This window comes from Aphelocoma coerulescens, chromosome 17, assembly GCF_041296385.1.
Source record: "Aphelocoma coerulescens isolate FSJ_1873_10779 chromosome 17, UR_Acoe_1.0, whole genome shotgun sequence".
NCBI classification, from domain to species: domain Eukaryota; kingdom Metazoa; phylum Chordata; class Aves; order Passeriformes; family Corvidae; genus Aphelocoma; species Aphelocoma coerulescens.
In genome coordinates, this window is record NC_091030.1 from 8192159 (window position 1) to 8313992 (window position 121834).

General features: G+C 54.3%; 6 protein-coding genes, 1 long non-coding RNA gene and 2 other non-coding genes across 15 annotated transcripts; 6 read left to right on the forward strand and 3 right to left on the reverse strand.

Annotated features, from left to right (window-relative positions):
• The first annotated feature begins 38859 nt into the window (after positions 1-38859).
• PPP1R26 (protein phosphatase 1 regulatory subunit 26) lies at positions 38860-48176 on the forward strand. 2 transcript variants are annotated; one of them, XM_069031535.1, is made up of 3 exons: positions 38860-38950; positions 41927-45952; positions 46594-48176. In XM_069031535.1, exons 2-3 carry the CDS (start codon positions 41988-41990, stop codon positions 46652-46654), a joined length of 4026 nt encoding a protein of 1341 aa, XP_068887636.1. In that variant the 5' UTR covers positions 38860-38950; positions 41927-41987; the 3' UTR covers positions 46655-48176. The 2 variants fall into 2 exon arrangements, with proteins under 2 accessions (XP_068887636.1, XP_068887637.1); XM_069031536.1 differs by having other exon boundaries at positions 41927-45207; positions 46594-46610.
• Positions 48177-50483: 2307 nt separating this feature from the next.
• On the reverse strand, positions 50484-51586 carry PIERCE1 (piercer of microtubule wall 1). 2 transcript variants are annotated; one of them, XM_069031539.1, is made up of 3 exons: positions 51363-51586; positions 51174-51252; positions 50484-50990 (listed from the first exon to the last, which is right to left on the reverse strand). In XM_069031539.1, exons 1-3 carry the CDS (start codon positions 51584-51586, stop codon positions 50790-50792), a joined length of 504 nt encoding a protein of 167 aa, XP_068887640.1. In that variant the 3' UTR covers positions 50484-50789. The 2 variants fall into 2 exon arrangements, with proteins under 2 accessions (XP_068887640.1, XP_068887641.1); XM_069031540.1 differs by having other exon boundaries at positions 51319-51477.
• MRPS2 (mitochondrial ribosomal protein S2) lies at positions 51541-53262 on the forward strand. 2 transcript variants are annotated; one of them, XM_069031537.1, is made up of 4 exons: positions 51541-51612; positions 51686-51751; positions 51941-52070; positions 52366-53262. In XM_069031537.1, the coding sequence occupies exons 1-4, from the start codon at positions 51585-51587 to the stop codon at positions 52907-52909; spliced, it is 768 nt and encodes a 255-aa protein (XP_068887638.1). In that variant the 5' UTR covers positions 51541-51584; the 3' UTR covers positions 52910-53262. The 2 variants fall into 2 exon arrangements, with proteins under 2 accessions (XP_068887638.1, XP_068887639.1); XM_069031538.1 differs by having other exon boundaries at positions 51554-51612; positions 51689-51751.
• A 1226-nt stretch (positions 53263-54488) lies between these two features.
• Positions 54489-58901, forward strand: LOC138119706 (uncharacterized). The gene is made up of 5 exons (XR_011155589.1): positions 54489-54734; positions 55194-55302; positions 56087-56131; positions 57201-57246; positions 58716-58901. It is a non-coding gene; the product is annotated as an uncharacterized lncRNA (long non-coding RNA).
• LOC138119907 (small nucleolar RNA SNORA17) lies at positions 55568-55702 on the forward strand. The gene has a single exon (XR_011155660.1). It is a non-coding gene; the product is annotated as a small nucleolar RNA SNORA17 (small nucleolar RNA).
• On the forward strand, positions 56162-56295 carry LOC138119906 (small nucleolar RNA SNORA17). The gene has a single exon (XR_011155659.1). It is a non-coding gene; the product is annotated as a small nucleolar RNA SNORA17 (small nucleolar RNA).
• A 1883-nt stretch (positions 58902-60784) lies between the features above and the next one.
• Positions 60785-66819, reverse strand: DIPK1B (divergent protein kinase domain 1B). Its single transcript, XM_069031812.1, has 5 exons — positions 66697-66819; positions 64212-64346; positions 62836-62943; positions 62533-62709; positions 60785-62013 (listed from the first exon to the last, which is right to left on the reverse strand). The coding sequence occupies exons 1-5, from the start codon at positions 66757-66759 to the stop codon at positions 61201-61203; spliced, it is 1296 nt and encodes a 431-aa protein (XP_068887913.1). The 5' UTR covers positions 66760-66819; the 3' UTR covers positions 60785-61200.
• A 10534-nt stretch (positions 66820-77353) lies between these two features.
• Positions 77354-84502, forward strand: AGPAT2 (1-acylglycerol-3-phosphate O-acyltransferase 2). Its single transcript, XM_069032116.1, has 6 exons — positions 77354-77606; positions 81155-81288; positions 81705-81880; positions 82047-82142; positions 83627-83699; positions 84151-84502. Exons 1-6 carry the CDS (start codon positions 77419-77421, stop codon positions 84300-84302), a joined length of 819 nt encoding a protein of 272 aa, XP_068888217.1. The 5' UTR covers positions 77354-77418; the 3' UTR covers positions 84303-84502.
• Positions 84503-86287: 1785 nt separating this feature from the next.
• On the reverse strand, positions 86288-103488 carry EGFL7 (EGF like domain multiple 7). 4 transcript variants are annotated; one of them, XM_069032114.1, is made up of 11 exons: positions 103334-103488; positions 102052-102350; positions 98843-98911; positions 93624-93792; positions 91955-92077; positions 91689-91801; positions 90980-91075; positions 89546-89710; positions 88652-88716; positions 88211-88367; positions 86288-86569 (listed from the first exon to the last, which is right to left on the reverse strand). In XM_069032114.1, exons 4-11 carry the CDS (start codon positions 93701-93703, stop codon positions 86547-86549), a joined length of 822 nt encoding a protein of 273 aa, XP_068888215.1. In that variant the 5' UTR covers positions 93704-93792; positions 98843-98911; positions 102052-102350; positions 103334-103488; the 3' UTR covers positions 86288-86546. The 4 variants fall into 4 exon arrangements, with proteins under 4 accessions (XP_068888215.1, XP_068888214.1, XP_068888213.1 ...); XM_069032113.1 differs by lacking the exon at positions 102052-102350; XM_069032112.1 differs by lacking the exons at positions 98843-98911; positions 102052-102350; positions 103334-103488 and adding an exon at positions 97005-97094.
• Positions 103489-121834: the final 18346 nt, after the last annotated feature.

Consider the following 121834-nt stretch of genomic DNA (forward strand, 5'->3'; position numbering starts at 1 on the left):
GGAGCAAACCCCGCCGGGCAGCGCAGAGATGAAGGCACAGGAGGAGCAAGGTCACTCCCAAACCTCTTCCAGCCCTGGGATGTGCTTCTGTCCACACACACACACACCCCCAAAACAACAGCCACGACAAAAAACCAGCAAAAACCCCACTGCTTGTTTGTTTTAAAGGAATTTGTTGGGTTTTGTTCCAAGGCCCAGCTGCAAACATCCCGTTTGGCAATTGATTTCCACCGTGGGAAGAGTCAGAACAGCAGCTTCTCCTTGCAGAAAGAGAGAAAAACACTGTTTTAGTTTTCTTTTTAACAGAAACATCTCCCACATTTAAACATCTCCCACAGAAAAACATTTACTGAGAGAAGAGCCATTTATTTTTGTTTCCAGTCCCTGTCCTGCTCCAGCACGTTCCTGCAGACACAGGCACTGCTGGGGTGAGGTAATCAGCTGCACAGCCTGAGGAAAAGGCTGAATGAGGGGAAGATGTGTGAGGAGAGCACAGTTAAAATATTTCTGTGCTCCAAGGTGAGCTCCCAGGGCTCCAGCATCCTGGTGGGATGATGGCTCTGCCCTGGGTGGCTCCCAGTTTTTCCCTGTGCACGTGGAGCAGAGGAACTCTCCTGGGAGTCCCCTCTAAGCCTGGGGTTTTCTGGATTGATGAAGTTTTGCTCTCAGCTTCAAAACCCTCTTTGCTTCTGGGCTTCATCGTGGGAGGATGGAGGAATTCCAGGTTTCATCCCTGTGGGTTTTTGGAGATAGGAGATTGTGGTGCTGGTGGGACCTGAGACCCAGCTCACAGCCTGACAGCGAAGAATCACAGAATCCCTGAATCCCAGCGTGGTTTGGGTGGGAAAGGACCTCACAGACAATTCCAACCCCCTGCCATGGGCAGGGACACCTTCCACTATCCCAGGCTGCTCCAAGCCCCATCCAACCCGGCCTAAGGTGCATGGGAAGAGCATCCTTCCAAGTGTTCCCTGAGCATTCCCAGCTCAGCAGCTCTGCCCTCCCTGCAGCCGCCTCCCAGCCCAGCTCCCCCTCACCCAGAGCTCAGAGAGCTGATGGGAAATTTGCCCTCGGTGGTTGGTCTCATTACAGCCCTCTCCAAGGATCTGCAGTGATCAAAAGAGAGGGGAATTAATCAGAAGAGCATAACAAGGAATAATCAAGGGAGGGAGGATGGGGAGATGGGGAGTGAGAGCAGCAGGAATGATAACGATTATCTGGAGGTGAGGAATTTGCCCAAGGGTTTGGAGATGAATGCTGAGGGAGCCCAGAGGATGGGACGGATTTGGGGTGTCCCACACAGGACAGTGGAGCACAGTCTGGAAGTGTTCTGGGAGCCTCTGCCCGCTCCCACCTTCCCAAGAACCTTCCTGAGAGCACCACGGGGGGGTTTGGGCAGCCTCTGGTTATCCCACACAGGCGTGGACGTGGGATGGAGGCCAGAGCTTGTCCCCAGAGCCTCCCAGGAGGGCTGATCCTGCTCTACTGCGGGGCTGCTCCGGCACTGGGATTCCATCACCACGCGGGCACGAGCGCTAAATTCCATTTAATAAATACCTAATGAGCAGCTGACAGCCACTTCTGGACTCTCAGCAGTGCCTTTGGTTATCCAGCAGCTCCGAAATGAATCCAAAGTTTCAATAATTGATGGCCCACTACCGTGGAGCTCAGGGGGGAGAAGGGGCCCATTAATTACTGCTGGGCAGAGCTTGGCCCTGGCACCAAATGCCACCAGGAGAGAGCTCCTGGAATGATGCTCATCAAACACAGCAGCACAAGGGGATCCTGCCTGCTCCCTCTGGAGCTGGGCTGCTGGTCCAGCACAGACCTACAGCATGAAAATCAAGGTTTTTCAGGAAAACGAACCTGGCTGCTGGCTCTGGGTTCTCGGGATTTCTTGGCATGCTCCCCACAGCCCTGGCCCCACGAAATCAACCCAAAGCTGTTCACTGCCTCACATCCCATTCTCCGGGGTGGGAATGAGTCTGAGAGAGTGCTGTGACATCTTTCTGTCCTAGAGCAGGGCCAGCACCTTTCTGGAGGGCTTTTTGAGTCACCTGAATTATGGCCAGCAGTGGGTTGTTAGCATTGCCCCGAGGCTGGAAGATGGGGTGAGCACGGCTGCCTCCAAGCTGGCTGGCTGCAAGGCGAGGGAAAAAAGGGGAATATTTGTGGAGTGGCTCATCCAGTAAACCTGAAAACAGGCAGCAAGAGGAGAGCTGATTTACAAACAGAGCCCCACATGCATATTCTGCTCTCCTGCCCACTGCCAGTGCAGTAAAACTGGGGAAATTCCCATCTACAGCATGGAGAGATGGCCCCCAAATCCAGCAGGAGTTACTGAGGAAATGATCCAAAAATCCAGCTGTAAATCCAGTCCCATTAAACCCCACACTGCAGAAATGTTCACTGTCCCCCCACAGCTGTCCCTGCTGCAGTGAGGAATCTCAGGGCCATTGTCAATGAGACAATTTTAGCCTTTCACTGAGGTTTTTAGGATGTTTCAGTCTCTGGGATTTCTGAGGGTAAAGGGAGAGGGAAGGGGAGGGGGGCAGGGCTGGGGATGAGCCCAGGAGGAGCCAGCGGTGCCTCAGGTGTGCAGTGGGCTCCTGGAAAAGCCTGCATGTGATGGATGTGTCCTGTCTCCCCCAGAAAAGCCTTCCTCCCTCTGCCACCAAGGGCTGCTCATGTATTTGAGCGAGAAAGAAGCAATTTTTGCAGTTAAAAATGGTGTTCCAGAAAGGAGGAGTCTCACATCGTCCCCTGACCCCCCAGCAATGCTGGCTCAGGGTCTCCCATGTCCCCAACATCCCCCAGCTCTTTGTTTGCTCCCAACCTGCCTCTCCAGAGGGAGGATCTGCCCAAACAACCAGAACAGGCTGTGTTTGAAGAGGGAAAGGCACAGAGGAGCAGAGATTAAAAGAAAGTAAACAGTTCCCTGTGTGTGCCCCGGGCTGGCCCTGCCAAGGCGCTGCCCCTGGTGCCACCGAGCATCCAGCATGGGCTGGGGCCCTGCCAAAATCATCTCCTGCAGGCCTCAGACACTCGGTTCTTCCTTAAAAAGACCCTTTTAGAGCAATTATCTGGCACAAACCTCCCGTTCTTTTGAGGGAGGAGGTTCAATAAGCAATAATCACATGCACACCCACAAGAGGTGCAGCAGTTATTAACTCAGATGCATAAAAATGGCATTTCATTAGGGGCCTGAGAACACCTCGGCCACGTGGTGTCATATTTACCATCCCCACTCCAGGCACAGCCCCTGTCAGCTCCGAGAGCTTCCAGCTCAAAGGAGGCTGGAGGTGATAATGGATTTTCAAAGAGACAATTATTCGCTGGCTCTGTCGCAGCACCGGATCAATGGCAGATGTTTCTGCTGCATCCTGACCCATTTCTGATCCTGAAAACGAGCCTGTGGTGGGCTGGGACAGAGCTGGGAATTGTCCCTACCTGCTCCTGGTAGGATTTTCTGGGCCGCTTTTCCAAGGAGCCCATCCATTTTCCCAAGGGCCACCACAATCCTGCTGTGCCTGAGATGAATAAATGGCTCCTGGCCCTTCCAGGGGGGATTCCCCAACAACAGGGAGATGGATTTGTGGGAAACACCATCCCAGCCCTCCTTCCCAAGGAAACACTCCGAGCTGCTCCGAGCAGTGCTTGACCTGATGTAGAAGGAACACCTTCGCTTTGCTGATTGGAAATAATCCCATCCCATTTCCCACCTGAGAGAGCCTTTTCTGGCTTCACCGTGGATCAGCCTTTCAATGAGGGCTCCTGATAGCTGGAAATCGGTGATTGCAGCCCTCTGCTGCTCCCAGGGTGTGTGACAGACACGGATCCATCCCAGGAGCAGGGAAAGGGTCTGATCCTTCCCATGGGAGCACAGGCAGGGGGATGGAATGGGCTGAAGGAGCAGGTGAGGAGTGAGGAGGAGTGAGCAGAGACCTCCCCATGCTCCAGCCACAGCCCCCAGTGATGGAGCAGCAGCTCCTGGACATCCCCCAGCACATGCAACTCTGTGGGGCCGGGGCTCCCAGCATCACCCCCAACCCCTTAAGAAGTCTGGGTGGATAATCCTGAAGGATGGGGCTGCAGTGCTGGGGAGACTCCGAGAGCTGAGGCCAGCAGATGCCTCCCTGATCACCTTCCTGCTAAATTAGCAGCAGCTTTTCCCAGCACCAGCACCCTGCTGCCTGCTCCAGAGCCCCGTGCCCAGAGCACACCCTTCTGCTGGGCCTTAAAAGTCACTTTGCAGTGCACTAAACACCCTGCACCAGCTGCAGGAACAAATATTTTAGGGTTTTGAGGCCCCAGAGGTGCTGGGCTTTATGCTCTGTGGTGCTGCCAACCTGCCTGGGTGATGCTGGGCATGGGGTGGATTCCAGCATCCCTCCTCCAACAGCAAATCCAGATGTGTGTGTGTCACCCCATTTTTCTGGGAAATATCATGTCCAGGGGGCAATAGATCCCTCTGGCTAAGCTTTAAATCCTTGCTTTTACCAAAAGCTGCTGTAGGATTGGTGTGGGATTGATGCCACCTGTCCCCATACATGTGGCATTTCTGAGCTGACAGCACCTCTGCAGCCTGCCCGTGCTCCCAAAAAGTCCCTCAACACTTATAAAAGGGATTTCTTGGTCCCAGCTCATCCCTGCATCCCACAAACTCCCCAAAAAACATGGGGCTCCCATCCCACATCGCTGCTAGGGCTGATTTGATTTCCAGGCCTGAGGAACACTTGTCTTGTATGGGCTGTTGAATAATTTATAGTTTGCTTATGAGCAAAGGCAACGGGGAGTGTGGGGAACGGGAGGGAGAATAAATATATATTTATAAAATATGGAAAAAGCTAAAAAAAAAAAAAATCATAATAATGCCCAAACCACCCCTGTAAACTGTTCCTTTGATCTAATCCAGAATAAATTATACATAATGGAGCTGGATGGGTTTGCTTGCTGCCAGCATGAATAAAAAACCAGAAAGCAAGAGAGCAAGCCAAATCATCTGAGCTAATAACAATGTGCTCGCTGTAGATGCTTCATCTGGGATTATTTTGCAGCAGCCAGCACAGATTTCCATGGAAAATAAAGTAATTTTTTAACTGGGGGGTGCTGTGCAGGCAATGAGCTGTGGTAATGCTCCAGCATGCCTGGAGCAGCCAAGCAGATTTTTCTTTCTCGTTCCCCAGTTTATTCCACTCAGGGATCTGGAATCACCAGATCTTTCAAACTTTGCTACATAGGGCAGATGCATTTTCCAAACTTCTGGAATTTCAGTGATCCAACAAAAAACCCCCACCTGTTTATTTGCAAAGCAGTTACACGTTTGAGAACTCCAGATGATTTTCCCAATGCCTTCACCCTTCCTCCTCTTCCTCCTCTCTCCTCGCTCCCTCCTCCTTCCCTCTCTCATGGAAGTGAAGTGAGGCAACTTCTCAGGACTGATCTGTCCTGAGGAGCTCAGCTGATGGCTCTGGGATGCAGATCCATGAGGAAACACAGTCCATAAAGGATTCCCACCCAGCCCGGGATGGATTCCCATCCAGAGGCTAATGGAAAATCATTCCCATTCACAAGTCCAGCTGCACGCCTGCACTGACTTCCTCAGGATAAGGAAGGTATTGACCCAACGGCCAATACTCCAAAAATAAAACCATTCCCTCAGGGCTTGGCTTCAGCATCCAATTAAAATTCCTACCAGAACTCCCAGCCCTTTGGAACATTCGATTCCAGAGGCAGGGAATGAGCTGGGTGCTGCTGTGGCACAGCCAGGTCAGCCACTGACCAAAAACATCTCCTCAAATTTCCTGTTTTGTCGTGAAATAAGAGAGACACGGACAGTAGCAAGTGGGAATGAGTTTGGGAAGAATAAAAGGTCTCTGAAGGCATCACTTGGCTTCTGCCTCTCCCAGCAGGGCCAAGACCAAGGCCTTCGAAGCCTAGCAGAGCAAATGCCTTCAGAAAAAATCATCCTGCTCTGTTTTATTTGGAAGAAAAGCCCCGATTTTCCTTTTGGATGGTTATTTTGGGAGCAGGGAGAGTTCCATCGTCACCTGGATGGCCCCACTGGTGTGGGGGACAAGCTCAGGTTCACTCCCTGCACTGGGAGCTCCCCACAAGCTCCGGTGAGCTCCTGTCCTCTGCTCACCTTTCAGAAAATTCACACCCACGCCAAAACCGACAGAACCGGGGGTGATGGGAATGTTTGGCGTGTGAAATGCTGCTGCACATCAACACTCCCGCACATCTGCACAAAGGGAATGTGCTGCTTCACAGCTAGTTTAGCTGTGACCCCCTTTTTCACCGTTCCAAGCAGTCTGTTTGTTTATTTGTTCACAGTTCTTTGTGAAATCCACCTGCGGGGAATTCTCTTCCCTCCTCCCATCCGCGAGGCTGAATGAGACGTGTGAGAGGAGAAATGGAAGAGGCACTGCCTCCATCCCTGACTCCGGAGCATCCCTAAAAGTGCTCAGCTTCTCCCTAAAAGTGCTCCACCGTGCAGGAGGGGGAAGAACATCTGGAATGACGCTTAAATCCTCTCTCTAACATATTCAGAGGTGGAGCTGAAGGGGTCTGAGCTATTCTCATCGTTTTATAGTGGGCAACCAGGGTGTGAGGGGGTTGGGAGCTCATGACTTATGGGAGAGGAGCGATGTAGGAAAAATGAGCAGGAATAATGTAGAGGAAATGGCTTTAAACTGCCAGAGGGCAGGGTCAGGTGGGATATTGGGAAGGAATTCTTCCCTGTGAGGGTGGAGAGGCCCTGGCACAGATTCCCAGAGAAGCTGTGGCTGCCCCAGCCCTGGGAGTGTCCAAGGTTGAAGGAAGCTTGGAGCACTGTGGGATAGTGGAAGGTGACCCTGCCCATGGCAGGGAGTGGCACTGGATGGACTTTGAGTCCCTCCCAACCCAACGCAAACCATGATTGTGTAACAAGCTTTGTCCCATCACCACCAAAGGGCACCCACAGCCTCAGAGCTGTCACCCAGACAGGGCTGGCCGTGCTCCAGGACGATCCAACTGCTTGTTTGCCCAACTAAAGCACCGAGCTGTGCCTTGGACCCACCCGGGGAATTTCCACTCCCTTCAGGCTGAGGGGTCCTGCTCTCCAGCGGGAGATGTGTCACTAATTGGCGCTTGGGAGTGTTCAAAGGAAATCTCAACTCTGAAGTCTGGAGGAAGCGAATTCCCCGAGACTGAGTGGAGCTGTGGAACGAGGCGAGCAAAGCTGCAGCACCTCAGAGATCAATCACAATTATAAAACCAGTTAGAAGGAGAGGGCTGCTCAGCGAGGTCACTTCAGGGCACTCTTATTAGGGAAGTCCATTAGGGAAGAGGCTGATAATGGATGGGAGGCTGCCACACGGGCTAATTATAAACATCCCAGGTGGCTCAGGCTCGGCTGCTCCCTGCTGGGGCCTTGCTTTGCTCCAGACTCCAGCTCCTTGCTGGAGGTGACACATTTCCTTGGAGAAGATGCAAATATTCCTGCAGCATCCATGGGTCCAGTTGTGCCCATCTTTTGTCATGTACGACTTAATCAGCAGGAGATTGGCTTCCAAAATAGTGAGGGGTGAAAGCTTCTCACTGCTTGTGGTGTGGCTTCAGCACAACCAGCCCCTCCTGGGTTCATTTAGCCAGGTTTGGGGGTTTGCTTTCTTTAAAGCTCTGCCTTTGCTTTCTGACTCTGTAACAGCCTTGGCTTGGACGAAATGCAGTTTCCACCAAAATTCCTTGATTTATTGGGGAAATGTGCCCCCAGCACCAGGCTGGCAGCAGCCAGCTCTGCTCTTTTGTGCCCTCGCAGCCCACCATGCCCACGCACCACTGCCAGGCACCGAGATGGCTCCAGCCTGGAAAAGTGGGAGAGATCAAGAGCTTTGGCTGAGTTCTTCGCATGGAGAAGCCCCAGGGTGAAGCTGAGCGGGTGCAGCGATCAGTTTAACTCACACACTGTCCTCAGAGTGGAGAGCAAGGGGCAGAAATGATTTCTAGGCTGAATTTTTGCTTTGTCATGATCTGTACTTGCTCTGTGTGCCTGGCACGGGCTCAGCACAACTGGGAGCCATGGCCCAGGTTCCTGAGGACAAGGAATTGCGTAACACCCACCCCAGCCGCCGCTGGATCAGCTCCCCAGCTGGAATAAATCAAGAGAGATCCATCGAGGTCAATCCTGGCCAATTGTATCCACTTAATCTTCTCTCGGGAAGCAGCACTCAGTCGATGTGCAGAGTTCCTGCCTCCTCCACTGCCCACTCCAAACCTCTTCCCAAAAGCACCAGAATAGAAACCCCTCCAGCAGTGGCTCCTCACTGAGTGCCTGTGCCACAGCCCAGCTGGGGCAGAGCCAAGCTGCCCCAAAAAACCTATCTGGGATAGGGATCCAGTGGGGAACTGAACCAGCTGCCCCAAAAAACACCAGTTTATTCCAGAGGGACCCAGGATTTATTTTCCATTTGATTTGCCTGAAATGGCTGGGGTGGAAAGAATGGACATCTGGGATAAAGGGTTCTTGATAATTCATTTTCCAGGATGGTCCTGCTCCCAGCCCCAGCGGGGTTCTCATGTTTAATTAAAAAATGTAAAATATTTATCTCTGTTAAGTGCACTCCCTCCCCAGCCCTTCTCCCCTTTTCAGGGTGAGGGGGTGGAGCAGGGCAGGAATATTTGTGTGGATCCTTCACAAACAGGGAAATAATCAACAAACTGGAAGTTCATGGCCAGGGTTTTTTTTCTGGTGGATATTTCCATCCCCAGGACTGCTGCAGCAACTCCCAGATTTAAAGCAAAGCACAAAACAAAGCACTGGGGAGTCTTGGGGTGTCCCTGGGGGAGAGGGGTGACCACAGGCACTGCTCCCCATGCCCTCAGCACCCACCTCCCCATCCCTGTTCCCTGCCACCAGCCCCCGGCCCTGCTTCCAATAAATAAGCTGGATTTTCCCAAAGCATCTCCTACAGCCCCTTGGATCCTCCTGCTTCCCTGAGGGCTCACCTCCAGGGACAGCCTGAGTTTGGGGACATGTCCCTCCCAGAGGGCTGCTCCCACTGGGAAAGGAACAGCCCTGTGGGTCCCAGCCTGCACCCTCTCCCTCCTGAGAAGGGAAGTTTGGGACCGTGGATGTCGGAGGAGAGGCAGGGAGAGCGAGGCTGACCCCGCTGCTTTGATGGAGGCGTCTTTCAAAGAATCCTAACCAGCCTTGTTAGATGTTTTATTCGGGTTTTATAAGTGTTCCTTGCTCTAAAGAGTAAATTAGGAGTTTGGGGCAGTGCCAAGGGGTGTCTTTTTTGTTTCTCTTGGCAGTAAATCAGCTTTCAAATGATTATTGACATAAGGAAAAACAATATTCAAATGCAGGCCCCTCTCCCTTTTATCTCCCCCTCCCCTCTCCTCTTCCTTCTGCTGATTCCCCCTCTTTTAAATGGAGATCAGCCCTGGCCCTCCCCATCACTCCCTCCCCGTTTTGGGGAGGTGACAATTGTATTTTCACATGGGAGGGGTTCTTCTTTCTGTCCTTGCTTTTCCCATTTCAGGGCAGGATCTGGTGCAGAGAGAAGGCAGAGAAGGAGCAGAATTAAGGCCCTGGAACATCACCTCATGTGCTTGGCTCCACACACCTGCCTGAGCTTCTGGAGAACACAGCTCCCAGCAACAGGAGAGGAAAAACCAGGAGGCATGGCCGGGAAAGAAGTGTTAAATCCCAGTGGCAGCAATCCTGGGTTAAATCACAGCTAAAAAGAGAAAAAGTTGCTCTGAGGAGCATTTTTAGATGGTTCCAGTCACAAGGGGCTGGCAGGTCACATTCCCAGGGGACATAAATTGACGTGGTGGCATTAAATCCCAGGCAGCTCCTCACGCCCGGAGCGCTGACCTGCTCACCCCTCGCTCCCAGCCTTTATTAAAGCCAGCCTCGGGAGATGTGGCTGGCATGAAAAAGCACCGGAGATTTGCATTTATAAAATTCCCTGAAACAAATGGCTTTGGTGGGACAGAAGTTCACGTCAGAACGGCCCAGGGGGTGCAGGGGGACTCGGGGAAGGTTTCAGCACCGTCAGCACCGCGCTCTGGCGTTCCCAGGGATGAGGCAGGAGCAGAGCTGGGCTGATGGGAATGGGAACAGCCTCTCCTGGGTGCCAGCTGGGCAAGCGGGATTTGCCATGGGGCTCACACCAAAGGCAGCAAATGGGAGACATTTCCACCTGCCTTGGCCCTTTGGGGCTGCAAAAAGCTTTGCTGACCACTCCAAGTGGCCCTTCCTGGCCACAGAACCCCTCCCCAGGCTGATTCCAGCCCAGCTCCCTCTGCAGCTGGTGGGATTTGCAGTTTACCCCGGCAGGATCAGAGCAAGCTCCCAGCTCCTGGAATAACTCCTCCAGCAGCACTCCATCAGTCCCAGCCCCTGAACAGCCAATTGCTCTTTGTGTTTCTTCCCAATGCACTGCAGCACATGTACATACACAGGAAAGCACAAACGGGTATAAATTACCTTCCAGGCAAAGCCTGAGGACTTCGAAATTGCTGAGAAATCAAAGCACATTCCAGGGGGGAAACGTGGTAAATTGGAAGGGGGAAAATGCACAGAGAGGATTTTAATAAAAACAGAGCCAGAGAGGGAGCTCAGAGCCCTTTCAAGGTGTTCATGAAGTGAGTGCCAGCACAGCCTTTGGGGGCACAGAGGAGTTAATGCCCCCAACCATTTTCCAGATGGATGTGGATGTCTAAGCTGACTGAAATCCCCCATCCCATGGAGGGGGAACATTTTGGGTGTCCTCCTGGGGTGTTGGAGAAGCAGAGATTTCCCAGCTCTGCTGTGCTCTGAGCAAGCCAAGGATGGCTCTTCCGGGTGAAGGAAATAGGATCAGAGGGAAAACAGTTTGGAAGAAAAGCAAAAGGAAATCACAAAAAAGGGAGTTTCTAAATGAAAAATATAAATCTAAATTGCAACCTCAACCTTTTTCGCTTCAGAGTGAGAAGGTTTTAATGCTGGAAGCTGGAAGACAACCAGCAAGTGATGGAGAGGAGGAGGCTCAGCCTGAATTCCCTGCTGGGAAAGCGGAGCCCTTCCTGCTGCCCTGACGTCAGGACGCGGAGCTGGGATCAATACACCCAACACTGCAGCCAGGGTGGCTGTAAAACACTTCCTTTAATTACTCACAGCCAGCAGCAGAACAGCAAGCCCAAATTAAAGACCTGCAGCCTGCTGGGGTTGTGGTGGGAGCCTTGGGAAGGGCGCTGGTGGCTTTGTCCCTGCCCACCCTGACAGGGTCACCGTGCACAGGGACCCTCCCGGGGCCACCGCAGCTGTCACAGGAGTGTGGCCGTGTTTCCACTCCAGCCCACTGCTGCTTTCCCAAGCCAGCCATAATATTTTCCTGGCTGATCTTAGCAAAGTTGGAGTTGGAATGGAGATCGATGCGGGGAATGGAATATGCTGAGATACATTCTGAGTGTGTCGCCGGGAGCGTTTCATGACGGGAAGGCAGCAATGACTCCAGCAGTGTTTTTCCCCAGCCTCAGTCTTGGCACACTTTGGCTTTTCCTCCCAAGGACCCATTAGTCACTGCCCTGAATACAAACCAGCCCAAGCAGCCAGATCCTTCAGTCTCGCAAAGATCCCCCACGTTGTAATTCCAAAATAACACCACACTCCTTTAATGATCAATAGCAATTACCAAGTCATTTATATCCAATAAAGGCTCCAGCAGGAGGTCTGGGTGATATATTACTGTATAAATTCACATTATGAAGCAGATTAACAAAGCATTATGAAAAGCAAGCTTATTATTTGCATGAACACGAGGCTCAAGAGGTAATTGAAGCAATCCAGCAAAATGTCAATGACTCCTTTTGTGTATGAAATATTCATTAAAGGCAAGCACTTATTTGTGAGCGATTGTTTATTTATACCTTTTCATTTGCATTCTGCTATAAAACTGGCTGGCTTTCCATTAGGGCACAGCCAGCATCACTTTTCTTGGGAATCGCTGGGACCTGGAAATTGCCTCCTGTCTGCAGAGAGCGGCGGGGGATTTTTCTTAGGCAGTGGATGGATCCGATGGATCAGGGCTGATGGGGAGGGAAAAGGAGCAGTTGCAGGAGTGATGAACATCCTCGTGCTTCCTCATCCTCCCTCTGCCCTCTTCCCTGGTGCTCTGGAATGGAGGTGGCTTTGGGGGAGCCTCATTTGGGCACCCCAATCTCCTACAGCAAGACCTGGGGGAGTTGCCAGCCTTGTGATGCATTTTTCCTGGGCATTAATTAGATCTTTTCATAATTATTTAATTTTATTATACTTTTATTTGTTTATTTTACATTTATTCATGCTAACGAGCAGTGTTTTCCCCGCTGTGGGGCGAGGGACCCATCTGCTCCCTCCAGAGCTTCCTTGGGCTCAGCCCACAGGGACAGATCCACAGGTTTCCCTGGATCTGCGTCCACTGAGGATGCTGTGGGGGTCACCTCCCGGTGTCACCCCACTCTTGGCACCTCCCTGTGGGGTGAGCCTGAGGCTGGCAGGGCACAGCCTTGAAAAGGAGCAGTTCCCCTTCCCTCTCCCCACTGCCACTGGCAATGCCTGGAAATGCCTGGAAATTACTGAAAATGGGGTTGGGCTTTGTTGCTCTTGGTGCCATGTCCAAACACCAGGGCAGCAAGAGCTGATGGGGGTGCAGAGGGACAGCAAAGATCCCACAGATCCCTGGGGGAAAGCATCCCCTAAAAAGCAGAGAGCTCGTGCCCCTTGTGCCCCATGCCCCAGGCAGGAGGTGCAGGGGGATCCCGAGGCTCTGGGCACCCTTTCCCTGCTGCTTTCTCCCACTGAAGCCCCAAATGAAGTTTTTCCCAGCCCATCCATTTGCCAGGACAGCTCCTGGGCTACAAATCAATGCAACACTGCATCTTATTTGCTCTGCAGCCAGCTGAGCAAAACAATGTAGCACCAACAGAGACATGAATCTCCTTCATTTATCTTCGCGCTAGAAAAATTTCAAGGCTGGAGGTTTTTTTCTGGCTCCCTGGCAGCACTGTCAGGAGCGTGATGTGTTAGGAATGGCTGGATGGGGGCTCAGGATCTGTTTTCTCTGTGATTTCCTCGCTCCAAATTGCAGCTTTACTCACACACGTCCCCAGGTGCCACAGACAAATGTTTGACCAACAGCTTAGGGCAGGACGTGAGGATCAGTCTTGGATCCCTGCTCCAAGGGAGGCTGCAGGGGAGATGGAATCATAATTATCCTTAAGGGGAAATGCCTGTGCAAGGCCCCATGGGCGAGGATTGGCTTTTGGGGAGCCGGGATTTGCTCCCCCAAGGCAGGGTGCAGGGTTGAGTTTCCCTGCAGGAATGAGGCCCATTCCCTGCCCCTGAGCCGAGCTGCTCTGGAGCTGCAGTTCTCCCTCTCCCTGCTGTACCTCACCCTGTTGCGGTGAGCCACGGCTCCCGCCACGGTGCCCTGGACCCCGTTGGGCAAAAGGTCCGATGGTTTGATCCCTCAGGGGCCCAGTGACCATAAAATGGCCGCCCGTTCCAACATGGATGCCTTCCCGCAGCCCTCAGGCAGCTTGGCGGGAAAGATCGTTGGCCTTGGCGGGAAAGATGTGACACCCTGCAAGTCCACAATGGCCGCCACACTCTCCTCCCTCAGTTATGTCATTAGTTTTTAATTAGCCCGCGTTTGCCTTCCCCACCTGCCTCCTTTCCCACTGGTTATTATGCATTGTTCCCCGCCTCTGTTGCACCCCTGGTCTGCTGTGTTATTGGATGCCTAATGCATGCTCTGCCCTGACTGCCGGGGTATAAAACTCCCTGTCAGAGGCTTTTCTCTGCTCTTCTTGCCCCTTTCCCTGGTGTCAATAAACTTCCTCCTGCTTCCCCAAGAAGAGTCCCTTGCTTCTTCCTTCTCCCTTCGTGCCTGGTCTGTCGGTGGTCAGGGTGAGCCCTGCCAGAGACCTCGCCCGTCCTCCCACGATCAGTCCGCCTCTGCCCTCCTCCATGGTGGTAGGCGAAGACTGCCCGGTGCTCAAGCCCAGTTGAGCTAGCCCTTGGGTAAGCGCTGCGGCATCACCCCAGAAATCCCACCGGACAACCCCTTCCCGACAGCACCTTTTGGGATTGCAGCCACGGGTATTTCCTGGAGGGTTTTGCTGCTCCCCTGAGCTCCCACCCTCGTGGAGGGGTTGCCCAAACCCCATCCCATCACTCCCTCAGCCACAGGAGCGAGCAGACTCCTGCTGACCGTTCCCAAAGCTCTCAGCACTCAACCAGAGCAGTGAAACCCCAAAGAACCCCATCAGGGACCCCACGGGTGGGAGCAGAGCCTCCAGTTCCCAGGAAACATCAAACACAGGTCCCCACACCTCCGTCCTGCCCCTCACAGCAGCCGCTGGTGCTGCTGCCACTTTCTCAGCAGGGATTTCAAGCAGTGGAGACTTCAGCTCATTGCTGAAAGCGCCCAGCGAGCTCCGTGCTCTCCGCAGAAGTGGAACTCGGCAGGGCAGAGCACGGTGGAAAAATCCCTGTTCCTGTTGTGGGAGCCAAGCCCTGGGTGCTCCAACAGCCAGCACCAGGATGCTCGGGATGAGCCTGAGAGGGAAAACATGGGGTGAACCTGCCCAAAGATGCCCAGGATGCACAAGCCCGAGGATCTGGGGCACCACTCTGTCTCCTGCATCACCAGCTCATCTCACCCCCGAACTCTGGAAGTTCCCGATGCTCTCCGAGGCAGAGCCGTGAGAAGGGAAGGATGTGAGAGCTGCCGGAGCCACAGATCACCGGGAAACTGCTGACAAAGTGCGCTGGCTGCGCCCTTAATGGCTTTTAAATCACGGAGGTTCAACAGGAAAAAAACAACCCCTAATGTTTACTCACACTTGCGCAGCTCCTTATTTGCATATAATTGCTTCCTGTCACAACACTCCATCCAGAGGTTCTTAATCCCGGCGATCAGAGGAGCCCTGTGCAGGAATGCCAGGAATAAATCCTGGGATGCCTCAGGAGTCGTGGCCGTGCCCTGTGGAGGAGCAGGGACAGCGACAGGGACATCCCAGCAAGGGATTCATTACAGAGAGGAGCCCAGGCGAGGCAGGTGGCAACACGGATTTCCCTTTGGATTTGGACTGATATTTATCAATGCTGGGAACGCTGGGGACATTCATGGGCACAGCTCCCTCCTGCAGCCCGTTTTTATCCCTTTTACACTCAAACCCCTCTCACTTAAGATCCCAATTAAAAGACCCCAATAATCCTAGAATGGTTTGGGAGAAGGAATCCCTCCCCAGAGTTGGATTTGAGGCGGGACATGGATGGTGTGGGATGGCTCGGGGGATCCAGGATGTCCCCACAGCCCCAGGTGCCCGGGGACAGCAGGAAGGAAGCGCTGGCACTCCCTGTGCCTGTCCTACTTTCCTGCTCATCCGACGGCGCTGCTGATGCACTCACAATGCATTTTTTAAAAACCTACGTCTGTCTGGAGGATTTAACTCCAGAGACACTTTCTGAGGACGATGCTGGAGATGTTGGAAAACATGATTTCCAGGGAGGCCCGCAAACCAGCTGAAACCAGCCCTCTGTGGATCTCTGAAGCTCTTAATTAGACAAGAATTAACACCCCGGGAAACATTTGATTCCTAACAAGGACACAGCTCCCTTTCACTGGGATTAGCGTCCCCTGGACTCCTCAAGTTTTACATCATCCTCCAGTACACAGATCTGCTTCCCCACTTGTCCTGGTGTCACCTGCCTGTGCCAAAAGTCTCTCTCCATCTTTTTTAATCAGCTTTTTGTAAGTTCTGAAAGGCCCCAATGAGGTTTTTAGAGCATTTCTTGAGTCAAGCGTGGCGTTCTCTGTGTGTCATCTCTTCCAGCATTCCTCCAGTTCAGGGGAGGCACTCCAGCGTTCCCCAGGCTCCAGCACCTCTCCTGACAGGCCACTGGATAAGCAGAGACCATGAAATTTTAACGGGGTTCTGTGTTTTCCAAGGCATGCTCCAGTTCAGCAGAGCAGGAGGAGGGCACAGCGGATGGGCTGACGAGACACAAAGAAGGGAGCAGATTTCAGCTGCCATGCTCAAGGAGGTTGAGACGAGCTAATTAAGCTCTTAGGGGGGGAAAGTGCCCTATATTTTGTTTTATTCCACTTTCTTTTTCCTCTTCCCAAGTCCCACGCTCTCCCCTCGCAGACGTCATTGCAGGCGAGCACATGTGTCGGCTCCGATGATTTATTCAGGAGCCACATCGGCTCTGCCTTCCACTCCAGCGAGCAGAAACTTCAATATTTCATATGGAAATCTCCAGCTCTCTGTCCCTATTTCTGCCTCAAGCTGCTGCTCCTCTCCGGGGTGCAAAGATGGGGTGGGTGCAGCGCTCTGCTGCTGCTCCAAAGTTTTTCCCGAGTTTTCTGGATGCTGTTGAGTCTCTCCCTCCTCCATCCAGCAGTGTGACAAACCCGGGGTGGCACCGTGTCCCCTGCCAGTGCTACCAGCCCTGGCTGTGCCCGGGGTTCATCCATGAGCCTGGAATTCACCAGGATTTACGCATTAATGACCCTTTTGTTCAGTCCTCGGGTAAAGAAATCCCTTCCTGGAGAATGAAGAGTTGCTGCCTGGAATTCACCAGGATTTACCTGTTAATGACCCTTTTGTTCCGCCCCTGGCTAAAGAAATCCCTTCCTGGAGCTGTAAAGGCCCTTTCCAGAGCAGGTGCAAGGAACAAGGTTGTGTCTTTTCCTGCAAGGATTTGCTTTGTGCCTGGAAAACCACACGTGGGATCTGGGGGATGCTGAAAGCTCTGCATTCCCAAAGCTTCCAGGGGCTGGCACCCGGGACACTGAGCTGGGCACTGGTGCCTCCACCAGTGGCACTTCCCTGCCAAAAGATGCAGCAGCTCCCATGGGCTGGTTTTGGGATTGAAAAGTGCTCCGAGGAATGAGGCAGAGCAGCAGTTCCACCCTGATTCCTCCTAGGGAGAGGGTGAAAGTGTTAATTAATATTATTCTCCATTCAATTAATATTATTCTCCATGAATGGTTTTAATCAGCCTTGCAGAAACCTTGGCAGTGGTGCTGCATTTCCAGGGATGAGCTGCCCTAAATCCACCCAAACTTTGGGAGGAGAAGCGAGATGGAGAGGTCAGGGGGTGCTGGGACGAGCTGGTTTCTGTCCCAAAAACCAGCACAGAGCCTGGCCCTGCTGCTGGTGCTGGTCCAGAGGGAGCAGAGGGGCTGAGACATCTCCCTTCTTAGGCTGAAAGTTGGGAACTCTCTAGTTTTGAGAGCTGCAATACTCAGAAAATAAATCTCTTTTCCAAGCTTGCTCCAGCTTTGGAGCTGCTTGGCGATTTTCCACTTTTTGAACCAAATTTGGGGTTCAGTTGGAATGAGGGATGTCAGTCAGCTCAATCAGAGCAGGAGGTTCATCCAGCTGCTGTTATCCCATGGAATATCTCAGGGATAAGAGGGAGCAGCATGTGCAGGGGATGAGGATGCTCTGACATGCAGCTGATTCCTGCTCTGCACTCCCATCCCACTGCATGCCACAGCATCCATATGGAACAGGGCCCCTGGCAAGGGAGATGAGAGCCACCAGAAGCGATGGTTCAATTGGAGAGAATAAAGGAAACAACCGAGATGATAAATTCATTCCAAGAGGGGGAACAATCCATGTCTTTTACTGCTCTCCCAACAAAAACATAAAACACAAACAAATCAAAGGGCTGGAAGTGCTTCCAGACTGCGACATGACCTGACTGAGCAAGAGGCTTTAATGTGGAGGGAGCTCCCGGGAGGATTAAACTGCTGATAATAAATTATTGAGAAATATTAGGTGGCGAATGGGCCCGACGCCGGATTGATTCACAGCGACATCCACGAGGAACAAACGGAAAAATGCAAAAAAAAACCTCAAAGCAAAGCAAAGCTGTGGGTTTGAGCTGAGAAAAATGGAGTGAAAGCAGCCCCCAAAGGCTGTTTTGGGGTGCAAAAGGGATCTGGGAGAGGTTTGTGTTCACATGGAGGGTCTGCAAATCCACCGAGGGCAGCGCCAATTTTCCTTTGGCTGGAAAACTTCTCAGGTGCCCATGGTGCCATGCACATCCTGGAGGCAGGAATATCCTGGGACTGACCCTGCCTGCTGGAATGAAGGGAACAAAGGAGCCAGACACAGCCATTAAAGGCAGCCCAATGGATTTAATTTAATATTTTTTTCTCTTAATGCTATTAATCACCATAGGCACACGTCAGGAGCCTGATGCATATTTAAACCAGGCCAGGAGCCAGTGATTTCTCCTATGCAATTTTCTAATGTTAATAATGTTTCCATTAACCATATTCAGGGAATCTGCCATTTTTTGTCCCCTTCTGGCCCCTACTTTTTACTTTTAATTATGACCCAGTGTCAGCTATTGAATAGGTCGGCGCATTTGAAGCATCTGCAAAGATTTCTTTTTAATAATGCAATTTCTTGGCTGTAATAGCCCTGTAACAGGAGTAATTAATGAGCCACACATCCAGCGTGCTCTCAGAGGCTGCCCATCCATCCACAGCAAAATTTGCTGGTGGAAAAGGTGCTCCAAACCAGGAGAGAGCCAGGAAAAATCCAATAGGGACTGCTGCTACCCCGTTCTTTGGAAGAGCAGAGCTGGGGGCCACTAGAGTTTCCTTGCAGCTGCAAAGGGGGAAGGGGCGGGTCTAAGGCCAAGTACTCCAAAAATTAAGTGTCAAGGCAAAGTGGCAGCAGAAAAAGTTCAGGAGGTGACTCCTCAGGGCAGGATTGATGGTTTATTTCGTAAGGATGTGGCAGCCCAGTGCACTGACGGGATGCAGGAATTCCACCTGCCACTTTGCTACTGAGAAAAATATCCAGGAGAGCAAGAAAGGTGCAAAGGGAAAGGCCTGGGGAGGCGGAGGGTGCAGGGGGATTTGGGAGATGGGAGTTGCCAGCAGCAAATTCCCTGTGGGATCACACCCTCCCTTCCCTGCTTCCCCACTTCCTCTCCTGCTGTGTGAGAGCTCATCAGAGCAGCTGCAGGTCTGAGCAGAGGAGATGCTCAGGTTGTGTGGGAGAGGAAATAAAGCATTTAAAAAGTGGCTGGTTCGGGCTTGCAGCTCTCCGTGGCGTTAATAACCCAATCCCAGCCCTGCTTCCCACTGGAGGAGCTGGCTTTGCCCACTGTGGTGCAGGAGCTGCAGGAGCAGTTTTGGGGGTGATTACCCCTGGGGAATCAGCCAAGGCTGGTGTTGTCATTGTCACCGAAGTCACCAACCAGGGGGACACCAACACAGCAGAGCTGCTGCTTTCCCCAGCACCGAGCCCACAGCGGTGCCTGGAGACGCTGCCATCCCTCCTGCCAGCCCTGATCCCACTGACGGGTGGGAAAACGCTGATAAAACATGGGAGAAAAGCTGGTAAAACACATCAGCTGTGGGGACAGGCCAGGAGAGAGGCAGAGCATCCCACTGGGTGCCACATCCCCCGGCTCCCTGCATCCCACCAGGTGCCTGCATCCCACCATCCCCAGCACCCAGCCCCCTTCCGTGGGGCTGATGGAACACGACAGCGAACATAAAATTAGGCTTTGGGGAGCTAAATGGGGCTTTTGCAGCAGAGAGCCATGAATCAGCCTCCTTGTTGGGAGCTATTAGTGTCTCCCTTGCCCTACTTTCCCGTGCTCTGTGCAGAATTCCATGGCTGGATGTGTGTTACTAAACCAAAAAGGACGTTAATAAATAAAGAACGATGCAGTCCCCCTGCCTGGCTTAAAAAGGAGCTGGGTTTGCAGGGCTGAGGTGTGTCATAAAATCCATCCCCGCCCCCTTGTCCTTCCTTCTCTGTCCCCTGAGCCACAGCCCCGTCCCCAGCAGGGCCAGGGCTCCTCTTGATGAGGAATTGGGATGAATCAGGCAATTAGCCGCAGCAGTGCCTCGCAGATGCCATCGCTCTGCTGCTGCCCCAATGCACTTATCTAATAAATGTTTGCAGGAATTTAAGTGTCACCAGCAGCAGTGACAGCGTGGGGACAGCTGGGGAGGTGCTGCAGGAAGCTGCTGCCTCTCCCAGTGCCACAGTGGGGACAGGGCCAAAGTCTCCTCTGCCAGGGAGGATGGAGAGGCTGATTCTGGGTGGCACATGGGACATCCCGTGGTATCCCGTTTATCTGAAACACAGGAAAAGTGTCGGGCGCTCTCTTCCTTCTAGAAGCCAAAATTCCGAGGACAAATGTTGAGCCATAAGATAAAAAGTCCCCACACTGCACGGTGCCCACGGAGCTGCCCACACCCCCGAGGTCCCTCCTTCACCCTGGAAGCATCCAAAGCACGGGATGAGGAGAGCAGGTGGATAAATCCCACCCTCACCCAGCATCTGGCTCTGCTCGTGGCTGATATTAAAAAAAGAGTGAGAAGGGAAATGAAGAGAGCCCTGAGAAGCTTGAAAGGTAATTAAGGTAAAACTCGTTAATATTTCAAGGCAGTGCTGTGCCTATTACAGCAAAAGGCCTGGCTGGAGCCAGGGAAGTGACGGGAAGAGCTTGTCTCGTTGCATAACAGCACATTATGGGATCAAAGCAATAAAACTTAAGCAACCTGCTGAAAAGCCTTGCAGGGTGAGGGGGGAAAAGCCTCTGGAAAAGCCTGGGAGAGCAGGAAATAAAAAAGCTGCCAGTTCTTGTTAGACATGAATAATCAGGGAGAAAAACTCCCTGCAATCCTCTCAGGACATCGCTAAGTGTCCTCCAGTGTGGGGAAGAAGCTGCTGCTCCTGGGCTGGGATGATTTTGGGGGCCATGGGGAAGGAGCTCAGGCCTGGGGGTGGGCAGAGCCATGGAGACAGGCCAGTGGCTCCTTGGGACCCTCTGCAGCATCCCCCTTGGGTGAGGATGGGGCAGCACAGCCCTGAGCATGGTTCGAGGGGCTGGGCTGATTATTGGGGTTGGAGGAACTTGGTTAATTATCAGGATTGGAGAAGCTCAGCTAATTATCTCTCGCAGTCGTTGTTATTCTGGCGGCGGTGGGGAGGGCAGCTCGGCTCTCCAGAGCGGCTCCATCTCTGGGTTCATCTCCACCAGGAAGGGAGGGAAAATGGGGCTTTTTCCTCTGCTTGGAAATTTTCCAGCAATCCCCAAGGCATGGGCTGATTGCTGCTCCAACACCCTCGGGAGGGGAGGTGGCACCAGGTCCTGGGGGTCCCCAGTCCCTGTCTGAGCCCACCCTGACCCTCCCCAGGGAAAGCCCATCCTTTGAGGGAAGCAGGAAATCCCAGGAAAGCTCAGTGCCTTGGGCTTCCCAAGCTGGACCTGAGGGCAGCAGAAAGTCCCACAGAAGGGCTGGGGCTGGAAACAGAGCCTGGAACCTCCTAGGATGGAGATTCCCAAAGCTCCAGTGGATGTGGGCTGCCCTCCAATATTGGACCAGCAGCTGTGAGAGCAGGGACCTGGCGAGGTGAGGAGTGGATTCCAGCACTCCTGTGCTCTGCTCCCCGGTAATTAACATCCCAGATTTGCCAGGAACACATCAGCAAACGTTTGCCTCTCAAACAAACCAAATAAATACGAATCCCCCAAATTTCACATCTCTGTGCGAGGGCCCTGCTGCAGATGGGCCGGGGCTGAGGGATGCCCACATCCATCCTGCCACAGCCAGGCGATGTGCAGAGCTGTGAATTCCCAACATGCCTTGATTTATTGATACCAGAGATCTCCACTCTCCTCCTCTGTGGTTTCTCCGAGCAGAATGATTCCCAAATTAAATTGCGGCATTTTTCCCGAGCACCCGCTCCCTTGAATGCACAAGGCGAGGAAAAGAACAGAGTTGCAGTGGAGGAATTACAGGATGGGGAGTTTATTTGTGTTTATTTGTGCTTTAAAACAAGGGGCTGGGGCTCTCCCTGCTCAGGAAAGCAGCACAGAGCTCTGAGGAAAAAAATCTGGGAGGAAACCAGGCAGACTTGGAAGGGGCTGTGGACAGGAGAACTCCTCAGGAGAGGAAAGAAATTTAAAATACATTGGAAAGGTACAACACAGCTTTAAGGGCTGGCAAAGGGGAGTGTGAAGGAATTGAGGGATTTTAGGGAGCCAGGAGCAGTCCAGGAGGGGAAGCCCTTTCAGGATCTCTTCCCACAGTTTCTAAGAGGGCGAAGGATCCAACCTCGCTGGCCTTGCTAAAAGCAGGGAGTTCATTTTCCTGCTGTGCTGGAGATGACACCGAGAATATTCTACTTGGATCCCTCCAGCCTCTGCAAAAACCAATTTCCCTTGCGCCAGCAAAACTGTGTTTTATTAACAGCAATTGGAGCTCTCCGATAAATCCCGGCCAGGCATAATTCCTTGGAAAATGGCATGTCTGCATTGTTACTGCCTCCCTGCTCCTTGCTTGGAACCACTTAGGACAATACTGACTTGACGGAGTCCATTAAGCAGGATATTCTGGGATGTGCCACAACTGCTATTGTTAAACCTGCTCATTTCCTGGGCAATGGTCCCGAGCAGCAGGAGCAGCCAAGAGGATTCCCATCCATCCATCCATCCATCCATCCATCCATCCCGCGTGGCACAGCCTTGTTTGTGGGCTGGACACTGCTCCCGCTGTCCCTGAGCGTCCCAGTCTCAGGAAAATGTAGAAAAATCAGAGCTGAGTTTAGCAGTGAGAGGCTGGGGCGGAGGCCAGAGAGATGGGAACTGCATGGAATCATGGAATCATGATTTGGGTTGGAAGGATTCACCCCATTCCACCCCTGCCCTGGGCAGGGACACCTTCCACTATCCCAGGTTGCCCCAAGCCCCGTCCAACCCGGCCTTGGACACTTCCAGGCATCCCAGGGGCAGCCACAGCTTCTCTGGGCACCCTGTGCCAGGGCCTCCCCACCCTCACAGCCAAGAATTCCTTCCTAATCCAAACCCACTCCTTCAGTTTGTAGCATCTCTGGGACCCCGCAGCAGCCCAAGCATTGGGCAGGCAGGGGGATGTGGCAAAAGCTCCTGGGTCACCCCAAGTGTGCTTCAGGTGGAGGAAAACTGCTGCAGAAGTGAAGATTTCCACTTGTCCCTTTGCAAGCTGGAGGTTCAGGGCAGGAGAGTCGCTGCCTTGTGCAAGGGAGAGCACAGCCAGGGCCGGACTCCCACTCCACATCCAGACGGTTCCCCCTTCCCTTCCCGGGATGGGTGCGAGCCCCTGGATGGATCCAGGCTTGTGGGAGGTGCCTGCTGCTGCCCAGCCCGTCCCCAGGCACGGCAGCAGCGCTGCCAGGAGCACACACCAGCAGCGCCCATCGATCTTTTTTTAATTTGAAGAACGAACAGTTTCCAGGAACTGCTCCGAAGTTAGAAACAATATGATGCTGCTGGTGAATAAGTCATGAGGGCTGGAGCCTAAATCTACATATTTATGTACACACTCCCTCATCCAGGGGGATGATTTATATAATTTATACAAGTGAGAACACTCCCATGCCAAAGCGCAGCTCTGCCAACGGTGCCACTCTCCCCAGGCTGGGCTGTGCCCCACAAAAGCCAAGCTGCCACCCCAAATTCCTGCTGCAAATCTGGCACTGACTCCCCCAGCCTCGACCCACTGCTCAGGTGGCTTTTGGGACACACAATCCTGCCCTCAAATCCTTCTTTCCCACCTCCCAGCGCTGCCAAAGCCACCAACCGGAGCTCTCTTATTAGAGAAACTGAAAATATTGCCAGGCAAGGATATCTCAGAGGGGGGAAGTCAGCAGAGATCTATTTTCATACACTTTCCATATCAACACTTTTTCCCCCTCTTTTTTTGCTTTTTTAATTATTGAACATTTCTGCTTCAAGAAGCTCCCCCGTTCTCGGGGGGGGTGGGAAAATTATATTAAAATAGGCCTTTTGCTAATCTCTGCCTTTTAATGTGCGGCAGAGCTGCGCAGTTTTCCTGCTGGATCCCAGAAACATCAGAAAGTCTCGTGTGCCCCCAGGGTCTGCCTGCCAGCTCCCCGTTACGAGAGCAAGCAAACCTGATTAAATTGTAAAATTGCAACCGGCACTTTTCCTTTCTTTTTCCCTTTTCTCACTCAGCGCTCGGCTGTGTCTTTAATTACCGCCTTCAATTATGTGTCACTTCAAGGACCAAGCCCGGCTTTTGAAAACCCTTTTTGCTTCAGTCAAGGGGGGGAAAAAAAACCTGTGGAAAACATCGGAGGATGGTTCAGGTGTGGAACTCCAGGCTTGAGCTTAACTTAAACCCGTGCTTGAGCGCTTAAGTGAAGAGCTTTGCAAGGCTCAGGGTATCTCTGTGTCTCAGGTTCCCCAACCACCCACAGCAGGCTCTGCCCCTGAGGCTGGCTTGGTCCTTTTCTTTAGGATAGGGCCACTGGAATCATCACTGCCCTGCCAGGACACGGCCAAAGCCTCTCAGTGCCCTGCAGGGACCCCGTTTTGGGGCACACAGAGCCCCCAGCCCCTCCTGCTGGGGGAGGAGATCCTCTGTCCTCTCATCCCAGCAGCAGAAATGCCCTCAAAGGCTCTTCCCCCTCCCCAGTGCGAAGGTCAGCCCGCAGGAAGGGAGTTTAAAGCCTTTTCCTGGGGAAAAGCTTCCCGAGAGGCGGCTCCCGGGCAGGAGAGGTCTCACCCCGATCACAGAAACACCGAGGGCTCGGCTGGAGATCAAACGCCTTCGCTGGCCGCGTTCAAAGGCGGCCGGGGCAGCGCTAAGAGCCGGGGCTGCCTCTCGCAGCGTGCAGCCTCCTCCTCTCCTCCTTCTTCTGAATGCCTCCGGGCTTTCATGTCTGCGGCAGTGCCCCCTCCCTGGCCAGGAAAACCCAAAAATGGAATTAAAACCACTCCGAGACGCTTATGCTGGTGAGCCAGTCCTGCTGTCCCTGCACGGAGGAGAGGATGGGGAAAAGGGCGTTTGGGGTAGCTCTCACTGCTTCCCTTCCTGGGGTGCTGAGCAGCGAAGAGTTCAGGGACCATGCGAGGCAATTCCCGCACTGGAGAGGTGCAGGAAGCTCCTGGGTGAGGTGTGACCTTCCAGGATCCTTCCCTGTGCTGGCCATGAGCACAGCCAGTGCCTGCAGGGAATCTGCCCCTGATGCTCCTGAAGTCTCCTTGGCTCCCTGTGGGAGTGGGAGATGGGCTCTCCATCCCAACCACCTTCCCGTGTTTCCTCTGGAAAGCTCAACCCTCCCGACCTAACTCGCTGGTTTGGGGTGCTGCAGGTGGGCAGATTCTACCTGCTCTGTCTCTTTCTTTGAGATCTGGGGGGAAAAAAGAAGGAAAAAACTTGTGCAAGGAGCAGAGAGGAAGTGTTTCCTAGTAAGGAGTCCTTTGCGGCAAGGGAGGAAGGGGAACTACAAGAATCAGCACAGACACAAAAATTAAGAGTCAGGAGTAATGAAAAGAGCCTGGACCGCCTCTTAGCCCCAGAGGAACCCCTGACAATGCTGTGGGTGCTCATTAAAGAGATCTAATTAGGACTCTGAAGCCACTGATGAGCCACTCCACATCCCCAGCATCACAATCTCCACACAGGCAGCTCCTGCTCCCCCTCTCCTCTCGCAGGCTCACGGCAAATCCCTGCACAGCCCAAATCCTGCAAGGGCCTGCCCAGCCACTCAAAAAGAGAGTAGGTTTAGATGGGATACTGGGGAAAAATCCTTCCCTGTGAGGGTGGGGAGGCCCTGGCACAGGGTGCCCAGAGAAGCTGTGCCTGCCCCTGGATCCCTGGCAGTGTCCAAGGCCAGGCTGGATGGGGCTTGGGGCAACCTGGGACAGTGGAAGGTGTCCCTGCCCATGGCAGGGGTGGCACTGGATGCGTTTTAATGTCCCTTCCAACCCAAAGCATTCCATGATTAACTTTGAGGGCAGCCCAGCCCTGCCAGGATTCCCAGAAATAATTGCTCACCCCTCAGCTGGCCATGACCCTTGGGCAGCCAAAAACCAGCGCCACAAAGATAGGATGAATTGTTTGAACACACGATGAAAGCCCTTGGGTGAGCTGGAACCCAACAGGGTGTTGTGAGGCCTAATTAATTTATGTCCAAAAGCACTTGGAGGGTGTCAGATGAAAGAGGTTATCATAGGATTGCACAGAGGTCCTTTATCCCACAAGCTGGAAGCGGGAACAGCCCCAGCCACGCTCCCACTTTAAAGAGCATGGGCTGTTAGCACAAAGCCTGCTGATGAATAGCAGCTATTTTATTTTCTCATGTTATGGAAATGATGCTGCATCTTCTGGTGGTGACACATTGTCCTGTCACGAGAGGACAGGGAGGAGGAGGAGAAGTTCCTGGTGAAAAACAGGGAGCTAATTATTGCTTCCTAAAAGCCTGCAATGAGTTTGGACCCAAATGCCTCTTTCCCTGCCATGCCCCTGGGAGAGTTTGCCTCTGCTCCAGCATGCCCCTGAGGTGATTTAGGGTGTCTGGAGCTCTCCTAACACTGCAGTTGTTTGAGGAGGGAGAAAAGGATCCATCAAAAGACAAGGGGAAGTTTGAGGGGTTCTGCCTTACCAGACTGGGCAGCCCAAGGCAGCCAGGCTCACATCCCACCCCACAGAGTCCCAGGATCCCCTGAGCTTCCCCAGCCCCTCCACTGAGAGCCCCATCCCCATCTCCTCCTTTGGGGTTTTGGTGCAGGGAGCTATTTTGGGTACCCTGGGACAGTGGGTGCCACCACTCAGGAGATCTCAGTGAATGGCCAGAAACTGGGATTTTCCTGCTGGGATAGGAAAATGGGTTAGAAATCAGCCCCAGTTGCAGATGCTGAGTTGTTTCTCCTCTATCTCCTTCCTCAAGCCAGTGAGGGCAGGATCAGGCCCGTTCACATCACACTTTATGGCTGTAGATTTAGGGAATTACAACCTGCAGGATTAATTCCTTCCCAATCCCCCTCAGAAAACCCCCTGGAGAATTAAACACACCCCCAACATCAGCCCAAAACATGTACAGCCGCCCTTGCTGTGCTTGGAGGGGTCAGCCTCCTCATCCTGGAGGGAGAACAAAGAATTTGGGTGCAGAGGAGCTGCTCAGGGACAAGGACAGGAGGCACCCAGGGGTGGGAGCTGCGCAGGTTTCCCTGCTGCTCCTCTGCTGTGGTGGTGGCAGGGTTTGTCTAATCGCAGTTCCACGGCAGAGATAATTTGTAGGTATGAAAGTCATCCTGGTGGGCGTTCGTTTTTGTTGGCTGTTTGTGTGCACAGGCTGAGTTCCTCCTCCCAGGCTGATGTTTCCCAGCTGCCGAGACACCACAGGGAAGGCACCAATCCAGCTGGGAACACCCCTGCCCCACAGAGCCCACAGGCAGCTCGGGGATGGATCCTCCTGCTGCTGCTGTGCCAGTGGGAAAACTTCCCCCGAGGGCACGACTTGCTGGTGCCCACTTTTATTTGTAGGATGGGGAATTTGGCTGCTTGGAGCCCCCTGGCACCCCACAGCGGGGGTTCCTGAGTGGGGAGATCTCATGGATGCAGTTGCCATGGAAAATTAAACCCCCTGTCAAGATGCAGAGGGAGCTAATGACATAATTAACAAGTAGCAAACACAAAAAAGGAGGATTGTTGTGGGGCTTCTGCTCTGTTGTCCGAGCTGTGGAGGGGAACTGACCCTGAAAGCAAAGAGATGGAAAAAGCAGGGAAATAAACCCCACCTAAAGCTGAGCTGGGGCTGGGATTGTCTGAGTTTTGTTTTGCTTTCTGTCCAGAAAGCAGAAATGGTAACTTCAGGACACAGAGAAAGCAAGAGCACAGCTCCCTTCTGACCCAGCTGGCAGGGCAGGTGCTGAGGGACAGGCAGCCCTTGCTCCTCTGGGATGGGCCCACGGGATGGAGGGTCCGTGTGGCTCCACAGGACCTTCAGCCACACCTGGGACAGGGCATCTGCAATGGTCCATGTAGCTGTAAACTGGGGGGGACACTGGGAGGGGACACTGTGTGGGGAGCGCTGCATTGCTCTGAGACGCTGTCACAGAAGGACCAGTTTTAGCAATTACGAACATCCCCATGGCAAAAAGGCACCCACAGGAACATCAAGTGCCTCTGTGGGGTCTCAGTGCCAGCCCTGAGCAGGGCTCTGACTGGGCACCCCATTCCCCTGCCAGCAGAAGGCTCCTTCCCACCCTGCCACGAAGCACAGCACCAGATATATCTCTGCACCAATTTATACAGCACAGCAATGTGCTCCCTCCGTCTCCCCGAGACACCAGTTGGCAGATCTGTGCTGTGAATGTCACAGCAGTCTTTCATAATAACTTCTCCCACCACCCCATCGAGTGCAGGGAGATGGGAGTACCATCTGCTGGGAGCTGAGTGCATCCCGCCCTCGCCAGAGAAACCCTGACACCCTTCGCTGGGCCCACTCAGCCTCTCTCGGGGTGTAACAGCCACTCTTGAGTCTCCCAACTTTCTCCTTGGGAGACAAGCAGGTCCTTTTTGTCCCCCCCTCATGTCTGCAGTGATGGTCCTGGGTGTGAGGGGGTGACCAAGTCTTAAAGCAGCTCCTCATGGATGTTTTTAGCCCTCAGCCCTAAGATCATCTCGCAGGGAAAAGCATCAATAGGATTGGCTCTGTCTACAAGACTCCTTCCCTAAAACAAGGAGCGGTAACACTTGGAGCTGCCAGGGATAAAAGGCAACATAATCTGATTTTCTCAGGCAGGAGAGTGTCACTCCCCAGGGGACAAAGATCTGATCTCTGCCCAGAGCCAGCAGCCTCTGAGACAGGGGAGCCACAACCGGGCAATGCCAGGGAGAGCTGGGTCACCTGGGGAGGATCCCAGCCCCGAGCCCGTTGCCACTTGGGGCTGCACCTCCAGCCCGTGTCACCTCCCAGGCCAATGTCCCCAGGGTCCAGCAGAGAGAAGGGAAGGGTCTGAAGCAGCAGTAGGCAAGGGTTTATCCCAGCTTTGAGAGGCAGACAGGGAGGGAGCAGCGAGAGGAACAGGGTATCTCCATCCACAGCTGTTGATAGAAGGAAAACCAGGTTTCCAAACGCTTTTCAAAGCTCATTCAAAAGTGTTTCTAGAAGAAAACACTTGAGCAGGGATCTTTGCAGGAGCACTGGGCATCACTGGGGTGGCAAAGCAGCAGCAGCAAGGCAGTTTATACCTGTGTGTGCACAGGGGGTGGGAAGAGTCAGGGCTGGAGTGGCAATTAGTGCAGGAGAGAAAAATCTCAGGGCACTCCAACACAATTTTGTTGACACTGTTGTGCTCAGCATGAGCTGGAAAAGGCCAGCATGGTCCTTGCCCCTGAGGAGCGAATGGTTTCAGCTCTTGGATAATGAGAAAAAGTGTTTTCTGAGGGAAAATAAGTGAAATGCTTTTCCTCTCGTGAGGCACTTGCTTTCTTTAAGCTGCTTGCAACACTTTTCATAATTAAAATGCCTCTGTAACGTCACCCGGTGCTTTTTGATGCTTGCTCTTTGATTGGATCAATGAAAATGTCCTGGGAGCTTATGGCAACAGCCTCGCTCAGCATTTTCTTCACTTGAAAGAAACCCAGGAAGAAAAAAACGTTTGTGGCTCTGCAAGAAGAAGGATTTTCCAAAAGGGCTATTCCACACCGCGGAAAAAAAATGAGAGTGATAATAACCTCACTCCTGAGTTTCCATCAAGGCTGATTTGCATAATTAACTCTAAAATTAGTTGTTGTTCTGTCCTTTAGGGAATGCTGCAAAGGAACCTGGTGAGAGCAGACCTTTGCCCAAGGCAAGCTGGGTCTGCCCGGGGATGTCCCCAGGTCCCCAATATGCAGCCACAGGTCCCTGGCAGAACCAGGGACCCCAAGCCCTGGATGCAGCCAAAGCCTGGCATGCCCAGGCACTCCCACAGAGCCCAGAGCAATGATAAGAACCGTTAGATTCGGATTTGCCTTGAAAACGCACTCGAATCAAACCTGATTGGATTAGCACTGAAATCCGAGCGCTGCCGGAACAGGGAGCTGCCACCTCCAAGCCCTCCTGGCTTTTCAGCTGGGTTCTCTTTGGCGTGTGCCTGTCTCCCACCCACAGCAATTGTGCTCAGAAGTGAATAATTATGGAAAGGGACTTTGATGCCAAAGCAAAAAAGAAAATAACTCAACCCCAGCCCCCAAACTGGCGCAGCCTGAGCCGCGCTCACGCTCCGGCACGCTCGGCTACACGAGGAGTTTATTTTTTTTTCCCCCCTCTCAACAAAATGTCAAAAATGTACTTAATGAGAAGTTCTCCTCTTACAAATGAAGCAGTAATCTGTCAGAAGGGAAAATCTGCTGTAAACTTAGAGCTCATCCCCTGACTCCCTGCCAGCACCAGCGCTGGCAGCCGGGAGGGCGGCGGGGCCGGAGTGCCACCTACAGCGGTCGTGGGGAACTGAGCCATCCCAAAGCCTGCTGCCGTCAGCTTTGGGGCTGCTTGGCAAAAAACAGGCTGATGCTGCAGCTGGAAGGGTGGTGGGGATCGTGGCAGGGATGCAGGGCAGGTCATCAGCAAATTAATCAGCTCTCCAACAAAAATAAGAGTTTCTCTTGCAACTCGTGCTCACAGCAGAGACTTCCAGAGATTCGTGCTATGGGGCGTGAGGAGTCCCTCGTGTGGGTTCTTGAGGAGGGCACAGGGCTCTGGTCTTGCTTCCATGGGCAGCACACGGCAAAACCCACCCTGGCACCGGGAGGAGGGGATCCAGTCAGAGCCACACCGCGGCAGCTCCCAGAAAGATCTGCGGGAGAACATATGGTGTGGTTTTAAATGCACCCATAACATTTGTTTAAAATACAGGCTCTAAGGCTTGCCAGCAAAGCTTCATAGGAGGAAAGCTTTCTTTGTGTTGGAATGTCTCCTATTGTTTCACTTAAATCATTAGGCTCGTATTTATTTGGGTTTAGGCTAAACAAGTGGGGAGTATCGCAGGCAGAGCTGCCCAGGATTCCCCTGTCTGCAGGATCCCAAATCCAACCTGCTTGGCTCAGGGGGGCTGCCAAACCCAGCCGAGCTCACTGCCCTGACGCAATCCCTAAGCCATAAATGTCCCTCTGCAGCAGGGAGATGGCTCCTACAGGGAGCAGGTCCTGGAGGAGAAGAGCATCCCAGTGTGTGTCCTCCCGGCTGCCATGGGGTGGGCGGAGAGGCCGAGCTGCAGGTGGGAGCTGAGGTTCTGTGTGTACCCGAGCTGTCCTGCCCAGCCCCGCAGCTTTGGCAGCTGCATCCCTCCCGTCCTGGGGATGAGTCAGGGCATGGCAGGCGGCCGGCAGCTCGAACAGAAGATTACGGTGGCATTTCAGCTCCTCCGGCCGGCCCGGGCTGTGCCCGGCATGAACGGAACCCTCCGGATTGCCGCAAGGCACGGGGTCACCACCGAGATCTGTCCCCTCTCCTCCGCCTTCCGCTGCGCTCTGCCAGCATCTCCCCCGGGCACTGCCAGGACGTGCTCTGCCAAGGACAGAGAGGCCGGGAATAGCAGGAGACGGATTTCTCATCGCCTCAGTGCCACGGTGCCCACGGCTGGCAGAGCGCTGCTGCTCCACAGGCACCTGGCGCAGAGCCTCGGGCAGGTGACAGGTGCCGGGTTGTGTCCCTCGGCTCTGTCCCATCCTGCCAAGACGCTGGGAAGGGCCCACGGGGAGAGCCCAGGGCTGGCTGCACCCCCGTTCTGCCGCAGGGTTGGGGTCTGGCAGTGCCTCGGTGATGCCCAAAGGCAGCTGCACCATCTAGAGGAGAAACGGCCCCCGAGCAGAGCCCACACCCAGCAGGCACAGGGGATACAGCAAAAGGGTGATCAGGGCAGCCTGGTCATAACTGAGCTGCAAATCCTTCATCGAGGCGCTATGTGAGTGATTTCAGGGTCTCATGAATGAGCCCAAATGGCCCATCTATCCCAGAGCATGGCAACAGGGGGGATAGGATTCACAGATCCTGCCTGTGCCTGCTTTACATGTGACTGATCTCTGCTGGCTGCAAGGAACGGGGCAAAGGGGAGGGGAAGAAATAAATTAAAAATCCCCAGTCTGTAGTCAGGCTGACCACACAGCCCCGAGCTGGGAATCAACAGCCCTGAAAGCAATTTCGTCGCTCAGCTGGACCTGTATTACTGCTCTCCCTCTGAACAGATGTGCCAGTGACACTCATGAATTACCGCAGAAGAGATTTGAGTGGGTGAGGGAAAGCCCCCCCTCTTCCCACCCTGTGCTCCCGGCTCCCCCTTTCCCCGGGTGCTGAGGCCGAGTCACTGCCCAGCATCCAAACACGTGGCACATTTCTGATCCCTTGCACTGGGGAGGTCTCCAGACAGAGACTTTGGGGACCAAACCCTTAGGGCCATACCCACAGGTATCCAAAGGAAAAGGAGGCTGCACTCCATGGGTTGGCAGCACCCACCAGCCAAGGATTGCCCAGCTCCCTGGAGCAGGGGCTGCCCTGTGCCACCCACCAGCACACCCCACCTCCTACCCTGTGGCAGCTGGATGAACCCATGCTTGGATTTGCAAGGCCTGTGAGGGCCGCCTCACCCTCCCCTGCAGCCTCACGCAGCACAAGGGGATGGGGGAGCTCCATTCCCACTGATTTCACGTTTTCTATTTGCACCACTCAGGCCCCTGCCGGCTGTGCGAGTCACAAGGGAGCGTTGATCACATCCCAAACACAACCACTAACACGTCTCAGCTCTCAATCTGCCTCGTTTGCTGACACCCAGTTTTCTCCTCCTCCTCCTCCTCCCACCAGCTCCTCGCAGCCGGTTCCTTCCTCCCAGCACGTACGGCTCAAGCTGCTCCGGCTTTCCCGTCCCACGCAGGCACACACAGCCCAAGGTGCTGTCTCCACACCTTCCCTTCCCTGCCCGTGGCTTTCCTGAGCCCCAGCCAAGCTGGGAAGCAGGCAGGGAAGCCTGGCCAAAGGTCAGATCCAGCCCTCACCCTGCACAGTGTGGGATGCAGCGAGGAGAGAGCAAAAAGAAAAGCACCTCAGGTAATGGGAATGGGCTTTTTTTCCCGCTCTGATTCTTCCTGGACAGTTGGGCAGTGCCAGGAATTTGTTGAGCCACATTTTGGGTGAAGGTTCGTAGCCCCACACTGTCTTCTCAGCATCTCAGTGGCCCAAGGGGTGCTGGAAGGATCAGAGGGGGTTTGGGTCATTCTCCAGGGAGCCTAGACCACTGCCAGGGGTTCAAGATCAGGATGAGGAAACACTTTAAAAGGACCATCAATGCCAGCAGCACAAGCCTTATCCAGGAGAAAGCATCCCACATTTTTCTCAATGCTTACTAGGACAGGATTTGATCTCCTGCTCTGTCTCCAAAGCTGTTATGGATCTGCTGTACCGGAGGCATTTGCAGTGCCCAGCCAACATTTCTCCATCACGGACAGCTCTGCAGGATGGGAGGGTGAATCCGACACTGCACTTAGTCCAAAATTCCCATCACTGGCCATATGACACGGCCCTAAAAGACCCATGAAAAGCAGGAGGACACGTGGAGTGTGAGCAGCTGCAGCTTGCACAAAGCAGGAGCGCTCAGGGCACCTGCCCTTCACCTCTCAGGGCTGGGGCACTGAGGGAGCAGAATGAAGACTGGGGGAAAAGAAATACTTCAAGTAACTATCAGCCTGCTTTCCAAGCACTGCTCCAACCAGCCTGGAACTGCTCCCAGGAGGTCTCCTCACCCCGCAGAGCAGCGGGGAGGCTCTGGCTCTGCACGGCTGCTCTGCTGAGGCCGATTAATTTAGTGCTGCTTTGCTGGAGAAGAACCCAAGTCAAAGCATTGCACAAACCCCCAGTTCAGCGTGTTTTTTCAGTCTGATGAAAATTCAAAACAGCGGTGATCTCTGGCTTGATCCAAAACTTATTTAAGGAAGCATTTTAAGCAGTGAACCAAACAGGAGCTGTTTGCAAATCCTTAATCAAAGCCACTTGTGCAAAGAGCACTTGGCAACGGCAAAGGCGTCGCTGGATGAGGCTGTGCACCGTGGCTCTGGTGGGACTGGACAGGCAGCATCCCGTGGTGGCTCCGTGGGCTCAGCCTGCTCCACAGGGACCTCGGGGACAACTCATTTCCATTGTGCTGAGCCTCAGACAGAGACTTTGAACCCCTGCCAGCTGCCCTGTTGTGAATTCACCACACAGAGGTTTCGCTTGTTTGCAGCCAAGAGAGTCCACAGATGCTAAAAATAGAGCACTCCTTGAAGGTGATCTGAAAAGCTGAAGATGCCTCTTAAAAACACCAGTTTAGAGCTAATGGGGGCTGGGACTGTGCTTGGGATGGCTCTGCTGGGAATCAGAAGTTGCTCCACAGAAGGAATCCGGCAGCCTCTGCCTCAGAGGGGGCTGCAGGGATGCTCCTGGGTAAGCAGCAGGTCAGGAAAAGCACTCTATAAATGCAGGATCTGGTAACTGCAGGTGGCCAAGTCCATGGCTGTGCTGGGATTCCTCAGCAGAGTCAGAGGAGCAGTAATGAGGGCAGCTGGAGCATGTTGTGTTTTCTTTCCCTCCCCCTGCCCCATTAAAGCTCTCAGCAACTGCAGCACAAAGTCAAAGCAGTTTCCTTTTGAAATATAAAGTGAGTGCAGCATCTCTGTTTCACTCTGGCTTTTCTTCATGTAGCAGGGCAGGTATCTATCCCAAGGTACATCTTTGATCCTGCCCTTTAAATAGGCCATTTTAAAGCTCACAGACCCCTTTTCATCACCAGCCACCTTGGCCCATGGCACCAAATGCCCGTGTTTATATCCTGGCTCGTGGCTGGAATCAAAGTGCTGCTCTGGGAAATTCTGCACATGGTTCATTAAAAAGTAAAAAACGAAGCCTGGCTTTTCTGTGTCTGGATGAATCCCCATGTGTTCAGCCGTGCTCCCAAGCCCCGAGGTGCAGGAAATATCCGAGCTGCCCCCGCACCTTGCACTCGTGGCGCTGGCAGGGCTTGGCACAGAGCATCAACACCCTGTTCCTACTGCTCATCCCAAAAGGATGATGGACAAGGTGGGAAGAGGTTGGTCACTGCTCTGACAACACCTCAGTGACCCTGCAGAGCCAAGAGCAGTGTGAGGAGCTGCTGCAAGAGGAAGAGCTGACCTCAGGAATGCAGTGAGAGGTGACCTGAAACACAAATGTGCTGCAAAACCCGGCAGGTCTGGGGCAGGAGCTGCTGCCTGTGGATGCTCATTCTGCAGCCCTGGGATGAGCAGTGAGTCTGGAGGAATCCCAGCTGGTAAAAACCTGGGACAAAGCCAGTACAGAGTCCCCGTTTGGTGGCCCAGTGAACACCACAGCAACCTGTTTGCCCATTCTGGGTAGGATCCGGAGGTGAGAGAGCATCCCAGAAAAGCCACACCAGCTCTGGCTTCTCATAATCTCCTCGAAATTCCAGGAACTGGAGACTGAGCCGATAAGAGTCTGACACCTAATGGGCACAAGCAGAATTGTGACAAGCACAGGAGCCAGCTGGAAGTGTCCTTGTGGGAATACTGACAGCATTGCCTCCGAGCAAAGCCCGCGGAGATGGCCAGAAAGGAGGGATTTGTGTAAAGAAAACTCTTAAAAGCCTACACGGCCCATGTCCAGGATTGTAAACATGAAATATTTATCATTTAACCTAGATAGGAATGAGTCATACAAAAACCATGAAAAGGTTCCAGGTACAGAACATGAGAGGGGGGCCATCATTTGCTTTGACATTTTAGAGGTCTCTGCCACGTGGTAGCAAGGAAAGGTCAGGGTTACAGTTAAAACTCCTGGCACTAAATTGTGTTTTTCACGTTGTTCTTATGCCAGATACACCTGGAATGAACAAGGAAAAGGGATATCTTCCAAAGCAATGAGCTGTGCCCCACAGAGACCTTCAGCTGCACTTTGTATAATGCTTAGTGATGAATGGGAAGCCCACCAGGTTTGACTCAAAAATGTTAAATGCAGTCTGTAACCTGTCTCTGTGCTATAATTACAGTTTAATTTGCTTCATGGATCTGGTTGGTTTCTTTCCTTAAAAAAATCTGTCAACCAAAGGTGATTTACAGCAACGATGTCTTCCAAGGCAAGACACAGCACAGCTTCCAGGACTGAGCTCCACCAAAAACTGCCCTTGAACCTCCTCCTGCCTCAGGTGCTGCTTCCCTGGGCAGCATCCAGCCCTGCTAAAAGGAAGCTCAGACCATCTCTGTTCCATTCAGAGGGTAAATAGAAATGTTCAGTACCCAGCGCTGCTTCCTGGCAGCTTTCACAGGCATCTCTCTTCCTTTTTTTTTCCTAAATTAGATCTTTCTATTATAACTTCAAGGCCTCATGAGTCTCCTTGGCATTTATTAAATAACAACTAAACTCTTCAATTTGCCATGTTACTACATGATCCAGTTGTTCTCCATCTAATAAATCATCTGAGATCAGACTGAAGGAGCTGAACAGGGCAGGGAGATGTTGGAGCAGGGCCAGCACTGAGCCTCCTGAAGCTCAGTGGAGCCATGTGAAAAATGGACCCCAAATACTGAGGGTCAGGGAAAATCAGATTTGGCTCCATCCACCTCCTTTCTCCACTGCTTTTTCTCCCAAAACCTCCATGGGCACAGCAGGATTGTGTTGTTGTGAATCATTTTCGCCCCAAAACCCAAAGAGGTGCTTGGGGAATGCCGCCAGCAAAGGGTTTGAAGAATCCGAGGTTATCAGCTTCCCTCGTGCCCTAGACATGCCTGTGTCCTCAGCCAGCATCAGCTGTGACCCATATTCCCGAAAAACAGCAGCACAGCAGACATGGGCAGTGTTTTAACATAGCTCCATGTAGGAATATTAATTGGCCACGAAGCCACAGGTTACCGGACAACAAAATCTGCCTGGTGAGTCATTTTATTCCTGCTAATTTGGTTTTAATCTTGTCCTTTCTCTTGCTAAAAAAAAATAAAATAAAGGCCATCACCTGAGCTGTGATGTCAGGCTCTAAGGTATCCAGAGGTAACTGTAATGAGCACCTAGCCCTGCAAACAGGAGGAGCAGATCCGGAGGTCGGGGGAGAGGTTTCATTTTGGGAACGCGAATGTTTCCCTGCCATTCCAGCCATTCTAACGAGGGGCCCAATTAGTGCTCGTGACTTTGTTATCCGTCCAGCGGGGACGGGGACCACTGCTCTCATTTCCGCCAAGAGCAGGGATCAGGAGGACAAATCACCCCTAATGGGACCTTGGGGAGAGGCTCTGCTCTTCTTCCAAGTCAAAGTGGCACGCAGAGCCACAAATGCCACCTCGGCTGGGAACAGCAGAGCTCTCCAGCAGCAGCCAGCCTCCCCCCTCCCAAGCAACTGCATGTGCACAAAAACGCTTATCAGGCTTCTGGCCACAGCTTTGACTTTAATTTTATTTTAAAAGTGCATTCACATGTAAATTGACTTGGCCCGGGAGGATACATGAATACAAGAGCCCTTTCTTTCCTCTGCCTCGGCATTGGGGAGGAATATGGTGAGCGGAGCAAAGTTTCCTCACCTCCAGGCTGCAATTCTGCAGTGAAGGAAAAGCAAGTCCATTGTTTCCTCCTGCACACAGATGCTGGCTGTGCTGTTTTCAGCAGTCTCGTTCAAGCGAGCCAGATCAGAACATAAAAGCATGTTACATATCCCAGGGACAAGAACACACAGGCAAATGTCTTATCGGCTCTGTTTTATCTGTTGTAAGAGCAGGAGATAAATTAATACGAGTTTGTAACTGTGTCTGATGGTTTGAAACATGGTCCTGCCCCACATTCCCAGGGTCAGACCTGGTTTGGTGGGGCAGGGGGAAAAATTCGAATGTGAAGCTGGAGATGAGGAAAGGGCAGAGAAACACATGTGCTCCCCAAAATGAGAATCTCTGGGAAAAAAAGCAGGTGGAAATCTGTTCCTCGCCATATATCAGCCCCATATCTTGTGATGTGTTGCCACAGAGCGAGCACAAAAAGAGTGCAACATTCTCAGTCACCCCATTTTCAGCCTGGGACCCTCCATACCCGCTGTTCCCCACTTGACATCACCCAGCCTGAGCATTTCCCCTGTGATTTTGAGGACACCCAGCCAAAAGACGCTGATTTCCTCTGCAGCATCACAGGTGTTCCAGCCCCACGGGGAAACAAAATGCACGGACAAAGTGAAAACAGGCAGCACTTTGGGTTGAGGCACCAGGTTTTTGTTTGCCAGAGATGAGGAATGGAAATGCTTGTGCAGATTTATAGACTGAGAGCTGTGAGTCACTCTGTGTGTTTTAGGAATGAGCAGGTTGAAACGGGTGTCCCGAAGGGAAGCATCCCACAGCTTGGTTCTGCTCTGGAAGCACAGGGATGATAGCATAGGGTTGGCAGTGTATCCTCGGGGAAAACCCGCTTGCCAACAAAACAGGGATGAATTAGAGCACTAAAACTTTGCTGTTTCGCTGTGTGAAACCTCCAACAGTCCAACAGCTCCAGGAGCCCCAGCGCCGACCGCTTCAGCTGCTGAGAGCAGAGGCCTTGGCTCTCTGCACCTCAGTTCTTGTTCTGCACCCCCAAACTTTGCGCCTGGGACAGCCAAGTGTTGCATCCTGCCGATATTTTGAGTTCTCCCCACTCTGGCACCCCCGCTGCACCCCGAAGGGAGCGGATGGATCATCCCCCCCCCCCTCTGCACATAGTTCTGAGACAAGAGTCGAGTACAATCTTGTTCTTTCCGCTGCTGTTTTCCCAGTCCGCGCCGGGACCGCGGTTTGGAGCCCGGCCCTGGCCGCGGGGCTGCGGCAGGAAGCCGCAGTGCCCCTTCCCCCGGCGGCCCTTCCGTTACGATCGTTACCGGGCTCCCGCCGCCCTCCCTGCGCTCCGCGCCGGCTTCTCGGGAGCAGCGGCCGCCGCTGCCTTTGTGCCCCGGCCCGGTGCGCTCCCTCCCCGCCTCCCCGCCGGAGCCCTGCGGCGCATGCCTCCCGCTCCCCGGGGGCAGGGAAGGAAGCGCCGCCCGCCCCTGCACCAGAGCGGCGGGCAGCGGCGGAGCGGAGCCCGGCGGAACTGACAGCCCGGCCCGGGCACCGCCGACCCCCGTCCCCCCCTGTCGGCCTCCTCTCGGCAGGTGAGCGCCGGGCGGCGGGCGGGGGGCGCGGTCGGGCCCCGCCGCGCCGGCGGCCGAGGGAGGCCCGGGCCCGGGTCCGGGGCGGCGGAAGGCGGGAAGGGGGAGCCATGGCGGCGCGGGCAGGGCCCGGCCGGCCGCGGGCAGTGGGCGCGGCGCCCCGCGGGGGTCCCGCGGGCGGCGGCTGCGGGCTGCCCCCGAGGGTGGGGGGCCCGTCACAGCCCCTCCGGGGTGCCCCCCGAGGTGGGGGTACCCTCGTGTCCCCTCACACAGCCTCTGTGGGTGCCCTCCGGGTTGGTGTCCCCTCATGTCCCCTCACAGCCTCTGTGGGTGCGCACCGGGTTGGTGTCCCTTCATGTCCCCTCACACAGCCTCTGTGGGTGCGCACCGGGTTGGTGTCCCTTCATGTCCCTCACACAGCCTCTGTGGGTTCCCTCTGGGTTGGTGTCCCTTCATGTCCCCTCACACAGCCTCTGTGGGTGCCCTCCGGGTTGGTGTCCCTTCATGTCCCCTCACACAGCCTCTGTGGGTGCCCTCCGGGTTGGTGTCCCTTCGTGTCCCCTCACACAGCCTCTGTGGGTGCCCTCCGGGTTGGTGTCCCTTCGTGTCCCCTCACAGCCTCTGTGGGTGCCCTCCGGGTTGGTGTCCCCTTGGACGTCCTCTGTAGGTACCCCCTGAGTGAGTGTCCCCTCATGTGCCCTCACACAGCCTCAGTAGGTACCCCCTGTGTGGGAGTCCCTTCATGTCCCCTCATGCAGCCCCTGTGGCTGTCCCCGCATTTTCCCTCACAGAATTAACTCTGTACCCCCCCCTCCTTCTGGATGTGTGTCCACTCATTTCCCCTGTCTGGGTACTGATGCTGGTGGGTGTCCCCTCATGTCCCCTCACACCCTAGGTGAATGTCCCCTCAAATCCACTCACACCCTCAGTGTGTGTCCCCTCATTTCCCCTCACGCCTTCTGTGAATATTCCCTGGGTGAGTGTCCCCTTACGTCCTCCCTCAGGCAGCACCCAGGTGTCCCCTCACAGTCTCCATGGGTGCCCTGGGTGGGTGTTGTGGCACAAAAATTCACCCCAATCCCATGTAATTCTTGCTGGACACCCCCAGTCCAGGTGTGGCATAGTGAAGGTACCTGCCCCTTCCCTGAAAACTGTGGAAATAGGTTAATAGGAAAAACGTTGGGGTTTTATTTTTTAATGAAGCTGGGAGCTAAAGTGTGTTAATTGCATTGCTTCAAGGTAATGAGGTATCCTAATTTCTGTCTTTTTGATCCTTAGCTGCCTATTATAAGGAAGAATGTTTTTAATTTATATTTGCCCAAGTGAACATGTTGGAGGCTGTGTTGGGAACTGTGTGTTTAGGCACAAGTCAGGATTGTGAGGCGCTTTTGGTTAATTCATGGCCAAATACAGGTTTTGTTGGGAGCACTGAGCTCTACTGGTGTGTGTAGAGCTGAAATAAATCCAAACTATCTTCAGTTGACTAAAAGGTGGAAGTTAAAACAGCTTGTGTTGGGTTGCTCCAGGTACCAGCCAGCAAGGAGGGATGGTCTTGATCAAAATACTTAAAATTTTAATTCTGTAGGAATGGCTTGGGACAAATTCTCACAGAGGAAAAGAAAAATCAGAAGAGCGATGAAGAATTGTCTTCCCTGGTTGTCTGTTACATTTCAGTAGTAAATAAATAGGAGTTTTAAAGAGTTTAGAGTCATTAATCCTTTAAAATATTTAATGCCACTGATTAATTTGAAACCAGAATTAGAGAATAATTGACAAGAGCAAGGTCAGGGAGGTTTCAGAGGGAAAATCATGTCCCTCTAGGTTGGCAGAGTCCGGTGCCACTGCAGTTGGGACTCACTGTGTTTGTGCGGAGCCTGGGCTTGAAGAGCCACCCAACTGCTGTAGTTTTTTGGGAATTGCTGTCTCCCTTGATCCAAATGATGCTGCAGGTGAAGCCTTCAACCCTCATGGGACCATGTGGAGATGGTGAACTCTTTGGGGTGTTAAATGGACTTTTGTGGATGGTTTTTTTCACTCTGCCACAAACCAAAGCATCGTTCTGTCTGCAGTTTCTACTGGAACACAAAGGATAGTTCCTAATCTTCATCCTGCTTTTGTGCACTCCCAAAGATCTGTGTTTGCCAAGAGCTTTTATCCTGCAATGAGGCTGGATGATTGATGTCTTGGGGTTATTGCTGTAGAGCGTGTCTCAGGAAGAAATAAGTTCCCTGTCCTTCTCTCTGAGCTGCCCCAAGTACCTCAGCTGTGTGTGTTTAATGCCAAGTCAGATCAAGTAAAAGCTGGTTTGGGATATTGTGTGAGTACTCTGCTCTCCGAGGAGGTGTTGGTTTGTGTCCCACATCCCAGATCATGGTCCAGCTGTCTCCACATCCACCCATCCACCATGTGGACACAGCCAGCGCTGCTTTCGTTGGAAAACTGGAAAGCTGAGCTGTGTGTTCCTTAAAAAGGGCAGTTATGCCAAAGGAAACAACAGGCAGAATATTTTGCTGGGTTCTCCACTCCCACCAATTCTACTTTATTATGAAAGAATTCCTTAAAATTGTTCTTTCTCTCTTGCCACAAAGTTTTCTGCAGAAGCATTGAGACAACCTTAGTGCAAAGGGTATCATCACAGTGAGTCTTTGTGTGTCTGGGAAGTACATCATTATTTAGGAGCACGTGCAAAAAGGACTGGAAAGCACAGGAAGATTTTCAGAAGTGAAGATAATTACTTGAATTGGGTTATGATTTTGCCAGAAAATACTACAAACCACAAAGATGAGTGCTCTGCCTTATGCCCAGTGGCAGTAGTGACTGATTTACCCGTTCAAGTGATGTTGAGGAGTAACTCCTGTGCTTATCTGGCACAGTAGTTCTGAGTGTTAATAATTTACAATTTATGTTACCAGGATTATTACATGGAATTTCTAGAAGGCACGCGCGTCATAAGTGTTTTCCTTTTTTTCTTTGTTTTAGGATGGAGGAGAGACCAGTCTGAAAATCTGTTCCACTGTGGACTTTGCTGTGGTCTGCTAGAATGTTCCTTATGGATGCTCCTCCTCTGGTAGCTCTTCAGACAAAATGGGAGTCCTTTGGACCAGCAAGGAATTGTAGATACCCCGTTTGCTTCCCTGAATCTGACGGCAACATCACCAGAACCTCTGTGAGCGCCAAAGTTCAGATGATCATAAACAACCTGCAAAGCCAAGAGCCTGCCCTGGGTATGAACAATGAGTGTGGCTGTGTTATGCAGAAGAAACAGAAGGCAGAAAAAGGCACCAGTACCAGGGTCACATCCAGCACCACGTTGCTGCGGAAGCATCCTCAGTATACCCGGTGTGGGTGCCCTGAGGATTCCGATGACACCGATGTGGAGGAGAATGTGGAATTTGGGACTCTCCTGCTCGATTCTGACAGCGACGATTCTGTGGACCGAGGTATAGAGGAAGCCATCCAAGAGTACTTGAAAACAAAAAGCAAAAGTGCCCAGTCATTACCAAGGAATGCAGAGCGTACTGAGAATGTGAGCAGAGACAAAAGGTTTAAGAGAGAATTCTCCCAGAACAAAGTGGCCAGTAACCTCCTCCCCGTGAAGTTTAAAGCTGAGATGCTCTCTGAAGAGTACCTGTCTGACCACCTGGGAATTGGGAAAAGGCTCCAGCCTGCTTCCCCTCAGAGCATCAGCAGCGATGACTCCTTCGAACAGAGCATACAAGCTGAAATAGTGCAGTTCTTGAATGAGAAGAAGCAGCAAGAAATTAGTAAATGTGTTACTCAGGAGGATAAAAAAGATTCCCGTGTGAGATCTGTCCTGAAATGCAACAAAGAAGCAACGACCAGAACGAACTGTGGTGCTATAAAACAAGGTTGTAGCGCACTGCTCCTGAGGCACCATCCCAAGCTGCAGAAATCCGGTGCCCAGTCCAAGTGTTTGCAGTCAAAAATCCAAGCAGAGCCCGGTGATTTCAGCCAGGTGAACCAAGCATATCTAGAAATGGCCACTGCCAGCCAGCCCTGGCTCGTGGAGCAGAATGAGGGAAGTGGAGCTCATTACTGGGAGCCAAGGGAAGCACTTATCAAGGAGAGCATACACACATCTGACTCGAGCAGTGATGATGGCATTGAAGAAGCCATTCAGCTTTACCAGCTGGAGAAAATCAGGAAAGAGGCAGGTCATGCAGCAAACTGTGTCCCTCTGCAGAGGGAGCAATTTGATCCAAAGGGTATGGCAGACATTTCTGCCAGCCTGACAATTAGCTCCACAAAAAGTGCCTCACCAGAAATCCATAAAAACCCTATAAGCAACAAGAGAAAAGAAATTAATTCCAAGTCAACAGGATTAGAAAGCACCAGCAATGACTTTAATAAGCTGTTTAAACCACTGAAAAAAGCCAGACATTTTGCACTTCCAGAAAACAAGATTGCTGCTTGTGAGCTCACACTGCAGGCCTCTTGCAGAGCAGACACATCTGCAGAACTCATGTGTGCAGAAGCTATCCTGGATATTTCCAAAACGATCATGCCATCCCAAATGGGAAGTGACAACAAATCCCTCACTGCAGACTCCTTCTTTTCTCCCCAGCTTCTCTCGTCCTCCCGTTGTGAAAGTGACAGCAGCCTTGTGGACAGTGATGACAGCATAGAGCAAGAAATCAGGACTTTCTTGGCTCTGAAAGCACAGTCAGAAAACCTTGGAACAAAACCTCCCAGCCTGTCACACTCCATCCAGATGCCTTTGCCTTCTGATCCAAACAACCTCACCGGGACCCTTGAGCCTTCTCTGCCCAAAACACTGAAATTATCTCTGAGTCGGAAAAGGAGACTTAAAAGGGAAGGCAGAGCAGCAAAACAAGGGGCATCAAAAGCACCTGAACAGCTGGAGACAGGACTTTTCCAGGCAGGTAACTATTCCAAATTCCCTGTGCTCCAAGAGGAGCGCGCCCTGAGCAGCCCCGCAGAACTCCGGGATGCTCAGAGTAGTAAAGACCCGAGGCAGCAGCAGCTGATGTCTCCCAAATTGTCTGGCTCTGATGGCAGCAGATGTGTGGCCTTGGACTCTGTAAACCCTTTTCTGCAGGTTCAGAGTAGCACAAGAAAACCTATAAAAAACCCCACCCAAACCCCAGAGAGGGAGGGGTCGGGTGATGAGAGCAGCTCTCTGGACAGTGATGAGGACCTGGATAGTGCTATCAAGGACCTGTTACGGTCTAAAAGGAAGTTAAAGAAGAAATCCAAGGACCAGAAAGCTCAGTGCAAGAAGAAAGTCAGATTCAGTGAGACAGAAACTCGGCTGCTGGATGAGTTCAGTAACCTCCAACAAAACGAGTGGAAATGTAAAAATCCCTCACTGCTGAAAAGCTGCCTCTCAAAACCAAGGAAAGCTGTGAGGGAGAATGCAGTCAGGAACCCTCCAGACAACATCAGACTTCCCAATGACAAGCCAGAAACCATGAAAAACCTGGAGTTTAACTTACAGCTTAAAAAAGGCAATAAACCTAAACCAGTTTCAAACCAGCGGGGGGCTAAAAATAGAAAATGTGCTTTCCCAGCTGTGTCGGACACCAGTGACAGCAGCTCAGTGGACAGTGATGACAGCATCGAGCAAGAAATCAGAAGGTTTTTGGCAGAAAAGGCTAAAGACTCTGCAAGCAATTCAGAGATGCAAAAAGGTGATGCAAGTCTGGACCTATTTAGAGCGACCAAACAAACTGGTAATAAAGGAAAAGCAAAGCAGCAGCCGGTGGAAAATGAGATCGACCTCGTGCTGGGTCAGAGTAAAAAGACTGAGGTAGCTCAGCAAACTGAGGAGGTGAAAAACTCTCAGAGAACAGAAGGGAAAAGTGCAATGTTAGCTGGCAGCAGGAAATGTGCTTCCTCTGCAGAGAGTGTTCCTACTACTGGTCAGTCAAAAGCTAAGCAAGGACTGGGGGGGGTCAAAGGTGGTGCTGCTGGGGAGTTACCTGGGAATGCAACAGGGAAAAGGAATGTCCGTAACACAGAGCCCCCCAAAACCAGCAGAAATGAAGGGTGTAAAGTGAGAAAAGTCATGAATGCAAAGCCCAGATCTAAAAGGAAGAATACCTTCCAACTAAAAATCTCAAGTAAATTTATTGCAGGTCTCAAATATGCCCGGGACAGGAAGAAATCGATGCTTTTGAACAAAAAGCAGAAAGCAGAGTGTTTGCTCACCCAGAGCAGTGCCTTGGGAATGGAGGCAGCTTCCCAGGACGCAGGTGTACTTAACCCCTTGGCAAAAGGTGAATTTAGTGGGGAAATTACACCAGCAATAAAAGCACCCAGTTCTTCGCAGAAACTCACTGTGGGAGGGGCAAGTCCCCATGTAGCAGAAACCTGTGCAGGAGCTGAGGCTGCTCCTGTGTGTCTCAAAGTGGCAGCTGAGGGTTGCAGGAAGGCTGACACTCCAGGGCATCAGTCACACTCCAGCCTCCCCTCGCAGGAACCCAGTGTGGCAGCAGGAAAAGCTGATAAGGTTTGCAGAGGAACCTCCAGAGCTGAGAACAGCCAGCTGTGGATCGAGGAAGGAGGTATCCACAAAGGCAGCTGGGCTGACTCCACTGTGCATCCCCCACACCCTGAGTGCAGTGTAGGAAAAGCAGATAAAGTCAGCAGAGACCTAGCTCAGCAGAGTGCTCAGGTGTGCAGTAAGGGAGGGAATAACCAGCTGGACAAGAGGCCAGATCCAAGTTTAGCTTGCCCAAGGCAGGAATTCAATGTGACAGCAGCAGCAGTGGATAACAGTGGAGGAGCATGTGCAGAAAACAGTGTGCAGATGTGTGTTAAGGAAGAAAAAGCTGACAGGCAGGAAGAAAGTCAGGTAACCAGCTCCAAAATGGAAGGAAAAATACCTGTCCTGCAGAACAGCGAAGCTGCTAGTGAAGTGCACCAAGGGCAGGAATTTTTAACCAAAACCTGTTCAAAATTTACTGATCTACCTGCAGGGGACTGCCCAGGTTCCCTCATGGAAAAAAAGGTTTCAAATATGTAAGTACTTTTTTTTTTTTTTTTTTTTTACACTAGCAGTCTTTTTATAAAATAACTCTCATTGTAATTACCTTGGTAAAACTTGAGACAGGAAAGGAGAGGCAGTGGGAGATGCTGATACCTGTATATCATACACACACTAATGTGAAAATAATTCTATTTAACAGGGATATCACAGATAGACATACGTAGCTTTTGTAGAATTTTGTAAATTATTTAAAGTGCTCTAAGGAAATATTTTTTATAATGATTTTTAGGGCTTGCATTCCTACAGGATGCTGTAGTTACTGTAGATAAGATATTGGCTAATCACACTTTAAATTATGAGGCCTCTAATTGTCTCTCGAAGGGAAACCTGTTTGTGCACAGAATTTATTTGGGAACCTGTTAAGAGATCCTAGGAAAACACAGCCTTGGATAGCAATGCAGATGATCTGACACTGGTCACATCCGAGCTGCCTTAGGACAATCCTGTGGGGTGGGTTTTTGCTGGGAGCTCAGTTTTCCCACCCTGAGGACTGTGGGATGAGGTCCCTAAGCAGAACTCGAGTGCAGCTGTGGGTGTGGAGATCCAGCCTGGAAGATACAAATGCAAATTCAGGTAAATCAAGTGAATGGCTCTGTCTGCACGTCCTCTGCAGAGTGATCTCAGCAGCTGCTCCAAGTCCTTTTGGATACCCAGAACCTCCTGCTAGCAGATGATTCCAAGCACAATTGCAGTCCAAGACAAGTGAAGGAGTGTGTCTGTTCAGACAACGTGATTTCCCTGGATTTCCTGCATTTCTGTACTGTCAGGCCTGCAGGGCTCAAACAATTCCTCGTTACTCTCAGCTCTCTCATTTGATGCCATGCAGTTGCCCAGAGATGGCTTTTGGTTTCCTGAATGAACTTTCTGGAATTGAGTGCCCTTAACTTTCCTTTTTCAGAAGTGGTTTTTTAAATGTTACATTTCTGTGAACTTTTCACTGACAATTTTGGTGCAATAAAGCAAAGCTGGGTTTGCTGTAGGAAGTCACAACACAAACGCCACGGATCTTTTCAGCACTGTTCTTTCTTCAGGCTCTTTCTTTGCCTCCATTGCCAGCAGCCAGAATAAAGCAATTTTTCACTACTATCTTATTTGTACTGACTTTCAACGGGATTGAAGTAGCACATTCACATCACACACACACACAAAGTGCCCCCACGTTGGTTTCACTGCAAATTCAAAAGGTGTAAATTGGAGTTGTTGGTTCTTTCATTTTCATTTGTGTGTCGTGAAGTCCTTGGAGGAGTTTGTTCTCACATCTTGTCCCTGTGAATTGATCTGATATTCTCTTTGTCTGGTCTTCTGCAGAACTTTTCTCAGCCAAACCACCACTTAGCATCACTTTGTTTCTCAGTCACTTCAGGAGTCTTCCTCCAGGCTGGCCTTAAACTTGCGAAATGGAGCAAAAGCAGCCAAGACTGGATCCAGTATCCCACGGTGTCCCTGGTGTGATGCAGAATATGGGCAAAATGCGGTGTAGCATAGAGTAGTAACTGTGGCATGTAGAGAAATAAACATCCTTGGTGTGTTTATGCTGTCGTGCAGCTACGTTTGAAACATGTTTATAGTGCTCACTTTGGCATTTCTGACTGTCCAGCCACCTTTTTGTAGCCCTTGGGTTGGTTGGCCGGGTTGTTTAAAGGTCAGTGTGTTAGCTCATCTCCATTTTGTGGTAGGATACCTTGGAAAAGTGTTTTTTACTTAGCTCAGTGCCTGCAGTCCCTCTCCACAGGTTTATCTTTTGCTCTGCCTTGATTCCTTTGCAGGATTTGGGCCTTTTGTTTGGAATAGTTCAATAGGCTGGTATTTTAAACTAGAAGTTTTCCAAGTACCTTGCTTTAAAAGGATTAAACTGTAGACTTAATTTTCCTAGAGATGTTGGAAGCACTACGTACTGTTTGTATAAAAAGCTGAATGTTTCTCCTCAAAAGTTTTCGGTAAATCCACATTACAACTTCAAAGGTGTCTCGTGCCCTTGTCGCTGTGTCTGTGTCCTCAGTACCACTCGTGACCTGATTCACTCCCAGTGAAGATGCAATTCCAGTTACCTTGTGCTTTAAATAAAACCTGATTTCAAACAGCACTTTTTTTTTTTTTTTTAATTGATGAATTTGATTTGTATATAGGAAATGGTGTACATTGCTGAGTTTCTAATGTTTAATAAATGGGGTTCTGCCCATGGACCGTGAAACTGGAGTGCTCCTATGGTTTGTGTCATCATCTTGAGTGAGTGGTAACTTTTGTGTTCCCTTTTCCCTCCTGACTGAGGATGTCATTCATTCTTTGTAACAAAAAATGAAGGAGGAGAATATACAAAATACAAAGGGGTGGCTTTTGGGAGGTGAGAATGGTGCTTGTGGTAGCAGAACTCCAAGAGTTTACTTTCCTGGTGTTTGTGGTCAAGGAGTAGAGTCTTTCCTTGTGTAACTAAATGTGTGTCAAGGAACATCTCTGGAACTGGAATAGCAGCCAGGGCTCCAGTGGCAGTGTCCTCATCCTGGCCCAGTTCTCATCACTTGTTCAGAAAAGAGAAGTCTGGTGGTTTGGAGCAATAAGAAATCCCTCTTACACATCACTAAAGGCTGACCAGCTGAGGAATAAAAAAGATTATATTGAGTGGGACTGAATTCATGAGCCAAGAGTCCCACACGTGGCGCCAAGGTTGGGACTGCAGCACAAATCTCTCGAGGCTGAATCTTCATAGGTGCATTTCCAAAAGCAGATTTTATTTCCTGTTTGTAGTGCCCATGACAGCCCCAGAGAGGCCACAGAGAGAGCACAGACAGCACAGCCCTGCTGGCCCTGTCACTGCATTCCCAGCTCTGGGGAGTGCCCAGAAAACTCCTTTTTCCTTTATTCCCACCCTCCTGAGACCCCAGTTAATCCCTTATTGTAGGAGAAACGTGGAACCATAAACTCAGCTCTTCTAAAGCTTGTGAAGTTACCTTTTTTTTCATGAGTGCTGGTTCATGGTTTTTAAAAATGCACAATGCTATTTTTTCTTTCCAGTCAGAGCACAAAACTTGTTAATTTAGATATTAAGTGATTAAACTACTTGGTGTTTTTTATTACAGCTCTGGTGAGTTACAGATCCTGGCTGCAGCACCACAGCTCTCAGATAAATCTGAAAAGAGGTTTATTGCTTCATTTTTTTACCCCAGTGACTGTTTTTGTGTGCTTTGGGAACAATCTTCAAGGATCCTCAGGGGACCAGAAGGACTCCCTTAATTTTTTATTACCAGTTCTTCCCTGCTATTTTAGGAACACGTGTTGTGATGTGTAGCTGCTCTTTATACAAGGCAGGAACACACCATTCCTGCCCCCATTTCTTTTATTAATGTAGAAGCTTTTTAATTTTTCATCCCTTCAGTTTGTGATAGTTCAGCCTCACATAATTTTATCTGCAAACGTGAAAATCTTCCTTTCAAAAGACAGAGTAGAAAGAGATCGTTTGAGGTAGATTCTGTGTGGTAAAATGTGTCATTTTTAGGATGATATTTTGAATTTGTACAGGTATTTCTTTTTAAAAAATTTTATTTGGCCTAACCTCTGAACACTTAGATACACTGCATATGAAACTCTTCAAAGGAAATGGTTTCAAGAGTAAAACTAAAAGGGAAGAAAATAAGGCAAGGAAGAAGAGGTGGGTGTTTTCAGATGGAGTGGGAAAATATGTGACAGAATCCACTCCATTTATATTTTTAAGAGGCAGCCTTATCTCTAAATTATGCCACCTGCAGAAAAATCTGTGGATAAAAATACACATAACATTGCCACAACTATTTCAATTGATTCAGCACTTTGTTATTTTCTCATTTCAGGAGAAGAAAGGGAAGTTCTAAGAAGCTCCAGGTATTGTCTAGAGTCTAATACGAGAGTAACAGCAAATGAGAGAGGGTTGCTTATTTCTTTTCCTATGTTAAATCTTTGAAATGTTAACTTTTTGGGCCCATTTGTGCTCAGGTTATTTACCTGTTCCAATGTATTGGTGTGTTTGCAGCAGAGGGGGGTTTACCCAGCTCTTGCTATGTTTGAGATAACCACATGCCACAAATAGGGAATATTTCTGACATGTGAGGAATATCAGTTGCAGTGGTGTTTGGACATAATGTTACACTCGTTATTTATATTTTCAGCAAACAGTTTGAATAATATTATGCTCATTTTTAATGTTACGTTACACCTGTAAGGTGGGACTGTTTCTCATCCATCAGGTAGAGTGGTTTCTCTTAAAAACTCATCTTTACCCAAAAATGTTCAGGTGTTCTTTCAGTGAACTCACTGTCCAACTGATGCAGTTTCTCTGCCTGTAACTACAGTTGTTCCAATAAAACTTTAAAAAAAAAACATTTTCTTTTTGATTACTTGTCATTATTTGAATAAATTCTTAAAACGCTGTAATTTTGAGAGAGAAGAAATGTGAACTTTCTACAAGAAATCCAAAGAGTTAATGAATACCTCTGGAAAACTTGCAGATTGATTAGTCATTAAATAGTAGAGAGGCAGTTTAAATCTTAATTTTTAATGGTATGTGGTACATGAGCCAAGAGTGTAAAGGATCATTAGTGACAAAGAGCATAAGGGGATGTATATGTAATATATGTTGTTCTAGTATTTATACATTACTGATAAATTAGGTAAAAGCCTTCACCTAAGCAACCTAACTGACATCAACCACACGAAATCTTTAATATATTCCTCCTAATAACATTCCCTCTGTAATCTAGTGGGTTTCGTTGAGCATCAAGGCTGGCTGTAGGTGGTTTTCCCAAGGCAGCCAAAAGCCGCAGTGGCTCTGTGGTGTCCCTGCTACAGCGGCTGGTCCCTGCAGTGCGAGGGGCCGCTGGCGTTGTAGCTGGGGTGGAAGTCCCGGTGCTCGTAGGCGGTGATGAACGTGTCGGGGCCGGTGCAGTGGCTCTTCTCCAGGGACGTGTTCAGGCCGTGGTTCCTGACCATGCCAATCTTGCCCAGATGATCCGAAAACTTGTGCGAGAGGATGTTGAAGGAGTTCTGGGGGGGGTGGCGAGAAAAGGCTGGGGATGTTTTAAATGCCAACATCGACAGCACCCGCAAAGCCTCGATTGCAGCGGGGCTGGATGCAGATAAGGGCAGCGTGTCTCCATCTGCCCCGGGTGCTCGGTGCAGAGGCCGAACTCGGCCGTGCCGCCGCCGAGAGCCCCCCGGGTCACGTACCGGCAGCTCGTGCACCGTGGGGGCCCTGCTGCCGTAGCTCTGGTTGGCGGTCCGGAACCGGGGGTGAGCCGGCGGCTGCCTGCGGGGGGAGAGCACAGGTAGCGCGGGGAGGGGGCGGCGGGGCCGCGCCCGGGGCAGCGCTCACCCGTAGCCGCGGTAGAAGGTGAGCTCCTGGAAGCGGCGGGGCACCTCCTGCTCGGGGCCGGCCATGGCGGAGCCGCCGGGGACGCGGGGACGGAGCGTTGCCCGGCGACGAAACGCGGAGGGCGGGGAGCGACCGCAGCGCAACCGCCCCGGGGAGGGCGCGGCCCGTCCCGCAGGAAGCGGAAAGCGCCGCTGACCTTCCGCCGTCTCCTCCTCCTCCTCCTCCTCCTCGTCCTCCTCGTCCGTGCCCTGCGGCGGGCTCGGAGCATGGCGGTGCCGCGGCTCCTGCGGGCAGGTGAGCGGCGGGGCCCGGCCCGGCCCGGAGCGCCCCGGCCCGCCCGTGTGACCCACGTGTTTCTCTCCCGCAGCAGCCCCGCGGCTCTACAGCACCGTCCCGGTCCCGGCCACGGCCCCGGCAGCCACCCGGCCCCGCGGTGAGTGCTGCCGTGCACCCCGGGAAAGAGGGTCCCCAGAGCCACGCACTGCACCCCTGGCACCCCAGCCCGTGAGCGATGCCCGTGCGGGTGTCACTGCCGTGCAGAAGCTGGTCGTGCTGCATCGGGCGCCTCTGCAGTCCCGGCTCATCCCCAAAACACGGTCATTATTTCTTTCCCCTCTCTCAGCTGAGGATGACAAGCTGCTGACAGAGCCTCTCAGCCACCCCGACTTCTTCAGCGTGAAGGAGCTCTTCACCCTGAAAGATCTCTTTGACGCTCGGGTGCACCTGGGCCACAAAAAGGGGTGTCGGCACAGGTGAGTGATGCTGTTTTGTGATCCAGCTCATGTTGACATCAGGAATGCTTCCCTAGACCACATTTGCTGGATTGGTCTGAGCCTGGAACTGCCCACACAGGGCAGGTTACAGGGATCCCCCCGATGTGGGCGCTGAGAGGGTGTGAGACCGGGGCACACACTGGGTGTGAGGGCTCTCTGCAGAGAACACCTCTGGTATCAGCCAGGAGCTGGAGCATGGGATGGTCCAGAAACACTCGATGCCTGCACACCCCATCCCCGTGTCCCCTGTGTCGCACTCCCACTGCCCCCGCAGGTTCATGGAGCCCTACATCTTCGGCTGCCGCCTGGGTCAGGACATCATCGACCTGGATCAGACCATGCAGCACCTGCAGCTGGCCCTCAACTTCACGGCCCACGTCGCCTACCGCGGGGGCATCATCCTGTTCGTCAGCCGCAAGCGCCAGTTCTGCCACCTGGTCGAGAGCACGGCGCGGGCCTGCGGGGAGTACGCGCACACCCGCTACTGGCAGGGAGGGCTTCTCACCAACGCCTCCATCCAGTTCGGCCCCGGCGTCCGCCTGCCCGACCTCCTCGTGTTCCTCAGCACCCTCAACAACGTCTTCGAGCCGCACGTGGCCATCCGGGATGCGGCCAAGATGAACATCCCCACCGTGGGGGTGGTGGACACGAACTGCAACCCGTGTTTGATCACCTACCCCATTCCCGGGAATGACGACACCCCCGCGGCCGTGGAGCTCTACTGCAAACTCTTCAGGATGACCATCATCCGTGCCAAGGACAAGAGGCGGCACAGCGAGGCCATCGAGGAGCTGCAGAGCAAAGCCAAGGGCAATTAGAGCCCTAGGGATGCGCTCAGTGCCTCACTGATGGGTGTCCTGCTCCACTTCCATGGGACTGGCTCTGCATGCAGAGCACCGGCTTTTGGCAGAGCTGGCTGGCTGGGGAGGGGACCCCCCAGCCCTGTGTACAGCGATCCGGCAGTGGTCACAGCTGTGGAGGGTCTCTAGCTCCAAAAATTGTCCAGAGCAACGTAAGGGAAAATGGAGCCAGGCCAGACCCTGCTCCTGTCCTCGGGTTTGTCACTGTTGCAGGGAGGTGCCGCTGTCCTGTGGCTTTCCTGTGTTTGTGATCTCATCTGAAGCCACTTGTATCTTGCACCTCTTAGCAAATAAAGGGATTTATCCCTGTGCTCCTTTTTGGGTTTTTCCCTTGTGGAATGGGATGGGGAGTCTGGCCAGGGCAGTCAAGGCGATGGGAGGGAACAGGATGAAGGATGTCCCCAAGCTGGGGACACTGCAGGGTGGCTGCTGCAGGGTAGAAGGGTCCTCAGTGGGGGTCGGAGGGTCCCTACTTGGTCCAGTGACACACTGGGAGCCCAACCTTTGCCACTGCGGGAAGCGGGGGACTCTAGGAGCAGCTGAGAAAAGGGATACCCATACTCTAGCACGCCTCGTGTCTCCGTGGGAGGCCCCAGGGCAGCCCGGGGCAGGGGTCCGTGTCCCGTCCCCTGTCCCATCCCCTGTCCCATCCCCTGTCCCGTCCTATCCCGTGTCCCGTCCCGTGTCCCGTCCCCTGTCCCGTCCCCTGTCCCGTCCCATCCCGTGTCCCATCCTGTGTCCCATCCCCTGTCCCATCCCGTGTCCCCATCCCGTGTCCCCATTCTGCGCCCCTATCCCGTATCCCATCCCGTGTCCCCATCCCCTGTCCCATCCCGTGTCCCATCCCGTGTCCCATCCCGTGTCCCCATCCCGTATCCCATCCCCTGTCCCATCCCCTGTCCCATCCCGTGTCCCCATCCCCTGTCCCATCCCGTGTCCCATCCCGTGTCCCCATCCCGTGTCCCATCCCGTGTCCCCATCCCGTGTCCCCATCCCCTGTCCCATCCCGTGTCCCATCCCGTGTCCCCATCCCGTGTCCCCGTCCCGTGTCCCATCCCGTGTCCCCGTCCCGTGTCCCCGTCCCGTGTCCCCATCCCGTGTCCCCATCCCGTATCCCCATCCCGTGTCCCATCCCGTGTCCCATCCCGTGTCCCAATCCCATGTCCCCATCCCGTGTCCCCATCCCGTGTCCCATCCCGTGTCCCCATCCCGTGTCCCCATCCCGTATCCCCATCCCCTGTCCCATCCCGTGTCCCATCCCGTGTCCCCAGCCCGTGTCCCCAGCCCGTGTCCCCAGCCCGTGTCCCCATCCCGTGTCCCCAGCCCGTGTCCCATCCCGTATCCCCAGCCCGTGTCCCATCCCGTGTCCCCATCCCGTGTCCCATCCCGTGTCCCCAGCCCGTGTCCCCAGCCCTGTCCGTTCCCCGCTCTGGGTCCTCCCGCCCGGCAGGGGGCGCTCGTGGGAGGAAATGCGCCGCGCATGCGCTCCCGTCCTCTCCCTATATAAGCGGGACGCGGGGGCCGCATCGCCCTTTCGGCGGGCGCGGGGTGGCGGGAGCGGAGCTCCGGCCGTTCCTCACCGGAACCGGGAGCAGCTTTGGCTTGTCGCGGTGTCCTCAGCGGGGAGCCCTGGGTTCCTCAGGCGCAGGAAAGCGGTGCTGGTTGAGGCGGCTCCACAGCTGCGCCTTCTCGCGCCGTATTATGGTGAGGCTCCCTCAGGGCCGGTGCCGCTTCTCTCCGGCCCCGGCGCTGAGCGGCTGCGGCGGGAGGACACGAGTGTGAGGTGAGGCTCCGGGTGCGGCCCTTCCCCCTCAGCCACGCGGCCGGAACCGGCCCGGAGAGGCCCCCGGGGCTCTGGGGGCTCCAGGCCTTGCCACGTGCGCCGTAAATCTGGCGTATCACGGAATGCACAGGGATAAAAATGCCCATATATACATATACATACATACACGCACATTAAAAGTGTATCTTTTAATATATATGTTTTGTGTATATAGTTGTAATATAGAGCATAAATGGCTGCATATGTTTTAATATACCCCACTGAAGAAGGGAAGAAAATTTAGGGCTTTCAGGTTTTCAGGAAAATGTTTTCAAAGACTTCAGTAGCTAAAATGAATTTTTAGTAGATATTCTTTTTTTAATTGTAATTCTCTGGTTTTCAAGTAAATGCCGCGTTTCAGAAAAAAAAGGTTGTTAAGCGATTGTTAACAGTATTTTTCTTTTATTTTTCTCTCTTCAGCCTGGCAGTGGACAAAAAAATGAAGTGACCACGATGGGGTGACTTCAGAAATGAAGGGTGATCCTTCTCAAAAAGGCTGCCCAAGCAAGCTTCAACCACGTTTTTAACTGTAAGTGGTGTGTTATGTTTAACGTTTCCACGTGCACCACACACCTTTGTCGCATTGCCTCCTGAGTAGGTGATAAAACCTTGTTCTTAAAAATAGCACAGAACCATGGAATGGTTTGGGTTGGAAAGGAACATGGGCAGAGACACCTTACACTATCCCAGCTTGCTCAGAGCTGCATCCAGCCTGGCTTTGAGCACTTCTAGGGATGGACATCCACTCATAATTACATTTTTTCAGTCTTTATGGGTTATTCCCCCCCCCCCAGCCTGCCACTGGCGTTGCAGAGATGGCTGCTGTGGCATCTTTGTGTCGAAAGAGTGGCAAGAGAGACCCAGGCTATGTTCTACGCTCGTGTGTTCTGCACCCCGTGAGCACTCAGAGTGATTGATAGCCTGACATCGTTCATTAATCAGCTGCTTCGTAGGAGACTGGGGAAAAACCGACTCTGAACTGCTTTAAACGTGAGATCTGGATGTAACAATGGGAAGTTCTGCTTGATCTGTGCAGCAGAGGCGGCACGTGGGTTTCTGATCGTTCAGCCTTGAGATTCAGATCCTGTGGGTACCACTTGTGTTACAGAAGAATGCCTTGAAGTGATTTGTAAACCACGTGGCAGCGCGGTGACAACACTGGGAGTCACCAACCTTAATCCTATCAGAAAATAAAAATACTCCTGTGCTGTTCGTTTATTTCTTTTAAATCCCTGCTGCCAGTGAAACAGTAACCGTGTAACCAGGCTTTGGGGTGTGGCTAAACCCTGTGCATGTATTTCCCTCTTTTCCAGAGGCAGCCCTGAGCCGTGGCAGAGCCGGAGGTGCCCCAGACCGAGGTGAGCTGCAGTGCTGGAAGTTGCCCAGCCCCTGCCCCAGCTCGTGTTGCAGGCGTGGCTGCAGTGCCGCGTTTGTGTCATTCGGTGGCAGACAGCAACAGGCGATGTCTTCCCTGGTGCTCTGAGCCCTGTGAGCTCTCAGGATTGCTCAACAACCTGACACTGATTGATTTTCCTGTTGCCTTTAGTGGGGAATGGTGAAGGGTAGACAGGATGCAGCAGCTGACACTGTCCTTCTCTTAATCGGGGACACCTCCCACTAGCCCAGGTTGCTCCAAGCTCTGTCCAGCCTGGCCTTGGACACTTCCAGGAGTGGGGCAGCCACAGCTTCTCTGGGAAATCCATCCCAGCCCCTCACCACCCTCACAGGGAAGGATTTCAATATCTCATCTAAACTTCCAGTGTAAACAATTCCCCCTTGTCCTGTCACTACATGCTCTTGTGAGGGATGTCAAATTCTGGTATTCTTCATTCCAATAATCCTGACTCCCTGGAGAGAGGAGTTGCTTGGTGTTCTTTCCACGCTCCCCTCTCTCCAGAGAATCAGCAGAGGGTGGAGCACAATTCCTTTGAAGAGCAGTTGAGATGATGCCAGTTTTAACTGCAGCAGGGTGTTCCTTCACTTCACAAGGACAAATACAAGTGTCAGCTCTACTCCTGAATTCTATTTTTACCCTCAACAATCCTTCAAGGCCTGTGAGATATCCTTAATTGCTGCCTTTGAAAGGGCACCTTGGCTTGTGCAGGGTTCAGGAATTGCACCTGGCAGCGGAGGAGGAGGAGGGGGAAACAGGCACTGAAATTGTTGTTTCCAAAATATGGATGGGGTTAGAAACAACTGGGTGTGGGTTTAGCATATGGAGGAAATTACACCCTGTTCCCAACGTGGATAAAACACTTCCAACGTCTTGATTTCCAAGAGTTGGAGCAGAAGGTGCAATCAGCAATCTCCTGAAATGCAGCTTTGTAATCAGGCTTGGTTTTGGGGGGGAGAAAGACACAGACCAAGCAAAACCAACTCAATAAAAAAAAAAACAACCCAAACTGAAGGTATTTTTCCTTCTTGCAGTGACTTGAGAGCAGGACAGCTCAGGAATATGCTTCAAATGTTGAAGGTGGGTGTTTTGTTATTTCTTCATGTGGTACCAAAGCAGTGAGGGGGAAGAATTCAAGTCAAAAATTAATGCTAAAACCTGAAATATTATTAAAGTCCTTCTAAACTGACTTCAGTGCAGCAGTGAGTGCCTGGCCATGTTTTCCAAGGCAAGATGTCACTTCCTCCTGTATCGTGTTGTGAGTGGTAAAACAGGCTAAAAGCAAATACGGAATTTCTCGAGCACAATGGGAGTTTTTAGTTGGATTCTGCTGTGGTTTTGTGCTGGCACAATGGCGAAGGAAGCTCCAAGAGAGCTTGTAGGAATACAGGTGTCCCTGTATCCAAATCGTGCTGTGTGTCACTGTCCCTTCTTGGGGGACACCAGCACGGTGAGAGCAGCTCTGGGCACGCAGAGATTGTGACCCTGAGGCTTTGCAGTGAGTAACTGGCAGTGCTAAATGGGAAACCTCATTAAATGGCCATTACAGGGCCAAAGGTGCCTCAGTGGTGCTGGCTGCAAAGTGAACCCTTTAATTGGCAAAAGTCACTGGCTTTGGGAAAGAATGCTAATAAGGTTGTGGGGATGTGGTTATGCTTGAAGATGTGGCTCTTTTATTTAAATTTCTTGACTTCTTTTAACCCTGCAGTCCGTGTTTGGGGTTTTTCATCAGGCTTTCCTCACACCGGGGGCCCTGCATGGGCACGGGGTGCTAATGAGTCTCTTCAGAACTTCCCTGTGTGAGGCACAGCAGAACCACGAACGTTTTCCTGATGGCATTTCCTGGAACTGCCCTTCCCCAGGCAGCCATGGATATTGCTTTACTGGTGCTCAGCTGTGGAAAACAGGAGTGCTTTGCATGAAAGTGGTTTCGAGAGAAATTCAAAATCTCTCTGCATGCAACACAGCCCTTCATCATCAAGGACTGGTTTATGTCATGGATTTAAAGGCTGGAATAAGCCCAGATGGTTTTTTTTCCCTGCACTATTAATAGCTTGGCTCTGCACCGAGGTTGGCAAACTCACCTTGGATTTTTAGGGAGTGAAGGAATAACCCAGAGCAGGCTCCAGCATCCTGCTCTTAAATTATCCCTTTCCTAAATTCCCCCAGCCAGATATTTTTCCAAAACCTTTCTGATGTCATGGCAAAGAGCTTCTCCTAAATTTGTGCCATGTCCTTCTGTCCCTGCTGTGGGTCTGAGCCACCCAGGTTTGCAGGCAGGGAATGTTCCTGTGGCTCTGGCCTGAAGGAAATCCCTCTCTAGAAGTTTCCTTATGAATCCTGGTAACAGAGCCTTTAAAATGTGGTTTCATTTTATGAAACTTTATTTCCTCTGGGATGTGAAAAATCTTGGGACAATACCAAGACAAGGAGGGCAGCAGAGTCTGGATGGCAGGGGTTAATTAGCTCATTAGTACTGACATTACTGCTCCCTTTTCCTGCCTGTTTTTCAACTTTTCTGACATCCTGGGCCTTTTTTTAATTTGCAGATCATGCCTTGAGTTGCAGAATGTCTGATAAAAAACGTGGCAACTGAAAACTGGCTGGCAGCATCCACGTCTGATGGTTGGAGATTTCTAAAACTTGATCATCTGTGTTTTCTCTACATGTTTAAGAAGGATTTAAATTAAAAAAAAAAAAAAACCTAAATAAAGATGCCACCTACAAGACTGAAAGGTTTATGCTGCGTATTTGTAGTAATGCTATTTTTTAACCATTCTAGGATTTAAGACTTAACACTTGTGGATCCGAGAATTTAGGATTGTTTTAAAGCCATTAAAGATTTTGCCTCCATCCCCTTGAGCACAAAGCTCTGCTGCAGAAGCAGCAGCAGCATCCAGTGAGATCAGATTGTCAGTCTTGGAGTATCCTGGCGCTTTTTTTCGAGCTCCTGTGGGGAATGTGGAGGAATTTGAGTGTAAAACAGCTTTGCCTTTACTCATTTCTCTCCTGTATCCCGGTGTGGTTTGTAAACTGCACTCGCTTTGTGCTTTTTATTAGTGATGAGCAGGATTCCTGTGAGTCAGCAGCGATTCCTGGGAGTGTCCAGGGCCACGGGGGTGTGGATTAATGAGGTGGTGATGGAACAATTGTTGTCACAAGTGTCTTGATTTCAATTAAGCTGTCAGGGCCAGGTCTGTCAGCTACAGGGGCCGCCTCTTCATCATAGATGTTAACAGAAGTTCTGATTTAGGAGGAAAAAGGGTTTTCCTTTATTTCCCAGGTGCTTTAACACTGCTTTGAGGGAAGGGAGCAGCAGGGATTTAGTGGGAGTAAACAAGAAGGAAGGGTGAAAAATGGCTTTTCTGACACCCTGAGGAGGGGATTTTGGCAGGGGCATTGGATTCCTTTGCTACTGGCAGGAGGAAATGCATTTGTCAGGGGAGCTGGTTGCCATGGGGATGCAGGACAATGGATGAGGAGCTGGGGTGGCTGCCTGGAGCTGCTTTACTGAATTCCAGTGAATTCCAGCCCTGGCTTTCCCTCCCATGCAGGTGTAGCTGCACCTGCACACAGGACCTTGGCAGTGCCTTTGCCCAGTCCAGGCTGAGGAACCTTCAAACACAGAATCCTTAGGAGTGCTCAACTTTCCAATTCCATTTCAGAGGCAGCTCCTCAGCAGGGAGTGAGCTCCAGTGGCTCTGCTGAATGCAGAGCACTCCTGACACCAAAACATCCCCGGTGAGAGATGATGAGGATCCTTATCACCAGAAGGAAATCCTGATCTTTCTCCCCAAAGGGCTCCTAAATTCGCAGCCCTGGTGCTGCAGTGTCAGGTGTATTTTTATTTTGTGATTGCACATCAGCTGCATGCTCTCTCCCCTAAGGAATTTTGGCAGGAGAAGCAGCACATGCTCCAGCAGCAGGAATACAGCTGTGCTGGGAACAGAGCAACCTGGGGGAGTTCATCCAGCTTTTCCTCCCTACCCAGAGTTGTGAGGTTGCTGTAACTGAGCATTTAAAAGAAATGGCCATAGTTGGAGCCCCGGGAGTACAGACACAGCCAAAAAAAAATGTCTGGAGACCTGCTAAAAGCTTTGCCTGGAAATTCATTTTAATAATGAGAGAAGCACTGGATTATTCTGTTATTAACCTTCAACCTCTGCAGGGCAAGCCCAGCTTAGTTTCTGGAGAATTAAACGGAGAGGTTGGCTTATCCCTGCTCTGAGTGTGGTGGGCAGTGACACCCGGAGCACATGAAGGGGTCAGAACTGTTCGTGTTTAGCCCTTTGCCTTTAAGCCCTCCTTGGCTGGGACGCGTGAGGGAATGGCTTGTGCCGCCAATTGCAGGCTGGGGGCAGGAGCAGCTGGGGGGAGCCTCACACAAGCCATGGCATCACTGTCAGGGTCAGGCACTTAAAAATGGAACCAAAGAATTCTCCGAGGTGCAACAGACAGCTTATCTGCTTCCTGTGTGACAGCTGGATCTGACGGCAGATGACTCAAACACTTAAGGAGAGACTTTTGAATGGGGAAATCTACCTTTTCCTCCTTTTTAGATCACAAACAAGCTGGTAGTTAACAGGCTGCTGTTTGGCTATTGATGTACGGGGCGTGATTCACGTAAAAGCTGTTTATTTACATCAGAGACGTTCCTCAAAAGGAGATGTGACAAGTACAGCATGAATGATTCATTCCCATCGCTTTGCACAGCTTTCCTGTTCATCAAGGAACAGTTCGATGCATCCAGCTGGGCTCTGCTTCCTTATCCCTTTCCGTGTCTTCTCCCTCCCCCAAGCCTGCTCAGCCTGGCTCCGTGTCCCAGCTCCGCTCCTGCCGACCCATCCCTGATCCTGCTGGGTGGTGGAAGTCATGATGCTTGGTTTCCATGAAGGAGAAGGGGCTGCAGCTCTGCTGAACTCCCTGTGCAGGGTGTGTTTTTCCTGGGGGGGAGAGGATGGACAAACAGGCCTTCAGCCCTCGGACCTCACTCCAAGCTCACAGATCGGAAACTCCAGGGCCATGCTTCCCCCTTTAGGAATATTTGGTGTTGGAAATCTTCTTCCAGAGCAAGGTCTTGAGGTTGTTGAGCACGAGGGAGTGGTGCACTTCCATCTGGCTGGCCAGGCCGCTGAGGGTCATGCAAGTTCGGAGCTGCTTCTGCAGCTCTTCCTTCAGCTCCAGGGGAGCTCCGTAGAGCAGATAGTCCTGCAGCAGCGCGCACACCTTGGCCAGGTTGGGCTGCACCATGTCACTCTTGCACTGCTTCAGCAGCTTGTCACACGTGGCCGTGCAGTCCTGCCCGTAGGTGCAGTCCCCGTTCTGCTCACAGTGCCGGCCCTTGAGGAAGCCTCTGATTGTCATCTCCGTCGCCACCTTCCTCAGGTTGACCATTTTGAAGTCGTACTTGTCGTTGTAGCCCACGTTCCTGAGGCTGCTCTCGCAGATGTAGAAGTTCCCGTAGGTGCCGTGGAAGATTTCCTCCACGAACTCCAGGAGGCCGATGGCGATCTTGGCGCGCCGGGGCCAGGCTGGCGCAAACCACTGGTGGATGAGCTGGTGGACGATGGAAGGCAGCAGGGACTGCAGGAAAGGGGGGACATCCAGCCCGTAGAGGGAGGTGTGTGGGATCTTCTCGGTGACATAAAGGTCCCCACAGTGCCCCAGCAGCTTGGCCGTGTGCTCCTTCTCATGCAAGGAGAACATGAGGAGGAACTCGTTGAGCTGAAGCAGTGCCCAGATGGATTTGGCCTCTGCCAGGGACACTTTCCCGTCCCGGTTCACGTCTGCCATGGTGATGATCCGGCTCACCAGGGCGGGGAGAGACGGCTGATCCCCCAACTTGGACTGCGAACAGGACAAGAAGAGGCATCAGACCCTCACAGCTCTCCATGTTTGGGTGTCACATCACAAAACTGAACCAGGGGAGCAAAGAACTGAGCTGGGGAGAGGAGGAAATGGTGACCACGCTGCAGAAAATCCAGTACCATAACATGGAAGGATCCAGCTCCAGCAGAATTTTACCAGCCTCAGGGCTGCTGTAGAACCTCCTGCCAGAGCTGCCACCCCACCACTGCTGCAGAAGCCCCAACAGGAGTAACTACCAGGGCCACCAAATCAGCTCTGCCCAGCACAGACACCACCCACAGCCGTGGCACAGCGGCCTCCAGGGATGCTGCTACTGAAATCTCACAAAAAAAGAATTCCTGGGAGAGAATGGAGGTTTTTCTCCACTAATCCAGTGCATGGCACAGAGCCCTCCCTGGCACCCAGCAGCGGGTGGAGGGCACAGGCAGGAGGAGCTCTTGTTTGAAGGGAAGGAAAAACACAATTGGTGCTTCTGATGCCACAGGACCCTGCACTGACCTTCAGGAAGTTGAGGAGCATTTCCTTGAACTCGTCCATCGAGGTTCCCCGTGTGGGTTTGTCGAAGAGCACCACGTCCCTCCTGGGCCCAGAGTCCGGGCGGCTGTCGGCCCTCAGGGCGTCCCCGATGCCACATTTGATGATCACCTCCCTGTCCCTCCAGAGCCCTCTGTAAACCTGGAGCACAGGGAGGGGGACAGCGATGGAGGGAGCTGGGTTCTGGTTTAGGTTGGGCTGAGGGGGAGATCTGCAGGGTTTGATGGGGGTGCCCATCCCCTGCCGTGGTGGGGGGCACAGACCTACCTGCTGGCTGGGGGAGGAGGAGAGGCAGTGCTGGAACAGGAGGCTGCGCTCCTCACACAGGTCCTTGCACGTGGAGCCAGAAATGATCCCTTTCTTGTACTGGTCACACTGGGGAGGGCAAGGAGAGAAAGGAGCTCAGCGGGGGCAGATTTCTACTGGCCCTTAGGGATGGCTCAGTGCCTTGGGCATGGTGGGGCTGGCATGGCAGGGACCCCCTGTGCTGCTGGAGGGACCTCAGGGATTTGTTCCTGGATGCTGCCGCTATAAATCCAGAGATTTGGGAGAGCTCCAAGGGCTGGAGGAGAGGGCAGCATGGAGCTGGGTGAGGATGAGGATGCACAGGCTCAGGCTGCCCAGCAGAGCAGCAGTCCCTGCTCTGAACCAGGCTGGCCCCAGTCCAGGGGGTGGCAGGGACAGGGACAGACGGTGGCTCTGATCTGCAGCTGGGCTGGAGCTGGAGACGTCCCTGGGCAGGAGAGGCTGCAGCTCTGCAGCTCCTCAGCGAGGGGACGGCAGCCTCAGGGCTGGGAGCAGGAGCTGCAGACATTCGCTGCATCTTTTCCCCTTTTCCTTTCTGCTGTGGATGGGAATTAACCCTTGGAGCTGCTCACAGGGGACACGGCCAGACACGGCGTCTGGAAGCCCCAGCTCCGAGCAGGAATTAGCGCCCAAGACCCCGCGGTCGGAGTCAGGCAGAAAATCAAATTAAACGATCGTCGCTGTTGTTATGGCAATTCCTGCCTCCCTTCTCTGCTGAGGGATTGATCAACGAGGCTCGTTCTGACAGAGCCCAGCTCCCCCTCCTTGCCTGGGCTGGGCTCAGACCTGCTCCCATGCCAGGGGCACGCACAGCGGTCCCGGGGATGTCCCGCTGGGATGCCGCGGGGAACGTGGAACATGCACCCGACTGCAAACCCCGAACAAGGGCAAAGCACACCACGGCAAGCTGCCACAAGGAGCTCTGGTGCTTTCTGTAGGACTCACCAGCAGTCACAGAGAGGTACCATGGACTGACTGCTCCCGTTTTCCCTCCTGCTCTGCAGAGCCTGGGGGATCTGATGTGATGCTGTCCCTGCCCACAGATCCTGCTCCCTGCCCTGACATTCCAGCTCCATCTGCACAGACACGGATCTGCCCACGTCTGCCCTGGCTGCGTCCCTCTGACATCTCATTCAATTGTTTCACCGTCGCCCTGGCAGGGTAAGGTCACCCCTCCCACTCCGAGCTCCGTGCGATGTCGGGGACGGTGCCAGGGCAGCAGCTGCCAGGAGGGCTCCTCATCCCAGCTTTGGGGCTTGGAGGCTGGAAATGGGGCTCCCCCAGCCCGGCTCACCCAGCACCCCAAACAGGAGCCACGGGGCTGTGCTGCCACTCACGATGATCATCCGGCAGACGTGGCCGCGGCACAGCTCGGAGTAGGACGAGTAGTGCATGTAGGCCACCCAGCTGCCCACGAAGATGCCCAGCCACACCACCAGCAGGTACTTCACCTTGACGCCCGGGAGGCGGCCCTGCAAGGGAAAGGAAATGCTTTTGAAACCCTTTTTGAAGGGCAGGGCTCTGCCCAGGGCAGCGGCAGCTGGCCAAGGACGGCTTCTGCCACACAAACCGACCTGAGCACTGGGGAAACCTTCAGCCTTTTTTATATATATTCATCAGTCTCTTATGCAACTCCTGCTGCAAGTAGGTCACTTAAAATTCCCTAAAAGCAGGGGGATTACAGGGCTGGGCTGCAAGGAGCTGGATGCTGAGCATCCCTGGGAGCTGCGGCCACGTCCTCCCACTCTCCTGCCCTGTGCAAGCCCAGGGTACCCCAGTGGGGCTGCAAGAGCTCTGCTCCTGTTTGGGGAGACCCCTCTCAGCAGAACCCCCCCTTACAAAGCCCCACGGGCAGGGGAAGCCCCCAACAGCAGCTCCCGTGATGGAGCAGGTGAGTAACAAACCTGGGAGCTCACGGGTGATGCTCTGTGCAAACAGCTCCGAGACTCTCAGCAGGATTTTGCTTTGTTGGCTTTGTTTCTTCCCCCTGACCCTGCCACAGCAGCGCTGCTGCCATCTGGCCTCCCACAAGAGAGGCTGCTCACCTGGCTCGTGTAACATGGAGCAGATCCCGGCAGTTCCAAAGGGCAGGGAATGAATTCTTGCATTAAACAAACCATTCCATCCCGTTTCTATAGATTATTCTACAGAACCCTTGGCCTTTGACCACCTCCAAACCGTCCTCTCTCCTCACAGCGGTGAGACCACAGCCTGCTGCTGGGATAGGGCTGGATCTGAGTGGGTGCAGCCCCTTTAAACCTGCCAGGGATCCTCGCTTGGGTCTTGTAGCCCACACCCACTCCCACCCCCAAAACTCCTCCTCAGCCCCTCTCCAGGAGCTGTCGGGGCTCTGGGAGCCACAGGAATGGGCAGGTGAGGGTGAGAGCAGGCAGGTCTGCCTTGAGATCGTGACATTTCTCCATTAATTGGAAACCCCAAAGTGTGAAGCGGGCCAGGGCACCCGGTTTGCCTGTTGAGCAATGGCACTGCTAATTAACGTGAAATTAAATTAAAGAGAAGCCAAGCACGGCCAGGACTTGGCAAAGGCAAAGTGTGGGTGGCTGCTCCTGTGAGCTGAGAACCAGCTCATGGCCCTGAAGTCAGACACACTGAGACCCTGAGATCCCTCCCACCAATGCAGCCCCACAAAACTGCCCAGGGTGGGTGCGTGAGGCCCCCTGCCCTCAGCAAAGGGGCTCTTCCAGGGAATTCCCACTAGGGATATGTCTTGGAAAACCCTGGAAAAGCCAAAATGTCACTTTTTGCTTATGCTGACTTAGAATCCATCATGTTCCTGTGGCAGAAGGGGGTCAGGACTGTGGCCTGAGCATGGCAGGGGGAGCACTGGCTTCGTCATCCCCTAAATGGTGGAAAGAAACGTGGGAGTGGGGGATGCATTTCAATGAGAGGTCCCCCCGAGCTTTGCTTGGATTTTGGATTTTCAGGGTTCCTCCAGCGCCTCAGTCTCAAGGCACAGGGGTTTCTCTCCCCATTGCCTTCCCTGCAGCAAAGGGTGTTACCCTGTGAGAGTTGCTCTGCTTAGTTTTAGGGTGACTCTGGAGGAACTGGAAGTGACTTTGGGCTGGAGCTGACTTCAAAGGCAAAATGGACGCAGCATCACAAAATCCTGCTCCATCCCTGCAGCTCCCCTGGGAACACGGGGGCTGTCTCACAGCAGTCCCAGCTCTGCACCCCCCTCCTGCCAGCACCCTCTGCCCACCGGGTACCCCTCCCATGTCCCCTCATCCCCTCCGGGATAACCCCTCTGCTCCAGAATCTTTGCCAGAGTCAGGGTTTCTCATCCCACGGCTGCAGAGAAAACACCCAGTCCAGCATCTCTGACATCCCTGGCCCCAGCATCCCTGGAGCTCCGAGGCAGGTGCCCGGCCCCTCGGCAGCTCAGGGATGGGAAGAGGAGGGAAAATAAAGAAAGAAGGAAAGAAAGAGAAGGAAGGAGCCAGCCCTGCCCTGCTGCATCGGCGGCTTCACCCAGCGCTGCGGGCTGCCGGCTGGGCTGCCCTGGTGCTCCCCGGCTCCGGCACGGCGGAGCGCGGCGCGGGTTATGCAACCGCTGCTGCCCCCGGTGCCGCTCCAGACCCCCCCGGTGCCGCTCCAGACCCCCGAGGTGCCGCTGCCCGGCCCCCAGCTCCTTGCACCGGCGTCGGGGGGACAGAGGCGGAGCGTCCCTTTGTGCACGGCCGGTGCCAGGATGCGGAGCCGGGCATCCCCGAGCCCGCGCTCCCCATCACAGCGCATCCCCCCGGCCCGACGCATCCCCGAGCCCGCATCCTCCATCCCGGCGCAGCCTCCCTCTGCCGGTACCTGCAGGCCCTTGGAGAAGGGGCAGAACAGCACCAGATGCACCAGCCGCCGGATCCTCCGCATGCTGCGGGCGCCCCGCGGCCGCGGGCCTCAGGCTCCGGGGGGCATGGCCGGGGCGGCCGCGGCCCCCGCACCGCCGCCGGGGCCGGGGGGGCCGGGGGGCCCGGGGAAGGGGGGCCCAGCCGCGCCGCCCGCTCGCTCCGCCGCAGCGCCCGGCCCGGCCCGCGGGGCTCGGCGGCTCCGCCCGGCGCGGGGCGGTGCGGGAGGTGGGGGCGGCGCTCGCAGCTCCGCCGCAGCCCGGGGAGCCGGGGGATGCTGCCCGGCACTGCCCCGCTCGGCCCCGCCGGGTCAAGCCCAACGCAGCGCTCCGCATCTGGGCATCCCAGCCGGGGGTCTCATCCCACAGCCCGGGGCTCCCATCCGCCGGAGCACCCCACTTGAGGATGCCGTTCCCTGGCTCATCCCACAGCCCGGGGTTCCACCCACTCGGGGATCCCATCCCCAGGCGCACCCCACCGCACAGGGGCTCTCCCAGCCCTGGCTGATGGTCCCGGCAGAGCAGGGAGGATTCCACAGAGACGCTGATCCCACCTGGCCCCCAGCACTCACAGCAACTCCAGGTTCATTAAAAGCCATTTTAGGTGACAGACGGCCAGACTCCCTCCTTGGTACCCATAGCAGGAAACCTGCGAGCACAGCTCGGGGGCTGCATCCCCTCAGGGCTGAGCTCTGCCATCACTGCTGCTCCTTCTCCTCCTCGCTGTGTCCTTTCCCCACCCTGAAGCCCAGCAGCAGCACTGGCTGGTCCTCGCTGTTTGCACTGAGGCTGGGCAGGGAAACCTCACGGCAAGACAGGGGCTGCTTTGTGTCAGCCGGGCCAGGGACAGCCCCATCCAGGGGGATGCAGTGGCAACAGGCAAGTTAGAGCAAGGGGGGCAGCAAATAACATAGCGGGAAATGATCTGGGAGGCTCAGTCACGAGGTCATTGTTAAGATAATTCCCTGCTTGCTATCAGCAAATTTTCAGATTATCCATTTGCCCTCTTTTCACGGTTCAGGTTGCTCCTTCCTTTTGAGTTTGGCTCAAAATGACCTTTGAAAACAAGCTAGTCACTGCAAGCCCAGATCCCCGCTCAGTGTGAGTGTCAAGCTCACCACTCAGTGTCAAGCACCAAGTAATCAGGGCCTAATGAGCAAAAGCCTTTGCTGGACTAATCCGAACAGTGGTGATGAATAAGGAGAATCACACAAAACTGACTGAAACCCCCCAAATCCTGCAGCGTGTTTGCTGCCTGCTTTTAATCCCAAGGAGGTCCCTGCTGCTCCAGAGCTGTGCCCTGACCTCTGTGTGGGCTGGGCTGACATTGCCCAGGGCGCTGCTGCGGTGACCGGGACCATGAACATCACCTCGGCCACCCACAGCCCCCCATCCAGGCAGGTTTTGCCATTCCATTGAAGCCAGGATGGTTCTCTGGGGGTTCTGATTTTCAGTCTTAATTAAGACAGGAAAAGAGAAGAGCCTCTGCGATTTGTTTTTCTTTTTGACAGTGGGGTTGGTAATTTGGGAAACAGCAGGGACAGGAAGGTTCATGGCTGGATGCATTCCACACTCCCTGTTCACCCTGCTCCTGCAGATCTCTGTGCATTGAACACTGACTTTGGAGGCCAAGAGTGGGTGGTGAACCCTCGATGGAGATGGGAAATGACACACCTGGGCCAGGGCTGAGTGTGGCTTGAAATCCATGGAATGCCGCTGCAGGGCTCTGCAAAACTCAGGGGTGGATTGTCCAGCGAATCTAATTAGGAACGAGCAGACCATCCCAAACTCTAATACGCCAAGTAATTAAGTGATTAGTATTGATTGTTAGAATGCCTAATGAGCAGTTATCACTGAATGATTAATTAACCCAATCAAAAGAGTAATAAAAATTCTGCAGGTGTGATGATACCTTATATTCAACGCACAAGGGAAGTGAGATCTCTCCCCATGGTGGCCATCTCCTGTTTCTGCCCCTGGCACCAGGGATGCACAGCCTGGGCTGCTGCCCCTGTGCAAAGGGGTCTCCCCCCTCCCAAAAATTCCCCTGGCCCTGCCAGTCTGGGCTCCCAGCATCAGGCAGGCACCCGTAGCTCTGTGGCTCGAAGGTGGGGAAAACAGTTCCCCAGGCGCTGTCAGCATCCAGAAGATGCCAGGATCAGTCAATGCTCGTCTCCTCCCTGGGAATTCTTTCACTCACTGCCTTGATTGATTCAGTCGCTTCAGTTTCTCCAGGTCAAAGCCCTGCTAATCCCAGCTAAGCCCGCAGCGTGCCGCGCGCTGGCCTCTGATCACTCCCCTGCCAGGCGGTGGCTCTGTGGGCACGTCCCCAAGAGCGCTGTGGCCTCGGCACATGGGAGCTCGCAGGCAGCCACAGCCCCGGAGCGGTCATTTGCTGGCTCGTAATATTTACCTGACTAAATGCTAATGAGTAAATGATCTCTGAGTAAATGATCTCCAGACAGAGCTCACAGCAGTGCAGAGCAGCTCTGACCCGTGAGCAGGGACCCCCAGCCACCTCGTCCCCTCCAGAGCACCCTGTGCTGCCCACCTTCCTCTGGGTGGGATGTCAACTGGGGACAGCACAGCCCGATGCCATCACCCGCAGTGCCCAGAGCTGCTGCTCGGCATGGGGTGCGGGACCCCGAACCATAATAGGGGCACACGCTCACCCCCCTCTCCTCTGCCATCAGGATCAGCCCCATGGCCACAAACCAGAGGGATTTCTGCCCCGGGGGGGCTGCCATGAGACCCGGCATTCCCAGGCAGCGCCGCAGCTCCGGAGATGATGGATGCAGGCTTTAATGCTCTTTTCTGTGCATCTTTGAAGGATTTGAGGCTGATCGCCTGCGCTTCCTGCGTGGCATCCACAGCTGGCTCCGTACAGCCCGTCAGCTGCCTCTGCTGCCTGCCGGGCCCTGCCGGGCTGAGCGCAGCAGTTATAATTAGAAATGCTAATCAGTTCTTGTGTTTCTGGCTTGACAGTCCTGCCACCCCCAACACAACCTTCCCTCCAATCTGTCCTGTGCTCGCCCCCTCCGCTTCCTCTCCGAATCCCCGCTACTTGTAATTAAGCACTACGAAATTAAGGGGGGTTCAGTGGGGGTGCTGGGGCTCATTGGGGCCAGGATTGCAGCCCCACAGAGCTCCTGGCTTGCTGCGAACTGTTTGGGGTTCCCACTTTCTTTCACCACTATCCCCTTGAGCTGAGGACACCCCAGGGATGTCCCTGGCCCTGAAGTATGAGGTGGAAGAGGGGGAAGCTCAAGGGCTCTGCAGGCAGTGCCAGGGTTAAAGGCAAAGGGTGGTGGCTGTGGCTGGGAGCCCTGCGGTGCTGGCTCTGGAAGTGGAGCTTCTCTCATTGGGATTTCCATCGTGTGCCAACCGTGGGGGCTTCCCAGACAAGGAGGAAAAGGAGCTTGCAAAGGAGCTGGGAGGAGGAGGCTGAGCAAGCAGATCCCTGCACTGGCTTAGCTGATTACGGAGTTATTCATCATCAGGGCTTGCTCCGGGACACACAGCCCAGGGGATTCCTCCCTCACCGGTGCCCACAGATAGCCCCTGCCAGCCCCCAGCCCCTCCACATGAGAACCAGGGCATGGCTTTGACCCTGGGCATTTGGCTCCCAAAGTCAGGCTTGGCCAGGGAGACATTCCTTGGAGCAGGCCCAGGGCTCTGCTGGCCTCAGAGAAGAAGGTGCCCAGGTGGGATGAGCAGCTCTGGACATGGTTTTTAAGTCAACCTTCATCATCCACGAGCTCCCTGTTTATCAGCTTCGGCGAGGGAGAGGCTGCAGTTTGGAGGGTTGATGTGAAAAAGGTTTTCAAGAAGGCAGTGGCCCCTGAGCAAAGGAGACCACCCCTCACCTCCTCTGCCCAGGACCCCCACGCTTCACTGGGGACACATCTGCTCGCTGCAGCATCTCTCAGCATGTGAAGCAGCAAAGGCCTCTCCCTCCTCCCCACACACTGAGCACAACAGTTTCTGGAGAAAGGGAAAAAAGAGAAACAAGGAGGTATCACAAAAAGAGCATGGGAGGGACAGGGCATGGTGGCTTCAATGACGATGCACTCATGAAAAGGCACCAGCAGCAGAGGCAGCTGACTGGGAAAGCTCTGGGGAGAAGTCAGATTGTATTTGTCATGACTAATTGTCTCCCTCCAGCACTGTGGTCCAGCTTTCACGCATGGCATGAGCAGGGTCCCAAGCATCCAGGAATTAATGAGGGTCTGACCCTGTCTGCACAGCCACTTGAGTTTTGCCAGTGCAGACAGCTGGCTTAAGAGGCCCTTTTATCCTTCACATATCAGATCAATTTGGATAGTTATAATCTAGTCCTGGTGAAAGCTCAGAGCAGACTTTATTGCCCAACCAGCTCAAGGAGAAAAAAAGCAAGCAAGAGGGAGAGGTCATGCTGAACTATCGATTGTGCTGCTCCCAGATTGGCCTCGGCAGAGAGCTCACCCAGGACAGTTTGCCTCTATCTCCTGCTAATGCTGCTCCATTGATCTTCTGTGACAGGCGGCAACTACAAGATTTTTTTAGGTTGGAGTCATTAAGAGGCATTAATCAATAACAGAGGAAACAGAGAGCAAGCAACTGTTTGTTTCATGCAGACATATTCCCCGTGTGGATTTTAGCCCGCTGAGGTGCGCGTGGTTCATTTCCAGGGAGGTCTGCCAGGAAAAGAATTCACCTTGTGCTGGACTCTGGCACTTGGAGGAGATCCTGAGCCAGTTGCAACACAGTGGAAGTTCCGGCAGGGCTGTGCAACAAGAGGGCAGCACCTGGGGAGTTTGTGGCATCCCATTCCAGGTACCCCAGTGTCTTACCCAGCAATTGCCCAGACCCTCTGTTCCCACACAGGTACCCAGGAAGAGACGGGTACTGATTCCACACGCCCAAAGAGCTGGGTGCTGGTTTCACGTTGTGCTTCTACTAAACAAAGCTGCTGCCTGGCAGTGGTGCAGCCAATCCCAGCAGCGTGTTCCAGGATCCAGCCCTTGTATGAGCTCAGCCCCAGCCCAAATTCATTCCTGTGGCAAGACTGGAGCTGTTCACAAGAAAAACGGTCTTTGTGCTGAAAGCACCCCGGGCTGCTCCGTCCCTCCCGCCCTGCCCAGCAGTGTCAGTACATTTCCACTGCTCCATGGTGGCAACATGCCTTTTTCTTCTCCAGCAGCTCCTGTGCTCGGCCCCAGCAAGTGTCTGTGCAGGTGCTGGAGCCCACTTTCCTTGGAGAGGCAGAGAAGAGAGCAGGAGACCTGCTCAGGAGCAGGAGGATGGGATCACCTTCAAAAGTGATGGTTCTGGCACCAGCAGAGCAACCAGCAGCCTCGGGGTGATCTGGGGCTGGGGAGGTACTGCAGCTGCCCGTGGCTGAGCTCAGCTCCAGAAGCAGCCCCATGACGCAGAAATGATGTTTAATTGCACACCTGGACTTAGCCCAAAGGCCCTTTAGTCCTGCTGTGTGGCACGGTGCTGGCACACCCTGTGGCACAGTGCTGGCAGGTCTGGCAACCCAGGAATGCCACACTCAGCCTGGGGAGAGAGCATGGCTCAGCCAAAAGGGCCTGCACCCAGCAGATGCCATGGGATCCTTCAGAGTACAGGGAAACATGCTTCAGGAGGCAGGAATGGACATTCCAGTGGAGATCAGTGTCTCTTTCTGGACACACCTTGCCTCGACTCCCACAGCCGCAGTGTCCCACTTTGCAGTGGTCATTCCTGCAGATCCCCAGGGAAACAGGATCTTCCTCGTTCCTGTAATTACAGCCACACATCCACAGCACAGGGATCAAGGGCTGCAGGAGAGGAGGGGATGAGATTTCTGGCTCAGGTTGCACAGGTGGGGCACACACAGCCCATAAGCACCTGGCAGTCCAACCCTGAAGACACACCCAGAGCTCAACACCACCGGCTGAATCCAGCCCAGGTTGGGCCTTGTTATGGGAATCCAGTGCAGGTGGACTCTTTATGGGAACCCAGCCTAGGTGGATCTCATTATGGGACTCCAGCCCAGGTGGACTCCTTATGGGTATCCAGATCAGTTGGGACTCCTTAGGGGAATCCAGCCCAGGTGGGTCTCGTTATGGTAATTCAATCCAGGTGCACCTCACTATGGAATCCAGCCCAGGTGGGACACATTATGCTGATGATGAGCAGGGGCTCCCTGAGGTAGGAGGCTCTGACGTGGGAGATGCAACAAACCCCTCTCTAGTCCCAGGCTGTCAACCAAAAGAAGCACTTGGCTCACAGCTCTGCCTTCCCTGCTCAGTCCATCAGTCTCCAGGTCAACCATCCAGCCCCATCCACCAGCACAAAATCCATCAGAAACAATTTGATTTGCTTTATTTTCCCATGACATTTGGGAGAAAACCTAATCCTATTGCAACTTGGAAAAAAAAAAAACCTGATTCCAATTTTACATCCTTGTGTCTGAAGGAGCTCGAGTGCTGCAAGGCAAGATGCTGCTTCAGAGGCTGTGTCCTGTACTGGGCACAATCTCATTTCTGGGCACAGCACAGAGACCATGAGGTGCAGGGGGATTTCCAGCCTGTGGTTACAAACACAAATGCAACAGTAAGACCTGGAAGTCTCGTGGTTTTGCTACCTCCTGTTTTTGGCAAAGTCTGCCAGGAGCAAAAAAATAAAAAGCCAGTGCTGGGGGGCTTGGTGGTGTGTTATCCCCAGCTGCAATCCTTGGTGGTTGTCAGCCTCACTGACAGCCCTGGCATGCTGTGGGGTCTGGCATTCCTCACGTGGATCAGCATCCTGCCTTGTGTCTTTCGTGGATTTAAATCCACACCTGGCTGGCGTAAAGGTCCCAGCAGATAATGTCTTACTTTTTCAATAGAGTTACTTGTAGGTCAGTAAAGGTTACAGGAAGGAAGGTTCAGGTTATCTAATAGCCTTTTAAAACATGTGTCTCTCTTAATTGCATATTCCCAGAGTCAAAGTCCCTCGGGCTCTTTGCCTTTCCAGTAGCCAGTGGAGGCTGTACCTGCCGAAGCTCTGGCAGTTCAGCAATCTCATGCTTCTGGTTCTTGTGCAAGGTTCCGTTGTGAGCGAGGAACTGCGGTGCTCACATTGAAACCACGCTGAGTCACCACCCCGTTCCTCCCCGACTGTTTACTCTGTTGTCACCAGAGCGCTGACGTGTGATTACCGAGGAGCCCAGCAACTCCAGGGAGAGTGGCCATGGAGCAGCAGGAGCGAGCGTGGAGACTGAGGGTCAGGCTGAAGCTCTGCCCCTGTGAGTGTGGGCTCACCTACGAGCTCCCCTGCTGCCCACACCAGGAGCAGCAGGAAAATTTCACCTCCCATGTGCCCTTTTAGGCGAGAGGGAAATGGGATTCACCCACATCTTTTGCACAAACTGCTCTTAGCACCATCCTCGCCAAGCAGGCTGTGGTGTTCCTGCCCAGGGCAAACCTCTTCGCTGTCTCTGCAAGGGCAACGATTCCAGGAAAAGTGATGCCATCCCACTGGGGGCAGCCCTTGGGGCAGCCTCGCTTATGGATGTAAAGAAGGTCCAGGTTCCCAGTCTGCAGCCCTGTCCGTGTGGGAGTAAGTGACACAGTGTAACCACGTCTGTGCTGTGATGCTGGGCTGTCCTGTGTACCCTGAGCTACACAGAGCTGACACACAGTGACACCAGGATCTGACACATCTCCCAAAGCCAGCTGCTGATTGAGACAGGCAAAGAGGGAAGAGGATAGATCAGTGGATGGATGGATGGATGGATGGATGGATGGATGGATGGATGGATGGATGGACGGACTGACAGAGGTCTGGAAGGAGTTATGGCAGATGTGTGGATCACCTCACTGTCCCCAGGTCCCTGGCAATCGAGGCTGCTGTGCAGCACCCATCGCGAGGGGTTGGTGTGGAGGAGTTTGCACAACCCACAGCTTCCTGCTATCAGCCCTTCCTGTGAGGGCTCCCAGCCTCGCACATGCGTGCCACGATAAGGCCACGAATGAGGATGTTTGGCTGGCTGCTTCCTCCTCCCCCCAGTTTAATGTCGCCAAACCCAGCTGCTGCTTTCAACACACGGCCCTTGGCAGGAGGCAAAGGGAAGCAGGCCAATGGATAGAGCTGCCAGAGGCACCATGGGCAGCCAAGGGCAGAGGCAGGGTGAGGCAGCGGGAGTGGGATTCTGCACAAATCCAGCCTTCCTTCGGCCCAGCCGGCATCTCCAGAGGGTCCTGCCGAGCACCCACCCTCCCAGCCTGGAGCCTCCTGCTGCTCTACAATCTGCTCAGCCCGGAGCTGGACACGTCCCTCCTTCCTTCATACCCCTCTGACTGCTTTCCCTCTCTTCCCTTCTCCATACGTGGGAGATGTTCTCCGTGGCTCTATTTCTTTTCCAGTCAGAAGCTAGTCATCCACAGGGAGGTCACATGTTGTTGCCAAGGGAAGCAATAAATTTAGGCAAATAAAAGATAAAAGAACACAGCAAGATCATTGTAAGACAAGGGTAATGCATCGGGGTTCATGGCTCTTCATGGAGCCAGGCACAGAAATCCCACCAGCAGTGATGCTGTGTGGACCCTTCTGCTTGGCACTTGATGGGATCTTGTTCCTGTCAGAGATTCTGGGCCCTGCTCAGCTACACTACCTGCAGGGTACCCTTCCCTCATGTCTAAATAATCCAGTTGGTAGTTTAAATATGCGAAACACACAGCACAATCTAACAAACCAGTGTTTTTAGAAGAATTTGGAACTGCTTTATCCTGGCTGAAACCTGGGAGGATTGGGATGGGGTCACCTTTGCCTCTGCCCCAAAACAGCCACATTTCAAGGGTGATGAGGTGATCCCTGTTGTGCTGCACAGTGGGAAGAGGCTCTCGGGCCTCTTCCATCAGGAGTTTGTTATGAAAATGTTAACGCACAGGCTGTCGTCATCTGGCAGCACCACCGCCTGTCTTATGAAATAACTCAGCGTGACAGCTCCGCTTGCTCACAGGCAGGCCCATGTCTGGCTTCTAATCTGGCATCAGAAAGTGCTCCCCTTCCTTGAGCTACAGACTAATATCAAATGTTTCATTTGCATGACTCCAGATAATGCGCTGAAGAGCATGGGGAGAAGGGAATGGCAGCCAAGCTCCTCCAGGAGCCCATATGTGGAGCATTGCACCATCCCCGCCACACTGGATCTGCTCACCCCGCTTGCCGCTGGCACCGCAGCCGGAATTTACATTTCAGATTCCCAACGTCAGCCAGCATTTATGAGCTCCACAGAGCGGCCCACACGACGCCCCAGTGACAGGTCACCAGGGACTTTCTTCCCGTGTCAACAAAAGCAAAAAGTCACGAGGATAACACAGAATCGCTCCGGGCCCAGCGTCTGCTCAGCTGCAAAGGTCTCGGTGACTTCCCAGGCATATGTTGGCTGGCACGGCGCTGGAGCAAGGCTCCCTGAACAGATCACACAACACAGGCCGGGGGGATTAATCCAATGCTGTGTGGTGATGCTAATACAATAAGGGTTCTTTGTGGCATTAGCTGGAATCATGAGACCAGCTCTGAGATGTCATTGCCTGGCAGCCGCAGGGAGTGCTCTCTCTGGAGAGAAGGAGCTTGTCTCCTGCTTCCAGCCCTAAAGCTGCTGCGGGGCAGGGAAAGTGCAGTGAGCTCTCCTTGTTCTTGTGACAGCTCATTTGGGAACAGGATGCAATCTCTGTTGGTGAATCCAAGGACAGCTGAGGGAACAAGGGTTATTTTAAAAGGAATAACACTTTTCCTTGATTTTTCCAGGAGCTGCAAAGCTCCAGATGCTAAAGGGATGCTCGGAACCGCAGGGTCATATCTTTACCCCAGTGGAGTCTCCATAGAGACTCGTGGGACTTGAGTTTCACTATAAAAAGTGTTGCAAAACCAGCCGAGGTCAATGAATGGTTTGTGTCGGTTCCAGCAGACGCTTTCATCTCCTGTAACAGCTTTGCACCCACAGAGCTTCAGGGCCTGATCCTATCCTAACCCCAGTGCCAGCAGGGAAAGCTCCATCCTGCTCAGCATGTTTGTGCAGCTGGAAAACCAGCATCAAGCACCAGCAGAGAAGGTGGGCAAGGGTCCATGAGGGTCCCAAAACCTCACACGGTGCCCTGAGGGACACAAACTCCCTCACAGCATGGAGGACCTCAAAGACTTTCCACGGCACCACAAAGGGAGTGAAAACCCCCACGTGGCCCCATGAGGGTCCCAAACCTCCCAGAGGGGTCCATGAGGGCACCAAACCCCCACATAGCACCATGAGGGTCCCAAACCTCCCAGAGGGCTCCATGAGGGGACAAAACGCCCCCAGGGCTCCATGGGTGTCCCAAAAGTCCACACGGTTCCGTGAGGGTCCCAAACTTCCACAGCCCTCCATGAGGGTACCAAACCCCCAGAGAGCTCCGTGGGGGGACCGAGCCCCCATAGGGCTCCATGGGGGGACCGAACCGGCACAGCGCTCCACGAGCGGACCGAATTCCCTCCTCCCCTTGCCATGGGCACCCGGCCGGGCCTGCAGCCGGAGGAATCCCCGCTCCATAGGGAACACTGCCTGCGAGCCGGTCCCGCCCCGCTGAGGGAGCGGCGGGCCGGGCCGGGCCGCCCACATAAGGCGGGCTCAGCGCGGGCTGCCTGAGGAGGAGGCGGCGGTGGCGGCAGTAGTGGCGGCGGGTGCGGGTGGAGCCGTCATGGAGCTGGGGTGGCTGCTCTGGGGCACGGCCGTGCTGCTTCTGCTCCACGTCCTCATGGAGCTCAGCCCCGCCGTCAACTTCGCGCTGCGCATCGGCTTCTACTGCCTGCTGTGCCTGGTGTCCTCGGCGCTGGCGGCCGCCGCCTGCCTGCTGGTCAACGGCGGCCGCACCGTCAAGAACATGAGGTGAGGGGGCACCGGGGGGGGAACGGGCGCTGGGGACAGCGGTGTCACCCCCCGCCGCTGCCCCGAGCCCCTGGGGTGGTGGTGGCCTCTGTCACATCCGTGGCAGCCGCAGCCCCGCGAGTCCCCTCTGGGCTCAGGGAGGGCTGTCCTGGCCCATGGCAGAGCCCTCGGGGAGCCGCGTTTGGGGATGAAGCGCCTGGAAGGTGGTGGTGGTGGGTGGCTTTTTTTTGGGAAAGCCACAGGAGAGCAGTGTTTGTTGAGAGTGGTAGAGCACTGGAACAGGCTGCCCAGAGAGTGTGAGGAATCTCCCTCTCTGGAGGCATTCCAAACCCACCTGTGTCTGTAGGTGACCCTGCCATGGCCGATTTAGATGATCTCCAGAAGGCCCTTTTTGATTGTCATGCCTAGGTGGTTGTGTTCAGGGTGTTTCCTGCCCCAGGAGCAGAGGCTGGCAGGCTGTGTGCCATGTGCTGCCAGGGCACGGCTCTCCTGCAGCTGCTGTCCGGCCCTGTGTCCCCTGACAGGACACACGTGGCAGGGGCCAAGGGGCTGCTCTCTTCCAGCACCTCCTCTCCATGCCAAGGTACATTCTAAGGGCAGAGCAGGCTCTTCTGCTGGCAGCACAGGACAGCTCATTTCCTGGTTTTGCTCTCCCCTAGGCAGCTTTTTACCTGTGCTGACCGTGTCCATGCCAGGTTGTATGGATTCAGGGGAAAGGAGAGCCTTAAGACACATCCTTTCAGATCAAAGGTTGGCAGCATCTCAGCAGGTGGAGTTGGACTTTGCTTTGCAGTGTGGCTTTCACACATAGGAATCAGGGTGGAGGGAGCGGGTACAGGGCACTGATGTGCTGCCTTGAGGGCTCTGCCCTGCCCATCCCAGCTGGTGCCATGGCCCCAGGCACTGGGACCAGCAGTCTGCTCTGGGATCTCCAGCCTGGCTCTCTCTCCAGCTTTGGTTGCCTTGGCTCACTCTGGAGCAGCTTTCCAACACACAGCCAGCACTGCAGCTGGGAGAATTTATGATGTCAGTGATGGAAACACTATCTTTTTATTTCACCCCAAAAATAAACCGTCTAAATTTTCTGTAAACTTCAAGGAATTATTTGGGAACAAGAACTTATACTGGATAACTCCTCATGTTGAAACCTAGGGCTAAATTTTGGCCACAACTGCCCTTTTCCTGTAACTTAAGCCTGTTGTTTCCACATAGTGGCACTGGCTGGAGATCCTGGTGATGTATCCCAGCCCCTGGGAGGTCCGTGGCTGAGGTGATCCAGTGAGTTCCCTATTTCTCCACCATCCCAGACTGCTTATTCCAGCTTGGGAAATGGGGCTGGAGCAGAGCATGTGCTGGTGGACAGGCAGTGATAATGGTGTTGTTGCGTGGTGCAGAACACCCCGTTCTTGCTGTGCTGCTGGCTCCACTGGTGTGACTTGGAAGAGGTTACCCAGGGTGTCTGATAGAGATAGAACTGTTTATCACTGGTGAAACGTCTTGCAAGACCTTCCAATCTGGTAAGCAGACTTCAGTAGTCCTTGAAAATCAGAGCATCCTAAGCAAGCCTCTGTGGCTGGCTGTGGAGCAGAGCATGTGAATCTGGGGGCTGCTGGCTTTCACACTCATTAGGGATGCACTGAAAAGTCACATTCCCTGTCATTTTTGTGCTCCTTGTGCCTGGCAATAAGTGCACTGGTTTTACAGCTCTCTGCAGCTGTGGCTGCTCCACGTCTGGATCATTGATTCCAGCAGAGAAGCCTCTTGTGGGATCGGAGGGGACTTGGATCCATTCTTTAACCCTATGGGTGACGTGGCCAGCCCAGCAGGGCTGCTGGTCACCCCATTCTTCTTTGCCTGCTCTGAGCTCTGCCCCTTTGCCTCTTTCAGTGGCTCATGCCTCATCTTGTGCAAGGAAAGGCTGGCTTCAGGCTGGCAGGAGGAAGCTGGATGGTTGCTCTTGAGTAATGTGTAACCAGCCTCTCCCGGCAGCCAGTGAGCACTGTGACTTCCAGAGCGATGACCTCTTTTTTGGTTGGCAGTCAGAAGGGAGGAGAAGTGTGATTTAGGTCACCCTGGTGGCCTGGCATCCCCCACGACCTCACTGGTTTGTGTCACCCTGCCTTTTCTCACCTGTAACCCCGTGTCTTCACCTGGACTGCCCCCCTGTAACCTTGGAGCGGGCTGTGGAGCTCGGGGACTCTGCATTCCATGCACCTCCCTGGGTGTGGCTCTTTGCAGCGAGTTGAAATGAGGACTGGTAGCAGTGTCACCTCGGGGCATTGGCCTGGCCTGAACTCCAGTGTCACAGCGAGCTCGGGTGGTCTGCATGGGGGGACACCCCACGGGGATGTGAACCCTGCTGTGGGTAGGAGCAAGCTGGGGAAAGTCCTGTGGCTCAAGAGTTTGTGGAGACTTTCAGAGTCCAGATGCTGGGAGCTGCTGCCAGTCCAGGATGAGATGCTGTCCATGTGCTCACCTTCCACCGGAGTGACAAGGATGCTTCTTAGGGGAATGGTGCTGCACAGTTCCCAAGCTGGACCTCGTGGTGGGGACAGAGTTGACACTGTCCCTCAGTCTCCTGCTGCAGGAAGGAAAGTTTCATCCCCTGTCTGCCAGGTGGCCCTGAGGCAGGACATCCAGGTGCTTGCTGGAGGGCAGGTCAGCTCTGGAATCAGCTCCAGGGGAGAGCAGAGCCAAGCTGGTGGCTGTTCCTGGGAGCTTTGTTCACGTGCAGGCTCTTCTGCCACCTGTCCTGGTAAATGGCTGCTCCCCTGCCCAAAATAGCCCCTGTGTTCTGCCAGCTTCTGCTTGTGTCCTTTGGCCCAGTTGGAGGGTCTCCAAGTCCCCAGGTCAGGGGGTGGCATAGATGGGCCCTGCTCCCATGGGCTGACAAGGGCATGCAAATGTGCTGCAGTGCTGGCATGGCTGAATAGAGCTGCTGGAGTCTCCCAGCTGGGAAAAGCTGGGAGCTCTGTCAGACCTGTAGTTCCACTGGGAAAGGGAACTGGCAGGCAAAAGCTTGAGGGTGGGTTTGCTTGGGGGCACCCAGCCTCTGCCAAGCTGTGTGGGGAGCACCCTGTTTGCTGCTTGCATCCTTGCCTTGTGCAGGGAAGCGTTTCTCACCTTCACTCCTCGCCTTCCTTGGGCCCCTGTGAGGGAATGGCACCCCAGGTTTGTTTGTATCATTCAGCAGCATCTTCCAGCACTGCAAGGAGCAGAACTGGCAGAGCCTTCCTTGGATGTTGGATGTGCTGGGGAGTGGCAGCTCCTGGCAGAATTGTTTGAGCAACTTGTGGGGCCCTGCTGATTGCAGGAAGAAGAGCCTGGTAACACCAGGGCAGCCCAGAACCATGGCACTGAACAGGGCAAATGAACAGCACTCCTGGAGGATGTGGTACCATGCAGGGCAGACACCTGGGTGGATCACAGGGCAAATAAGACCAGAGGTTCTGTGTCCCAGAGCTGCTCTTGTCGTCTTCTGCCCCCACTGGGTGTAGCAGCTCCTGTCATCTCCCTGCCCTGCTGCTGACTGCTTTTCTCTTCTGCAGAATCATCAGAGCTGTTGTCAGGACCTTCAAGTATTTCTTTGGCTTGAGGTTTGAGGTGAAGGGACTGGAGAACTTCAAGGTGGAGGGCCCTGCTATCATTGTGTCCAACCATCAGAGCATCCTCGACATGATGGGTGAGGAGCTGGTGGGAGGGAAGGGAAGATTTCTCCTGCTCACCATTGGGAGAAGTCCTGCTTGTACCTCCTGGACAAGCAGCCCCTGGTGCAGCTTCCCCATCAGTGCTGGTTGTGGGAAGGGTCTCCTGTCACTCTGACCAATCCCACACCTGTGCAGCCCCCCAGGTAATGCTGTCCTTGAGGTGCTGGCCCAGCACGTGTGTCAGTGGCCCTGCTGGGCTCTGTGGAGCTGGGGAATGAGCTGCTTCTGAGGGGTCCTGCTATCACCTGCAGCCACCCTGCCCCACTAACTGCTGTGTGCCAAGCCTCCTGCTCTCAGAAGCCAGAGACAAACAAGGTCCCCCTGTCCTTGTCCCACCTGAGTGCAGGCAGGGGGGGTGACTGCTGGGTCTTGCCCTCTGCCATCCCATTAGGGCTGATGGAGGTCCTGCCCGACAACTGTGTCCAGGTGGGCAAGAAAGAGCTGATGTACATGGGCACCGTGGGGCTCATCATCTACCTCGGTGGCATCATCTTCATCAACAGGAAGAGCACCAGCAGCGCCAAGATGGTGATGTCAGAGGTGGCCAAGACTATGGTGGCTGACAACGTGAGTGTCACTGTGGGGCTGGGTGGGGTGGCATGGGGGGATTGTGGCACTCCTGGTGCTGGCTCACCCGGAGTTCCAGCCACCTGCAGCTCTCGGCAGAGCTGGCTGGTGTCTCCCAGCACTGCAAGTGGATTTGTGGAGCAGAGCCTTGTCTCTCCATGTGCAGGTGAAGGTGTGGGTGTACCCAGAGGGCACGAGGAACTGCACTGGGGATTTGCTGCCATTCAAGAAAGGAGCATTTCACCTCGCTGTCCAGGCACAGGTAACAGTGCTCTGCCCCCCCATGGGAACCCTGAGTGCTTTTGCAGTGGTGCTGCACACTGGTCATGCAGCGTGTGGCTTGTTTGCTCTCAGGTGAGCTGTGTTCCCAGGTAACACCTGCTCAGGTAAGCCACCGTTAGGTGTCAGAAGTGCTGCCCAGCAGCAGCCAAGAGCCTTTTCCATTCCCTCTGGGGATGAGTGGCTGCAGACCGTGGAGAGCTGCCCTGTCCTCTCTCCTGCCCGCCCCAGTCCTGGTATCCCCTCTGGAGGGAGGAGTGTGAGGGACAGGCACACTTGATCCCTATCCCAGGCTTTCCTGGCAGCATGGCAGGGCAGTGCCTGTGATCAGGGGTTCCTGGGGGCATGGCTGCAGCCCAGAGCTCGCTCCTGGCAGGGAGCCCACTGGATGCTTTCCTGGGGAAACCCAAAGCTGTTGATTCATTTCTCAATCCCCCAGGTTGCAATAGCATAGTGGTGATTCAGGATTGTTAATTCTTGTGCTTTAGAGCAACATCTAGGCTTGCTCAGTGTGCAAATAGCTGTTGCCTCCCTGGCAGCCATATAGCAGTTCTTGGTACATCTTTTCTCTCCCAAATGACAGCATCCATGAGCAGTTAGTGGGGGAGCAGGCAAACAGCTTCAGCCAGCCAGAGCTGTCTCAGGAGCAGGGTGCTTGCTTGGGCAGGGTGCTGGGGCAGTGTGCCAGGGATGACTCGAAGCCTCAGGGAAAACTGGTTTCCCCAGGAGAGGTGTTACAGCAGGGATTTTGGGAAAGGGAAGAGGTGCCAGCTCTCTTGCTGGGTTTGTTTGGCCAAGTCCAGGGTGTAGCCTGTGTTGTAGCATCCCCATTCCTGCCTGGGTGATGCAGCCAAGGCAGAGCCTGGCAGCTCTGGGAGGAAAGGATGACATGGAAGTGCTCCCCGCCTCTGCTACACCCCCCTGAGTCACCGCCTGTAGATCCTGGCTGTGTTACCAGCACTGGAACAACAACTCTGCCTGCCCTCCTGGCCCTGTGTCTGTCTGAAGCTTCCCTGAGAGCAACTGATAACAACTGGTGACTCCTTTTCTTAGAAACTGAAAGCAGAGCAGCTGCCCTGCCCCAGACACATGCCTGTACAGCAGGCAAGGCCTGTCAGAACAGGCATCCTGCAGTGTTTGTTTGCAGGACAGAAAATACCTGGGGTTTGAAGCCTCACTTGTGATGAGGAGCCCTAAAAGCCAGTGCTGAGCTGAGGCTGGAGTGGAACTTGGCCCTGCTTCCTTGAGTATCCCTGTGCCCTGCATTTCTGGGGAGTGGTTTTGATTCCATTTGACTCCTGCTTGTTCCAGCCTTTGGAAGTGGGTGTTGTTTGTGGGGCTGTGTGTACCCTGTGTGTCTGAGAGCCAGGCCAGGCCAGCTCTGCTGTGTGGGATTCACTGCCTGTCTCTGGCCTGCCCTGAGCTGCTGAAGTGCCAGTAACTCCTCTTTTTCTTTGCTTCCTCAAGGTCCCAGTGATCCCTGTGGTGTACTCCTCCTTCACCACCTTCTATAACCCAAAGACGAAGCTATTTACATCAGGTAACAAAGAGTCACTTGGAGACAGGGTTGCTGTTGTCCTGTGTGGAGATCTGGTTTGCAAGGGTGTGGGAGGGAAGCAGAGCTGGTGTGAACAGGAGGAGCCCTGCTTGGGAGATGTTTGGAGGCAGTTCAAAGCACTTGGCACCAGAGCCTGGGCTGGGTTAACTCAGGAAAGGCTGTAATTAAATACATTGAGGGATGTTTTCATTAAAAATCGGTTACCACCTCTCCTGCTCTGGGCAGGCTCTGGCTGGGATGGCAGTTTGGGGCACAGGGGGATTATTGGGGGTGGCACAGCTGGGATCTAACTCTGCTTGTGCTCCAGGGATGGCTGCCTGAAGCCCTGGGAGGGATTGAGGGCTGTGCTGGGGCTGTCCAGGGTGGGGAGCAGGGCAGAGAACAGAGCTCCTGTGGCATGTGAGTTTCTTACAGGCTCCTCTCTTGTCCCCAGGCAAAATCAAGGTTGAGATTCTGCCTCCAATAGAGACCAAAGGGCTGACATCAGACGATGTCACCGAGCTCACTGACAGATGCTTCAGCACCATGAGGGAGACCTTCTTCAGGCTGTCAGGCCGTCCAAGCCAGGCAAAGGACTCATCTTAGAGGCTTCTCCAGTGGTGTCACCATGTGGTGGTGGCTCAAGGGACCTATCTGTTCTTGCCAAATACTGAAGAACCTTCTTCTCTTCTGCAGTGATTTCTGACTCTGGGAACACCACGGACTGGCACACACAGGGTGTCAAGCCAGCACTAAGGTTCCCCTTTGAGTGGATTTCTCTTATGGGTTCACTTTCTCACTTTGAACTGTCTCCTTTTTCTGAATTTCTCAGGCATCAAACTTGTGCTACCAAAGGGCTCAATGACCAGAGAGGTGAGTTCCCCCAGCTCTCGCAGCTGGCACGGGGTGACAGCAAAAACCTGCCTGGGGCCTGAGCTCTGCCTCATGTGACTGTCCCTGCCCCTGTGTTCCTGCAGGCTCAGCTCGTGCTGGCCTGACCCTGTGATGTCCCAGGTGGAAACCACCAGGCAGCAGTTAGTATCAGCACAGCCTTGATGCTCAAACAGGGCTGACAACTGTGTGAAAATCCAGATTTTGGCTTTACAGCAGCACTAGGAGTGTGGTGTCCTCACTGCCACCCACCAGTGGGACTCACGGGCCTGTCCCCTTGAGATGCCCTTGTGGCACAACAGCATCACGTTGGGTAACTGCTGCCAGTTCCCTGCCGTGCTGGTGGCTCAGCCTGGTCACATCCCGGTGCCTGCAATGCCCCTTACGGAGGCAAAGGGCTCTGTCGGGCTCGTTTTGTCACTTGTCATGGGCAGCACTGGCCGAAAGATGGTGCCTGTCCCGCGTCTCTGCTGCTCTGCAAGGCGGAGCTGCCGCTCTCCAAGGCCTGTAAAACCTCTGCAGAGCCACAGGGTGGGTGAGCTGCAGCTGGAACGGGGCTGGGAAGGCTTGAAAGGCTTCAGCTCCCTCTTTGGGGGACATAAACCCCTTTCCCAGTCAGATAAAAGGGGTTCCCCTGTGCTTTGGGGTGATGGACCAACAGAGCTCCTGGATCCCTCACCGGGAGCTGTGGAATGTAGATGCCCTCGGAGGCTGGGTCAGGTCCATGGTTCCTGTAGCTTTAGCTCTCCTGTTCATGGCACAGGGGGACCTTGGGACAAGCCACCTGGGGCTACTTAGGTAACCAGCACAGCCAGCTCCTGCAGCCTGTGTTGGTGGAGTTGTGTTTATCCAGCATTTTGGGGCCAAAGCCTCAGCTGGGAAAGGCAGGGAGCTCCCTGGAAGGAGCCCTTGGGCCGAGCTGGTGCTGGCAGGGGCTTTGTTGGAGGGGCCTTACAGTACAGACTCAGGGCATGGGAAGGGTCGGGGTGGGAGGATGGGAACCAAACCAGCACTTTGTGAGAGTGGCAGATAAAAGGGCTGTCATGGAGGGTACACCCTCCCCTGGGAGGGCTCCTGGGGAAGGGAATCATGTCTGACTCCTCCTGGGAGGAGAGAGCGGTGCCTCTGTGTGCACTTGTCTGCTGTTCACTTTTAATTGGGCAAAGAATGTCATGTGCTTTACAAAAAAAAAAAGGAAGGAATTACACCTTTTGGTTATTTAAATAAAGGAGCCTCCTGGTCTTGTGTGGGGGCTGAGGGAGGAGGATGTGGGGTGCTGAGCCCTCAGCTCTTGCAGGGGGTGGGCTTGGTGATGGAGGGGCAGTGGGGGTCCCTGTCCCCACCCTGTGCTGCCCAGGCAGGAGGGCTGTGCTTCACCCAGCATCCCTGGTCAGGCACCATCCCAGCTCCTGGGCTCCTGGAGAGCAGAACAGGAGCTGCAGGGATGGGGCACCCACTCCTGTACCCAGCTCTGCGGTACCTCTGCAGGGACCACCTGTCCCCTGCTGTGACACCTGCCTTGGGGCTGCAGGGACTTGTCCCCACCTTCTCCATGTGACAGCAAGCACAGGGAGTGTGGGGTGCAGGGCAGACAGCACAGCCAGCGCTGGGACATGTTAGCCCAGGATAATGCTAAGGAAAAGCCAGGTGAAGCTGAACACCCCCCAGTTCACACACAGCCAGTCTGGCACAACCAGGCACTCATGGCACGAGGTAAGGCATTTATTTGCTGCCTCTCCAGCAGGGAGAGGGCTCAGAGTCCAGTTTGGAAGGAGCTGTGTAACCTTTGGTGAGGTGAACTCAAAGAGAGAACAATGGAGATGCTGATGGGAGCTCAGCCTTCTCCTGCTACCCTGTGCCTTCCTGGAGATGGTGTGGCTTCACCCCAGCCTGGGGCTGGAGAGAGGGAGATAAGAGCTGTGCATGCACTCAGCTTGCTCCAGGTCCTCAGGTGCTCTGCTAGAGTTCGTTCTTGCAGGAACCTGGGAAGATGGGAAACAAAAATAAATTCAGCAACATCATTAGCCTGGCTTTGGTTTGTGTCTTTCCCAGGCAGAATGAGACTGACCGTAACCTCTGGGACTGTCACCCACACTTGCTGCTTTCCCTCTGCAAAACACCCCCAGGCTGGCTCCCCCACACTCAGGAGTGTCACTCTCACCTCTCTGGCATGTCACAGTCTGTGCCTGGCCCCTGTGCACAACGTCCCCAAACCCAGTCACAGTCTGTGCTGGATCAGGGGTAATTCAGATTTAGAGGGGCCAAAATGGTTATGGCTTAAAGAGCTCTGACCTGGTGCCTTTGCTGATGGTTTAAAGAAGAGAAAATGGGTTTTCTGGTCATTGCACACATTGGGGAGTGCTGTTGTAGGGTAGCACTCAGCTGGGAAATGCTCCACCAGGCACAGAACAGGGATGGCTGAGTTACTCCATGGGGTGCCCTGCAAGCCTCAGGGCTTGCTGGAGTATGACAGGACACCTTTGTGTTCTACAGGGACTTGCAAGACCACAAAAAGAGACAAAAACAAGTTTTGCTTGCTAGAACAGACTAGGCAGAAATTAATTTTGGGACTTTGGAGTCATCCCTTGGAATGAATCCACATTACCCTGTGATACTGCTCACATTCCTCTGTGCTGTCACTAATAATATGTGCAGGGCACTACTAGAAAACTCAGCCTGCTGGAAAGCTCAGTGGTTCTGGTAATTACCCCTTTCTGAGATGCTTTTTAAGTGTCTATTTGCAGCTATTTTGTCTTCAAACAAGTTCTTTGAATTCTTTTCTCTCTCAGCCATTACTCTAAGCACTGAACTGGGACTGGATATGCCCTGAACCAGTTTCTCCTGAGTCTTTCCAAGACTCAGCAAGCTGCTGTTGCACATCCCAGCCATGCCTAGTTTCTGGAAATATTTAATGGGGAAATGAGCTGCGAAGAGCTGCCTATCAAAATGAATTGTTTATGTGGTTGTGCTCTGCTTGGAGTCAAGGTGAGCACCACAGGGACCTGAGGGGATGCTGTCCCTCTCCATGCTGGGGACACCAGGCAGGACCCCCCACCTCCAGCCATTTCACACATGACAGCTCTCACTGGGGTCCCTTCCTCAGTTTGCTACTTTGGAGACCCTCTCTGGTGCCCTTACTGGTCTGTAAGCTTCCAGAAGAAATGCCTAAAACTTCCCACGCTCGTAAATCTGCCAACTTCTGCATGCTCCCTAAACTTCCCTGATTGACTTTTTGGACTGTTAATTTCCTAAGAGCCAGGGATTCTCGCCTAAGGACCGAGCTACCAGGAAGGGACAGCAGCAGTGAGGTGCTGCTTGCCACACGTGGCCCACTGCTCCCAGTGGCTCCCTCAGCTCTGCCCCACAGCCACGTTTCCATGTGCCAATCCTACAGTTTTTGGCTGCTACAAGGGCAGTCAGATGGCGCAGCCATAGAAACAGCTTTGAAATGAAGCTAATGGGCTGTTTGTGTTCATCCTTTATTAATTACAGGCTGCTGAGCTTGAGGCAGATCCAGATTAACAGTGGCATATGTGTTACTGATCTCGCTGGCCCACATCTGCTCCCCGTGGCCAGGGTGGCTGGAGGGAGATCCTCCACCCCTGCTTTTTCCAGGCACTTACAGGTCTCCAGCCGCTCCTCCAGGAAAGAGATCTGCTCGCTCAGGGAGTCGATCCTGTCCAACTGCTGGAGGGAGTGGGACAGGCGGCTGATGGGGTCTGCACCGACATCCTCTGGCGGCATGAGGTTGTGGAAGGGGGCCAGCACCAGCTGGAGCTTCTGCAGGGAGAAGGGGAGCTGTGAGCGTGTCCCCCAAGCCAGCAGGACCGCCCGGGGGGATGCAGCACCCGCCAGGGAGGGCTTGTGGGGCTGTGGTTGTGTTCAAAGGGCTGCGGGCCTGGAAAAGCCACGGCGCGGGCGCTGCCGGCGGCGGGGAGCACAGCTGGGATTGCTGCTGGGATGTTAAAAATAGAGCCGGGGAGGAGGGAAACCCTGGCTGCAAACAGCCCCGGGTGGGAGCTGGGCTGAGCAGGAACAGGGCAGGGGGATGTGCTGCGACTCACCTGCTCCAGCGCTTCTACTCTGCTCCTCAGGTCCTTCATTTCTTCCTTCATTTCACTGGAGGGACCTGAAAAAGTGACCAAGGGAATGTCAGCGAGTAAAAGCCCGTTGCTGAGGTGAGGTGGAAGCTGCTGGGGAGAGAGACATCACTGCAGGGCTCTGGCCAAGCTCTGCTTCTTTCCACCCCCAGGATCTACCCCCACTGGGATCATCCCCAAGGGCATCAGCTGGACCTGCTGGAATCTCATCCAGCTGCTAAAGGCACAGGCTGCTCCTGCTGCTGCAGCACCTGCAACAAAGTGGGGAGGGTTTCAGGCGGTGGCGTGATGATTAAAGGACAAGAGATCTGGTGGATCCTGGCCTTTTGTGCCCGTGCTGCCAAAACACACCCAGCTCTGCCCTGTCCCGTGGTGGGCACAAGGGATTGTCCCCTCTGAGGGCCCTGGACAGGGGTAGAGGCAGGTGGGGCCCTGCTGTCCCGGATGTTTGCTGCGTGCTGCCCGTGCTGGCCACAGCGCATTATTACTCACGGTACGAGTTTGAAGTGTCACAGCGCGTACCAAAAGTAATAATGGGCCGTCACCAGCGGCGCCCGCCGCTCCTCGTGGCTCCGGACCTGGCCTGCGGGAGTGAGGACGATGACGGAGAAAGCAGACACATCCCAGACACCTCCAGCCACAGCCAGGCCCTGTCACCGTCACAGACAGATTTGTGCTTGGGGGAAATTTTTGGGTGGGAGAAGCACTCCTGGGTCAGCGAGAATGAAGCTGAGGGGTTCTGGCTGCTCTCCCCTCTTCCATCTCCTGCCCCTGCTGCTCCAGCCTGCGATGCTGAGCATTACCCCAGCTCCCACTGAAGGCCCAGAGCAGCTGGGGCTCAATGTGGGGACAGGTTACCTGCTTGGCTGGGGGTGTCTGTCCCAGGCGCTGGCACCAGGGGCTGGCACCCCTTGTCATCGGCAGCCAGGCTGAAGCCGTCCCAGCAGGCGCAGTGGAAGCTCCCGGCTGTGTTGATGCAGAGCTGGCTGCACCCGTGGCTCTGGCTGGCACATTCATCCACGTCTGGAACACAGGAACAGCTCAGTGAGGAGGGGGACAGGGTGAGGGCACAGGTGGCTTAGGCACAGGGTGGCTGCAATGGAACGCCAGTGAGTGCCCCCCGAGTGAGCTGGTGTTTGTGCTGGGCCCAGCTCTGGGTGTCTCAGCACCACCAGTGCCCAGGACAGCCCTGGATAAACCTGGCTGGAGGGGGTCTGGCCTCCTCCCCTCCTTCTGTTCCCCCCACAACTGAGCCAGAAGCAAAAGCTGTGGTCAGAAACGTCCCAGCTCTGCCCAGGCGGGCGCAGGCAGCGCTCGGCTCTCATCCCGGATTTACAGCCGGGGTTTTGGTTCCAGCCAGCTGTGGCGAGGAGCTATCAGCCTTTCAAGTGTGTACAAAACCCAGTAACCTCTCCTGACACGGGGGAGTTGTTAAAGCTGTTCCCACAAAGCAGAAGGAGCTGAAGCGCTTCCCACGCCCAGGCGAATCTGTTTTAGGCAGTGGGAAAATCCTTTCCCCCGGAGCTGGAGCTGTCAGCGATGGGCTCAGCCCTGCCTGGCCCAGCACGGGTCAATGCCACACACTCCTCCTCTGCCTAACGGGAGGCTGGAAAGCTGGGAAAAGCTGGGAAAAGCTGGGAAATGCCGTGGCAGGGGTTTGCAGCACTGGTGTGCACCATGCTGCCCGATTTCCCTGCACTGTGAGGAGCACCGGGCTGTTCCTGTGCTGGAGAGGAGCCTGGAGATCACCAGGCTTCCCCTCCACCCCCGGATATTTTTGGTTTAAGGATTTTCAGTCTCTGCAGTAAATGGGCGTTTTCGTTTACAGCAAGAGTTTACAAAGCCTGGGAGGGATGATCACGAACACAGGATCTCAGGCTGGCCCCACAAGGGCTCTGTGCTGCAGAGAGGTTTTGCTGGCCTGCTCACAGCTCTGCTCACAGCTCTGCTCACACCGACCCAGCACGGAGCAGCAGGCAGAGAAAATGGGGGTGCCAGAGCTGCAGAAGAGGGCTGGGAGCACTGGGGCAGCCAAAGGGAGGTCAGAACTCCCCTGGGAGCCATACATCCCATCCTTTCCTGGAGTAGGTGTGCGCGTGTGTGCAGAGGGACAGCACCAGACATGGCCCAAGGTCTGACAGGAGCCACAGCGCTGGTCCCATGTCCCCACCGAGCAGGGCAGAGGACACCCAGAGCCCCATGGCAGCTGGGATGCTCCCAGGAGAAGCTCTCCCAGCAGCAGCAGGGCACGTGTGACACAGGCAGCAGGGACAGAGGGGACATGGCCAGTACCTGTCTGGCAGGCTCGGCCCGTCCAGCCGGGCGGGCAGGAGCATCTCCCGGGGAAGGCGCAGCTCCCGCCATTCTGGCACGGCTCCCAGCACAGAGCTGTGAGAGGAAACACCAGCACAGCATCACCCAGCAGCTCCGGGGGTGCCCAGCTCCCTCCCTCCCACCCTGGGTGTGTGCACACCCCAAAACACACCAGCACCACACAATGGGGTTGAGTTGCTCAGGGGGAACAGGGCTCAGGATGGGTGGAAGGAAGAGGACCTGGAAAGAAGCTGAGGGGCCTGCAGGCAGCACAGATGGGAAGGAGGAGGGCAACAGGCAGCAGCAGCCCCTGGTGCCATGCTCTGAGCTCCTCTGGGGACAGACTGGCTGCTGCTGTGGTTTGCATTGGTTAACTCCTGAAAGCATTTCTCATCCACTCCTTCTGATTTAGATGGAAAGGACATACTCGTTTTATTTATCTTCTGGTAACTATAAAGGTGATAAGTGATCCCCAAGTAAAAAGGCCCAAGAGGCAGCAGAGAGAAAAGCTGGGAATTAATCAGATATTGAACCACATTTGGCTGTGATGCTAAAAAATTAATTCAGGGAGAATCCACCTGACGGGCAGAGGGTTGTTAAAGGAGAGATGTGGTGCTGGGGCCTCCTCCAGGGACATGGAGGGTCTGGGGACGGGCAGTGGCACCAGGGTGACCCAGCAGCTCCTCACCTCTGTTACAGCCGAGCGTGTGGCCGTTCGCTCTGCTCCAGCCAGGACAGCACGAGGCCGTGGGCTCAGGCAGCTGCCTGGACCTCTGCCTGTAGGCAACCCTGTAGATGGTCCTGCAAGGCAAGGATGGGCTGAGCTGGGTGCCCCAAACCCCTGTCCCGCTCCCGCAGCAGCCCAGGGGGCTCCAGGGGCTGGGATCTCCGTCCCTGTGGATCGAGCAGGATCTGTGCTGCCACAGCCCCCGTGGCACAGGCAGGTGGGCTCACCTGTAGGTGCTGCAGAGGCGGTGGCCCTGGCAGGTGGTGAGGTAGGGCTGGTACACGGGCTGCACGTGGGACTCGGCGTGGGCGCTCAGCCGGCTCGGCAGCCCCGCGGCGCACACCCTGCGGCTGAGCACAGAGCGGTCAGTCCCACAGCCAGGACACGGCCTGAGCACCCCTCCCTGCACACGGCTAGTGCACAGCAGTGGCTGATTGCCCCAGTGACCTGGAGAGCCACTTCAAGCTGTTTCAGGTCAGTGACACAGCTCTGGAGCACTGTGAGCTGTGCGGGCACTTCCTCCCCAGTCCCGGGGGAGCAGTCGGGACCCAGATTTAGGGATGATTTATTCGTTCTATTTATTGTCTCCCTTCCCCTAAAATCACTCACTTTCTGGGCCCATCTTTCCTTTCTGAGACTTTTGCATTCCTGAAACGGATGCCCCTGTGGTCACCAAGAAATTAATGATTTCACAGGAAGGGTCAGGCTCACCGCAAACAAAAAAGTAGAGGTTGGATAAAAGGCACTCCCCAGCCTTCCTAAGATAAGTGTTATCCAGGCAAAAACTTTCCCAAGGTTAACAGCCAAAGGGGTCTTGGTTAAACATCCTTTTTTTCAACGATTTCCAGCCCAAGCAGGTCAGTCCCACTGAGGAACCCATCTACTTGTCTCAGCCTCCCAGCTCAATTAGAAACCAAAATAAAAAGCCTGGGAATTAGCATGGACATCAGATGGCTTCCATTAACTCCAGAAAACTCCTCTCAGCCCCATGATTAATGTTATAGAAGATGCAATTATTAAATGTCAATTGTTTGCTTCGTAAAATTCAAAATAAAGTTGTAGCTGCAGCCTGTGCGTGTGAGCGAGGAATTCAGCTGTGGTTTCAGTCCTGGACAGAATGTGAAAGGTTTGACGCTGGAGGAGCATTTCAGCATAAAAACAAACTTTGTAGAAAATGTGAGCTGTGTCTGGGGGCGGGTTTTGAGCTCCAGCTCCTCTCTGCTTGGGAAGAAACTGGGGCACCGAGCTCTGGGCTTCCTCAGACCCAGCAGGAGCTGAGCTGCTCCTGCCCAGGCTGTGCTGGGACCCAGGGAGTTCTCCCAGACCCACTTCCCAGAAAGGGAAGGGGAATTGCTGGAGCTGCCACTCCTGGGCTTGCAGGACCATGGGCCCCAGCAGCATCCAGGGGACAGCAGCACAGCCCGGGACTTTCCACATCTGTGTCCCTGGATGTCCATCAGAGCTGGGAGCTGCATCCTCCTCTGATTGAAACTTCATCCTCCAATGACAGCTTGTTCACAAGGCTTGATTTGTGCACCAGCAGCATTTTACACACATTTTCATGAAGGATGTGCTTGCAAGAAACAGTAACAATTCCTGAGCAGCTCAGGGCCTGATGAGCTTTTGACTCTCCCAGACAAAAAGCCCAGAGTGTCTTTGTGTCCCTGCATGGAGTTAAACAGAGCTGGGAACTTTCCTCTGAGAGATTTTTTAGCTTCAGTGACAAAGCAAACAACCAGCAAAGGGCTGCTGAGCCCTGGTTGCCCTGGGAGAGCTTTTTCCATCTCCTCACCAGCCCAGAGAGCCACATAGGGCTGTTCCTCCCCAGGAGAGGATGTGCCTCGCCCTGATGGGTGGAGGACACACCTGAGAGGTGCAGAAAAAACGGGGCCTTACCCTGCCCGGGCAAAGCCCTCCGTGCCGGTGGTGCTGAGGATGAGGAGGAGTCCCCAGAGGAGGCAGAGGAGGCTCTGCATGTCCCGTCCCTCCCGCGGCACCGCCGGGTCCCGCTCGTCCGTGGGATGTGCTGGCTGCTACTGCATGGCTTGTCCTTCAGAGGGGATCCCTGCAAGCAGGAGAGCAGCACTGTGAACACGAGGAAATTTCAGGAAAAAATTCTTCACTGAAAGAGAAATTGGGCACTGGAATCATCTGCCCAGGGAGGGGGTGGAGTCACCGTCCCTGGATGTGTTTGAAAAAAGCCTGGACGTGGCCCTCAGTGCCGTGGTTTAGGTGATGAGGAGGTGTTGGGTCATAGGTTGGACTTGGTGATCTCAAAGGTCTTTTCCAACCTCGTTCATTCTGTGATTCTCTGAGGTGTCCCTCCCCAGCTGGTGACATCAGACAGAGCCATGGGGACAAACCCCTGGCAAGGTGGGAGCTGCTCCAGGCACAAACCCACCTTGCCCCGCTCATCTCATCACCGTGGCACAATAATAATTCAGGAATTATTCTTGATTTACCCCAGGGGGTGCCTGGAGATGCTCTCAGGCCACCAAAGGCTGCAGAGCTCTGTGTTGAGGGGCAGGGAAGGGACATATTTTGCCTGAAACTCGCTGCCAATCGCAGGCAGCGAGGGCAAAACAATGGCCTGTCATTTCTTAATGCACACAGCATTGTAAAGCTGCGTTTTCCCACCACACAACACACTGAAATCTGATCTTCTTCTCTTTAGGACACAAATTCGTGACAGAGAAAAGTGCTGTAAGGGCCATATGTGCCATCTGCAGAGTCAGTTCTGAGGCACAAACCGAGAGGTTTTGATTTTCTAGCAGAGGACAAATACGAAACGAGGCTGAAGAGGGTCAGTAACAATATCCAATTTAAACACCATCTCATTTAAACAAACCACTTGGCCTCCGGATGGCAGCAGCTGAAGGAGGAAGAAATAAAGGAACCCACCTTAAATATGCACCAGTTGAAGAAAGAATCAGCCCTTCTGACTAAACTTTCAGAAAGGGGAGGCAACACAACAAGAAACCTCCTTCTGAGACTGCAGATATGGTGAGCTGCAAATCAATGTTCTAAAATGCCCAAGTGCTGTGGGGCAGGGTTGGACTGCAGAGTTGCATTTTGATCCCCAAACTGCACTGGGATAAATCCCAACTCTGAGACAGGTTGGTACAAATAACCGTGGCAAATCTGCAGGCCCTGCAGGTCTCCAAGCCCTTCTCCAAAGCACTCAGGATCATCCTTTCCTTAGTGCAGGTGAATCTGAGGCAGGGAGAGATGGAGATTCACATCTGGAGAGAAACCAGCCTGGTGCCTTCGTGCCCCTCAATACCAAATATCCCAGCACATTTCCATGCAAGCCCAGCCCTGAGGATGGAAGGAGGATTTTGGTGCTTTAAGGCCTGTAGTCCTCCATTCTCCTTCAAACACAGCCATGAGTTTAATTTCCTAATGATGAATTTATGGCACCTCCACCATCAGGAAAGCAAACCTCGCTTGTCCTGCATGAAATTTTTTTCAAAAGTAGTGGAGAAGATTTCCCTTTCCCCAGTCCTCCTGGAGACATTCCAAGGACACTGGCGCACAGACACACACCAGCTCCCCTTTTCTCCCCCAGCTTTTCCCAGGGCTGTACTGGGACACAAAACTTCCCTACAACCCCAGATCCCCGGTCTCTGAGTGCTGCTCCTGAAGTCTGTAAGTCAAACACTGCCAACCATCTCCATCCTCCCACAGGATTCCCGCGGCTGCCATGGGAGCTTTCGCTGTGGGGACAGCAAGAAACACAGGGCATAAGCCTAAAATACAGACAGTTTGTTTGTTCACTTTGAACTGGAGCAGCACTGCCCTACCTCGAGTGCTCAGAAAATCCCTCTGGGTCATAAAATTATGGTTGCTTCATGCCAGAAAAAGCTGTAAAAGTAGAAAATAAGATAGCCTAGACTTGTCTTTTTCATGGGTTTCAACCATGAGAACCAACCTCTTTAAAGCTGCTGAAGATCCCCCAACCTGTTGCCACCATCTATTCTATGCTTTTTTAAAAGCACAGAACTTAAGGAAAACATCTTTAATGCTCAAGGAAAAAAAATACTTTTTTTGTCTCTGCCTTTCAAGCCTCTCAAATGAAGAGGTGAAGCCCCGTGGTCTGGCAAGTGAAGTTATGTCTCAGGGGTCAGCAAAGCCTCCTTGGCTGGCCACGTGCTTCTGCGAGTCTGGGGGTCCCTCTCCCACCAGCCAGAACCATTCTCAAAATTCTCCCAAGTCTGCTCTTGCCTCACCTGCCACAGCACCCGAGGGAAACACACCCCACGGGGCAGGTGAGCAGCACTTTGTCCAGCTCTGCCCACGGAACCAGGACTAAAACTCCAGATGACGGCAGCAGGAGGAATCGTGCTCCGGCTGCAAAGGGATGAGAGGATCCAGCCCCTGGCGAGGATGCGATGACCCTCCCGGGACCGCCACGGCTGCACTTTTCCAGACAGCCTGGCCTGGTTCTGCAGGTGAAACCGCGGCTCCAAACACGGCCTGTGCCCTCAGAACCAAACCCTCCCGGAGAGGGTCAGCCCCAGCCGCGGGGGGATGGATTCTCCCTCCCAGACACCTCCAACTGCTCCCTGCGCAGGCTGGGATGCGGTACCGCGGGGTGCGGGCGGGATGGAGCGGGACACGGGCACGGTGACACCGCGGAGGAGGCTGTGGCACTGGCCGGCGGGGCACGGGGACACGGGGGCTGCAGGGACAGCGTTACCATGCAGCGGGCTGCGGGGACACGGACGTCGCGGGGGGCTGCAGGTTCTGCAGGGACCCGGGGACGGCGGGGGCTGCGGGGACGTGGGTGCCCCGGGGGTCGGCAGGGACACGGGGGTCCCGGGGGTAGGCAGGGACGCGGGTGTCCCGAGGGGCTGCAGGGACACGGGTGTCCCGAGGGGCTGCAGGGACGCGGGTGCCCCCAGGGGCTGCAGGGACACGGGTGCCCCGGGGGGCTGCAGGGACGCGGGTGTCCCCAGGGGCTGCAGGGACACGGGTGTCCCGGGGGGCTGCAGGGACGCGGGTGTCCCCAGGGGCTGCCGGACGCGGCGCGGCGGCGGCCGGCGCAGGGATGCTCCCCGCGGCCGCAGCAGCCCGAGCCCCGCTCCCGACCCAGCGCTGCCCCCGGGGCAGACGAAGCCCTCCCGCCGGCCCAGGGCCCCCCCCCGGCCGCCCCCCGCGCTGCGGTACCGAGCCCCGCTCCGCCGGCACCCCCGTCCCCCGCCCCTGCCCGCCGGGGGATGCGGCCGGGCCCGCTCCGGCCGTGCCGAGCCCCGGGCGGCGCCCGCCGGGACTCACCGGTGGCGGTGGCGGAGCCGCGGAGTCGCCGCCGCGCCGCGGCCCCCCGCGCATTTCCTCCCCCGGCCCGAGCCGGTCCCTCCGCCCCGGCCCAATGAGCTCCCGGCGGGGAGGAAAGCGGAGCCTCCCGGCCGGGGGGAAGCGCCGGGGCCCGGGGATCTCCGCCTGCCCCCGCTCCGCCGGCCCCCGCCGGCCGCCACCTGCCCCCGGCTCGCCGGGATGCGTGCGGGGACAGGGCAGCACCGCCGGAGGGACCGGGTCCCGCGGGGGAGTCATGCGGGGACAGGGCAGGACCCCCGAAAAGCCCAGCCCGGGGCGAGGGGACACTCTGGTGTTGTGTCCCTAATGTCGCTGCCGCACCGCCCCTGATGGAGACAGGATTGCGGGAGACCCCCGCCCTGGGTGGATCTGCAGCCTTACCTGGTGACCCCCCGGCAGGATGAGCCCCCAGCCCCACAGCCCGGCCCCACGTGCCCCACGCTGCGAGGACACGCGGCCCCCCAATGGCCCAGCCCGCCTGGGTGGGCAGCGGATTAACAGCGAGAGATCCCGGCACAGCCCCGGCCCCTCGCCCAGGGGTGTTCAGACTCCCCGGGGGATGGTCCATCACCAGCGCAGTGGCCAGGGCAATCTAATTCTCTTTACTAAAATATTACTGCCCAAATCCGCACTCCCCACCACGAGCACAGAGGAGTTTAGGGAGAGACATCACCTCTCCCTAGGTTAGAGACCTGCTCCAGCCCCTCCCTCCATGCCCCGTTAATCCCCCTGAGCTCATTGCAACGGCCAAGTCCTGCAGGAGCCGGTGCTGAACCGCCAGGTTTCCAGCCAGCCCTAAAGGATGCTTAGGGAATTCCTTGGAAGGCCCCCCAGCTGCGGAGACCCCGAGAGACTCCCCGGGGTGACACGCAGGGCTCAGCTCCGGCTGCCCAGCACCTGCCCCGGGACAGCTCAGGCAGCCTGATCCCAGCTGCCTACAGGCTTCTCCTTTTAAATGCCCAGTTATTTATCAAAGCAGCTCGGTTTGTGCCAAATTGCCACTTGTTTTGTCTACATTTTTGTCTGGAAAATTAGAGCACAGAGGGTTATTGTTTTTCCAATGACTTAGGCGCCTGCCCATGCACAGAACCATTCTTAAAGATAGCAGGGATCTGATGTGCAAATGAATGGCAGGATACAGCCCCCTGGGAATATTTGTTCCCATTAAGCTCTGTAAATTTTTTTGAAATCATGTAAGCATTTAAAGGAAATATTTACCAGTTCAACAATAATGGCTCCAAAAGAACAACTGAGATCACTGGCCCGTCCCCTCTATTTCCTCAGGGATACGCTGGGGCTGCTGATGGAGCTGGAGCTGTCTCAGGCCGTGCTGCACCCTCTGGGGAAGCTGTTGGGTGCTTGGGGCTCTGAGATGTAAAAGGAGCTTTGGTGGGATCCTCCCTGAGAAGGGGATGAGGGGAATCCTCTCTGGGAAGTGCTGGTGGAGACAGAGATCCGTCCCAGCAGCTAGGAAAGGCTTGCTGGTGCTGGTGGAAGTGCAGCTCCGTGTTACACAGCATCTCACACGGGTTTGTTCACCCTCTGGCCCCATCCTACCTCTGGGGAATTATTTCAGCTCCCTTAACTTTATCAGCACAGGCAACTTCTCCCCAGAGCCTTGGAGGCTCAGTAATTATCTCGTTATGCAGAGAGTGTTACTGGTTTTTTTCTGGTGTACGGGGGAGACGAACAGAGCCTGAATTATTGTCGAATAATTGCAAAATGCATGTGGAAGCCAAAGCTTCTCTGTGTGGCCATACTGAAAGCACAGGATCTCATTTTGCAGCAGAGACACTCACCTCATCCACGGTGCTCCATCAGGTGTCCTGGGCAGGGATCCTTTCCTTGAGGAGCATCTTGGTTTCTTTCTATGAGGACAGAAGAAGCCCAGTGTCACACTCCCTTTGTCAGGCAGGCAGAGAGCAGTGACCCAGCCCTTGCCCACGATGGACCTGGTGTTCCCTGGACACTCCCAAAGATCCCCGCAGAGCGGGGTGGAGGATGAGAGCAGGGTGGTGGCCGCAGAGTCCCCTTGGCTCTGGCACTGCGCTCACACCGCTGGTGTGCCAGAGAGGCACAGACACTGTCACACCCATGGCAGGGCATGAGGAAATCCATCCCCATCCCACAGTGGGTGTTTTAGGAGCATCCTATGGCCCTGATCCTCCCTCACCTTGCTGTGATCCCAGTGGGAACCCAGGCAGACCCACGGTGCCTTTGCACCTTTTAGGGCTGAGCAAGTCGGGGGACGAGCAGGGGCTGAGCAGAGCAGAAGGGATTTGCTGGACAGGATCTATCCCCTCCAGCAGTTTTGCCAGTGCTCAAGGCTGGGATTTTCCAAGAACCCAGGAGAACAGGATGCACCTGGCACACTCTCCCAGGTGTATCCAAGCTCAGCTCCCTGATTTGTGGTCCCATCTGCTGTTCCCCAGCACTCCATTTTACCGTCACACTGTGTTTTACCATTTACCCTCATTTAAGGACAAACATCCCTCACTGCCCAGGAAACCTTTGCATGAATCCCTGGGATTCCAAGCGTGAATTTGATGGTGAGGAAGAGGATGGACTCATCCTTCAGCTCCTCACAGGACACCACCACCCAGTGCAGGACCAAGCACGCTCCTTCCAGGGACTCCACTGGAGCCTCCTCAGCCATAGGCAGCTCCTCCCACAGTGCACTGAGCATTTTAAAATTCTGCCGGCATTTTAATTGCAAAATGTTTCCTTTCCAGTTCCATTTATTGGGTCAAATCTTTGCTCAAGCAAGTGCCCGTGTCAGCTGCTAAAGAACTGCATACAGCCCATTAAAAGAGCATTTAATCCTCTGCTCTCAGGGAGGGTTCTGTGTCTTCTGTGCTAATATTCATTATGCTGGGAGGGAAATCCCCCAGGACAAGGCCTGGCAAAGTTCCCTTGGAAGCAGAGGAGTTATGCCAGTTCAGAGTGGGGGAAGATCAGATCTGTTGGCACTGTTAATGTCGCTGTGATGAGCTCCTGACAAAGGCAGCAGGGGATTTTGGCTCCTGCCTGCACGGCCGCCTGAATTCAAAGTCCTCCCTTGCCCGATGTTTTACATTTTCCCCCCACAGCTTTCTCCTCTGCACACCAGAAGTGTACTCCCACGACATCTAATATTAATGCTTGTCTCCAGGCCAGCAGAGAAACGTTTCTGCCCAGCCTCCCTCTTAGATTTAACAATGTCAAAACCTCCTTGTCTCCTGCTGGTTTTACCACCAGCGTGAGCTGGGAGGGACGGTGAGTGCTGGCCTGGAGCAAGGCTCAGGCTGAGCACCAGGCTGGCTGTGCAGGTGAGATTTTCACCCACCTCCCTATTTCCTAGAGCCTGCCAAGCCAACTGCACCTGCCCAGGCATCCAAAATCCCCCTGAGAGCATCTGTGGTGGATTGAGGGCTGGAGCTGAGGGCTGGAAGCACTTCCCTGTTCGGTGGGAGAACTTGGAGGGTGTGAGGTATCTGGGGCCGGGGTGGGGGGCATGAAAAGGAAAGATTAACAGAGGAGAATTAATAGGTCAGCACTAAAGTCCCACATGAGGAGCCTGCTCTGAAGAGAGCAGCACTTCCAGCCCCCTCACAGAAAACGGGACGTGCCCAGGCACACGAGCGCTCCCCAAACCAGGGCTGGAGGTGCTGGAGTGGCAGATGGATGGGGACACAGGCAGGACAGTGACACACATACAGATGCAAAACTTTTCAGCTCCCCACAAGCCGTGGCTGACCCCATACCTGCGGCGCACAATGGGCTCTCACTGGTCTCCGCGGGGGTCTGGCACAGAACTGGAAGCACTTGCTAAAGCAAGAGGGAATTTTTGGTGCTTCTCAACAGCAAAAAAAAGAAAAAAAAAGAAGAAGAAAAAAAAAAGAGGAATGGCTTTTGCTGTTCTGGGACAGATTCTTCCTCTCAGGCTTTTCATGAGGCTGTTTGTAAACTTTACCCTTCAGTTTCAGCTTTGGAGCAGCCCCTGTTCTGCAGAGCTCTGTGAGGAAAATGACCTCCCACTAGTCTACTCTGGCCCATATTGTTCTCAGCTGCGTCAGCTGCACACCAGTTATCTCAGTGGAAATCTAGAGGAGTCCACTGATGGCAGTGGGATAAAACCAGGTCAAACCAAGAAAAGGACTTGACCCATAACTCTTGCTCTGCTGTCACCAGTGGCTCAGGACTCTGCATATTAAAACCGAGACCTGAGCCCCACAAAGTGATTTCTTTTTGGCCTGAGTAAGGACTTCACAAGCATTAATTGTCTCAGGACCAGTGTGTTGTGATTTCAGGTGCCCATGGGGACAGCCAGCAGTGGAGCTGGAGCTGTGCAAAAGCAAATGCAGGAACAGGGCACCACCCCATAGCCAGCTTTATTTTCCCTTACACGCACACTTGAATTTTTATTTACATGTAGAGGAGGCAGCAATGGCTGCCGTGTAAAAACTGGGAAATGATTCATCCCACCTAGGAATAAACTGAATTTTGTAGCTTTCTGTGAAATTTCCCTGCCAAAACATTTGCAGTGGTCCCCCATCCCACTTTCCCAGTGAATCAGCACATGGGAAGTGTGGTGGGATAGCTGGGAGCTGCGGGACGGCTCAGCCCCTTCACCATTCCAGGGAACAGCTCAGCAGAGAGCCCTTCACACAAGGAATTTTTTCTCTGATTATCCTCCTCTTCCAGGAGAAAATCTCCAGCTCCAGGAACCTGCCCTAGGCTGAGGGCAGGACAGGGACCCGGGGGCTCACTTTGGGAGAGAGGAAAGAACAGCTCTGATCGCCCCCTTCTCCTTGCAGAGACACTTTTGTTTCCCTGTCTGGTCTGGGACCTCTTCCCCGGTGTTTCTCCCAGCCCTCCTGCTGCTCCTGGGACTGTGGGGCGGGCTCGTTTACCCCAATTTGTTGCAGTTTGTAAATCTGCCTACCCCGGGCCAGCCCCATCTGCAGCAGCAGAGCCTGGGAAAGGGCTCAGATGAGCCCCCGGACCAGATTCAATTTCGCTTCCTTACCTCCAGGGAAACTTGGGAGAGCTGGTAGTGGAACGGCAGAGAGGGGGGAATACTCCATCGGCAGATCACAGGGAAGAACAGTGAGAATCTGCCGGGGCAGATCCGTGTTTTCCACTGCTGCCCAGAGGTGGATTTTTGAGGATGCTCCAGCTCCAGCCACAACGGCCTTCCACAGCCTCCCAAGCACTGCCAGACCTTCCCAATCCAGCTTGAAATTAATTTAATCACTGACAAAGCCTTGTTGTTTCTTTCTGCATTTGAGCCTCTGCTCAATGAGTTGATTCCATGAATGTTGCACCCTGGGAAAAAATGTGCTGGGTTATTTCCACCGAGAGCCCTTCACTGGCGTGGTTCTGCTCCATATTCCTGCACAGCCAGACAGTGCCTGGGTATCCCAGCTATTCCTTTATCCCAAAACACCCTGGAAAGCCTCCTGCCTACGCTGTGCAATGTCACAGGTCAGGACAGCAGGACCCACAGGAAAACATCATGAAAACCACCCAGCTCCGTGGTTATAAATCTGGGAGGCTCTGCTGAGCTCCTGGAGTGCACACCCAGCCCGACCCAGGCTCGGCTGGTAGTCAGGACAAGCCTTGCTGGGACAGCCAGGACAGTCCCTGCCCACATCCCTGTCCTGCCCCACATCCCACTCGGGGCTGGGGATGAGTTGGGCAGCGCAGTGAGGAGAGCAGAGGGCTGGGAGCACAGGGGGGAGGATGGGGATGTGTCAGAGGTATCCAGAGAACAGGCAGAGGGAAAAGGGAGGGAGTTACAGAAAGAAAAGAGATTAGCTAAGAATTTCCAGCTATCTCACAGGAATTCGTGCAAGTGTTTACAGCCTCTGCATGCACAGGAGGTAAAATTTACCCGCTGGCTTCTCCTCCCCACGAAAACAGCCCGAGTGCCAGTGGGGTGACTTAAAAATAACAACACTGAGGCCGGGTTCTGCTCAGAGCAAAGCCGAGCTGGAGACTCAGCTCAGCACGTGGCTGACAGCGGATCCAGCCTCTCCGGGAGCAGGTGGAGGCTGCCTCACACACCCCTGCGTGCTCCAAGGGATGCTTTGCACCCCTGTTCACTCTGTGCTGGCTGTTCGACCATCCCCAAGGCTCCCACCAGCACGAGGAGGGGCAAAACCCACTCAGAGCTGGCAAGGATGCGCTTCTAATGCCCGCAGTGCCAGCTTCCCATCCCATCCCATCCCATCCCATCCCATCCCATCCCATCCCATCCCATCCCATCCCATCCCATCCATCCCATCCCCGCTGTGGCTCTGTGGTACCTTGGGTGCCCCGCTGCCCCCGCCGTGCCGGGAGCAGCCCCGCCGTGCTCCCTGGTGGCTCTCGATGGCCATCCCTGCCCGGCCACCCCGGGTCCAGTGGCCCCGGGCACCGTCCCAGTGGCCCCGGCATGGCCGGCCGCCGGCCGCGCACAGGCAGGAGATGGCTGCTGAGGTGGAAGGGCGGCTTTTTATGCTTTTCTTCCTGTATAAATCAGGCCGGGGATGGACAATCCCAGACAGGACTTCCTGTGTGTGTTGTGAGCTGATAACGGGCGCCGCGAGGAGAACAAACACGGCCGCCCCGAGGGGGAGAGGGGGCCACGGGGCGGGACCCCCACACCGAGCCCACCGGGGACGGACACGGGGGGCTGACACGGAGAGGAGGCAGCCACGAGTCCCTGGGGACACGGGGAGGGACAGGGCTGCTCGCCCAGGCTCCCTCCTGAACCTCTCACCAGGCCTGAGATGGGTGGGACCCGCCACCCTCCCACCTCACCGGGGCACCTTTTGGCAGCTCCCACTGCAGCCACCTCTCATTCCCCCTCAAAGAGGGACACTGGGGACCCCCACAGTGCCAGGGACCCGTGCCAAGCAGGGCAGGGCTGGTGGCCACCTCCTCAAGAGGGGCCATGTTGATGTTGACCACCAATGGAGCACCTTCTGGGGTATTTGTGACCCACTGAAATTTGGGTTACAAGACTGTGCTCAGTCAGGTTATTGTCACCCCTGTCACACGGTGCCTGTGCTGGGAAAGAGAGAGGTGCATGGTTTGGGCCACTAAACCTGCAGGACATCACCTGACAAAGGTGCTCTCTTCAGAGCCAGGCAGCACAGAAGCGTGGAAACAATTGCCCTGGATGCCCTAATTTTCAAACCCATTCTGGTGCAAAACTGATTGGATTTCAAATTTAATCTCTGTGTGTGTGTGACCTCAGCTCTGGGCGACCAAAGCAGGAACAATACAGTTTTTGATGGGATTTTGGTACTTCAATCCAGGCTGAAAACAGAGGCATCTTGGAGCACGAGGGCTATGGCAGTAGCCATATTTTTCGACTCTCCAGACCCCACAGCAGCCTGTGGGTTCTGCTGGCACGGATTTAGGGCCACGTGCCACCTGGGGCTCCCCTGGAGCAGAGCCGTGTCCCCAGCTCGTGCCGGCAGCTCCTGCGCAGGCTCACGGGGAGCACGGAATTACTCCCACCCTGATTCAGCAGAGCAGTGCTCTGGGCAAATCCCCCGGGAGCTGCGAAATATTCCTGTGTTTATTTACATAAATGCATGGCTAAAGAAAGCCCCCTCTTGTTTTCCTTGGCAGAAAGGGTTTTAGAGGCTGCCCATCATCCTCCCCAGCGCCAGGTGATGGTGCACCCCGTGTGTGAGCGTCCCCGGTGCGCAGGCATTCCCAGCTGAGGGAATCTGTGAGCACAGCTGTCCAGGGGAACCTCCCCGAGGCAAAAACGTGTGCCTGGGTGCTCACATTAACTGCAGGGAGGCTCAATCTCCCTCTTTTCCTCTCAGCGGTGGGTTTTAAGCAGCAGCTCCCTGTGGAAAGGCACAGGGGTCACACGGATGGCGTGTGCCACCTGTGGGATGAGGGATCTCAGCTGCAGGGCTGAGAGCTCTCCTCACCATCAGCACACACACAGGCTCAGCCCTGCAATGCACAACAGCTCCAGAACTCTCCCCAAAACTCTGCACCCAAATTTTATCAGCCTCAACAAGCCCTGCCTGGCCCTGTGCCATCTGTCCTGGGATGGATGCAGGTCACAGGGCACAACAGGGACATCACCTGCCCACACCTCTGGGCACACACAGAGCCAGGCACGGAGCGGGACGGCAGGAGAGCCTCAGGAGTGAAATGGGATGTGTGGAAAACGCTTCCTGTTTACCCAGGGCTTGGAGCCCTGAGCAGCGGCTGCTGCAGCGGGAAGCGGTCAGCAGGGGCCAGATCAATGGAGGGGTCTAAATCTGAAATTGTGACGCTTCATCTTGTCCTCCCAGGGAAGCCGGTGCTGGGGGAAAACCTGGGAGGCAGCCAAGGCTCAGTTATGGTGCGAGAGGGAGGGAAGGAGGGAGGGAGCCAGAGGGTGTTGGTGCCACACTCCTGGCCATGCCAGCCGTGCCCACACCTCTGCCTGCACCTCATGTTGTCCCCAAAACCTCCTGGTGGCATCTCCACTGAGGCTGCAGCACCCCAGCAGCTCCCCAGCCCACCCCAAGGTGATCTCCTGTAGCCCACGGTGGCAGCAGGACCCCCCAGAGCAGAGCAGCCACTCTCTTTGTGCGGGTCTCTCGTTCCTCCTGGAAGTCTCCACTTCTGCAATAAAGACATTTTCCAAGGCCTCCCTAAGGCCTCCTCTCCCTCCCATTGTTACAAATAGCTGCTCGTTAACAGTGAAAGCTAATTGCTAGCAAGTTTGTAATTAGATATTTGACATCACATTGCACAAGGAGTTGGTCCTAATCCCTTTTTACAGCCGGGGGTGCAGGTGTGGGTGCTTCAGCAGCGTCTTGGGGAAGCTCTGGTAGGACCCAATGTGGGCAGCTCCTGCAGGACCAAGGCGGGCAGAGTGACACACAGCCCTTGGGGTGCTTCATCTGAGCCACACTAAGGGCTCAACCTCCCCTCTCACTCCTGACACAGAGTTCAAGGAAAGCCTGATAAGAGAAGGGGAGAAAGTGAGGGAGACAGGGAGCAGAGATTTAATATTGTGCGAGTTGGTGTCTTGAACACGGGCAGCAAAGGCTGGGGGAGGAACTCTCCTGCTCTGCAGCACTGGGACCCCGGGGTCCCCAAGGCGGGGACGTGGCCGTGCCTTGCTGCTGCTGCTGCTGCTGTGATTGCGGGAAGGACAGAGGTGGGAAAAAGCCCAGAGCCCCCCTTTGGCTAAGCCAGCACAGTAAAGGGCTCCGTTATCTGCCCTTTGGTGCCAGATAAGGTTTCAGTGCTGTCCTGGGGGAGCTGCTTGTATCGCTCACAGATACTCCCCTGGCTGCTGAGAGGATTCAGGCACTCAGAAAATATTTGAGCAAGGCTCTATCTTTGAGGAACCCGTGTGCAATGGAAAGACACACAGGACGGGTCAGCTCTGCACTGCAGGGGTTCGGTGTCTCAGCCTGTAGAACTGCCTGTAAAACTCTCCTGTTGCAAATCCCCGTGGAGAAAAATTATCACAGACCAAAAGAGGCACCTGGGCGTGTTGCTGGGCTGGGAATCCTGCCAATTCCCCCCAATTTGCCTGAGGTGTGAGGAGATGTGGTCCTTGCACACCCCTGGTGTCGGCCTTGGAGCCAGCTTCCACCACCGCAGAAAGATGGGAAAAGGTTTTCCGCTGCAAAAATTACACTCTGTTAATCCAGCTGCCCCTTTCTTGCACCAGGGACATCTCTGTGGATGCATTCACAATCATTCTTTTATTTTTACTTTGACAACAGCATCCAAATCCTAAATGCAGAGTCTTGCTCTCAGCAAAGATCCAAAACACGCATTTTGAATCCTCTGCCAAAAGTAACACCAAATGATCAATCAGGTAATGACTCCCACAGACCTGCCCTTTATTTCATGAAATCCCAGACTGATTTGGGTTGGAAAGGAGCTTAAAGAAAATCCAATTCCACCCCCTGCCATGGTCAGGGACACCTTCCACTGTCCCAGCTTGCTCCAAGCCCTGTCCAGCCTGGCCTTGGACACTGCCAGGGATCCAGGGGCAGCCCCAGCTGCTCTGGGCACCCTGTGCCAGGGCCTCCCCACCCTCACAGGGAACAATTCCTTCCCAATATCTAATCAAAATCTCTCCTCTAAGGCTTTAAAGCTTAAAGTTTAAAGCTATTCCTCCTTATCCTGTCACTCCATGTCCTTGTAAAGGCGACTTCTGGGCTATTCCATCCTCAGCAGAGTCCTGAGGGCTGAGTCCTCCTCCTCCTCTTCCCTGCTTGCAGCCAACAATCTGTCTCCCAGCAGCTCTTAACTGGTCACTGTGGACAACAAAAATGGACATTTTAAATCTTCCCAGTGGCAGGACAAAACACCTGCAACTGATTAAAAGTTTTCTACCTCGAAAAAAACCCCTTGCATGGGAAAAAAAATGCACTCCAAGGGCTGGTTCTGATCTCGTTGCGTGGAACAACGTCCAGAGGAGGTCCCCATGGAGGAGACCTGAAGGATGGAGAGGAACGTTGCACTAATGGTGTTCCACAGAAATGATCCAGCCAAATAACACCCGGCTGAATAGAGCTCCGTGTCCTTTCTATGAGATTAACAAGGCGTGCAAGAGATAAGTGTCTCCCATTAGTGGATTTAATACCTTGGCTTCAAAGTCCTACCCAGGAAACTTTCATGGCTTTTCTGCTGACTTCGCTGGATTTCAGCAGCGTAACAGCAGAAGTGGAATTCAGCCTAAAAGCCAGACAGTGAATGCAGAAGTCAGGACTTAGGAAAAAGATTCAAAAAAAAAAAGAAAGAACTGTTGATATTTCTCCTCTCTGACACGTCGCAGTCTATCAAAATGGCCACTGCCTCTATTTTGTTTAATCACTTATCTCCATGGAGGGAAGAGGAAATTCCCAAGAACGCACGGTCGTTAAAAATATTAGCCAGGGCCTGGTGATTATTTTTGGTAGCTAAAAACTTCCTGGCTGAGGGGTCTGGGTTTGCATTGGACTCGAGTAAATGTTTTAGGATAACTTTCATAAATACCCATTATACTCAAACCAGTGGGCAGTTTACAATCCAACTGGGAAGGGCGGGGACATGTTTCTCTTTCTTTTGTTCTGCCGGCCGCATGCTAAAGTGCATAGATCCACACTGAATTAGCATTTAGCTATTTTCTTGTGTCCTTAAATAAAGGACCAGTTCACACAGTCCGAAATCTCTGTTTCCTTTCGGGCAGGAAAAAGGAAGTGAATGCGAGGGGCAGATTTGGAGTTTGCTTGCGAGAACAATTGAGCTCCCATCCAGAGGGGAAGGGGATCTGCGTCAAGAGGAATTCACTTTTTTCTCTCTCTCTTTTTTTTTTTTTTTTTTTTTTTTTCTTCCCCCCTCCCCTCTGGAAGGGAAGAGAAAAATGACCTTTCGTTTAAAAGCCTGAAAGAATAAAGGTCTGAGCCTTCAGAGCTGCCTGCACAAATATAGCCATAAAGGCTTTTTCCTGACAAAGGGCTCCCGGGGCCGCTCGCGCCGTCCTTCAGCCACTGCGGACGCGGCTCCGGCTGCTCCCCTCTTACTTATCCCAGGTGAAGGGCGGCACCCAAACCTGTCAGCAGTTCCTGCCCACCCGGGACAGTCCCTGGGTGTTTCTGAGAAATATCTGCCGTTTTTCTCGTGGTCCCTCCCCAGCACTGCCCAGGCTGGTGGGGCGGATGAGACTCGGTGGATGGGATTTAGAGGATCCCCTTGCCTTGCTCCCCCAAAATCTCATTTATGGCTGTGTGTGCAAGCAGGCAGGGTGTTGACTCGGCCTGTTATGTGGCCAGCACCTCACACTGGCCCCATTTTGGTCCCTTTACAAACCCTCTCCCAGCTTCTCTGGAAAGAGGATGTGCACTGAGGTCTCAGGGGCTTGACTAAGTGTCAAAACATTATCTGTGTGGTCTCATCTGTGTGGTCTCACCCAAACCATCTCAGTCCTCAGCGCTACTCTCCATTTAGTGGGCCTTAAATATCCACAGAGTATTTGTCTCTGTATTTCTTTCTCCCCCCCATTCAAGCCACATTTCCAAGACAAGCTTCCAGAGCTGGAGAACATGGAGATTGAGCCTTGTGAGGATATTTGAGCATCTCCAAGGGAGTTAAGCACTTCAGGATGAAGGTGAGTGCCACAGGCTGGGACTTCCCCATGGTTCCCAGCTCTTGTCAGAGCAATCCTGGGAAAAGAGGGACTCATCACCCTTCCCTCCTTTCCACACATCAGGCAGACCTGTGCCAAACCCCAGGCACAAACCTGCCTGAGGGGTTTCTGCCCCCAGCCAGAGCCCAGGCCGGCAGCTCTAATCCTGCATCCTGCATCCTGCAGCCCGAGCATCGCTTCCCTCCAGGCCTGCAGGTAATGCCCGGGGCCCTGAGGGAGCACAGGGGATCCAGCTCCACTTTGGGTTCCCACACACTCACACGAGCTCCTCGGAGCAGTTTTCCTCCCATCCAAGGAAAATATTTGCTCGGAACGTGAAGCCGCGGCTGGGCAGCGTCAGCAGCAAATGTCAGCGAGTGTTGGCAGGAGAGAAACTAATCAGACAAAGTGGGCCAAATTTCTCCCAGGAGAAGCTGCTCTGTGATCACTGCAGGAAGGATGGATGTGGCCTCGTGGTTAAATTGATCACTTTGTGCTCTCTCTTTGCCTCTCTCCTGGTTTTATCTCGGCAGCTTTGCTGCCTGCTCAGGGGCTCAGCGGAGCTGGTGACCCTCCTGACAGCACATCACAGACACGTCCCAGCTGAGCTGGGATGAAATCACCTCTCAGTGCTAAAGCTGTGGGTCTCCAAATATATTTTGGCAGGTTTCCACTTTTCTTCTCCGTAGCTGTCTGTCCTCAGTGAGTGCAGCTGGAGGGATGCCCCCACCAGCACTCAGAGGGACAAACCAGAGCCAACAGAGACCCAGAGGGACAAACACAATCGGTCCCAAAGGGGTCGGGCATCACTTCTGCTAAGGTCAGACGTCTGCAGAGCCTGGCACTGGGCAAGGGTGCATCTGGCAGCGCTGGGATGACTCAGTGTCTGAGGAAATGGTGTCACCTCCAGCCCCGTGCAGCAGCTACGCTCCCTCACCCTGTTTCCAGCTCCGCACACGGTTTTACCCTTTACTACCAAGACTTCCTGACCAACCCCCCCCCCCCCAGCTGAAGCTTGAGTGAGGTTTCAGGTCCTTCTTATGGGTCTGTTACATCAAGGGAGCCCAGCTGAGAGCCCATCCCCACATTCAGCCCGGGATGGGAGCAGAACAGCAGCAGGAGAGGTGTGTGGAGAAAGGGAGGATTACACCAAACTCATGGCAACTTGCCAGCCCCGTGGGTTTCTGTCCTTATTCCTGTTCCTCTTGAGCTCCCAGCATGGAGTGTGCACAGACTGCACCTCCCATCTCGGTGCATAAAGGTAATTCATTAACCTGAAAAAAATGAGGAGCCTAAACTTTCCCCCAGTCCCCGTGACAGCAGCAGCTCCCCGCGGTGCTGCCGGGCTGGGGACAGGCTCCGGGGCCGTGCCAGCCGGGCAGGACATGTGTACACAGCTCCTCAGGAATGCACCCTCCCAGCAGGAGCTGCAGAGCAGCAGTGGAAAGGCACAAGGTCCAGGAGAGCCCAGCTGGGCGTGTGGGGCTGGGTACCACGAGGGGTTTTGTTCCCCTCAGGCTTTAGCAGAGTCACAGAGCTGGGTTTGGGATTCCAGGCCAGGCTCGAGGGACAAGCCCTGCAGTGGTGGGACCAGGCAGGCTCTTCCCGAGGTGGGGCAGATGGTGACAGGGTTCTGAGTGCTTGTGCAAGGCCAGGGATAGCGGCAGGGATGGAACCCCGAGCCCCCCATCACCTGCAGGGCTGCCAAGTTCCCCGTGGGGCTGGAATAGGCTCATTCCCTCCCCAGCCCTTGATGTACCCACCAGAAGCAGCAGAACCAGTCCCAAAAAGGGCTGAGCAGACATTGGGATTTCTGCCCCAAGTGTCCCCTGAGTGCCTCAACAAAGAGAATAAACTTGTCTAGAAGAAACCCTGGGAATGACCCAACTTTAATTTACAGCAGAAGATCACTCTCCTTCTGCTCCGGGAGGATGCAGGGCTCAGGGATGCTGCTGGAGGCTGTGCCAGCCCAGTGGGGAGCCTTCAGCTGTTTTATTCATAGAAATCCAGGCTGCAGAGCAGCCCTGGAGCTGCTGCTTTCCTGGCAGCAGCCCAGAGAGGGTCTGTGCTCCGAGGAAACGGGCAGGGCAGCACCAACGTCCCAGCAGCAGCGATAACATCTGGATCAGCCCGAGAAATGGAGAAATGGAGCCATTGGAGCGGGACCTCATCACGTGCCCTCTTCCTCCTGCTGCACAAATGAACAGTTCAGGTCGGATCGTCCTATTTTCCATAAACACACCAGGTTCTTAATGCTGGATTTGCAGAACAGCGCTGCTGGGACACGGCTTTGAGCTCAGAGCTTAAACCTGAGCTTTGCTGAGATGAGTCCCAGATACAAAGCCAGCAGCTCTCAGCAGGTTCTGTAGGAGCACAAAAATTGGTTGGATCAGGATTCCTGTGGCACCCAGTGAGCGAAATCACTGGCCTGTTACTTCTGAATTCCTTTTCTTTTCTTTTTTTTTTGGCTCTGTTTTGATTTTGATTTATTTTTCTATCATAGGAAGCAGCTCAGAGATTGGTTGTGACATATCCTGGGCTAATTCCGTGGAAAGCCTGTTTTCCAAAGGAAACATTTGCCATCTTACTCCCAGCTCTGATTTGCCTGTCCCTGCTTGAGCTTGTTCTGCAACATTTGCAGGAAAGTTTTCTTTGCACGGAGCCAATCGTGCCAGAGTGATTTTGTTCAAGGGATAAAAAGCACATTCACTCTGTGTTCGAGATGACATTTATTTGGCCGGTGAGTTGGAGAGCTCGGTGGGCAGAGAGAAAAAACATCCTCGTGAGGAGCTCTTTCAAAAGAAAAGAAACAAGAATCCAGGAGAGATAAGAAAGCGAGCGTTTGCAGAATCTGGGAAAGCCTCGTGCAGAGGGACGGAGACAAAGCACGAGAATGCACTTTATTTGTGACAGGCTTTCCATCCTGGGCAGCCAAACAGGACATCCTGCTTCAGTTCTCCTTCCTCTCTTTAATTAGAGTTGTGTTCAGGACACTGCCATTAATGTCATCTCAGCATTTCCATGACAAAGCCCTGTTTTTGCTGGACTTTAGGAACTTGGCCCTAGAAAAGTCTGTTATTAGTGCAGAACTGTTCAGCTCAGAGGCTGGGGCAGGTCTGCAGCCAGCTGCTGTGACATTTCCATCACAGGGAGCTGCCACCAGCTCGGAGAGAGGTGGTTCCATCCAGGATGTGGGAGCAGTGAAGGAAATCAGAGCCCATCTCTGGGGCAGTGGGATTAGGGGTGTTTGTGCCCCAGGAGTGCCTCCATTTCAGGTCTGAATCGTGGCACCTCTCTGGCATCTAAAAGTCACTGAAAACCCACCACCCACATTTTCAAATCTGTGAGTGGCTGTGGAAGCCTCTGTGGCTGCAAATAATCAAAAAAGAATCTGAAAAGAAAAGTGGATTCTCCAGCAATGGTGTTTTCACTGCCTGAGAACAGGGCCTGGCTACAGCCCCCCAAAAAAGAGCCCCCTGAAATCCTGCCAAAGGAGCTCAAACACCAACCTGGCTGACAAGGGAGCTGTAAAACACCCGTGCTTGAAAGAAGCTGAAATGCACCTTAAACACCAGGACAGCCTGGCAGAGCTCGATCAGCTCTGCTGATAAACCAGATTCCTGTCATGCTTGTTGTGCTGTATAAACTCCTTCCTTCGGGTCTCCACGGCAGGACCTGGGGTTTGTGCACAGCTCTGAGCACATGGGCAGGAGAAATCCTCATTGCCATCCCACTGAGAGCCCTGTGACACCAGACTGTGCATCCCTGAGCAGGAACAAGCCAGAGCTCAGTCCAGCCAACGCCTCTGGGGCTGGTTTTGGCTCGAGAAGTGCTAAATATTATTAGCACAAAGAAAACCACTTTAATTTTTTTTCCACGGTGGAAAATCTAGTCCTTCCAACCGAAAGTATTGGTGCAATTCTTCCACCCCTAGAGGGAGGGCAAACAGATTCCTTTGTTCCTGCTGCAGTCCCAGGTGCATTGCTGGCATCCAGAGCTGGGCAGGCTCTGGAAGAAGCTGTAAAGCAACACTTCACCACAGGACACTCCAAAGCAGACAGGGTTAAGCCAAACATCCTTTCGCTGCTCCTCTTTCACTTCCCATTTGAGGGGAGAGCACACAATGGCCCTGCACCCTGAGCTAGGGCTGTGCTGGGGGATCCCCTCCCTGCAGTGGGGCTGCATCTTCTCCTGGCTCCCTGCACGGCCAGGCTGCTGTGTCCCCTGTCCCAGCCTCCCACGGCCACCACGTGCAATTCCCGGCCTTTTCCCACCCGTGCTGCCACCCCACAGCTTCCCTCACTAGCTGAGCAGCCAAATCAGAGGAATTATCCGATTCAAACGGACTAACAGAGTGAGGAAACGGTGGAAAGAGGCTGGTTTGGGGTTCCCCAAGCTGTATGGAGCTGTCTCCCCGGTTTCCCACCTGCTGGAACAAACTGGTTCGGGTACAAGGCACTGATGCTCCGATGCCACCCCACGGGAGAAGCCCACGTGGCTGCTGGGCTTTGGCTGAGGAAATTTAGGATGTGCTGGCACAACTCTCCCTCAGCGGTGCCCGGCGATGCTGGGCACCCCCGGGAAGAGCTCTGGGCTCCATCCCCCTGCCCGGGCCGCAGCGGGGCGGGGCAGGGCAGGAAGGGCCCGGCGGAGATGAGGAGATGAGTGTTTCCTGCCCCTCCGCAGCGACACAGAGCAGCGCTGTCACTCGGCGGCCCCCGCGAGTGCGGCAGCAAGATAACTCCAGGCGCAGCCACCATCACTTCCCCTCTTTGTCCCTGGCTTTTTTCAGGCCTTCCTGAGCACAAACGTCCCATCTCCAAAGGAATGTCACTGCTGCTGCCCGCCCACGGGATGCCGAGCGGCCGCGCTGCCCACGGCGCCGCAGGATCCGCGGGGATGTGGGTGCTCCAGCGCCTCGGGGTGCGGAGTGATCGGCAGCCCTGGGCTGGGAGCTGTCATGGGAGGACATGCAAGGCATCCCGACATGGAACTGAACGGCCACGTCCCCCAGTTTCCTGGCCTGAGTCACTCCCGAGTGCAGGAGATGAAAGGCTGTCGGGAGCTCACGGAAAACAACCCGCTCAGGAACTCAGGGCAGCCCCAGAGCCAGCAGCCCCAGGGTTCCACACGCTCCTCAGGCTGTCTGGGACGGCACAGTTCCCCTCCAGCCTCACTAGATGCCCGAGCCCATCCTGGAAGGTGCTCACAGGACATTTCATGGCTGTGACAGTCCCTGCTCCTTGCCTGTCCCTATGTGGTGCCCACTGCGCCAGCCCGGGGTAACCCCCAGGCACTGCTGTCCCTGGCACAAACCCCACAAGAACCCTTCTGATCTGACAGCAGGGAGCACTTCCACCCCTTGAATTGGGCTGTATTTTTCCCCAGGTCCCTTCTCAAAAGAGGGCTCTGGGTTTGGCTCTTTGGGTGCTGCCACCCCAACGTTTTCACCCCCACAGCAGTGTGGGGCAAGGGGGGGGGGCTTGCCAGGAACAAGGGGGAGATTTGGCAGGCCCAGAGAGGGCCCTTGGACAGCACAGCACCAGTGTCCCCAAAGCCAAGGCTGGAATGCGGCGAGGCTGTTTCGTTATCTCCTCCCCTGCCTCTCAAGGACAGAATAATCTAACGGCTGTAGAAACGCATTTTTCACCAAGGGATTCTTCATTAGTGCTTGTTTCCTCTCCCAGACCATTTCCTGGAAGCAGTTTGTGCTGACGGGGGTGGGCAGGAGCAGCCACGGGATGCAGGAGCTGCATGAGTGCGTGAGGGAGCACACACATTCCTGCCACGCTCCGTGGCCCAGGGTTACACCTGGACACTCTGCAGTGCCGCTGGCCACCAGCTTTCCATGCCTGGAATCACAGGCAGGCAGAGATAGGGCAAGGGGGAATGGTGTCAAACTAAAACAGGAGAAATTTGGGTTAAATATGAGGAAGAAATTCTTTCCTGTGAGGGTGGGGAGGCCCTGGCACTGGTTGCCCATCCCTGGAAGTGTCCAAGGCCAAGTTGGACAGGGTTTGGAGCAACCTGGGATAGTGGAAAGTGTCCCTGCCCATGGCAGGGGGTGGAATGGATGAGATTTAAGGTTCTTCCAACCCAAACCATTCTGGGATTCTGTGATTGTCAGCACCTTGCAGACAGGTCCTGGTGTTCCCAGCCCAGATCCTCCTGGTGTCAGCAAGACGTGGATGGCCCATGGCTCCTGCTATAAAACCTCCTGCACGGGTGTTTATGGATCAGCCATAAATATTTGCTCTGGGCTGCAGTTTTCCCAGGAAAGGTTTCAGCCCACAAGCAATTCCTCCCCAAGCCAGTCCTTCCCTGGCTGTTTACTTTTGGAGTTCCTCTGAGTTAAACACAGCTTTATTCCAACTGGAATGCAATCTCTACTATCTCCATCAATTATATCAAACCAATTACAGATCTTGCAGCAGCCAAACAACCAGAAAATGATCCTGTAACAAAAAAAAAAAAAAAAGATCAGACACCAAACTGCAGCCAGGGAGGGAGGGAGGGAGGGAGGGAGCTGGCAGGGGGAGGAAAAGGATATGGTGCTTCTGGGAGCCGCGGCCGTTTGAAGGCTGCGAAGGGAAGCAGGCCAGAGGGTTATCCAATCTCTCGGAGCAGACATTTCCGCCTGGCACGCCCCAGCAGCACAGTCCCTCCGCTTCATTAATAAATCACCGATCCCGCCCGCTGCGGCTGCCCCGGGGAGGAAACGGGAGCCGGGGCGAGCGGGGCCGGGAGTGGGGTGCGGGTGCGTGTGCCCGTGTGTGCACATGGGGAGGGTGCAGGTCACAACCAGGAGCCTCTAAAGGTCCTGCACAGCCCTTTGCAGCTCACCCAGATCTGGCACAAGAAGCTGCAGTCCCCATGAGCCAACACAAGCACTTGTGACACAACCTGGAGACGGAGAGAACCCTTCCTTACCAACTGTCCATTCCCCCTTCCCAGCTGCCTCCCTGTCTTTACAGAAATCCCGAGTTTCCAAGGGCTCCCAGGCTCTCCAGGACACTCTTTCAGCCCCAAACACTGCAAGCAGCGTTGTTTCCCCGGGAACACAAGCGAGGTTTATTCAAGGGCCGCTCGGCATTTTTGGCGGATGATTTTGGGCAGATTTTTGCGGGTGTTTGAGCACAGGTAACACGGGCTGTCCTGCTGGATCCAGCCATCACGGCAGCATCCTAACCCATTCCCTGGTGGCATTCAGAGTGCCCTGACCCCCGTGGAGATGGATGGAGGGGAGTCAGGGGCGATGGCACACCCCGTGTCACCCTAGAGCTACAGCAGGAGGGACAGGGACACCGAGCGTGTGGCTGCTCCAGCCTCCAGCAGGGTGATCCCCGGCCCCACACCTCCCTGCCACGTGAAACGCCAAATAACACGAATTCCTGCCACCAGCGTTTCCTGTTTTCCTACTACAACGGCTCACGCTTCCCCGCAGTCCTTGACCCCTGGGACCGTGCTGGAAAGGATGCAAAATCCCTCTCCCGCAGCCCGAGGCTGGGCTTGGGGCTGCCCCGGGAGCGCTGAGCCCGCGGCCGCTCTGTCTGTCTGTCCGTCCGTGTGTCCATCTGTGCAGACACAATGGTCACACGGTGCCCCCTGAGCCGGCACAGCTGCCAGCGGCCTCGGGGGACAGCATCTGATAGCTCGGGAGGGAAAGCAGAGCCACGGAACAAAGCAAAGCCCAGCAAAGCCGAGTCTTTGAATCCAACCCTTTTTTTCCCCCTCTCCGAGCAAGGAAATACAGTTGTTTTCCCACTTGCACTTCCCCCAAATTGCAGGTTGATCTCTCACAGCCGGAGCCAGGTTGATCAAAGCTCGAGGGTTTTGCTTTCCCTGCACAGCTGGAAAGACATTCTCAAAATCCCTTCCTAGCACTTACTCCCCCATGGCACAGGCTGGGCTTCCCAAAATGCCAAGCAGAGGAAGGTGGGGTTTCTGTGAGAGCAGAAACTGCTGCCCCAGGCCGTGCAGACCATCACGGACACACACATTGAAGGAAATGGCCCAGCCAGGGCAAGTTGGTGCCTTTCAGTCACCACCTCTCATCCCTGCTGGGAAATGATGCTGCTCCAACTTTTCAGTATTCTGAAGTGTAAAGTAAATGCTGATTGACCCAGAACACGATGGGTGTTTCACTCTCCTTTTCTTGGGGTGACGTGACACTTCAGCTCTTCAGTTTTGTTTCATCTTTCTGTTATGGGAGAGTCAGGAGTCAGAAATCCCTCCACAAACAAACCCAGGTCTCCCCCAGCAGCTTCAGCACAGGAAACTCCACACACAGACATTATTGCAGTGGGGACAATAAACATGAACAGGGCTTTGGGGAGGGGAAAGACAAGGACAGTGGGTGCCAGTTCAGCCAGTGTCGGGCAGATCCAACATTTGTGACCTTTCTTGCAGAAAGGAGCTGTAATAACCACTTATTTTGAGGCTTTGCAAGTGGAGACCTTTTCACCCACCAGTGCTAGGCCGGACCACCCAGCAGCACCAGGCTGTCCCTCAGGGACATCATCAAAAGCTCTGCAAGAAAGGGTCAGCTCCCAGAAAATAGACATGAGGACACGGTGCCACACAATGCTCCGTCAGCCCTCTGAGCCATCCTCTGGCCACACATGGCCGAGCCCTTTGCACAGGTCAGGGAGCTCATCCCAGCCCTGCTCCCACTGTGCAATCACAGGCAGATAAAAGTCTCCCCTCCCAGCTCAGGGCTCCAGTTTCACCGCACTTAATCCTGGAGCCAGTTTGACATTGCGGCTCCGGGATGATTGCGTGACCCAGTTGTGAGACAGCGAGGCCCTGCTGAGCTCAGAAATGTTAAATACATTGTAATTGGACCCCTGGTGCCTCCACTTTTCTTCCGATGAAGAGGCCCTGGTAAGTGAACTTTCCAGAGCGTTCCCGGCGTGGCAGCGTGGCCCCGGAGAGCAGCTGATTCTCGATCCAGCACGGACACACTGGGAAGCTCTTCCCCATCTGTGGGGTGGTCTGGGCTGGCCACATCAACTGCAAAGAGAAGGAAACCCAATCCACCCGTTCCTGGTTTATCCCAGAAGGAAACGGGAGTGGGGCTAGATAAGGAGTGAACTCCCCAGGGAAGGGAGGGGAGAGCTGAGCACTCCCTGTTCCAACTTCTGCTCTTTACTTTGCTGCACCTTTAATACCCAATCTCCCCCACGACGCTGCCAGCGGGCAGGGCCTGGTGAAGGGATGCCAGGGAGCCTGCAGTGGCACCCAGCTCTGCCCTGGTGCTGGCAGGAGCGAGCTGCCAGCGTGGATCAGCTGGCTGCTCTTGCATCTCCCCACTCCTTGTCCCTCCTGGGGCATTGGGGACAGCAGCAAGTTGGGAACACATCAGCCCTGCTGTGCTTGAGGGGCAGCACGGGCACTTGTTCCCACTGTCACCTCTCTCTGCCGTTGCCAGGTGAGGCTGGAGGCTCCTTGGGTCCCCGTGGCCATGGGGCAATGCTACCAGGTGCTATTTTGGTATAAAAAGCAGCACTTCCCCCAGCTTTAAAACACTTTTCTTCTCTGCCAATGCAGGTGAGTGCTCCTCTCGCAGCTGCTGTCCTCTCCAGAGGGGGTTTGAAGGCCATGGTCACAAAATCAGCAAACTGGGGCAAAGGGCTCTGCCAGACACACAGGCAAAGGAAACAGATGCGAGGGGAGCTCTGTGACAGCCTTACTTTGCTACCAAACACTGCAAAACCTTGTGAGGACAAACCCAGCAGGAGTGTGAAACTTCTTCTCCGCCTCTTGGGGACTTTAAAAAAAAGCCACTTAGTTCTCCTGAAGTTTCCAGACTCACAGGTCACAGCCAGGGGAGAGAGTGCCAGACAGAAGCTGCTCCCTGGGGTGTTGGGGCAGAGATGAGGGCACAGCAAGTCCAGTGGGAAATGGGGAGCACTCACATGGGAAGCAGGCAAGCTCCAGTCTTGTTCCCATGGCTGTTGTGGGCTGGACCTCAGATTTAGTAGTAGGAAGAGTTTTGATGCTCCCAAAAACCCTTGGCATGGCACACAGAGGCATTTCAGGGGAGGGAGATGCTCTCATGGTTTGCCTCCCTTTGAAGTAAAAGCCCCAGGAAAGGCAGGAACGCCTCCAAATGCACTTAATTAATCCAACTTGTCACATTAATGACATCAAAACAGCAACTGCAGCAGAGTCTGGGGTTCATCTCACACCCACACAGCCAAGAGGCTGCAGAGCTTCCCCAGAGCTCGGGCAGGATGCAGAGGGCTCAGGGCACCTCGATGGCACTGGTGCAGCACTGGGACAGCGGGACCAGGTCCCCACGGACCGTGCTCAGAGCCCACTTGGAGCACAGACTGAGCAGAGCCCCCGGAGTGTTCTCTGCTGTGCTGCACCCTCCAGCTGGGAGGTTTGGTCCCTGCTTCAGCGTTTCTGCATCCATGAATGTGTGTGAGCCCTTTCCCAGTCAGGGATGAGGGTGCCTGTCGTGGTAACTGTCCCCACGGTCCCACTGGGCACAGGGGTGGCTGTCCCTGAGTGGGGCTGAGCCCCCTGCCCTGGCACCCCAGCCCCCAAACTCTCGCTGCCTTCCCCCCAGTGCCTGACCCCAGCTGATAACCTTGGGAAGCTCCCTCTGACCTGGAGGAGCTGGGAAAGGGAAAGATGTTGACTTTTAACCTCCTGCTGTGCTTCATCCTCCTCCTGAAGGGGCTGAGCTCCCCCCTGCTGCCTCCTCCCCATCCTGAACCCATCCATCTCCCTGCTGCCAGAGGGGCCACAGGAGCTGGAGGCCTCCAGGTCTTCCCACGATCCCGCCTTAGAATGGGGAGGAAGGAGCTTCACTTCCAGCCACAACCTCACGTGCACCCACGGTTCCCTCCTGTCCCTTCACCCCTCATCTCAGGGCAGCAGGACCCCGGCAGCAGCTCCCAGGCCAGGCTCAGGGGGACCTGGGGGGCAGAGAAATTTTGACAGGGCTGCTCAGTGGTTAAACCCCAGACTTTGGCCAATTCCCCAAGTGAGACAGACCTGACCCCTTCCCCTCACAGCCTGGCTAAAAGGAGCCCCACGCCCAGCCAGGACCTGGTGACAAACTCAGGGCTTTGATGCGGAGGTGAAAGGGAGACGTCCCATGCAAGCCCTTATCTCCCTCTTCTTCTGTCCCTGCTGTGAACCAGAGGTGTGGGAAAACCCTTTCCCAAAGGCACCCCTGGAACGGAGGGGCTGGGCAGAGCCCGGGTCCCCCAAGAGCCACGGGACGAGGGGGCTGTGGGTGCAGCCCAAGGCACGATGCGACACCGAGCGCCACGAGCCTGTCACACCGGGCCAGGCACATCCCCAGGGCCAGGCAGCAGCTCAGACACGGAGCTGGGACACACGGGCTGATCAGAGGAGACTCCGAGCGACTCTGTCCCTCTGCCTCCTTCTGCCCTCCTCTGGCGTCCGTGGGAGGTTTTCCTGGGATCATTCTCGGCTGCTCCGCCTAAATCCCGTTTGCTCAGGTGGAGGCAGAGCTGTGCCGAAGCCCCCAGCGTGGCAGGGGTAATTATCTTGTGCTCCAGGAACTGCCCTCGTTATCTGTTATTGATACTGGACGGAGCATCCCCTGCCCCAAAGGCAACCCAGTCCCCAGGGCTGGCACTGCCAGGACTCCTCGGGAGTTGTGCGAAAGGAGTTGGGACTAAATGTACAGCATGAGGCGAGGAGGAGGAGGAGGCCAAGAGTCGGGAAAGGGTTCCTTGGGAAGAGCGGGAGCTGCCTGTCCTCGCTCCCGGCTTAGGAAGGGGAAGCACACCCCGCTGTGGCTGCTCCTGCACTTGGAAAGGCATCCGAGAGCTCTCTGATGGGGATCTCCCGTCCCAGCTCCCGGTGCCTTCCCCCAAGGGGTCACCAGGATTTCCCAGCTGGGAAACCCCGAGGAGAGGGAATGTTGGGGCTGGGAGCTGCACCTCGCGCGGCACCGCTCTCGGAAGGGAGAGGCAGCAGGGAGGAAAGGGAGAGCTGCTGCTGGGAGGATTTTTTCCTCCTTCACCCTGTTCGCTTCAGAGAGGGGAAAACTCAGGAAAGGGGGAGTGCTCTTGTGCAAAAAAAAAACCCGTGCATCGCACTGCTGGATAGCGCAGGCTCTCCAGGGACTGTCCTTCTGCTGGGTCCCCACCTCGGGGGGACACACCGCAACATCTGGGATGCAGCAGGGAGAGCACTGGGGGGGCGGAAGCTTCTTTTTTTTTTTTTTTTTTTTTTTGGCCTTTTGTTTAAGCGTCAAAACCACATTTCAGGAAACTTTAGATGAGAAAATTATAATACAAAGCAAGGAGCAGCAGCATCTCCGGGCGACAGGAAGGTGGAGTGGGAGAGCCACGCTAGCGGGAGCTGAGCGGTGTAAGAGCAGAGGTTTCTTTGGCTTCACAAATCAGAAGCTCAAAGTCGGCAAATGTGTGAAGCTGTCGGCTGGCGTGGGTCAAACTGAGGCAGCAGCTTCACAGGGAAAGAGGAGGCAGGATGGATGCAATAAAAACACTGAAATGCTTTGCACCAAGGCTTGCCAGTAACAAGTTTAATTCTGGAGCTGCTAAATGTTTTGTCTCATCGTCCTCAGATCCAAAACGTGCTTTTGGTGAGCAGCATTTTCCCTGAGAAATTGCTCCCAGCCTCAAACGAAAGAGAAAAAGCCTTTAAAGGATATTGAATGGCCCCC

Excerpts from the sequence above, each read along its gene's own strand:
- PPP1R26 (XM_069031535.1), top strand. The coding sequence starts at position 41,988 with ATGTTCCTTATGGATGCTCCTCCTCTGGTAGCTCTTCAGACAAAATGG. Across the intron at positions 45,953-46,593 it reads GAAAAAAAGGTTTCAAATAT|AGTGATCTCAGCAGCTGCTC; the intron begins GTAAGTACTTTT and ends CGTCCTCTGCAG.
- MRPS2 (XM_069031537.1), top strand. The coding sequence starts at position 51,585 with ATGGCGGTGCCGCGGCTCCTGCGGGCAG. Across the intron at positions 51,752-51,940 it reads GGCAGCCACCCGGCCCCGCG|CTGAGGATGACAAGCTGCTG; the intron begins GTGAGTGCTGCC and ends CCCCTCTCTCAG. Across the intron at positions 52,071-52,365 it reads AAAAAGGGGTGTCGGCACAG|GTTCATGGAGCCCTACATCT; the intron begins GTGAGTGATGCT and ends CTGCCCCCGCAG.
- PIERCE1 (XM_069031539.1), bottom strand. The coding sequence starts at position 51,586 with ATGCTCCGAGCCCGCCGCAGGGCACGGACGAGGAGGACGAGGAGGAGG. Across the intron at positions 51,253-51,362 it reads TGGCCGGCCCCGAGCAGGAG|GCAGCCGCCGGCTCACCCCC; the intron begins GTGCCCCGCCGC and ends CTCCCCCCGCAG. Across the intron at positions 50,991-51,173 it reads CCACGGTGCACGAGCTGCCG|AACTCCTTCAACATCCTCTC; the intron begins GTACGTGACCCG and ends CACCCCCCCCAG.
- DIPK1B (XM_069031812.1), bottom strand. The coding sequence starts at position 66,759 with ATGCGGAGGATCCGGCGGCTGGTGCATCTGGTGCTGTTCTGCCCCTTC. Across the intron at positions 62,944-64,211 it reads ACGTCTGCCGGATGATCATC|TGTGACCAGTACAAGAAAGG; the intron begins GTGAGTGGCAGC and ends TGCCCTCCCCAG. Across the intron at positions 62,710-62,835 it reads CCTCCTCCCCCAGCCAGCAG|GTTTACAGAGGGCTCTGGAG; the intron begins GTAGGTCTGTGC and ends CCTGTGCTCCAG.
- AGPAT2 (XM_069032116.1), top strand. The coding sequence starts at position 77,419 with ATGGAGCTGGGGTGGCTGCTCTGGGGCACGGCCGTGCTGCTTCTGCTC. Across the intron at positions 77,607-81,154 it reads CGCACCGTCAAGAACATGAG|AATCATCAGAGCTGTTGTCA; the intron begins GTGAGGGGGCAC and ends TCTCTTCTGCAG. Across the intron at positions 81,289-81,704 it reads GAGCATCCTCGACATGATGG|GGCTGATGGAGGTCCTGCCC; the intron begins GTGAGGAGCTGG and ends CCATCCCATTAG.
- EGFL7 (XM_069032113.1), bottom strand. The coding sequence starts at position 93,703 with ATGCAGAGCCTCCTCTGCCTCCTCTGGGGACTCCTCCTCATCCTCAGC. Across the intron at positions 92,078-93,623 it reads GAGGGCTTTGCCCGGGCAGG|CCGCAGGGTGTGCGCCGCGG; the intron begins GTAAGGCCCCGT and ends CTCTGTGCTCAG. Across the intron at positions 86,570-88,210 it reads GGAGGAGCGGCTGGAGACCT|GTTCCTGCAAGAACGAACTC; the intron begins GTAAGTGCCTGG and ends CCATCTTCCCAG.